The following is a 144,179-nucleotide window of genomic DNA, read 5'->3' on the forward strand; positions in this document are numbered from 1 at the left end:
CAAAGAATCTCCTGGACTTCCCTTGTCTCCTTTGTGGGTCCTGTTGTTTGTCATTTTCTCCTGCAACTTTTATAATAATCCAGATCTTTTGCATCTCCATTATATCCAAAATTCACCATTAAACTACAAGTGTTATTCCAATCCTGCTAACGATTTTATTTGTTTATCGAGGTTTTTAAGATAAACTATAAAATTATTAAGGTTTTGGTCTTCCTGATTTCTGATTCTTGTCATTTTTGCCATTTTTGCCAGAGATGGAAAGAAGATAACGTACCGACCAGAGAAAAATGGCAGATTAAGTGGATAGGATTATGCAAAAATGGCACAATAGCAATTTAAAAAGTGGCGTGTAAGTCCCTTACAATGACTATGACTTTACAAATGAGAAAAGAACTTTGAATCAATAACTTGGTATTGATAAGATAGTAATGCTTTCCGGCTAAGTCATAAATGGATTTAGGTTAGCACTCCATTATCTGGTAACTTCCAGATTGGATTATTGTAACACACTCTACATGGGGCTGTACTTGAAGACCACACAGAAGCTCAACTTGTCCAAAAACGCAGCATGCAGATTCCTGGATGGGGTTCCTTTTAGAATTTACATAACCCACTGTAAAACTAGGGCATGGTTGCCGGTTTATTTCCAGGTGCAGTTCAATGTGCTCATGTTCATGTTTATAGCCGTAAATGGCTAAAGTCCCAAATATATGAAACACTGCCTCCTTTCCTACTGTCTTGAAGATCAGTAGAGGGAGCCCTCTTGGTAGTTCTATCACCCTTGGAAGTTTGGAGGTGCTGGTGGCGACCCTTAACTGTGGAATTCCTGGCAGAAGGGGAGTTGTAATCCAACAACATCTCCAACCCTTCTCTGAATTTAGCATTTTGCCAAGTTAAAATGTATTCTTGTTTGTTGGCACAGCTGACGGGAAGAGCATGGAGGCCCTCTGCTATTGGCCAGGGGACCAAAGGACACTAGGGTGTTCTATCCACTGCTCTCCCAGAAAGAAGACAATGACAAAGTGAAGACCAGCCTAGTCCTATCCATTGGCCAGAGAAGGGGTGCCTGCTTCCCTCCCTGCTGCAAAAAAGTATGGGAGGAAAACCTACTTAATGTGACCTGAAGTCTACATCATGGCATTATAATTAAAAAATTATTGATTAGTGGACAAATGGTCAGAGGGGGGCCATTAAGAAAATTGATATCATGGGAGAGGGCATATAAATGCTCAATATAATATATATATAGTGGTACCTCGGTTTTCGAACGTAATCCGTTCCGGCTTCAGAAACGTTCGAAAACCGAGGTGCAGAGGTGGCCTGCAATTTCAATGCAGAAAATTTTAAAAGACGCAGCAGAAGCCGTTCAACTTCTGAGGCGTGTTCAAAAACAGAAGCATGGGTTTTTGGCATTCGAAAACCGAAACGTTTGGCTTCCGAGATGCTCGAAAACTGAGGTACCACTGTATTTTTTTTAAAATGATGCTGCCCAGTTGTGAAATTCCCTCCCCATGCAAATTCACCTGGTGCCATCATTACTATTATCTTTTAGATATCTGGCAAAGTCACCCTGCTTTCCCATGCATTATTTTACTCATGCTGCAACTGATGCTTTATTTTTTTTAAAATCACACTTATTCTTTTAAAACTGATTATTTGTTTAGCTGGAGAGAGAAAATGCATAATACAGTGGTACCTCGGGTTACATATGCTTCAGGTTACATATTCCACTAACCCAGAAATAACGCTTCAGGTTAATAACTTTGCTTCAGGATAAGAACAGAAATTGTGCTCTGGCGGCGCGGCGGCAGCAGGAGGCCCCATTATCTAAAGTGGTGCTTCAGGTTAATAACAGTTTCAGGTTAAGAACGGACCTCCGGAATGAATTAAGTACGTAACCAGAGGTACCACTGTATCGAAAATTACCAAATCTAGGATTGACCATTGGCATTGTAAACAAAGCCTGAAACCTGCTGAGGCTTGGAAATTGTCACTACATCTGGTTAATACCCTGGCTTTAATATTTAATACAGTTAAATAACACTTTCAATTTGCTCTAGGGGGAAAAAATCTGAAAAGGGAGAAGTCTTACTGTGAATATTCCTTACTGAAGTTGCTTAGTCAATGGCAGATTTAATTTGACACATTCCATCCTGCAGAAGGCACTGTAACACCAACTTTTCAACCTGTGCACAGACAAACAGGTAACATTTATAAAGCAAGCTACACATATCAAGGGATAAGGAAGGAGACAGGAAAATTGAGAGGTGCTATTGTCTGAAATGTGAGGTCACACTAATGTGCTTATTTCTGCAATGCAATCAGAATTCTATAACTAGGTAGCTAAAGCAGTTCATACCAACATGTTTCATTGTAAGCAGGATCCACAAATGCTATAAAAATTCCGACATACTTTGAATATTGTATCTAAGTGATTAGTCTAAGAATGTGCATGTTTTCCATTTATCTCTCATCAGTAACTCAATTTTAACAGGAACATTCTTTTTTAAATTGAGTAATCGTAGGTCAAAAACTCTTTAACCCTCTCTTCTTCAGTATTAGTTGCAATAAGGGTAGAGAGGGAAAGCAATGTGAGTGAACTAAACAGGATATTTAAAGGGTCTAACAGCCTATATTGCTCACATTTCCCTGTGCTGCATGATTCTGTGATTTTAATACTCTGCTGGGAGCTCTCTCTTGCTGGAGAGTGTGATTAGCCCCATGCTTTGGATCTAGGGATCCAGCCAGTTCTTTTATTAATTACCCCACATGTGTAATCTTCTTTATCTACTATTATTTTCCTTCCCACAGGTAAAACCATGATTCTGTAGCTTTTAAGAGTCTTAAGATGGAACATGAGAGGTGGTAGAATACATTCAAATAAGGATATGAATACGGTGTACAGTTTTCGGGTTGTATCAATGCCTTTTACTGCTTTTATTCAGGTACTTTCCCTGGAGCCTGCCTTTTGCCATATGGCCTCATATCTGACTTAGGCTGCAGTCCTAAAAGCATGATCTATGGAGTAAACACCATAGTGTTATTTATTTTTCAGTAAACATGCAATAGTATTGCATCTGTATTGCTCCATCTCTCCTCTCTACTGTCCCCATGTCCAGGTTACTTTCTGTTGTAATATAGTTATTGCCTCACACTTGTGTGCATGAAGGGGTTAACCTGAGCCCTGAGCTCAAGTTGCTGGAGTGGGTGTATATTAGCAGGCTCTCAGCAGCTCCTGCTCCTGCTTCTTCTCAGTCTTTTTTTTTGTGTGCAAACGAAGGAGCCATATGGCCTGACTCCCAACTCAGCAAATGGTACCAAGTGAACTGAACCTCTCCCAAAGGGAGATTTTAAAGCCTGCATCTTTACTAACCCAAATACTGCATTATCCTGTTTGTAAGGAAACCAAGTACTTTTTTTAAAAGACTATTAGGTATTAAGTGATTAATAAATCAAATAGATAAGTAATAATAGCAGACTGGAACTCCTCAGAAGGCCATCTAGCTGTAGCCACTGCTCTGAAGGACAAAATATTTCTCTCTTCAGCATCCTATGTCCAATGGTCCCAATCTTATTATAATTAATACGTGTATTACAGCAGGTCCCAGGGTGGGCTACAACAATTTGAAAGTCGGAAGAAAATCTGTTTGTACAGTCACAAGAATAGGGTGGACTCTGAAAGTGCACGTCTCAGGTGTAAAAAGGCATGGTAAAGAGGGGTATCTTCAGGATTCTCCAAAAGTTGTATAGTGAAGAAGCCAGACACACCTCTATGGGGAGGGAATTTCACAACTTAGGGGCTACTGCAGAGAAAGGCATATTCTGGGCTGCTGCCACCACAAACTCGTGAAAGAAATTGGTACTACCCCAGTGCCCCTTCTGCTGATCTGGGAAGGTCTGTGGGGAAGGAGCCATTATTTCATTTCTAATTTTTGACATCCCACATGCTACAGGAACATGCTTCATGCTGAATGCTATTGACATTCTGGGGAGTGGAAATGCTTACAAAATGCTGTATTGCCTTCACAATGTGGCAGCTTGACTCTGCGTCCTCCTGCACTCCCGGGGCCCCATTTTGGAAAGCGTCCCCTGATCAATTCTGCCATCTCAATTCTGCCTCAATTCTGCTTCAGACCTCTCCATGTGGAGCTTCCAAAACGGAGCCCTTTCCCATCAATCTGCAGCGACCTGAAAGCCAGAAAAGTTACTCAAGGAGAACTGCACGACTTTGATAAGCCATCTCCCCTGTCTCAGGAAGGCACTGATGTTTCATTCTGTTTTCAGATATGCTGTAAGCTGCCAAGAACGGCTGGGGAAACCCAGTCAGATGGGCAGGTACAAATAATAAAATTATGATGATGATGATTATAAATTAAAATGGAAGGTGGACAATGTGTTATATACGATCCACCCGCTGCACAGGCTGGTGCGTGTGAAGGCTGCGTTTGTGTGAAGGAGCAGGTAGGCATGCAATACCTCATACAATGGGTGTGATTTCATCATAAGAGCCTTAGCTCTGCCCTGAAACAACAATGAGATATCAGCTTTGCCCAAGGCATGACAGATGGAAACAAAGACATAACATCTTACAAGGACAGGAAGAAACACCATGAACAGAAAATTTGCACACAGGAAGAACAAGGATATAGTTTGAGTTCCTATCTTATAGCTTTATAAATCATTTAAGGTGTCAACACGAATAGAAGTTATTAATAATGCAGTTGTTGTATAAGGGATTATTATTATGACCAGAATGTAATGGAAATTAGTAAGATTTTGGAACGCTGAAATAAAGCAAATAATCCAGCCATCAATTATAGCACCTTCTCTAAATTATATAATTTGGCATTTGAACGATTGGTATTAATAACTGCATTACAAATTGGTATTGTTATAATGGGGCTATTATTAGATTGTAACTGAAAAGTACCGGTAATAAAAATATTATTTAAAAAGCTCTGCCCTGCTCCCTCACCCTTCCCCACCCGCACTCTGATAATAATAATTATTTTTATCTTATTTGTACCCTGCCCATCTGGCTGGTTTTTCTCAGCTGCTCTGGGCGGCTTACAGCACATGTGTATTATTATTATTGTTTAGTCATTTAGTCGTGTCCGACTCTTCGTGACCCCATGGGCCAGAGCACGCCAGTTTGGTCAGACTCATGTTGGTAGCTTCGAGAACACTCTCCAACAATCTTGTCCTCTGTCGTCCCCTTCTCCTTGTGCCCTCCATATTATTATTATTATTATTATTATTATTATTATGATCATCTAAAAACATGCTAAGTAATTGATGCTTTCCCGAGACGGGGAAATTGTGTAGCTCTCCTGTCTCAGCCTCTGAAGTGAGGGCCGTAGTGGAAGGAAAAGGCTCCACCACCGAGAAGGCCGCGCCTCCACTCCAGACGGTCCACATTCACATGCATGGGCGTACCCAGGGGGGGGCAGCTGCCCCTCCTAGAAGCAATTTTTTTTTTTAAATTAAATGGTTATTGGCAGCCTAAAAGGGAAAAAAAGTTCTCCTCCTAAAAAACGGGGCATTCCTCATCCCCAAAAAAGGTAAACAACTTTGAGCTGAATCCCAAAAAGGGGGTAGATCACTGCCAGATTTTAATTCTTAAAGTAGATCACAGTCTCTTGGGAGTTGGCCACCCCGGTATAAGACATGTAACTAGAATATTTTTTTAAAAAAAAATTCAGGCAAATAAGTGTAATAACTACCGTAATAAAGCACTGCTATAATTATATATAATTTCCCTAAAATTTTGGTTTCATTCGCCTTTCCGTGCTGAAATGTCACAACCTGAACGACCATGGCTTGCCCCCACCCCTAGTTTTGATCCTGGGTACGCCCCTGTTCACACGTACGGACCTACGTACCACACACACACACAGACACACACACAGAAAAGGCGGTTCTGCCTCATAGTCAGTGACGGCCAAGGGCGGAGGTCGCCGACGACCCCTCCTGAGGCGAGGTGGGCGAAGTGCCTCCCCTCTCCCTGAGGGGCGAAACCACCGTCTGACAGGAGAACCTCTCCTCCACTTTTTCTCCTCGCCTTCTCCACACTTTTCGCGGGGGCGCGAAGCAGCGGCTCCCCCCCCCTCTTCCTATTCCCCTCCCCTCTCCATTTTCCTTTCTCTGACGGAGAGGAAGGGGCAGGCGGCCGGGCGGCGGCGGCGGCGGCCAACGCGCATGCTCGGCGCCGGCGCCATTTTGGAAGGGCCGGGAGATTAACCCGCGGGAGCAGCGGTGGCGGCGACGGCGGCGGCGGCGGGTGGAGGAGCTCGGCCCGGCTCGGCGGCAGCGGCGGCGGCCTGGGGTTGGGCGGGTCGTCGGACCCCTCCGAGGACATGGCCAACATCGCGGTGCAGAGGATCAAGCGGGAGTTCAAGGAGGTGCTGAAGAGCGAGGAGGTCAGGCTTTCCCTCCCCTCCCTTGTCGCCCTCCTCGGTCGTGGCGTTTATTGGGGGTGGGGGAGAGATTTGGGAGGCTACATCCCTTTCGGTTTTCCTTCCTTCGCCCTCGTTTTTCTTTCTCTCCGGGTTCTCGGGGAAGCAGCGATGTTGCCTCGTTTCCTCGGGCAACGTTCATTTCCCATGGGGGGGGGAAAGGAAATTTCTGGGGAGGGGAGGGGGTCCCCTAGTGGGGAGTTACCTCCATCTGAGGGGAATGGGGTGGGGATGGGGGAAGGAAGAAACGATGAGAAAGGGGGAAGGGGATCAAGCTGGGCCTGCCAGCTCCATCTGATCCTCTCTGGTGCCCGTGTAGGCCCACCCAAGAGGCCCAGAGTCACGCCTGAATTTGTAGCGTGTTAACCACCATACGTGTGAATCTGCCCCTTCGGGGGGGGAGGATGCACGTCACTGCCCTCCTCAAGCTGTGCTTTTGTTGTTCTCAAATGTCAACATGCTCTCTCCAGCTTGTGCTGGGGGTGAAATAAGTAGCACACACCACTTCCCTGGTTCAGATGTTGGCCCATGTAGTAGTTGCAGTAGTAGTACAGTAATAGTAGTAGTAGTAGTAGTAGTAATAATAATAATAATAATAAATTTATACCCCCACCCATCTGATTGGGTTTCCCCAACCACTCTGGGCAGCTCCCAACAGAATATTAAAAACACAATAAAATATCAAACATTAAAAACTCCCCCTAAACAGGGCTGCCTTCAGATGTCTTCTAAAAGTGGCAACCCTGCCACTGGTCTCCAGCTCAGTCCCACAGGTATTTGGCCACTCTTGCCTTCTGCTTTCTGGTAAAACTGACTAGGCCGGAGAAAAGTCAAAAGCCTTGTTATGGTTACCAGCGCAGGTATGGATGCGGGGGTTGAATTCCCCCCCAGCATTTCGTCAAACCCATCAGAGCTTTCCGCTGTCACTTTTTTTTTTGTCTGGAAAGCAAAAGAGGAAGACGGGAATGAAATTTTGGATTGTGAAACTGGCAATGTTTCCCCTTGCACTGTGTGTGTGTGTGTGTGTGTGTGTGTGTGTGTAGCCATTCAGAAATCTGGAAAGTCTATGGGGGGAATGGTGGGTCAAAAAGCAATAAATCGTGGGTGCATTGCATTGGTTCACAGGTGATGTAAGGTTGAAATGCAGTTGTAACTTGTATGACCATCAGTTGACTAAAATAAGATTGCCCGAGTGCATGAAATGCTTTGTTTATGCCTTTCACATGTGCATAGTGGAGGAGAACATCCAAAGTGCTTTTAACTGATTTGTACGGTGTCATACTTTTATTAGGAAGAATATGAATCTATTGGTGGTGTAAACTGGTATGTTATTTGTTATTAGCATAACTGAGTATAAAAAAATACCTGTGGGATAAGAAACGATATGGCAGAGATAAAAGGTGGAGGATGCATACTAAGATATTTGCTTTTGAGGACATAAAAATGTGTAGTGACCCTTTGCTGCATCCTTACAGTGTGATCATAACACACAGAGAGAGAGGGAGAGAGAGAGAGAGAGAGAGAGAGTAGGCCACATCCTAACATCTAGTTGGTGTATTTCCACTCCTGGGATGGGATGGGATGGGATGGGCTGTCCTTAAGCAGTTGTAAGTGATGGCAAAAGTTAAACCAAGGGGAGTCATACTGATGTAGAGGACAGAGAGAGGGAATGCTAAGGGTGGGGAATGGGTTTGAGAAGAGGGGCGAACAAAGTTAGCTCTGCATCCTAACTCTTTTCATTTATTGGTCTTGCCCACAGAGCTCCATGCAACTTGCACCAACAAAAAAACTACTTGCCCAAACCTGGCCACACACACCCTGGCTAGAAACAAGATGAAGCTGAACTTACACAGGAGATATGCTGACATAACTTCCTGGTTAGGATACGTTCGACATACTGTCGTGTATTACTCCACTGTTGCCATCTTGAAAATGTTAGTTAAGAGCAACTCTTGACTGATTTTCGGTGTGATTTTCGGACCATTTCACACATAAGAGGCAAACCTAGACTTGCCATGTATTTTAAAAGATGCAAAATTAATCCTAGCATCATAATCAGTGTACCTATATATACAGTACATGTTTCCACATTTATTATGTTTACACTTAAAATATTTTAGTTGTAAACCTTCTTAGGTATCTATCTACATATTATTATATATCTATAGATATATAATTGTTTTTATGTGTGAGGATAGCAACGACAGCATACAGAAAGAAAAATCTCAGTCTATTTTAGTAGATTGTTTTAAGTAGATATATACTTCACTCTAATGCCAAAAGTTGTGGACACACATGTTCCTAATTCTGGCTGCATCATGTCCACAGCCTTTCCTGCATGCTTCCTATGCTAACAAAATAAATGCTCACACAACAGTTCAGATTCATGTATTTTCCCTTCAGATTGTCATCTCTAGATAGGAACTTTGTCCTCAGTTCAAAACAGTTGTGCATTGAGGAGCAAGTTTGATATTAGTGATCTGTTGATGTTATATTTTAAGCAGTGCTATAAGTATATTGCCTGTCAGTGAGTTGTATCCAGAAGCTCTCTTATGCTGTAATACAAATACCCGGTAACAAAAATGTGTTGGTATGATTGATAATGTTTGAAGAAAACGTTTTGGTTTAAATCTGTGTCTTGTCCTTCAAGGAGCTCAGGGTGATGTACAGGGGTGTATTTCAATATCTTCACAACAGCCCTGTGTAGTAGGTTAAGCTGAACAATAATCGCTAACCTGAGGCTGTCCCATTTGCTTTATGAGTGAGAGGGAATATCTGGCATTAGTCATATTGGGAGTTAGACCCATTGAAACCAATGGATTTGGGTAATTTAAGTTCATTGATTTCAGTGTGCCTGCTCCAAATAAGATGTAGATTTTTTTCCTTGTCCAACTTCAGTTCTTTATTCATTACCCCACACTTTGGTCCAGACCATGTGCTAGATTTATAATTGTTATCATAACTAATTCTGCCCTTCCTCAACACCTAGTACAGTGGTACCTCAGGTTACATACGCTTCAGGTTACATATTCCGCTAACCCAGAAATACCGGTAATGCTTCAGGTTAAGAACTTTGCTTCAGGATAAGAACAGAAATCGTGCTCTGGCAGTGCAGCGGCAGCAGGAGGCCCCATTAGCTAAAGTGGTGCTTCAGGTTAAGAACAGTTTCATGTTAAGAATGGACCTGCGGAACGTAAGTACATAACCAGAGGTACCACTGTATTGTGTAAATGTTACCAAAATAGGTTTAGACAACCATACTGTCCCTATTATTTTATTTGTGGTGATGAGATACTGTATTCCTAAAAATTAGTAATCCGTAGTTATTCTGAAATATGGTCTAATATTTCACACTAAGAAAACCAAGATGATGGCAACTTTGAGGATATATATGAAATTATCTCTTGTAGGTCTTGGTGTTGGATATTTCAAATAAACTGTTAAAACAAAGGGAAGACACTAATGACTAAAACTAGCCTAGAAAATCTGAAGGACTGCTTTTACAGCTGTTTTGCACATGGAACTCCAATTGATTTTATTCTAAGCTTACTTGTGAGGCAATTGCAAAATGCATGCATATGCAACAGCATGTCTTCATATTTAGAATTGTATCCAGTTGGTGTCCAGGAACAGATCAAGGTGATCTTCAGCATTTTTCTCCCTCCATGCTGTTCTAAAGGGTCTCACAACCCTCTGGAAGCAGAAATGAGGCAAGGAAAGGAATGACTGAAGATTGCCTCAATCCCTGTTGTTCTGAATGAAAGAATCTTCAGTCAGCATAGGACCACCATTTGTATACCCTTTATGATCATTTTAGCTTCATTCCAAAGTAAGTTTCCACTTGCACAGGGCATACATGAACTGTAATATTTGAATTATATAAATGGTTTGGTGGATATCCAAAGTGGCTGGAAAATCAGGAGTGCTGGTAAATGGACTGACTGGTTTACTAAATGTAATATAATTCATACTGATTTTGGCAAGAATGTGTAATAACTTTCCTTGTTTTATATAGAGAACAAAAAACTCAATTTTTATGATGAGTTTGGTTAGCTGATTTTTTTTATTTAAAAAAGCTTTAGGTATTTTTTAAAATGTAAAACCTATCACATCTTTCCACTAATACTGGGACCCCCTCCATGATGGCTTAAATTTATGCTTAAAAACATAATATATTGCAATTAAAAACAAAAAGACAAAACAGCTGGTATATTAGAAACTTATTTATGGATAAAAAAATAACAAATCTGAAAACCTTGTGCAAATAAAACATTTGTAATTTTTGCCCAAAAGAAAGCATAACAGGCACCTAACAAACCTAAGTAGGGTGTCCCATAATTGGGTTCCATAGCTATCCAGCTTATCTCTGGCAGCAGGAACACCTTAAGCAGAGCTATAAATGAAGATTTTAACACAAAGGGAGTTCATACGGGAGCAGGTATTTATTTGAAGAATTGTTATCCTGCTCTTCAGCAAAAAAAAAAGAAAAAGGCTGCCATACTGACTTTTAAAGATAATAAAAACAAGGGATTACCTCTCTTCATGCTTAAAAGTCCAAAAGACATGAAGCAAAATGAAAAAGAATTGGGAGGGAGGAGGAAATAAGCAAACTCAGGTACCAGTTCTTGGTTACAGGTTCTTGTAATGTCCAGCTGGGATGGGAAAAGTTCATCCCTGAGCCAAATGTTGCTCTCCCAGCTGCCCTGATGGAAGTGTTCCCCAACCCCATCTTCCCTCTCTTGCTATAGTCTGATGTAATAGTTGCTGACAGGTGACAGGAGGAAAAAGTGTGACTCAGCAGAGCAGAAAGGGATCCTGCCCCTCTTCTCCTCTGCTAAGTGACAGTTGGTGAACGGACAATATTATTTTGTTCTGTTTTCTTGTTGGGAGCATAGCCTTGAGTTTCAGAGCAGGTACAGAGTTTCTTGCAGAAGAGAGTTTGCAAAAGAGCATCCTTGGACTCCTGATCAAAGCTTCCATCTGACACTGCTGGAAATGGTTTGAGATCAGGGTGGTTGGGGTTTGAAGGTAGAAAAGAAGTTTGAATTGTAACTGGAAACAAACTGTCAGTATGGATATTTAAGCATTCTGTAGATTCTAGTTAATAACGGTGACTACATTTCTGAACTAGTTGAAACTTCCAAATGCTCATCATAATCAGCCCCATGTAAAATTCCCTCCAGTAGTCTAAACTGGACATTACTAAAGCATGGATAACTGACAAGATTTGCATTTTTAAAGGACTGATTGCAGCTGTTGCACAACCAACAGTGAAAGCTGCTTCTGACCACCAATTTCACTGCAAGGCCAGACCTAATAGTGACCCAAGTGAATTTCATGGGGGAGGTGAGAGGAAATACTTGTATCCAAAACTGGCTGAATACCCAACTCCCTGATCAGCTTTACTGTCTATTAACAAGCCCTTTTTATTTTCTCTAGATAATAAATATCTAATTGTTTGGAACAAAGTTCGATGAAAGAGAGAAACAGCTAGGTGTCATTGTTTTTATATTGATGGTGCTATACCACATCCCCAGACACAGCAATTTCATGTAGATGGGGAATAGTGTGGGACAAGGATGGGAATCTGTGGCATTCCGTAGCAAAAACGTCATTAGGTGGGGCAGAAATACCCAGTGTTAGAAAGCTAGGAGCTACATAGCACCTTAAACCTAGGTTATGGGCGCTGCAACAGAATGTACAGGCATGCTTTTTATAGCAAGAATACAAACCTGAAAATGAATGAACTGCAGCTAAAATCTTATGTTCATTTTTCACATGATCTAGTCCTGCCCCTGCACCGCCCCCTAATATTCTTAAGAGGGTCTCTTCTGCAGTCCTCAGAGAGTAGCTGGAAGTGGGGAGGCAGAAAAAGGTCCTCCTTTCCTTCTACTTTGCAGTTTTAATCTGAAATCTTAGGCACAGTACTGCTCCTAGAGCTCAGAAACTGCTTGTACTAATTAAATTCTGTTGCAAAATGCACCTAGAACAATGGGAGTTTCGAACACCGGAAATACCTCAGACCTACTTCTTGAATCAGTGCACCAGAGCACCTAAATAATTTTTAGCACAAAGTGGAATTAGTTGAATGTCAGATTGCCTGTGCCATACTGTAGGTTTCTGGAGCATGTTCTAGACTGGAGTATATAGCTAGGGTTCATTGTTACTCCACATCAGTTGAGAGCAGGGATGGTAACCCTGCATTCCCTTGGTAGTCTGTTGGCAGCATGTTAATAGTACAGTAGATGGGACAAGAATTAAAAGTGGGAGGGCCACCCCTTTTATCTCTTTGCACCACCCCTTTTGAACACACTTTTTCTGCTATCCCATTTCTCCTTCTGTCCTTGTTACTCTTATGCAATTGGGCCAAGTACTGGATGGAATTGGACTAAGGGCGGCAGGTTACCTATCCATTCTAAAATATGCTCAAGTTTCAGATTGCAGGTAAATATAATAATGATGAGCTTTTAGAAAAGCTTGCCTGATGTCATTGATCTTTTAAATGAGTTGGTTACCTTTCTGCAAAACCAGTGTTCCCTGCAACACACTTTGAAAGCCATTTTTTTAAAAGTACAGTACTCTTATCACAGTAGCTAAAATCATACATTTTGTTAATTGCAACCCATGTTTATATGTCACTAAGGGTCCACACTATTCCAACAAGGGTTGATACTTAGTAGAGCTACTTATTTTATTTTTCACTAGCTGACCCGGCCACGCGTTGCTGTGGCTTATTGTGTGAGAGTTGGAAGCGCGTTTCTTGTGTTTGTAAACGTGCATCCTGACGTGTGGTTTCATGTTGATCTGGTGTTTCCTCGGTACGCATTTGAGTCATTCTTTGTCTTTGTTGTTCATTTCGTGATGAACGTTCCTGAATTTGTATTGTAATTACACGTTGTGTTGCTTTTGTTGAACGAGTACAACGACCTAAGTTTCAGGTATTAAAGGAGATTGATGAAGCTGAGAAAGTAGAAGGAAAGTAAAAAAAAAAAAAGACATGGAAAAATGGCAAAGAGGGCGATATATTTTTCTTGCATAAAATCACATTTTTACCTGTGAAAGGTGTGGTATCTGTACAATGTAAGTAATTCAAGATGGCTACCCCGCTACCGTTTCCCTTTTTGGAAGGTGAGCTGCGGCCGCCTAGGCCCCGGAGTAGGGCCTCATGGCCCACTCGTACAGGATGGACGCCGGGGCCACGGGCTACTTGCGGCCTTCTCAGGGACTGTGCGTCGAAGGGGCTAGCTGGGGCCTGTCCCGCTGTGCTTACCTGGCGGGGCGGAGACGGTGGCCTCTGCGCGGCCTTTATGCGCATAGCTGGACCGATCTCGGTGGTAGAGCCGTAGTGGCGGGGCGGTCTTCTTGGGGCCTCCACGTCGGAATGCGGCAAAGCCTGGTCCCGCGCAGGGTAAGGGCGTAGCTGGGGCCTCTCCCGTGTGGAACTGCTCAAGCTCCCCGGGCTGCGCTGCACCACTGTCAGCATGTGAAAGGTGACGCTTTTGCTGCTTGAGCCACCTGTTCTTCATGCCAGGAGCCGGACCAGGCGGAGGAGGAGAAGGAACTGGGCGAAGTGGAAGGGCGGCGGGTCTCTGGCAGCCCTTCCTGTTGAAGTTGCCGCTCCTGCTGCTGCCACCAACGCCTCCTCCATTTGAGCTCCATGGTAAAATTGCGCTCCAGGCCGGGCCCAGACTTGCTCAACTCGGCGCCAGGGAGCGGAGAGGTGGTGACGTAGGAGGAGAAGGGGGCGGGGTGGGTGGGGTGTGGAGGTAAAATGAGATGTGTGGTCTTTGACGTCCACTGGAGGGCACTATTTTTTTTGCACAAAATCACGTTTTTACCTGTGAAAGGTGTGCCATCTGCACAATGTAAGCATGTACAAACACTCCCATATGGCCATGGAACGTTGTGTCCAAATTTCAACGGAATCGGTCAAGCGGTTACGGAGAAGATCGATCGGTCAGAAACATCCACCTTTTACATTTTTATGTATATAGATAATACTACTAATAGTGTAGTTGAGAAGCTTCTGTTTAATTTATTGGTGGTGTGAGTATACATAAAATAGAAGTGCTTTAAAGGTTTTTATAACAAGGTTTCACATTGGACCGATAAAGGCTATTCAAAATATTACTGGGAGTGGAGAAATGATATAGTGTAGTGACAGTTATTGTACTCAAAACAGGTCACACCAATTATTTGCTTATTTCTGATTCCAATACCCAAATTAGTGTCTGTGTTTAGACATTGCATGAATTAGGATGATGCAAATAAGCATGATGTCCAAATGCAACAGGTATGTTTCATTGCAACAGCTCCTAGTACTCTAGAGGCAGTTCATAGTCTTCCTACACCTAGATTTTTGTGGGCTTAAATGAACTAAGGTGTTTTGAAAACAGGATAAAGATCCTACTTAGTACTTTTTTGGGAATTCCTGTAGGACAGTGGTTTTCAACCAGTGTGCCATGGCACCCAGAGGTGCCTTGAATGATGGTCAGGGGTGCTGTGGCCAACACTGGCCTCTGTCCCTCTTTCCTTCCCTCCCTCTGATGCCCTCTTGCATCTCTGCCCCACAAAGGCTTACATAGCTGTTGGTTGCAGCAGCTCTGGCTACAAACTTTCCAGGTGAGTGGGGCCTCTGGGGCTGGCCAGGGGGTGCTTCCCAGGCCCCTGTGGGGCTGTGTGAGGAGTCGCCTCTCTTTGGGGCAGGGGGAGCAGCTCAGAGACCAGTTATGGCAGCCCAGAGGACTCCCAAGGAGAGAGGAGAGGAGGCTGAGGGAACACTCCACAAGGAATGGTGTTCTAAAAGGGGTGAGGGGCTGCCAGCTCTGCAGACAAGGGGTAACATAACTGAGCTCCTGAGCCCTAGAGGGGTGCCGCAGAAAGAATGCAGTTGGTCAAGGGAGCTGTGGACTCAAAAACGTTAAAACCTCTGCTCTAGGAATTAAACTAGTAATTTTACTTGCAGCAGCTTTATTGTTGTTGTTGTTGTTCAGTCGTTCAGTTGTGTCCGACTCTTCGTGACCCCATGGTCCAGAGCACGCCAGGCACCCCTATACTCCACTGCCCCCCGCAGTTTGGCCAAACTCATGCCAGTCGCTTCGAGAACACTGTCCAACCATCTCATCCTCTGTCGTCCCCTTCTCCTTGTGCCCTCCATCTTTCCCAACATCAGGGTCTTTCCCAGGGAGTCTTCTCTTCTCATGAGGTGGCCAAAGTATTGGAGCCTCAACTTCAGGATCTGCCCTTCCAGTGAGCAACTTTATTAGGCAGGTCAGTACAGTTCCTGTTTGTAAAATGGCTAGGAAGCATGTAGCATTGGTGAGACAAGAGGCATAGCAGGAATTTGTGGTGTGTCTGGATAGCTTTGCTATGGTCCATAGTGATGGTGCTTAAGCTCCTGCTTCTTCTTAATCACTTTGCTGTTGCTTAGCCTATGGCCAAAGTGAAGGGGTGTGGCTATTTATTGTAGCACTCTCTGGTCCTGTTCAAATGTAACAGGAACCCATGGCTTGGCGTTGTGGCCAGGGATGATAGAAGCTGCAGTTCATTAACCTTTGCAGGACCACAAGCTCCCCACACCTGATCTAGACGCATTCTAATCTGGTTTGATACCATGTTTTGGGACCAAGGAGGACTTGATTGCCTTTTTCAAGAGAAGCACAGGGGGAACATGACCCTGTTACTCAGGGGTCAGCAAACTTTTTCAGCAGGGGGCTGGTCCACTGTCCCTCAGATTTTGTGGGGAGCCAGACTATATTTAGAAAAAAAAAATGAACGGATTCCTGTGCCCCACAAATAACCCAGAGATGCATTTTAAATACAGTGGTACCTCAGGTTAAGTACTTAATTGGTTCCAGAAGTCCGTTCTTAACCTGAAACGAACTTTCCCCATTGAAAGTAATGGAAAGTGGATTGATCCGTTCCAGACGATGAAAAACACAACCCCAAACAGCAATTTAACATGAATTTTACCGTCTAACGGGACCATTTATCCATAAAATGAAGGCAATAATCAATGTACTATACTATAAAATAGGTAAGACAGTATTTTAGATGAAAAAATCAACATTTTTTTTTCTTATGTGCACTGATGATAGTCAGTTTGAATGGGGGGCTTTTATCCATTTCTGCAGTCACACAATCAACCAGTAGCTGAACTGGGTTCCACACAGTCACAAAAACAAGTCACAAAAATGAAGTCACAAGCCACAGTCACAAAAGCGAAGTCACAAGTCCCATAAAACAAAGAACAGGTCACAGTCAAAAAACTGAAAAAGCCACACAAACCAAAATGCAAAAAAATAGCAAAAACAAAACCTCCAGCTGGCAGACTCAGCAGCGAGGGACTCAATTAACAAATGAAGCACACTCAACAGGAACAATGAAAGCGACACCTAAAACATAACTTTTACTATCTAACGAGGCCATTGATTCATAAAATGAAATCAATAAAACAGTTACAAAATGAAAATGTGATTTTTTTTCTTTACCTGTGCTGATGATAGTCATTGTTTTGGATGGGGGCTCAGGGTCCTCTTCCACAATCAAAATCGGTGACTTCTCTCCTGCTGATGTCGGGGCTTGGCTCCCGGCATTTGCGGAGGGCTTGGAGAGCCTCTCGCAGCTGGATCCCAGTTGCAGAGCCTCTGCAGGCCCCATGATGTTGTAGCTTGGCTCCCAGCATTTGCAGAGGCCTGTAGAGGCCTCCCGTGGCTGGAGCCCAGTTGCAGAGCCTCCGCAGGCCCCGTGAATGTCAGGGCTTGGCTCCCGGCATTCGCGGAGGTTTCAGAGAGTTGCCGCTGTTGGAGGCCAGGTCACGGAGCCTCAGCAGGCCCCATGGATGTCAGGGCCTGGCTCCTGGCATTCACAGAGACCTCCCAAGAGCCTCCACGGCTGGAGGCTGATTGCAGAGGCCTCCGCAGGCCTCATGGAAGTCCGGACTTTGCTCCGGGCAGCAACGAGGCCTCCGAGAGCTCAGAGAACTCACTTCCGGGTTAAAATCGTTCGTAACCTGAAAATACGTAACCTGAAGCATTCGTAACTCTAGGTACCACTGTAAAAGCATACATTCTACTCATGTAAAAACACCAGGCAGGCCCCACAAATAACCCAGAGATACATTTTAAATAAAAGGACGCATTTTAGTCATGTAAAAACACGCTGATTCCCAGACCGTCCGCAGGCTGGATTTAGAAGGCGATTGGGCCGGATCTGGCTCCCAGGCCTTAGTTTGCCTACCCATGCTATTACTTCTGCTGGATTACTCTTTGCATTTTAAGACTGTCGCCCAAGGTATCCTCCTGGTTGAACTCCATGGATTCAGTATGGGAGGCACTGTACCTCAGCGGTGCTACCTACAGAGCTGGTTTTATAGAGTAGCATTGGGCTTTTAAATTTTCATCTCGCCCCCCTCCCCTTGTCTAGTGACTGAAATCATTAAAGGAGACTCTTCTGATAGTGCTATACTTTTTGAAACCATGTTGTGGTTAATGGGAATATATAGCCCATACAATCTGCTTTATGTTTTTGGCATAAGTTAAGATCGTGTTCATCCAGTTGTTCCTGATCACGGATACTAGTGCACTTGTTTGATCACTGGATGTTAGGTACTATTGTTGTGTTGGTCTATGCTTTTATTCATTTGTATGATTATTTTTATGTTTTGAAGATCACTTTAATATTTTTAAGTAATTGACGGTATATAAGCATTTTAAATGCATAGAACAATAATTATTTACTTCATTTTTCTCTCCTTCTTTCCTTTATATAAAGCAGTACCATGCTTTTGTCAGTCTGCCCCATAAGCTGCATGCTACATGAATCTTAAAACATTACAAATTGCTTCAGAATACCTCTTGAGAAGCAATTCATAACTTAAAATAATAACAATAACAAAAATAATAATACACATACGTTATCAGAAGGTCTTTCAGAACTAGATAACTTTCTTCAGTCATTGGGGTGTGTGTGTACTGGGCAGCCCGGAAATAGCTGCTTACACTTTGAAGGATAATGCAAATGAATGTTTTCTGTATTACAGGTCAAGAAGGTAGGGATCTCCTTGTAAAATCCGGATGTTTTGCATTACACTTTTAAATAAGGGCACTCTATATTAGGGTTAGCTTTGCAGTTAGAAAGTGAACTGAGATGATAAGGAGAAAGGGATTCCAAGACATTACGACTGCATACAAACAAACAAAATTTCAATTTGGGTTGTTGCTGGTTTTTTGCAACATTATGTAGGGTAAATCAGTTATTCCTGTTTGCAGCAGAAACTGGCCCTGAAGAGTCCAGATTGGTTGACCCCTTCAGGGTCACAGGGCCAGGTCCGTCTCACACTTTCCAGAACAGTTTTTGTTTACTTGTAAAGCACATTATTTGTGCCCTTTTTTGTACAAGTAGGGTGGCAAAGTTGCAAGTAATGAATGTTCACATTGCCCTTAATTTTAAAATTTTATTTAAAGGCAGACACCTGGCCTATAATGGGTGGAGGGGCAAAACAAACAACAGACTTGGTGTTCAGTTTGCTGGCTAGTATATCTGTCAAAAGCTTGTGAAGGCAGGGAAGAAGCTGTCCTCAAGCTGTGGAAGGAAAAATGAACAAAAGGGCTTAGATTTTAAGTGTTTTGCTTTTTTACAGGAATAAATGCTTTGAATAGTTGTTTCTTCACTACCTGCAAGCTTTATATTTGCTTACTGCACAATTATTATACTTTCTGTTAGGTAATTGGGAATAGTGAGCCAGTTAGGTTATTCACAAATTTATGGAAGATTGGGAAATGCCTTAGGATGTGAAAAACAGTGCATTTTTTGTTTCACTTTTTCCTTAAACATTGGATGGCCAAAAGGAATGCAATTCTGTTTTCTTCTCCTTTTATGTACTTTATGAATCTGCTAAAGCCCATTTTCAGCTAGACTTTTCACTTGGAAAGCCAATTGGCCTGGCCAACAAGACTTGCGTGCCAGCAGTATTTTATAGTAATGTTGAGAGCAATACAGTTCTTGTGCTAATGTGTAAAAAGCCTGGAGGATATAGGCTAGCTATATATAAATATCTCATTGGAAGTGGAAGACAAGGTAGCATAAATAAATAAATAACATAACAAATGGCTTTTTAAAATAGTCATTGGAGGTGAGTGTTGACTTAAATAATGTTCTTTATAATTGCTTAACTGGTGAAGGAAAGGAGCCTATTGCAAACCAAGGCCACAGTCTCCGTGTGCTCCTGGACTTAATGCAATCTCCTTGCTTGTTCCAAGGATACAGTGAAAAACTTAGGATGTTATATACAGTTTGCGGGAGAAGAGTTTCTTGGCTTAAGCATCTCTTCCCCTCGTCCCCAAACATACAACATAATGGGTGAGATTTAGTGTCATCTGAGCAGGCATCTGTTTCTCCTCCCCTGAAATCCTTCTGCGTGCCCCCCAAATCTTCTCAGGACAATTGGGGGACCCTAAAACAGAATTTGGGAGTACAGATTACGGGGTGGGGGGGAGAGAAACTGGAAACCCCATTGTGAACGTGGGCAGACATTATTGGATATCTCTCACTATTCTAAGTCTTTTGGAATGCTGCTTCTCTGAACAGTTATGTTCCAACACCTTCAGTGTATATGTGGATTCAAAATTGCAGTCCATAACTCAATAACTATTGCAACTTAGCTGGAATAGCAAAAGATTCCTGCATTGCAGGGGACTGAACTAGATGATCCTCGTGGTCCTGTCCAACACCACAATTCTGCGATTCTGTAGCTCCATATACCTGCTTAACTATGGTTAGTAGCTACATAGTACTTCAACATTCTGTATATTGGTGAAAAATTGGAAGTATTCAGCATACAAAAGACTTGAAGGAAAATTTGTGGCACTGTGTGGGTATCTGAGCTAGTAAATTTTGTGATTTAATAATTAGTTGACGATGTCAGGAGGAAGGTCTGACACAGTCTGTCTACAAAAAATATATTTACTTTTCTGAAAGTGTAAGGTCCTCGGTTAGTTGCTCATGAGTAACTAGGCAGAACTCCGACCTTTCTTTTTGTAGTTTTATTGTGCATACTATGTACAGTGCAGAGCTAACAAGTTCATGTCTGTATCAAACATCAGCAGAATCCGGGAATGGCCCCTTCCGGTTCTGACCCCAACAAAAGAGCTTCGGTATACGGAAACCCCGCCTTCCATCCTTTCGTTTCACCCCTCGACGCGTTTGGGGCGATGGAAATTGCGTGCTTCCTTCCTCGCCCTCGGGGCTAGGGGAGTGTAGGGTCTCTCCGACATCCCCAGAGCCTCGACCCTCCGTCTCCTGAGACCCATGCCCCTCCCCACCAGAAGCCTCGCTGCTCCCTCCGCTGCCAGAGGAGGTGCTGCTGGTCAGGTGGAGCCGGGGCTCTCTGTAGCATCCCGAGAACCCTTCCAACACCTTGTGCTGTGCCGGGGACAGTTCCCTGACAGAAAGATAGCACCTTAAGTCTTACAAGTTGCATTATTAGAGGGAGGTTTTGTGGCTCCTGGCCATGGTGTTTGTGTGGGGGGTAGTTTCTGCCCATGATAAGGAATCCTAGACCTGTAATTTCCTTACATGTTTTAAGCTAAATGCCTAGAAGTGAAATTGTTGGGAGGGAAAAGGATTGTTAAAAATGCATCTTGTACAGTGGTACCCCGGTTTAAGAACATTCCTGTTTAAGAATGATTCGGTTTATGAACTCTGCAAAACTGGAAATAGTGTCCCGGTTTGAGAACTTTACCTCGGTCTAAGAATGGAATCTGAACGGTGGAAGGGCACCGGCAGTGGGAGGCCTTATTAGGGAAAGCGCACCTCGGTTTAAGAATGGTTTCGGTTTAAGAATGGACTTTTGGAATGGATTAAGTTCGTAAACCGAGGTTCCACTGTATAAGCATTTTTTTGGATGGGTGTGTATTTCATAGGATTATTTGCTAATTTTCTGAGTGCAACCAGAAATAATTCTATTTAGATGCTCTGCATATAGTAACATAGAGTCTAAATATGAGCACAGCTAAAATTCCATTTCCAATCATGGCTGTAATGCATGTTAGGAATGTGAACAAAACTTTGCATTATGTCTATATATACAACAAACTAATATCAACGGTGTCCCAAGCTAAGAGAGAATGTATTATTTATTGTAGCTGCTACAGTTTGAGTACCATTTTCTGGTAAGTATGATCAGGTGATAAGACTTCATTGAAGGATATGCATATTGAAAACTCTGCCCTGTTTAAGCATAGGAGCCCTTTGAGAATTTCATCTCTAGACTTCAAAGTAGCTCATTTGGAGTTGAATATACTACTATAACCTTGATAGATCTTTCAGAGGAATAGTACATTCTTCCAGGGCAGTATTTTCCAAAGGTGAAATATATATTTAAGAAATGCTTACCTGTTATCTTTTGGAATAAAAAAAATCTTTGTCATTTAGAGAATTGTATAATTGTAATACAGTGTACTAGAAGGAAGAGAATGAGGTCTTCAACCATTAACTTTTTGTCCTGCAAATAGTTTGCACCATCATTGTTTTACAAGGTATACATGAACTAGTATAGTTGCTTTAAAGAAGTAAGACTTGATTAACATGTTTTGAAAAACCAGTTTCCTTAGCTAAGCAGAAACTTAGCTAAGGTGAGTGGGCAGGAGTAATGTTAGAAGGCAGGGTAAGCAAAAGCAGCAGAATGTCCCCAGGCACCAGGTGTGTGAATTCTGTAATGACAGGGTGGTCCCCATTAAATGTCTTTATGGAAGTGTGGCAAGTTAAATTTTTGAGTCCCAAATAAATAAAGCTGGTTCATCAAGTCTAGTTATGTCAAGGAAAACCATACCTATATGTCTTGGATTCATACACGGAATTGCAAACTGAATTTACTATCTCCAAGCCACTTTCATGTGTGTCTGTTTATAGGGAGGCTTTATCACAGTTGGTTTTGCTGATATTTGGAATGGAGACAACTTCATCCCAGCAGTGGATTTTTTTGCTAATTTGCAGCCTAATTATATGCTTTACTCAGTCCTAGTCAATGATGTGCAATTTTAAGTCCCCCCCCCCCCCAGGTCTTAAGTTCATTAGTAACAAAGAACGGATGCCAATTGAAAATAAAGTATTAGGCAAGCTTGGTAGTTTCAATGTTTTTGGCTTTGCGTACTAAATTCAAGTAAAATAAATATGTTAAATTAGATCTCACTTTAGGGCATAAAAAAAGTTTCACTGTTTCATTACCCTAAATTCCCAGTTAATTTTTTTTCTCACGAAACATGCATCCCTGGGGCAAGTTCTTGTGTTGCCATGGCAGCATAAGACCCACTGCTCCTTCCTGTGAGAATTTGAGAATTCCTAGACAATATGAAAAGAGTCCATGAACCCTGGATTGATGGTGTCATATAGATTAATGATGGCACAGGCTTCTCCTGCATGGTTTGGAGTATCTCATGTTCTCTTGGCAGTATAGGAAGTAGGAAAAAGAAAAAGGTAAAGAACACCTGGACTATTAAGTCCAGTCAAAGGTGACTATGGAGTTGTAGCGCTCATCTCAATTTTAGGCTGAGGGAGCCATCGTTTGTCCACAGACAGCTTTCCGGGTCATGTGGCCAGCATGACTAAACTGCTTCTGGCTCAACGGAACACCGTGACAGAAGCCAGAGCACACAGAAATGCTGTTTACCTTCCCACCACAGCAGTACCTATTTATCTACTTGGACTGGTGTGCTTTCGAACTGCTAGGTTGGCAGGAGCTGGGACAGAGCAACAGGAGCTCACTCCGTCACAAGAATTCAAACTGCCAACCTTCCAATCTGCAAGCCCAAGATCACAGCGCCATAGCACACACCAAAACCACTGTGGCAACTTAAAATATGTCATTCAAGATAACTCACTGGGGTCAAGAAGTGTTGCTCCCAAGTAAGATTTGATAGTAAAGTGAGAGAGAGAGATGGTGGCTTTCTTGCCATAGGCCATTGGTTCAGCTGCTATCACTGCGAGGTGATCAAGGGGGAGAAGGCAGATCCAGATAATTTGCACCAGGAGGTAGTAGTGAAGACACGAAGCACCTTATAATCAAGCAGGCGGTCATCAGCTAGCACCCACCACTGGTGTCAGTAACCCATATTGGAAATTGCTAGCCCTGATGTGTGGAACCTGTGGCCCTCCAGATGTTGCTCGACCTGCAATTCCCATCAGCCCCATCCAACTTGGCCAGTGGTCAGGGATGATGGAAATTTTTTGTTTGGCAACTGTGTGCTTGCGTAATCCTGACCAGGATTTCCCGTCTCCTACTCTTACCTCCCAACTGTTACTGGTAAGGACATCTATCTTCTTAAAACTGCCTCGCCAGATGTACTGTCTAAAATTGGGCATTTAACTACTATAAAAAGACTGTTGGTTGGCTAAAAGAATTGATTGAAGCCTAATATTATGCAAGCAAAGATATTAATCATCAGCATGTTTGATGCTTAATGCTAATTACTAAAAAAAATAGCTGTCATTAGGCAACCTAAAGAAGCAATGGATTTTGTTTATTATACCTTCCTTCAAGGCACTTCCATTTTATTCTCAACAGCCCTGTGAGTTATCTTTAAGCTGAGTGCGTAGCCAGCCCAAGATTGCTTAACAAACTTAATGGCTGAGTGACCATTTAAATCTTAGTCCAGTCTCATAAGGCAAAGCAACTTCGTCAACTGATGACTTGCTGGAACTCTGTTCCTATTTGGAGATGTCTGCAGTTATAGCAGGTGTTGGCGAGAGAAGCCTTGTGACTTCTGTGGGGCTATAGAGTCCTTGCTCCTTCTCTTACTAACAAGTGACTCCATAATAAAATGACTTGAGCAATCATCTCTGTGGAAAGTGGGCCCATTCTGCTCATGCTGCAGAACACTGAGTTCTTACAAGAAGTGTCCCATCCATGCAAGTAACAGTACCGTTATAGTGTTTTCACCGAAAAAACACATTATGGCGCGCTCAGTGGGACTGATGCCAATTGTGGGTAGCATCCGTCTTATTTTTAGGAAGATTTTTTAACCTGGGGTGGTTTGGCATATCCATGTTTACAGATTCTCATACATCTTATCACATATATTAAACTTTTCTACAGCAAAATTGTATTTGTTCATAGTGTGTCTAGCATCAGGGCTGCAGAAACAAACTCTTTGATTCCTATAGTCATGATGGTGCTCTGATTTAAGTGAGTTTAGAATGTGAAACTGCATTTGCTCAAAATACTTCTTTTTTTTATCAAGGTCGGCAAACTGTTTTGGGTTTGTTTGTTTTTCTGTATTGTATCAGAAATGTAGAAGCAATTAATAAGGCATAGAGTGACTTGGGAAGAGATTTTGTGTTCTTCAGAGCTGAATTCATACAAAAGTAATACTGTTAAGGCTGGGGTCAACATTGCTTGGTTGCACCACCTGCCTCTACTTCCTCTGTGGTCTCCCTGTGTCAGATTATAGATAGTATGCTAAGTCATCTGGGTAGGGACTTTCCTCTTGTATCTGTAAAGCACTATGCACATTGATGGATATATATATATATATATATATATATAGAGAGAGAGAGAGAGAGAGAGAGAGAGAGAGCTGCCATTTCCTACACAGTAGTGTTGGAACATCGATAATATTTGGCTGTGGCTCAATAATACATGGCTTAGTTGGTAATATTTGAGATATCAAATTGATCAGCAATACATATTTTACTACCCTGCTTGCAATTTTTCTTCCTAAACCCCCTTAAGTCTACAGAAGAGTACACTGATCCCCAAAGGTATTGTGGCAGTATGTAGTTGTTAAATCCTGAGAACGCTTGGCATCCTTTTTTAAAAGTAACTTGCTTATACTCATGGTTGACGTACTTATTTAAGACACATGGATGTTTCAAACACAAATCTTAGTTCAATCTCATCATATTATTAGCATGCTGTTTGCCATAGGTTCTTTTTTTCCTGCTTCCTTTCTGTTCCCTACCTTCCCGCCCACCTTTGCTGGTAGTGATATATAAAATAGTAGAGAGATGGATGCTCTTAAGAGTGTGGGAGATGTGGCTGAACATGAACTGTCTGCTTTTGCCAAGTGTCTGTATTCAAAGCCAGTGGTAGTTCAATAGTTGTCATTGCCACATTTATATTTCTTTGTTAACTCTGTAATTAAAAGACATCATCATCATTCTAGACCTGCTTTTCTTAACCTTGGATCCCCATATACTGTTGGACTACAATTCCTATCATCACTAGCTAGCAGGACCAGTGGTCAGGGATGATGGGAGTTGCAGTTCAACAACATGTGAAGACCCAAGGTTAAGAAAGGCTGGTTTAGACTCTAGAACTATGCCTTAGAATTAGGCTTTTAATCTCCTTTGGAATGTATTTACATTGTTTGAAAATTAATGATCATGGAGAATAAAAATGTGCCGCGCATTGTTAATGGAATTGTTTCTAATGTCTATTTTTGTGGTTTAATAAATATGCAGTACGCATATAATCTACGTACTCACTTGGCAATTTAAATATCAAGATGTCTGCACCCAGTTAGATTACTTAAATCCCATTGACTTGAGTGAGATTTAAGCAGTTTAACTGAGCAGATTTGGAGCCCTGGTCTAATTAAAAAATGTTGCTGGACCTGCTCCATGCTCTTAATGTGTTTAATCCCAAACATACTTTAACCACTACATAAATATGATCTTGGAATTGTTAAATACTGGGGTTATGTGGCTTCCAATGTGACTCTATACACTGACTATTACAGCAAAACTGCTATCAGTTTTTTATCACTATAAATTTAAGGAAAAAGAGAATACAGTACATATTAGCATCTGATTGTAATTTTTCTGTTTTTATTTTTAAGACGAGCAAAAATCAAATTAAAGTAGATCTTGTAGATGAAAATTTTACAGAACTAAGAGGAGAAATAGCAGGACCTCCGGACACACCGTATGAAGGCAAGTAATATTTTTTGTATAAGCCATAGTCTATTTACATGTCTTATCACTTGAAGCTAAGGTTTATAAGAAATTACCGTATTTTTCTGTGTATAACATGCCCCCATGTATAAGACACCCCCTATTTTGGGGGACTCCAAATTGAGAAGGGGTGGGGGAGATTGTATCCGTGTATAAGACGACCCACAACTTTGAACATAATTTTTTTAAAAAAAACAACAACAAAAACAGTCTTATACACGGAAAAGTACGTTATATTGTGGCCCATTTTGAAGCCTGTTATTGAACTACATTTTTTTAGTGCAGTCACATATCACATAATATAAATAAAGATTGCTTCTTTGTTTGTAGCATATATCTGTTCAAGCTAGTTTGTGCACATATTTTAGAAAACTTTGGGCTGCACCTTTGCAGGAGGTGGTAATGACTTGTGCGTTTGATCTGATAGAAGTGCATGAATATTTTTAGCTGAACGCAATTTCTTGTACGGACACCTTGGAAGTAGTAGTGCAATCGGGGTGGGTTGGGGGAGGTAAGAGTTCCATATTAATGATACAGTGACCTGCTTTCATAAACATTTGACACTGAATAATGCCCAGTAAGAGGAAGTAGAGTGTGCAAGCGTTTTTAAGGACCAAGTTTTCAGGCCTTAAGTTAAAATTCAACTGCTTGACAGGTCTTTCAGCTCACTCCCCCCCCCCTCGCTTGTCTCTCTTGACAGAGAGTAGTAAATTAATTCTAAGCAGTTGGTGGGTATCTGTTGACAATGTAAAAAGCTGAAGTGTACTCTGAGGACCTGTGTCTTTTGCTTATGTTAGCTACATAAAGTGCCATGTAATAGGTTAAGAATGAAACAAATAATTACAAACTGTGGCTTTTGAAAAATATGGAGACCACCAAATATTTAGTACTGTGAGTTAGTGTAGACCAAGGGTCGCCAACCTGGTCCCTACCGCCCACTAGTGGGCGTTTCAGGATTCTAGGTGGACGGTAGGGGGTTCTACGGCACAAGGTGAATCCAACTTCCATCAAGCACTGGTGGGCGGTAAGGAAATTTTACCACCAAGAAAGATGCATTAGTGGGCAGTAGGTATAAAAAGGTCTACTACCCCTGGTGTAGACTGTTACCTTTCAGGGGTGCTTCCACTTCTTAAAAACAAATGCACAAGTTTCCTCCTTCACTGAGATGAACTTTCAGCAAGTAGCGAATTGCTAAAGAACATTTGTGCATAGGATGGATATATAAAGAAGCAAAATATACATGCATATGTCTTAGGTGGTACACATGATCAGTACCACCTTAGGCACATGATGCTGATGACAGGCATCTGTCCGTGAATCAAGGAGGGAAGAAATCCCACCCCTTCCCAAATCTGCTTCAGGGTGTTGTGGACCCTCCAGAGCAGTTTGGAGGGCTGTAAGGATATGAAAAAATGCTTGCTTCTCTGTTCTGCAGATGCATGTCTGCCATCATTTTTGGGGGGTGGGGGTGGGGAAGATGCCACTCATTATTTCTTGTAATACAATTGTTTTAAAAAGCCAATTTCATCACCCATGCTTTGAAGTTGGCTTGTTTTTGAAACTAAGCTTAGTTAATGTTAAGCCATGATCCTTGGTTTGGACAAAATGGGAATGTGTGGTGTGGCTTACTAAATAAAGAGCAGAATCTTCTGACGTCATCCTTCTGGCCATATGGGAAGGAGAACATGCAAGCTCAGGTTCACTGTGGTTCATGCACGTCACAATAAACCATAGTTTATAATGAAATCCAAATGTGGCTGCCATCTCTCCCAGAAGAAGAGTGCTTACAAATCCCAAGACCCTCGAGTTATGTGGAAAAGTGCTTATTCCGATAAGTCACAGAATGAGAGACCTTTTGTATACTGTGTGTTGAAACTGAGATTCTCCACTCCCAAGTTTATTTTAGAGAGGCTCCTGGGAATCTTAGACTAACTCAAAATATTTGATTTCCAAACTGCATGTATTAATAAGTTTTTACCTCTCTTCATTCTTGAGTTCTACTATAGTTATAGGACACCATCCAGTCTCTAGTCTCATTCCATACCACAAATGCAGCTCCTTCAGTCTAGTTTGTTCTGCCTTTTCAGTTTCAATCTGCCCTACTTAAACATAAGAATCCAAAATTGGGCACAGTGTTCTTGTCAGTGCAGTGTACAACATGGGTACATCATTTCTTCCACTTGAGCTACTGTGCTTACTACCTTTTAATCAAATGTGTTTGCTGCCTTTGCAGTTATCGTATTTTTCTATGTATAAGACTAGGGGTTTTCCCTTTAAAATGTCAAAAATTAGGGGGCGTTTTATACACAGATACACCCCCCCAATTTTCTTAAATCTGGGTCCCCAAAATCAGGGGGCATCTTATACATGGGGGCATCTTATAGATGGAAAAATACGGCACGTTACTTTGGCGCATGGACCTCTTGCCACTAACAAAGATTTCTCGATCTTTCTTGATGTCTGATGAGTTCTCATTCAGTAGCAAAAATGTTTGTTAACAGCTCCCAAATGCATGACCTTACACTTCTTATGCTTCTTAACTTTCTGTTCATTTAGCATAACTTGTGCAGGTAAGAATTGGGTGTCATCAAATAATTTTATCAGTGCTCCTACTTCCCTCCCTAGAGCTGCTAGTGAAATCACTGAGCAGAAGGCATCCCAAGACTCATCTTAAGGAGGGGAGGGAGTTTCCTTCAACTTAAAAGTTTGCCTTTTGCCTTAACAATTTGCATTTGCCTGTCTTAGTCAAGATTGGTTTTCTTTTTCATTCCATGTTACAAAATGGCCACGCTAGACACTTTAGTTAATATTCATAAAAACAGGAATTGCTGGCAAGATTCCCCCAAGGTGAGCTTATTAATGTCTCTGAATTCTTTGCTGGCACTTTCATAATCTGAGTTGGAGGAAAATTTTTGGCTTCTCTCTCTCAGTCTGGGCATCCCAGACTGCTGTTAGCAACTATATGCTGGTAGGCTAGAGAAGATAGTCTCTTCCCTTCCTCTTTCCCTCCCTCGTCCTTTTCTTTTTCTGGGGTGTGGAAAAGTGGCACATATGACTGGGGCCCATTGGAAATGCAGCTTTCCTAAGGGTCATTACAGTTTGCATCCCCCTTCACTCTTCTCCCTGTGCATTGCTGCTGCTGCTGCTTCAACCAACTCTGCATGTCAGAAAAGGGGAGATGTTGTGCCGGGAGAGAAGTTGGCAGTGAGGGCTTCTGGGGACAGGAAGTGCAGCCAGGTACAGGTGGAGGGGTTTGTTTTTTGAACCTCAGATTGTCAGAGGGAAAATATCCACCCCCTACCTTTTCCCCCAGAAGAACTTCAATTCTTTCCAGGTTAATCCAAAGCAGATTTGAGAGACCTTGCCCATCTCTAGCATCTTCTCTTTCCAAAAGGCCAGTTATTTTGAATAAGAAAATGTGTATGGGAATCATGGGTTGTTTGTGTTTTGCTATGTTGCTGTTTATGCGTATGGTCTCACAAGGGCTGCTACATCATTGAAATGAGTGAACCATACCATGTGTCGCGGTGGCTTGATCCACAACAAAATAGGGGAACTGACAGGATTTATTACCATCTCTAAAACAGTATCTGATTGTGCTTCACAAAGAATAACGAGGAAAATTCCCCACCCCAGGAGTTTAAAAAGCATGTCATTGTTATTTATTGTTTGTAGTGTGAAGTTCTGTCATGTCATTGTTATTTATTGTTTGTAAGCTGCTTTTGGGGTTCGTTTGAATGAAAAGCAGCATGGTTAATAAAGCAAATCAACTAAATAAAAATAGTGAGACAGCAAGGACAGGGAAATGCAAGGTGAGTTAGAATATATGTGAAAGAGTTTTGGTATAATCGTTGTTGAAAAAGACCTGTTGCACATAGGAATGTAAAAGCTACAAGTCTCTTTTTATTAGGATTGCTTCTGTCTGAAATGAGCTGTTAACTTATTTTTCTAAGACAAAAAGTTAAAATGCCATTTGATTCCCTTATTCAATATTTTGGTAAAATACTACTGGCAAAGTGTATAATATTTGTGTGTTGGCTTTTGCAGGAGGAAGATATCAACTAGAAATAAAAATTCCAGAAACGTATCCATTTAATCCCCCAAAGGTACAGTGAGCATAAATTCTTGTGAATAATTCTCTAGAATGTTTCTGTGTAGTAGGTGTTTTGTTATGCAGTACTGTTACCCCCCAGATCTTTCTGGACCGACACAGAAACAACAGTCATTCACCCCTCATTTTATGTCAATAGTCCTTAGTCACAAAATATTGCACAGCTGGCAAAGCACTGATGGAACTTTTTAAAACCAAACTGCCTTTCACATAACCTTGTTGTGAACAGCTTTGTTCACCCCTACCCCATTGCTCTCTGCTTGAAAACAGATGCATCTTCATTCCTTGTGTTTATCAACTCACTTGGTAGCCATAGATAACCAGTAATTCCACGCAGGCAGGTAACAAAGGGGCGGATTTCTCTGTCATCTGTCTGCTTTTTTATAAGGTCATTTTTAAAATTAGTCTGCTAAGAGGTATCACATCAGATTGCTGTGGAAGCTCCCCCAAGAAAATGCTCCCCATGCCAGAAGAAACACTGCATTTAAATAAGTACAAAACTATCATATTTAGGTTTTTTTAGTCTCAGAAATCTTGAGCATCAGTATTATGGATGAATATTTTTTCATGTGGCGAAGCATCCAGACATGTGAGCCCCCACCTGCATTCTGCTGTGGTGGAACTCAGGTTTACATTTTTCATCATTCACCTTCTCGGTAGTGGCGCCCGCCCTGTGGAACGCCCTCCCATCAGAAGTCAAGGGAATAAACAACTACCTGACATTCAGAAAACACCTAAAGGCAGCCCTGTTTAGGGAAGTTTTTAATTTGTGACTCTGTAATGTATTTTGGTATTTGTTGGAGGCCGCCCAGAGTGGCTGGGGAGACCCGGCCAGATGGGCGGGGTATAAATAATAAATTATTATTATTATTATTATTATTATTATTATTATTATTATTATTATTATTATATTGCCATTTGTGAAAACAGTTGGAGGTTTGCCCATTAAAATAGGGTGTTGTGAATACTTAGCTAATTTAATAGAATTTTTTGTTTTATGTTCTAGGTGCGGTTTATCACAAAAATATGGCATCCTAATATTAGCTCAGTCACTGGGGCTATTTGTTTGGATATCCTAAAAGATCAATGGTAATGTTGTGCATTAAGTTCTTGAAGATCCTCCAGATAATTGGATAATCATCTATTTACAAATGTAGTGAAACTGAATTATTGTTTGTTGAGTGAAGTTATTGACAATGGATTATTGATTTAATGAGTATACCGCTGTTCATCTGAAGATCACAGGGCAGTTGGATGGATGGAACACAATGGATGGAAAGATCATTTTCATTCTCTACTTATATTTTTCAGAGGAATTAGAAATATAATGTGCATTAACTGTTTCCTAATTTATATTGCTTTACTTTTACTGCACCTCTTGGTTTTGTTAACCATAGTTTGCTGTGATATCTGAATTAACACACTATGCTTAGTGCTTACATCCAAACCATGGTTTCTGGTCTGTCATAGTTTGATGATTTGAACGGCAAACTGGTTAGCAAAAAGGAGGAAGTGAATGAGGGAAGCATGAAAGGGGTGCAAATGTGTGACTGCTCCCCTTCATTATACCAGAGGTGTTTTTACTTAGGAATTTAGAAAACTGGATGACTTTTCCGATTAGGAGTGCTCTGTACAGCACTGTTAGCCATAGGTGATCACTGAGTTTTTACTGCTTTTTAGACTTTTCTAGTAAGAACAGTAACTGGAGGCTAGATCCCCCATGTGATATTCAGCCCTGTTCTGGAGGGTCCTCCAACTCTCAGGAGTCAACACTCAGGGCACAGTGGGGACCGCAGGGAGGAATTGGTAAAAATTGCCTCCCCTCTTCCGTTAGTTGAGACATAAGGGTCTCCAAAGTGCTTTTACACAGTTTGGTTGGAAGCATTAGTGGACAGATAGAATAGCTGTAGATTTAGGATTTGCTCTCCTTGAGGCATTAGACCTGTGCCTGAAATATCACTTCAGCCTGAATATGGGGCTCATGTGGTTGGAAATTAGGTGTCAGGGAGGATTCTACCCAAGTTTTTTTTAATGTAGGGAATGTGCTGTCTGTGTCTCACACACATGGGCACATTCCCTCATATGAGCCCCCAACCTAAAGGCTGAAGTTGTATAGCTCAGACACAGGTTTATCATCTCAGTGAGAACTTGGCCATACTTTTAGCCTCAATGTCAATTAATTAGTGTGATTTATTGATGCAAAGTGTGGCAAATGAGTAACCCAGGCATTCTCCTTTGGTTGAGTGGTACAATTAATGTATGTCAGGGAAATACCGGTATGATTTTAAATAACAGAGTTGAAATTATTCTAAAGGCATTGCAATCAGATTTTTGTGTGTGGATAATAATGTGAATTTTATTATTTCTAATTTATTCTAGGGCTGCAGCAATGACTCTTAGGACAGTGTTGTTATCACTGCAAGCACTCTTGGCAGCTGCAGAACCTGATGACCCCCAGGATGCAGTAGTGGCAAATCAGGTATGATGCTTAGGGAAACTCTAGTTCTCTCTATTCATAATGCTTTTCTCTCTTCAAAAGTACACCAACAGCTCCCAAATTTTGAGTTTTAATTAAATCTGTAGGACACAGGCTAGTGAAATACTTATTTGCTCTCTGAGAACTCAGAAAATGCAGAATTGGTGCAGTTCCTAAAATAGGACCTATTATAGCATAAACCTTTGTGAATTACTTCTTCTTCTTCTTCTTCTTCCTGGGAGTATGTGCAGTGTCACAACTCTCAGCAAAACAAGCATTTTGCCTACCTTGATAAATAAAAAGAAAATACTCTGTGCATGTCTGGTTTTATATTTTAAATTAACTGATGATTGTTTTTGATCACTTCCAGCATTGGGCTAGTTACCAGCTCTCAACCTGGTTACAAAAGGGGACATGGTGCTTGTATCATAGGCATCAATTTTTGGTTCCTTCAACCAGAGTGAGGCCAACAGGTTGTTACAGCTCTTCAATATATGTATACAAAAGTTTACATGTTGTTCATAGTTACTGAATCAAATTTATAAAATCAAGGCACACACATGGACACACACTAACTATATTAAAGTGGCTGGCAGCAATATTGTCTTGTTTAAAATGTCTTGGTATGAAGAGGAAAGAGGCCTGTCACTGTTGCACCACTGGCAATCATCTTCATTGCTTTTAATTCTAACCAATTCTGCTTTGAATAAGAGTTTCTGTAAGCAATATAATTTATTGTAGAAATGCAGTTGCACTGTGTTCTCGCCTACCTGTGGTGCTTTGGAGTCTTAAAGTACATTTATTCATCAATTGCAAATATTCAGCGACAAAACACCACAGACCATTAGGCATGTATATCGCAGACTTGATGCCAGTGAGCCAGACAGTGCAGTTTGAATGCAAAAAATCTTGAGTTTGGACAGTCGTATGACTTAATTTTTTTTCCTTTTTGCTATAGTACAAACAAAATCCAGAAATGTTTAAACAGACAGCTCGACTTTGGGCACACGTGTATGCTGGAGCACCAGTTTCTAGTCCGGAATACACCAAAAAGATAGAAAACCTTTGTGCTATGGGCTTTGATAGGGTGAGTATTGGTGACTCTTACAAAAGTGATAAAACCACAGCATGTGTATCCTTCTGTATGCAGCAACAAAACTTTGGTTACAAGGCATGCCTTGTGCAAGATACTCTTTGCTTACTTGGGTAGAAACTTCTGTTAGATTATCTTTGTATAATGCCTTTATTAACAGCTTTTTCACTACTTCTGAAGCTCAAGGAAATCCATTTAATGCCTGATTTTCTGTTAAGTAACTGACTTTAATTTAGCCATGGTCTAACTGACGTGAAAAGTTTCCTTCAGGCTCATGCTGAAATTGGGTTTATATAAACAGGTGCACACACTGACTTCAGTCTTTTTCTTTTTTTTGTCTTTGCAGAATGCAGTAATAGTGGCCTTGTCATCAAAATCATGGGATGTAGAGACAGCAACAGAACTACTTCTGAGTAACTGAGCCATGTGCAGAGAACTGCTTCTGTAGCCCAGCTTGCCCTTTCTTGAGGAGCCTCACCATCTCTTATTTTTAGGTTTCTATATAGATTCTCTTTCAAAACTGGCATTCTTGCCTGATGCTATCTAGGCATTATTGGAGACTGAAAAAAGAAAAAAAAACCTGCTCTGTAAATAAAGCTAATTAAACGTCTGTGTAAATTTAAAAAAGGGGGAAATACTTTAATTTTTTCTTACTAAATATTGTAAATTCCTTGAGCTTGGCTAAAACAATGGGGGACAACATGCCTACTTTAGTCTTAGCAGTGTGACCCAAGACTAGAAGGAATTTGCATCAGGATTTTGACTTTTAAGAATTTATTCAGAACACATCAGATTGTGTCCATAATCATCAGTCATTGATGTCACTCATCCCAGCTACCTTACCTATGTTTTTTAACATGGATCCTACGTGCCTGTGGACCTTATATTTGCATGCTTGTACTTTACATAGACACTTTTAAAGAAAAAAAAGTAGGGTAAACTGAACAGAGCACTGTTTGAAGTACTTGAGTATTCATTCTTGTAACTTTTTCCTAAGACTTTCCAAATGTGCTCATAGATCAAAATGACAAACAGCCTACTCGGAAATGTTTTCACCTCTTAAGGAGTAGCAATCCTCCATTTCTTCTTTACCTTCCTACCCCCCCCCCCACTGCACATGCAACTACAATAACACACTAGAACCTCCAGAATGTGTGGGTATGTGCCATTTAAAGTAGCCTAGTTTCCCACTTCCAAGTGGTCTATTTTGAATAACCAGTAAAAGTGTTTCAACCATTGTAATTTCTACACAATTGTATAAAAGGTTTGGTATATCTGGACATAGCACAAGCAAGTGGAGCCGCTCTTTTGTTTCTCATGCAGAAATCAAACCTCTTTCAATAAATTCTGGATAGAATGAAGTTGCCGAGAAGAATTGGTTCTCTGTTAACACTGAGAATTCCACCTCTTTTCTCTAGTATTTGCTGTGATGCAATCAGTTTGGGGGCAAAAGCTTCCTAGCTTTTATTTTGGACATTGTTTTAGGTAGGGGTTGCTTGTAAATCTCTAAAGTCCCCCTTGTGCACATTTCCCCCAGTTGACACTTGAAAGTCTTGGATTGTTTTTTTTTTTTTACTGTAAATATATTGAATGCGAGTAGAAGTACCTGCTAAAACAAATGTACATACAGTCATACTTTCTATTCATTCAGAGAGATATAAAATCTCCAAATCATTAGTTTTTATACCTTTGTTGCAAGTTTTAATATCATTACAGAACTGCATCAGGAATTGCTTTTGAGCAAAATGCAGAGATGCAGTGTCAGCATAGAATTCTGCAAGGTTATTTTCCCATTCCTGCCCCCAACTCTTCTGTACTGTAGAAGTTTAAATTGGTCCATTTTTTAATTGAAGAAGCTGCATCACCACTTTTGCTAATCAGCCATGTTGCATAACTGCTAAGCATCTAATGTGAAGTAGAGAAATGGAAGAGATGAGAACCTAACTAATACAGAATTATTTTCTGCAGTACGTATGTCTAAGCTGCCTATAGATTCAAGTTATTAGGACACAGAAAAATAAATTGAAGTTTGTATCTGTGCAATGCAGAACACTGTTGATCTCTTCACATCCTATTTATGCATTCAGTGATTGTATGGTTTTTCTTGCAGTCCTGTAAATCACTTTCAGATGCCAAAGGAAATGTGATTTTTGTTTTTTCCTTGATATATATTTATTTTTTTTAACAAGTTGCTGCTGCTCAACAAAGTTTTTGTTAAATAGTAGCCAGGGCCAGCAGAACCCTGGCAATCTGCCATTTGTGTTTGTAATTTTTTTTAATGGTCTATATTTTGATGAGTTCATATCTACAGCTTTGTTTTACCCTGGTGGTAATTGTGTAAAAATGGCTGATAGATTACATTTTCCCTTGTTCTTTGCAAGTTATTAAAGGAAAGATCGTGGAAGTGGTTAGATGGAATGAAATGTCTTCTGCTTTTCCATCTAGATCATTAATCATTCTAAGGAAGCTTTCTGTGATTGTGTTAAATAAGACTAGAAAAAGTTTGAACACAGGAGAAAAAGCTTATGCTAAACATAATAGCTAGGATTCTCCCCTTGGCTACATGAAACTCTTGGTATTGGTGGAAGGATTCATATAGGTGCTAGGTTTTCCCTTCATGGTTCTAGTGTAATGACAGTCGTTTTCTCATTGCACCCGAGAGGAAGTTTTCTCAAGAATTGAGCAAGAATCCTTAACTTACATTTATGCTAGCTGGGACTCAGTCTCTAAAGGTATGTGTGCACAGCTTCGTAGGCCGTTGAGCTGAGTACCCAGCTCAATCTTAATTTGCTGGTCTTTAATGATTCAGCATATCATTTTTCACTTCTCATTACTCTAAAAATAATAGTCAGGCAGCCTTGCAGATATTGTGAGCTGTGCCAGTTATGGTGGAAGAATTGCTGCACAATTCACCTACGCCACACAATTGATGCTGATCATGCAATAACCTGTTTATGGGAACTTTTAAGCAACCCGTAGATTTTTAACAAATTCAGAGGGTTGGAACTGGCTTATCTTGGTTGAGTGCTGAGATTATAACCATTGACTGCTCTTTCCATGGAGGCAAGAGAGAAGAGACGCCCTTCCCATTGCCAGGGGTCTCCACAAATCATTGTTAAGTGCCAAAAACACTCCACACAACTGTTTAAAAAAAAGCAAAGTTCATGCTTTTGTTCCTATACTGAGCTGCCATTAAAAAGTGACAAAGTACAAAACAATTTGTACTCCCGGTGACATGTGCTGTAAAAACAAGGCTGTTAAGCAGCATTTTACCTAAAGCATTGATTTTGGAACATTTTGACCAGTCAGGTACTTCTATAAATGTAATTAAATATTTTATGATATCTTTGGAGAGGAATATCCGAGGTCCAAGCCTCAGCAATCTGTCTAAAAGGAGAAACTGCTTGAAAGCAACTTTGTCTTCAAATAAACCAAATGGTTGCAAAGTGAGTAAACTATGCAAACTCAAACTTGTTCATTAGAAGAGTTAGACATTGTGGAATGTGCACCTTGCCTTCCCTGTCGTTTGCTTGCTTATATTTTACAACTTAATGATGGCAATGACTTGGGGGTTTTATATTTTTAAACGTTTTGGTGGCTTTTGCAGTCATTGTTCGGATAAGAACCGTGTTCCTGTCATGGTCATTTTGATAGGCTCATAAACGGTTACCACTGTCAGATTTTGAGTTTTATTGGGTAACCAAATGCATGATGGCTGTCAATTGCCATAATCCACAGGAGTTTTCCTGAGTGGGTTGGCAGGCTGGGAAGCTTAGCACAGTTAACTGCAAAAATCATGGTCGAAGGGAGAATGTCTCAATCAAAGACTTTTCTAAACAAGGCTTACTTGCATGAATATAAGCATAGGAAAAACATCCATTAAAGTTGCAGAAGTAGCAGTCATCATAACTAGAGCTGCAGTATTCACTCTGCTTTGACATGCAAGCACAGCTACATCTTTGTTAGACTAATGCTCCCAAAGTGATTTGGTGTTTTTCAATACATAACCCAACCTTCAGGTTTTTGGTTTTTTAAAGTGCCATACTTAACCGGCCTACTCTTCTACTTGGAGCTATTAAATGCCCCTATTTTTTTGTTTTACTATAATAAATGTGTGACTCCATCCCTAAAGGATGAAAGCTTGCAAGCTGCGTATTGTATGACAGTGCTGCTTTCTGGTTAGTCCCTCTGCAATGGGAAGAATCTACTAGTTTGAAATAATCATTCAGAATCATGCCAACAAAACCCAACAGTACTATAGGAGCCCATTAATAAAATCTGCAATGTGGTGTTTTACATTGGTTTTTAGAGAGGGCCTCCCTTTTCAGAAAAGTACTGTCAAAGATCCATGCTGGCCTGTTGCCATTTTCCATTTCAACTTACATTGTGGGGTGGGGGTGGGGGTGGGGGTTGTTTAGTTTTTCTTCCCAACCAAGATGACAAAGGCTATTTGTAGGAAGCTTTCAACTGGACATTTCAATGCCAGTGAGTGGGCTGCAATGCAACGTTGGTGTTTGCGTCTCTTGAGAATAAAAGCCACGCAACACTTTTGTATGCCATTTTTCTAAAAAATAATAATAAATACACTTTTAAAATGTTGATTTCCACTGCAAATGCTTAACAATAAATGCATGTTTCCCTGAAAATGCTTTCCATTTTACTTTGTGGTAATAAATCTCTCCAGAACAGGAGATGATGCACCACTATTTAAGTGTGATATAATAGTCTCATTAGGTTACAAGACTGATGACCCATAGACCAGCAAGTTGGATTTTATGGAGCAGACATAGGTATGTGTGCAAATCAACCAGTTGTGTTTATGCTATGTTAAAATCTTTTTTAAATGAATGGGTGGCTGAGGCGTTGCTACTTGAGTGTTCCTTGCAGCATTAGTAAATTCCTTTGTTCTCAACTACTTGTTGCCTTTGTGGCCAAAAACCTAGGAATTTTCTTACTGCAAATCTGCTCAGGGGAGAGCAGTGCATATTGGATCCTGTGAGATTACTTCTCCTACCAGCCTAACATGTGTTTTTCTATTGCAGGGGAGGCATTCTTTTCCACAGCCCAAACAGCTAAGAGCAGGAACTTCCTCCCAAAAGAGATGCGAAACCTTCCATATTGTGGCCAGTATGCTGAGCCTTGGGTAACACACAGAAAACCATCTCCTAATCCACAATAATAGAGCCTTTCATATCCTGGCAGCCCTAAACTACCCCTTCTCCATGTGCCTATTGCCAAGGCAGGTGTGCCGAAACACTTAGGGGTGGGGGTGGGGTAGAATATTCTCCTTAATCTTTAGGTTTACGTTAAAGTTGCTGTTGTAAATAAAAGGGGCATGCTGGATCCTTTGGGGCACAGAAAAAGAATACTAGGTTGGCTTCTTGGGAGCAACTGAATCCCAACTGATTGAACATTCTGATAGTTTTGCCAAGAGGCAGCATCGGCTGAGAAAAAGAAGTTAAGTCTAGGATGCACACAACTCTATGGTCACTCGCATGGCTGCCTGCAGGAATCTTTTTCAAATATCTCTCCCGCTCTTCCTCCCAAAGCAGCCCAGGGTAGCAAAAAGCCCCATCACTTACTGATGAGCTGTGCCTTCCTTGAATTACTTGGCACAAAGTTCAAAATGCCACAGCAGCGCACACATACAGCCACCTTATCTCTAGGTCTTCCCCCAAGGAAACCGCCTGAAATTTTGGAAGGAGAAATGGAAGATTTTCCCCCACATCTAATTCATCTGTGAGTACAATAGCAGCAGCAGAAGAATGGAAGCACCACCAGCTATGCTGTGCAGGAAATCAATTTAACTTTCGCTGTAAAAAAGCAGACCAAGCATAAACCACTATCTTCAACTAAGATGGGTCTGGGCTAGAGGATCACGCTCCAAGCTTATATATCCTTGCAGACACAGCTGCCCCCCCCCCCCCCCGCATTTTCAGAATGAACTATCCGAAAGGAGTAATGCTCATAGTCAAGTACCGGTAGAACACTCAGTACATGTGAAAGGGTTCCAGAGATCTTGGTGAACCACTAGCTTAACATGAGTCAACAGAGTGATACAACAACAAAAACGCTAATGCTATTCTAGGCTGCATCAACAGAAGCTGATAAGGGAAGTGATAGTATTGCTTTTCTGCCCTGGTCAGATCCCACCTGGAGTCCTGTGTCCAACCCCTGCAATGCAGGATTCTCAACTAAAGCAATCCATGACAGATGGCCATCCACACAAAACCCTCAAGCTGTTTTTCAAGGCAGACTCCAGTTCCTTGCTGGAAGTGTCCTTAGGTCTCTCCTCTTCTGTACATAGGGAAATCGCCATGGAGCACACCTGGAGGTGGTCCATGACATCTGGAAGAAAGTAAAATTGGTTAATCTAATGGTAGACTTAGATCTACACACACTGGACTGGTAGCATCCTGACGGATTAAGAAACATAGTATATTTAGGTAGCTCTGAAGTTCTTTCCTCTGCATCTGCACTGGGGTATTAAGATAGCTCAGATCACGTTTGCCAAACCTGGTGCTCTCCAATGTTTTGGACTATAACTCCCATAATTCCTAACCACTGGCTAGCAGGGGTTGATGGGAGTTATACCCTAAAACTTCTGGACGGCATGGGATTACAGAAGGCAGGTTTGGACTGATCACCCATGCTAGGTTCTTAAACTCAAAATTTAATATAGAACACTGTTTCAGTGACCTCTAGCATCTCCTAGATGTAATTCATCATTTTAAAAAGCCCACTTGATGATGGTACAAACCCCTTCAAGTACAGGACATGTCTTGCAAGAACACATTCACTAATGACTATCTTCATAGTCTCTGTCCCAAATTAAACACTGGTGTAGAAATACTTGCTATGTTCCTCTGATCAGCACTAAATATTAAAAGGTGACAAAATGAAAAATTCAGTGTTTCAAAAAAATGTATTCCAAGACCGTACAGTACAGGCCGATTTTGATCCAGCAGTTCAAAAACCACAATTCCCCTCAAATAGACTTGGGAAATCTCCTTGGCTACATACTGGTACCTTAGTAAATGTATTTTGCATTATACCATCTGCAACTTCTCTTGTCTCCCTGATATTTTAGGTTTCTTAGAGGTGTTGTGTGCAATACTGGAATGCTCTTTGCTTTCTGAACACTCCAGAATACACAAGTCATCTTGCTGTGAAAAATATGACCAGAGGTTCTGTTCACAATGCAAAATCTTTCTATTCCTTATGGAGTGATGCTTGATTACCGGTAGCTGTTTGTTGCCTATTTTGTTCTTTTAATCTAATGAAATTCAGGGCATAAGTATTTTACACTACTATCTGGTCCACTGGAGAACATACACTTTCTCAAAGTGTCAAAATCTTATGTGTTGACATCAGCACTTATGCAGCAGGAAATTTATTGGTTCTACACAGATACAGAGATGCCATGCAGAACTGAGGCAAAGTAGACATTATACTTTTCTAGGGAGAAAAAATGATACCATATGACACCTAGAAGCATTTATTTTATGCAACAAACTTAAATATGATCATGTGTACATTAAAAGTGTACACTATGCTGAACAATGCCAGAAAAAAATCAATATTGATGCAAGTCTTCTAAAATTAAACATTAAAAAATGAGCTTGGACAGGAAGACAAAAACGTAAAACAGACTTTCAATCAGCACAATGCTTAAAATTGAGAGCAATCCTAAACATTTCCAACGTTCCTTACAAAGCTGCCAAAAGTCCAACTATTTTTAAAAATTGATATTTTACATCAATAATAAAAATCTGGTGACAAACATTATAAAATCAAATGCTGCGCTGCCTTTACTCCATTAAATTTAGAATATTCCAACAGAACCACAGGAGTAAACCCACTTAAAAGTGATGTTTTTATAAAACAACCAACAATATGTACATTTATTGCAAATTATATTAAACTAAAATGGAGAGGGAAATTAAAAAAGATGAAATGTCTACTTGCAAATCAATCAAGTGATTAGTCTCCCACTCAGATAAAAAGTCAGAAAGCAACATGTATAAAAATTGTCACTATGTGACTTTTCATAGCAGGAACCAAAATCTGTACATCTTATTTAGCTGGAAAGAATTATACATAGGAGTCTCCAAAAGGAAAGCAGATGAGAATTCAGGTATTTTCCTTGTGTCTTGGATTAAAATTCTTTCAGTAAGCTTCTATTTTTTCTTGCAAAAAGGGTGGGCGATACCTGATTCTAGGCCTGAATTTTTTAAAGGATCTCACTCTTTCTTTTAAAAAATGCAGCATGAAAATTTATGGAGTAAAACACTTTTAACTCCAGATATGCAGAAACTGGAATCAAGTGTTAAGCAATTTGCTTAATTATTGACTTTTCATAAAAAAAGTCTCTGGGAAAATAAGTACAGATGCTTTTAGCCTCTCTCAAGAGTTTCAGCAGATTAATGTCATCTGAAAGGGAAGCAGATTTTCCTTCTGTTTTCAGAGCTGAAAGCTGTGTGATCTGAGTACTTTCAGTTCCTTATACAGGAAGTTTCTTGGTTTTTGCAGAAGCTTGGAGCATGCCTTCATTTGGCCCTCCTTTTCCTCCCCTCGCAAATAAGTTTTCTTTTTACCTTGAGAAGAAGAAAAAAAGTTTAGAAAATGAAACTTATTGGGAAACGTTCAAGAGCAAAGTGAACTTTTCCCTCTGAAGTGTACCTTTGATTTAATTCTTAAATTCCTTAATTTTTTTATTTTTATTAAATTTATATCCCGTCTTTCTTCCATCATGGAACCCAACATACATGGGTACATGGCATACAATCATCTAGCCTATGCACACTTACCTGAAAGTAAGCACCACTGAACACATTACCTGAATATTTATGTCTAGGATTGCACTTTCAATTGTGTTTGTATCCACATCATCTTTGATGTAGGTGATATAGGTCTGGTCGAAATTCCTCTGAAGTCAATAATTTGCATTTATAGGAGGCTGATAATCTTTTTATGAATTGATTGGGGGGGGGAGACATTACTTTAAATTTAAAGCAACATTTTATTCCACTGCTATAATGTAAAGCATTTGTCTAGAAAAGCTCAGCAATTGAATGAAACTCTTGTCAAAGGAAGGAAGGTGGGAAGAATGACAGGAATATAGCAGTTTCACGTCCTCCCAGTTTATCGACTTTCATTACCTAACTTCCACTAAATTTTTAACTTGCAGAAGTACTGTGTGATCTTCTACATCCATGTCAGCTACATTTATACAAGGACTGACCAGCACCACCTCCTTCCAGCACCCATAATTATACAAACATAGCCCTGTATAATCTGCCTGCTGCACCTTCAGGAAGCCTCTCTCTGTTAGTTCTGTCTCCTCAGTGTCTTCCTGGCTGCCTGTATCCTCAGTGTCACAAAGCTTAAAAAGATCCATTTCACTTGGAGAATATCCAGGACTTGATTCTATCTCCAACACTGACTCTCCATCACTTCCCAGCACCTTGCTTCTGAAAAATGTTAGAATGGGAATATCATTTGGGAGTAAAAGTCTAGCTAAATCAAACTAGGAGTTGCACTTCTGTCCTTTGAGCTGAGACAAAATGAGCTCTGCTTTTCGGAGCTTAAGTCAATTTTCGTTAGCACAAGATTTCTCTTAACCTTCTTAGAAAGGGCAAGCGGTCTATATAAGGAATAACAATGGACTTTACAGATGTGTATGAATGGTTTCTATACTGTTTTAGACAATTATCAGCTGTATTGGAACAATATATACTATTAAATACAGGCAACCGCTGATTTACACAGGGCTTGTATCCTGGCCCCTGAGCATGGGTTACTCCCCCTTTTCTGGCCACTTCTGGGTTGAGGCGATGCACATGTGCACGATCATGCATGCATTGAACAAGCGTAAAATGGTCATTGCCTGTATACTTCAGTTGGTTTTAACTGAAGACGCAGTTCCCCACCACCAGTATATACATCTAAAAGGATGTCTAATCAAATTCCTTACATAAGAGAATATCTCCTCTGTTTTTGTTAAGATCTCAAAGAGCTAATTTAGACATGTCCAAGGACAGGCCTTCCCAATTTGTGACCCAACAAGCTCAAGACAGTCTAGTAGTCATGTACAACATTGACTGGCCATAAATTGGTGGTGGGATCACAGGTTGGGCAGGCCTACCCAAGAGCCTACATATATTTGGTACAATTTTTGAGCACCAGATCCATATGCCATCTCACTGGTTGCTTCTGAAACTCCTCCCAGTCTAAGAAATAGGCTGTGCAGCCAGCCATTATTTGTGCCCACCAACCCTGATCATGTCCCTTCCCGGGAATCCTCTAACATATGTAGAGGATGGGAGTGGGGAGAAGGTAGGATCAGGACTTGATACAGTGGTATCTCGGGTTACAGACGCTTCAGGTTACAGACTCTGCTAACCCAGAAATAGTATCTCGGGTTAAGAACTTTGCTTCAGGATGAGAACAGAAATCGTGCGGCGGCAGCAGGAGGCCCCATTAGCTAAAGTGGTACCTCAGGTTAAGAACAGTTTCAGGTTAAGAATGGACCTCCAGAACGAATTAAGTTCTTAACCCGAGGTACCACTGTACTACCTCCAGAGAGACAACTGTGAGAGATTCAGGCTGCTTCTGACTATGTGAGGAAGCCAATTTTGCTGTTTACACATGGATGGGGATGTCAATTTTTTTACCTGGCTCTCAACTTGCATTGAAGAAAGCCATCAAGTTGCATAACGGCAGGTGAGTACGTAAGGCACTAGAGTGCACCTTTAGGGTGCCAGTTGCCCATTCTTTTTTAAAAAATAAATAAATGTGTGTTTCGATTTTTCTTATAAAGCATACAGGATAAAAATAATGATACCTAACATTAGGGAAAACAAACCAGCTGATTCCACCAATAAGGGAAATAATATGTTAATCTGTAGTGATATTACAGAATGTCTCTGTTTGATTTGTACTATTCAGCCCAGAGTTCCTGACCACAATTGGCCATGTGTATCCGGAGGACTAGTTGCAAACAAGCAATACCATGTTTCATGAAATCTATCCACCCCAGTTTTTCATAAACATTAACAATCTAAGGGTTTTTCCATTAGTGCCCACTTTCAAATTTCATGATCCCAGCAGCAGTTGCCTATTCTTAACAAGAAGGGACAGGAGCAGCTTGTATGGTTGACTGTCTGGATCAGGGGTCAGCAAACTTTTTCAGCAGGGGGCCGGTCCACTGTCCCTCAGACCTTGTGAGGGACCAGACTATATTTTGTAAAAAGAAAAGAAAAGAAAAAAGAACGAATTCCTATGCCCCACAAATAACCCAGACATGCATTTGAAATAAAAGCACACATTCTACTCATGTAAAAACACCAGGCAGCCCCCACAAATAACCCAGAGATGCATTTTAAATAAAAGGACACATTCTACTCATGTCAAAACATGCTGATTCCCAGACCATCTGCGGGCCGGATTTAGAAGGCGATTGGGCTGGATCCGGCCCCTAGTTTGCCTACCCATGGTCTGGATATTGGCAAGATCAGATCTCCAAGAGCTGGCCGCTCTGCCTACTTATCAGCAGCCACTGCTGCTCTGAATATTCCGTGTCAGCTGGCTTTTAAAAATGGAGACACTTTTGGTAATTGGTCTTCCACACTCCTTGACTCTGATGTTCATCTGCATTTGCATGAGGGAGATCTTTTGAGGGATCTTTTTTTTACATGCACACATATCTCTGTGTTAAAGAAAACCTGTGTTATACAAATAAACTAGCTGCATTTTTTGAAAACATGTATTGCTCAGCAATTGAATTTTGAGGGTGGTGGGGAAGGACTAGGATGGCAAAAGGTAAAGTAAAAGAGGAATTAAAGGGCACAAATAAACGAGACGTGACAAGGGAGGAAAGAGTGCGGGGAGCAGTGTGCGGGAAAGTGCAAACGAAGTTCCGTGGAGATGGTTAGGATTTACTGTGATGTCACATGGCATTTCTGGCAAGTTATAGCCAATTCAGGAAAACTTCCCAGAGAAAGAAAGCAATGTATTTGTGTTTACCTTTGTAGATCAATCTGTCTCTGTGCTGGTACTGCTTTTTTCGGTGCATCTTGCTGTTTTGGTGCTTTGGCATTGCTTGCCTCTAAACTCCCTGGACCTTCCTGGCTGGGTGCTGCCCTTTTCCGCCCCCTACCAGACGGTTTACTTGTTTCAGCATTTTTTGCCATGGTGCCCTGAGATTCAGACTTGGGAGGACGTCCTCTCCTTGGTTTGGGAGGGGCAGGCTGGCCCGACTCATCTGTTTTTTTTTCTTCTGACTTTTGATGAATATTTTCTGCTCCAGCGGCTGTTGCAGTTCTTTTCTTCCCACGCTCAGTGCTAACATTTCCTTGCGTTGCCTGATCAGAGTTTATCTCCTAGAGGGGAGAAAAGGGCTTAGTTTGTTGTCAACTGAATCCCTGACAGTCAGGTGGCAGTTATATCTGCTTCAAAACCTTGCAAGCATTTTAGAAAGAAGTTTCCAAGGGCAGCTACAGCATTAACCTTTCAAGTACCACAAAATAATCAGTTCAAGGGGACATACTGTTGCAATGGGGAATTCTAATTCCCCAAAATATAAAGCAGCATTTGGTAAACTCGTTATAGAAATACAACAAGCTTTGAAGTATTTCTCAATGTCGTGTCTACTGGCCTAGGTTTTCTATTTAAATTAAAATCCAACTTAAAACATTATGGGCATGAAACAAAGATGACAGCATGACAAGTCCTTGCATAATATTATTTAATGTACTTTAAAAGTTCTCTGTACCATACTCACGAGCAGCTCAACTGGAGGCAAAACATATACAACAACATTAAAGCAGAATATTTGAATAAATAAGGAAAATCTTGCTATCTACTGCTAAGCTGACTTCTTCTGACTTATTGGGAAACTGTTGACGCTATCGATCTGGGACGTGTTTTCATAGAACGGCAAATAAAATGCAACAGTTATATTAAAATGTTAGTCACCAATTTCTGGATACAATTTTTCGTAGGATTACCTAAAAGTAGAACGTGCTTTTAAAAATTTCAACCATACCTTGTTCTTTACAGGTTCTATTTTTGCTGGAGTGACAGAAATAATTCTCACTGGATTTTCATCATTTTCACTGACACCAGTTTCTGATATGTCTGAGCTCTGCTCTCTGTTGGAAGAATTTTAAAAATCAATGTAAATGTGGTTTTCTGTTAAATTATGGAAGGGAAAGAAATCTCTTTCCCTTCTTTAAGCCTAACTGGTAAAAGAACGGATCAAGAAGGTAGAAGAACTGATCAAGATTTATTGTAAAATAGTTAACGCTAATGCAAAGGTTTTAATATGCCCCTGCCTCTGTGCTGGATTGTGATCCTGCATTAACTTTTTAAATTCCTTATCTTCTTAACTACAGTAATCCCCAGGGCTGAAAGTGGAAGATGTTGTTTAAAAAACCATGCATTTTAAATAAATTCTACCCTGAAATACTTAATTTCAATGTTAATCCTAATATTTAAAAATCCACGTGAACATAGATATGCACTCAATCTGTTCTGTTGTTTGAGATTCAGTTTTTACACTTTAATAAGTGTTGATATATATTATTATTATTATACTGTGTATTTTGGGTCTATGGGTCACAATAAAGCTATGTGTGTGAGTAAAAGAGTTAACAATTTGAGAAAAATGTGCAACTAGCAATGTGAACTTCATCCAAACCTCATTAGATATAATACTGCAACTACATAAAACATTCTAACAGGTAATACAATTGAAAGCAGATGGTAAAACCAAATATATAAATGTTCATTTCAAAATTCAGAATGGAGGTGAAGAAGTGATTGGTAGACTTAGTTCATTAAAGGACTTGGAATTCTAAGAATATGATATTCCTTTATGACACTGAAAAGTTTGCAAACTCTGAATTTTAGAAAAATAAAATACATAAACTGAAAAATAACAATTTCCCACATAATTAAGAGAAGTAAAGTACAATCCTATATTGACATAGTATGTTTTTTAAATCTGAATTATATTGCTGAAAAGTATCAGACCTTGATCTGTTTCCTGCAGGAGAGCTTAGTTCAGAGTTTACGCTATTATTGCTTCCAGTTTCTGATCCTGCGCTTCGGATATATGGTCTCCTTCCAGTTGCAGATAAAGGTTTATTTACAGCACCTAATACACCAGTTGGTTTGGGCTAAAATGAACAAGAGCAGGCTTATTTAATAAGTTTGAAATACATGCAAACACACAATTCACAATGTGTATTTTTTTAAAAATAATAATAATCTCCACAATATATAAAATGGCCCCTTGCATTTTGGTCTATAATTGGATATCATTAAATAGCTGCAGCTACAACTAGCCCAGTGAAAATTCCTGAACTTTCTCCTACTTGTACACAAATGGTTATAGTGAAAGGCTTCATTTCCCCTACAACCTCAAGTTCACCGCATGCCTAAATTATTGAGGTGCAAATTGTCTCAGGATTGTTTCTCCTTACACTGCATTAAAATGTACTCAGAGATTCAGCAGAAAGTATACTTTTTAAAACCCTGTAGAATGAGAATCCCAAAGTTACAGCCCATAATCAATACAAAATATCCTTACACCCTTTACATAAAAATAAAAGTTCTTGTTTTATCATAGTGAAGCTGACCCACAACCGACAAATTAGCTCTGAAATCAAAGGGGCTAAGATGCTTTAGGTGAACCTGTAAGTAATTTAACTGTGTTGTCCTCTGCACTCTGAAAAAAGTCCTACAGAATTCAATGGGATTTACACTCAAATAAATACAGCCTAAATGGGTTGCACTGAGTTAGTCGTGTATATCATTTTATCATTTCTCACAAACTGAAAGGGTTCATTGTTTATACGATGTGTCAAATTAAAAAAATAGAAACATCACCTTTCCGGTTAAGAGAAGAACTCTCATCTCTTCCGAAATATAATTCCTTTCATTGCAAAAATCCTTTGGGGGGGGGGGGGAAGAAAAAGAGAAGTTATTTAGTATTTTCAGGATAGATTATGTAATTTGACAGGGAGCGGAGAGATTCTGAAATGATTTCCAGTTTTCAAGAACGAGTGCGTCTAAATCAGAGGGGAGGAACGTTTGGTCCTCAAAATGATGCTGAGCAACAATTCCCATCATCCTGGCCACTGACCATGTTGGCTGGGGCTGATGGACATTGGAATCCTAACATCTGGTGGACCAAACGTTCCCTACCATTATTCTAAATAGCTCCTCCCCGAAGTAAACTTTGTTCATAAAACAGGACTGCAACCTAAGTAGTGTGAGATTTGTTTTATGAGCCCAGGGTCCTGGTAGAGTTACACAGTGAATTGCTTTTCAAGCAGAGGAGCATTTAGAGGCCCTTTCCACTATGTTTCAACAGAGGGGAGGAAATCTGTCTTGTCCAGCAGGGTTTGGTTTTGTCATTTAAGTTAAAATGGGAATCTTGGAAATAAAATTATCTGCGGAACCTCTGTTTTGTATTGTTATTCTATGGAACGTTTCGGGGAGATATTCAATGGTCATACTCAGAGCAGACTCACTAAAATAAATGGATTCAATGGGTCTATCCCAAATATGATTAAAATGGGATAACACCTTAATACAGTACGTACTGGGTTTCAACTGCTGCTAGCCACCCTGAGGTGCATGTAATCACTATAATAACAGGATCTAAACTCCTCTATAAAAGCTAAATCAGAAAACTGGGCAGTGAGTTCAATGTTCAACAGCGGCTCACTAATGCAAGGTCCTAAAGCATATTTAAGGAATATGCACTAAGCTAAACAGAGTAAACTTTTGTCCCGTTATGAGAGTGCTATTGAAAGTACTACTGGTTTTGCATATTATCGACACCTGTAGATTTAATTTCTTTAGCTTGGCACTTTCACTATAATCTAGTAATGGCAGATTCAATATTGCTGAATGTCCAAAGAATATGACCACAAAGAAGTTTTAAGAGCAATTTTGTTTCATTGGAGAGGAAGAGAACATGGCAATAGTTAGATAATTATCTAAATAGGTAATTTAGAAAATACAACCAAGAACAAAGTTCCCATATTTGAAGGTATGCTTAAGTAGAAGAGAACACAAAAATATTTGTTTGTTCTGTAGAATTACCTTTTCAGGTTGTGTAAAAAATTTGGTTGGCAATACAGGATCCTTTGGAGACTCTGCATTACATAAAGCACTTTTGCTGTTGATTACACACAGGGCCACATCACATACAGTATAGAGTTTCTGTGGGGGGGGGGAATTATAAAAGAAATTTAGAAATTACTTTACAACTTAAAACAAACGTAACTATAACATTTAGAAATCAGTATGCCAATTACATTACAGACTTATTTTTTTTAATGGGATTCCCCATAGACATATTATCTCCCAGTGCAAATCCTGCCTAATTTTCTACACTATACTTTTGAACAAAATGAAGCAATCTTTTTCTAAATTTTACAAACACACAGGACTAAGGTTTAAGAAGCTTGCTGTAACAGCTAGTCCTACTCAGAGCAGAGCTACTGAAATTGAAGAATATGATGAAGACGTTAGTTGAATACAATTCCTAGCTTCTTATCGTTTCAATAAACTAGTCCCCCACCCACCCACCCACACGTTAAGAGGAGAAGAAAGAACTAGAGACTGAAATGGTTTTTTTTTAAAGGCTATAACATAATTTGATTACAGCTAGTTATATTTGAGAAATGTGATTTCTGTGATCCAATCCACACTTCCTGAACAGATGTGCAGATCGGCACATAATTATCCTTTGTATTTTGCACATCTCAAAATTATGTGACAGCTCTTTGCTCAAAATACCCCTACCAAAATATATTAACAATGAGTATTTCAGATAATATATGCTTAGAAATGAGTACATAGAGATGAAATGGTATTTTATGCGAAGTTATGTAATTAAATCCATGTGTAAATATGAATTTTTCGTGTTGATTTTCAGATAAACATGGAAGTGGGACAGGATGGACTTATGAATAAACATATGCAACATTGATATAACTAGTTTAGACTTGATCTGTCGATATTTAATTACAGCTAGCAGAATTTGGTGTGGTGTGGGGCAAGGATCCATCCAACAGTCCAACTGGTTACTGATAACACCACTCAACCCACATACTGAAAGAACACTGGAGAGGGTAGCAGGAATCTCAAGCCAAAATGGCATGGAACTGATCTTCTGGGCTGTTCTTGTCATCTGAGCATGAAATACAGAACTCTACAATAAACCACACATATAAGGGAGGTAACACCACTCCCTCACTGGCAGCAAAAGCTTCTTCCCAACTCTATTAACCGGTGGCTAACCTTTGCTCATAGCAAGGTATGAAAATACTGAAACTTAGGTGGGAAATTCAGTGACTAATGAAGCCCCTAACAAGGCTTCCCTTTATGGCCTATGAGCAGGTTAAGAGGGGGAAAGTCACTCCTCTCGTTTGATCCCAGATCCGGCCCATAACATTAGCCAATGTAGCTGATTTAGCACCTTTGCTGTGGCTGGACCATATCCTAGCCAGTGAAATAGATCAGCACACTGCTGCCATAAGAAGTGGGGGAGGAGAGAACTCTTATTTGTGCCAAGTGCTCAGAGAAGGGCCCCAAGTAAGAGGAGATCCAGGGCTTCCCCTTCTGTGGGAATTTTGTGGTGGTTGGCTTTTTTGCGATCACAAAACAAACATTCAACGTGGCAAAGGAAGAAAAGGAGGAACAACAACAAAGGAAACAAAACAAGATTTTGCTTGCTTGATGACAACTACATTCTGCTGGATTAACTTTTTCGCTCTGTAAAGGTGAGATTGCTAACACAAAATGCTCACAACTAAAATTCTCTCTGGAGAGAAATGAGATTCTGGCTTATTGCTTGCTCTGAAGCATTCTGTCCATCTTGTTCAAAAATTGACTTCAAAACCAATCTCTTTCCACCACATTTCTTACTTCATTGGCTTTTGGCTCATCTGGAGACTGTCCATCCCGCGTAAGTCTGATACTTTCTGTCATCTTTTTCATGAAGGCATGACTGTTGTTTTCGTTTTTTGTCATTAAGACTTCCAGCATGAACCAAAGGCACCTAATGAAATCAAAACACCCCAATGCTATGAGTTGCATGTAACACCACTAACAACATTCCCTAGAAAGAAAGCATACTTGAGTCTGAAAACACCTCCCTTCCAACTCGAAATGTTATGTCCCGGTATCCCACAATGCATGATTTTAGCAATACAATAAACTAGAAATGTGACCATCCCTATCCACGACGGGGTGAGCTCCCGTTGCTCGGTCCCAGCTGCTGCCCACCTAGCAATTCGAAAGCACGTCAAAGTGCAAGTAGATAAATAGGTACCGCTCCGGCAGGTAGGTAAACGGTGTTTCTGTGCGCTACTCTGGTTCACCAGAAGCGGCTTTGTCATGCTGGCCACATGATCCGGAAGCTGCACACCGGCTTCCTCGGCCAGTAACACGAGATAAGCGCCGCAACCCCAGAGTTGGACACGACTGGACCTAACGGTCAGGGGTCCCTTTACCTTTACAGTGGTACCTCGGGTTACATACGCTTCAGGTTACATACTCTGCTAACCCAGAAATAACGCTTCAGGTTAAGAACTTTGCTTCATGATAAGAATAGAAATCGTGCTCTGGCGGAGCAGCGGCAGGTCCCATTAGCTAAAGTGGTGCTTCAGGTTAAGAACAGTTTCAGGTTAAGAACGGACCTTCGGAACGAATTAAGTACGTAACCAGAGGTACCACTGTACCTTTAACCGCCCAAATTAGGGCAAAAGGAGTGAACTGCAAGCCACAGGAAACAGTCCTTAGAAGTTCTACAAAGCTAGGAGAAGGAATGTGGGGTGGGGTTGGTGGTTTGAAGCTTTGGAAAATATGGCCTGGAAGCTTAGTAAGTAGAATCCTCTCAAGTTTGCAGAGCCTGGTAATTTGAAAACCAACCCACCCTGCCCCCAAATCAACAACCATGAATATCCAAAAAGGGTAGCCATCATGGAAACCACTCTCCATCCAGCAACAACAGTGTGCTCAAGCCTGCTGTCATATAATTTTTCAGGAGCTAACACTTTCTTCTGAATGTATCGAGGACACATGATGCGGTTCCATCTACTGTGGAAAACAGGCAGGTCGGGCCAGTAAGCTGCCTGGATGGCAGACTGCCTTTGAATAATACCTAAACAACATTCTGAGCAACTTAGAGGAGTAGCATATATGAAATTAACAAAATGCAGTGTGTGAACAAGAGCCACCAGAATGAATGTTCTTAAGAGTTCCTGAGGAAATCCTAAATTTTTGTTGTGAACTGCCCTATGATCTTCGGATGAAGGGTGATATACAAATTTAACAAATAGTAACAATTGTGAAGTTTACAGTAAAAAAATGGGCATTGTTCTCTTTGTTACAACTGTGAAATTAAAGTTTGGGGGCTGTGTCTATCCAACATCTAAATTAGCATTTTTCAAATATCCAATACCGAATGACACATACTCTTTGATATCACGAAGCTGATCAACATCTTGAGGTTTTGTAAAATCTGGATCATGTGCCAGCAGGTGAATCATGTATGGTACCACATATTCAGGCAGCAGGGATAGCAGCTTTTCTGGAATAACATAATATAAACATGTTCTAAGCATAATGCAAAGACACATAGCCAACACCAGAGATTTTACTATTTTGCTATTATGCAAGTAAGCAATATAGCTGTAACACATTTTACAAAAATATTGTGAAGCTAATTCAATTATGTGATTATTGGAAGATTTAAGGAATGACCTCTCAAAGCATATATTAACACAACTACTGTATTCTTCAACCACAACAAAAAAACAGAATTTGAAATAAAAATGCCACAAGGTACAATTTTACTTGTAAGCAAATTTACTAACCATTGGCCATGGGGTTCTGTTTAATGTACTCTCGCCGTATACTTATATTTTTAAGTAAGCACTGTCTTGCATGTGCTCTCCTTTCTTTTACGGGGTCTTTGGCACACAATGCAAATATTGCCATGTACTCCAATGGGAGCAGTAATTTTACCAGTGCTTTATGCAGCTTCTGAGCAAATATCTGCCTCACCTGGTAACATTCATCCTGCAAGAGAGGGGAAAAAATGGGACAAGTGCAACTAAGAAACCATATGGGTGTCAACAGAAACAATTCTGTGCAACAGTAAAATATGCTTGCAGACAGTGCAGTATCTGCAAAGTTTAAGGCAGAGCTTTCCAAACTTTGCATGTTGGTGACACACTTTTTAGACATGCCTCATTTCGCAATACAGTAATTCAGTTTTACTAGCAAACTGGAGGTTAACTAACTCCTTTCCAGTCCCAGCAGGGAGTGTTCACGTGACACACTGCAGCCGGGACACTAATGTGTCATGACGCACATTTTGGAAAGCTCTGGTTTAAGGAAAGAAAGACAGATAATCTTAAGACTAAACAGTAGCTTTATGATAGGGAATGTGCCCTACCTTAATTAACTGTTTCTCTCACAGCTCTTCAAAGACAATTACTTACGTTAATGACCAATGCACAGAGTTGGAATTGCTCTGGGGTAATAATTTCGTGATAACAGGGCTCCTGTGCAAGCTTCATTATGGCACTGCCAGCAGCCAGACGTAGACGCGACATATCAGATTTGCTGCATACAAGAGAAGACAATCATCCCTGTCTCTCAGAAGACAACCTTGTGTCTAAAGATGCATGAGCAGTATGAAACTTCTAGAATTTCACGGAAATGTCATGATTTCTAGCTGAGTAACTGACTTCCTGGTCACCATGCTGTAAACATTACCATGTAAATTTTACACACACTGCAACATAGATGAGAAAACTCAATCCCAAAACACACTGTGAGCTATAGCTGCCCACAAAAATAGATAAGAATATAAATAAAGGACCTACCCATGTGATACTGACACAAAAACCCCTGCACAAACACTATGCAATAGAACCAAAGATCATTACCCCCCAGCTCTCTCTCTTCCTCCAACTGCACAATGCATAGGACAAGTGACTCATCCATAATGTAAATGAAATGTGAAAAATACTCCATGAATTTTAAGTGGAAATAATAATAATAATAATAATAATAATAATAATAATTTGTGTCCACTCTTTCAGATCTAATAGGGGAAAGAGCAATTGGTCTTACCTGAAGATTAGATTTATAAGGTGGGTGATGAAGACACTGCAACCCTCCCTGCTGTGGTCTGCAGTTGTGCTAATTTCAGACTGCCGTCAAAGCTTTATTTAAGGGTTCCCTTTGTTCCTCTGTTTAAGGGGTTACATTATTTATTTTGGGGGCATGTCAGGGGGAAGTAGGCAGGTATGTTCAGATTTCTTTTCTAGGTATGTACATTGATTATTGCTGCTTGGCGAGTCTGAAAAACTAATTTAAGCCTGCCTACCACAATTCTGTGCTCCTGCCTCCATCACATGATGAGGGAATTACCCAATCCAGTGGCTTCATCATCTACCGCAATAAATTCTATATACACAGCTCTTGCTTCTAAGCAACTTGATGGATTGGGACATAAATATGAACTGTTATCAGTGAAAATTTGGGGGAAGTCTTACCTAATTCTCTTCTGTTCTGTCAAGTCTCCTTCACTGACCAACATAGCTGATAGTAACCGGAGTGTTGAATTTGCAGATTTTGATTGGTTATTTTTCATACCCAAAAGCCAACGTACTAGAAGTTTAATTGCTTGAACCTATTAGCAGATAAAATCAAGTCATTGGTACTTCTAACAGCATTACTAAGTATATTTTAGTTCACTGCCTACGATTTGAGAGAGCCTCCTCTACTGAAATATAACGACTGAAAATTATATTCACATTCAATTTCAGAATAGAAAAAACCTGTGTGAATTTCATGTTAAACAAGGTTAACCAACCTTTCTGGACCAGTGGGCCCATTTCTAATTTTGAGAAAATGCCCTGGGTGCCAGTCACAAAACGGCTGCCGTAAGTCACAACACAACACGGCTGCTATGGCATAAAACAAAATTAGAGAAAGCATGGTCACTGCTGCTTCCCTCATCCCACTCAGACAAGCTCATGCTTGCTGTAGGATGTCAGCTATGTCTTCCTGGTTCTGACTCTGGAGGTGACACAATATTTTCCACACACACAGACAATGATCCTGTTGCTGACTAGTAACAGCAAGGAGTCTGAGTATCAGGGAAAAAAATACAAGGTGGCTACACCACACTCATTTACTCTTTCAAACTCAGCATACAAACCACAGGAACACATGCATCTCTCCCTCTCTGCCAAGTGCATCTCCCTCTCTCTTTCTCAGACCACAACAGACAAACAAACAACACATGCATATATCCCTCCTTCTCACACATACACAACACAAGTATCTTAGGCTACACATAAATCCATCTCTTCCCTACCTCCCACATCTCCCCCCCCCCCGCAGCCAAGTACATCTCTCTCAATCATACATGCATAGCATAATTGAGCACCCATACATTCAGAAATGCCCCACCAAGGGTGAAGGAAGGAGTTGCAATTTTTAAAAACCCCTCCCGACCCCATACACAAGGGTCACTAACTTGGTGCCCAATGGCACTGGGTTGGTGATTCCTGTGCCAAGACATAACACAAACTTAGCTTGTGTTATCACCTGGTCTGATGAAAGACATTGGATTCTTATCTATCTTTAGCCATCTCACCCCTTGCTTTTTCCTTTAAGACTAATTGCAGTCGTTAACAGTTGTCAACAGGTTTTCCACACCCATCAGCCAATCACCCATTCCCACCACCCTTCTGAGTAATACCCCTCCTCACTCTCTCACTATATATAAGGGTCTGGTGACTTCTGTTTCAGTGTATCTGAAGAAGTGTGCATGCACACGAAAGCTCATGCCAAGAACAAACTTAGTTGGTCTCTAAGGTGCTACTGGAAGGAATTATTATTATTATTATTTATTTTGTTTTGACTATGGCAGACCAACACGGCTACCTACCTGTAACTGGAGTTAAAGGTAAGAAACTAATGTACCTTTGCTAGAACTTCTGGAGAAACCTCTTCATCCGGGGACCACAATTTCCCATTTTTCTCACCTGTAGACTACAAAGATTTATGCATGATTGATAACCATTTTTTAAAATGCACAAAATAATTTAGAAAAGAATTTTAATATATTTTGCCTTAATCTTGCAAGCTCATATAGCATCAGATATTTACATAACATTCTTCATTCTCACCATAAAGTCATTATATTGCTCTGAGCCTTACCCTGTCATTCATCAGGAGATCTTTTACAATGAAATTTGCAACTACGGATTTCATTGGTGATGCAAACTGGTCTGGTGCCAACATGGAAATGTGACCCAAAGAAACTAATGGTGTTATAAGTTGCTCTGGAACATCAGCATTCAAACTTCTACTTAGAGGCTGGAGAAGGAGGAGAGAGAATTGTTGTACATTAACGTACTTCAATAAATAAATAAATACTTGTATAGTTCTGTTACAAATTTATATCCTGTTACAAATATATATCTCAAGAAGACCCAAAATGCAGTACAGCCTCAGTTTCTTACTCAATTTAATATACTGGTATGGACCAATATATTAAAAATCAAATACCTTAAGAACTCTACACCAAGAGAGCAACTTGTTCCCTATATCCCATCTTATTTTCAGAAGCTCTTTATGCTACACCATCTGCAATTTGGTAGAAGAGTTCAATATCCAATGAGCTCCTTGGAGGAAGGATATAATAAAGACATGGGATATGGTCCAATGTAACACAAATGGGCATTTGCTCATGCCATGGGGCTTCTCCTTCGTCCGTCCGTCCCACCTCCAAATCTGCTCTGGAATATTGAGGGAACCTCTGGAACAGATTGGAGGGTGAAGGGGGCTTCAGGGGAGATTAAAGAAACTGCAAGTACAATTGCACAAGCAGGCACACATCACTTGAGGTAAGCGCACAGTTTGGGAAGGCTCAATTCACATTCCATTTTGCATATTACTTTTGCCCCTTGGGCATGCGTGTGGAGTTGGAGGTTAATCAGAGCAGTGTGTCATAAATATATATGCTGAGTTTCACTGTGACCTCTCACTGCTCAAGGAAGACATTGCATTTCAGTGAACTGCAGCTTTTCTTGCCCCTTTAAAATGGATTCAGGGGTCAAGCTGGGAGTCATGTTGCAAATGAAGAATTATATGTTAACATACATACCAAGTTGTGTTATGGTTCCTCAGTGCCCAGTATCAAATTATAGGGCTTGATCATCTTTCCTGCATCCTTTGGGAATGGTTATAGGGGCAACATTGCATTATAACATCTAGAGCTGTGTTCAGAACATGCACATTAAACTTCATTAAACCAAAGGCTAGCTTGGGAAGCAGATAAGTACACAATGTGTATGCTTCCTTTAAAAACCCTAAAACTGAACTAAGTGCAGTACTGAAACTGAGGAATTGGTTTAGCATGGTCTTTTCCCACTTTGTCTTCAATACAAAATAGTCAAATTCATGAGTAAAGGTGCAAGTATATAAACTGAACTTTCTAGAATTCATAATGCATAGCTGTCAACTTTTCCCTTTTCTTGCGAGGAATCCTATTCGGAATAAGGGAATTTCCCTTAAAAAAGGGAAAAGTTGACAGCTATGATAATGTCAGAATGGTTTGATATTCAAACAGGAAATTTTTTTTGAACCAGTTCTAAGTGAGTAGAAAGTCTTGCAAGATATCACAAATTCGGGGAGGATACGGCTATTGATGGCTACTAGTCATGAAAGCTATGTTCTGCTTTTGCTGTTGGAGGCAGTATGGTAATACCTACCTACCTACCTACCTACCTACCTACCTACCTACCTACCTACCGGGTTAGAAATTGCAAGTGAGGAGATCACTATTGCACTCAGATCCTGCTTATGGGCTTCTCACAGGGATCTGATTGATCCCTGTGACAGACAACAGAGTGATGGACTAGATAAGCCTTGGGCTGATCCAGCAGGGCTCTTCTTATGTTGTAAAGTTCTTTCTATCACCAGGTGTCAAAAGGGCATGCTGGTATGAAGAACTCTTACATTCCATCAAGACACTATAGAAAGGAGATGTCTGTCTGTATCTGTGCCAGTTTCTTTGTGAGATTTATGGACTTCCATTTCATGCGGCTCAATGTGGTGCCTTCCATAGTTCCAGTTACAGGTGGGTAGCCGTGTTGGTCTGCCATAGTCAAAACAAAATCGAAAATTCTTTCTAGTAGCACCTTAGAGACCAACTGAGTTTGTTCCTGGTATGAGCTTTCGTGTGCATGCACACTTCTTCAGATACCTTCTTCAGATACCTCGTGCATGCACACGAAAGCTCATACCAGGAACAAACTCAGTTGGTCTCTAAGGTGCTACTAGAAAGAATTTTCGATTTTGTTTTGACTATGGCAGACCAACACGGCTACCCACCTGTAACTGACACTATAGAAGTGAGGAATAATGGCAGGCTTGAAGTGTTGTTGCAACTTGAATTGTACAGTACTTGAAGAACTTACCAAGTGAAACCACCACTGTCAAGCGATGTTTATCAGCTATCAATTACATGCCTTTAACTGACCGTGTTATATGCAGGTTTATTTAAATAGAAACAAAGTTCAATACAGGTGCGATCAAGTATAGGACTTTTATTTGTTACCATTCACGGTCTTCATTCCTACTACAGTAACACACCAGAACAAAAATAGTTTCAATACATTGACAAATGTGCCCTTAACTTTCAGTCCTTCAGCCAATCAAATAAAGCATTTGTTAATTTTCTAATACTTATAATGGAAGTAAAATATTGCTCACTACTAGTGGACCCAGACTTCTTGAAGTCAATACAAAATAAAAAATTCCTTCCAGTAGCACCTTAGAGACCAACTAAGTTTGTTCTTGGTATGATCTTTTGTGTGCATGCACACGAAAGCTCATACCAAGAACAAACTTAGTTAGTCTCTAAGGTGCTACTGGAAGGAATTTTTTATTTTTTATTTTGTTTTGACTATGGCAGACCAACATGGCTACCTACCTGTAACTGCCACTTCTTGAAGTGTTATATGTACCTTGAAAAGTCTGGGTTGTTAGAATAATTTCAAAAGGTCTGATAATTGTGATTCCATCCTTTCATGGCTTTTAAGTCAGACAAACTTACCTCAAAAATCTGTGCAAGCTGGACTTCTTTATTTGAAAATATGGCATGTATACAGTGGACAGCTTGTTTTGCTTGGTGAGGTGTTCCTCTCTTTGCTTTCTGATGCAAAATAGGAATAAGGGTTCTGTACAGAGTTAGCACAAAAAAATTATACCAAAAATAAATTCCTGTAATGCTTGCAGGAAGTCAGGGCAAGATTTTTTTGAAACATAGAGAACCAAAATATGAAATTAAATTAAGAGCACATATTCTTAGGTGGAAAGGTAGTTGAAATGCATTGGTCACTGACAACCCCCACCATCTCCCACATAAAACGGAATGCTAGATTAGAGAGATCCAAGCATGGTTCTTTTATGGTCTTAAGACATACATGAGGACCCAAGGTTCACCGCTCTCCCCAACCCATCAAAAAATGTAACTACAAATCAAGGCAGTGGTTTTCAACTAGTGTGCTGTGACACCCTGGGGTGCCATGGGCAACACTGGCCTCTGTCCCTTTTTCTTTCCCTCCCTCCTCTGATGCCCTCTCTGCTATACAGCCCTGGCTATAAGCTCCGCAGGTGAATGGTGCCTCTGGAAGACATCTCTCTTTGGGGCAGGATGGGCAGCTCAGGGACCAGGGGTGGCAGCAGTGGCTGCCCAGAGGACTCCCAAGGAGAGAGGAGAGGAGAGGAGGCTGAGGGAAAACTCCACAAGGAGGATGTTCGAAACAGGGTGAGAGGCTGCCATTTCTACAGGCAAGGGGTGACATAACTGGACTCCTGAGCCCCACAGGGGTGCTGCAGAAAGAATGCAGTTGGTCAAGAGAGCTGTGGACTCAAAAAGGTTGAAAACCTCTGAATTAAGGGATGCAATAGTAATGGGCAATGAGGTTATATGTATTTGCACCAGCAAGAAAAAGATTGTGTAATATCAAAAAGCTGAAAGACAAGACAGTACCTAAAGCATTTATGGTATTTGAAGAAATGCACTCACGATCTTATCTGGGGCAGATCAGTTTCTATTTTGTGCCCAGTGTTTCTGAATATCTGAATGGCTGCCTCTGCTACTTTATCATCTTCCATCCTGAGGCACTGCAGGAGAGATTCATACGTCTCTGCAGAGTGGAACGAGGTAGGATGTGTGAAAGACAGAACCTATGGACACATATCAAAATAAATTAGAAAAACATATTCATGAATGAATCCTGAATATCTGGGAGTAGGGCAGGGTATAAATCTAAATATAGATTCATTTCCCTTTGTGCTTGCCTCAAAGGAAGGGGTGGGCAACACTAAGATTATCTTGTGGAAGTCCCAATTCTTGACTTTCAGAGTTTATTTTTTTAATAACGTTTTTGTATTAGCTTTTCAAATTTTACAAATTATTTTAAACAACCATCAGAATAAATCTCTCATATCAATTGACTTCCCATCCACACTTCCATGGTGTTCTTTTCTTACCTTATAAAGCTGCTTATATTTTACCCATTATATTTTGTCCAATTTTGTGTTGTGCCAAGGCCGCCTTCACACCCATGAGAATTGTTCAGTGCCCCCGTGGCAGACATTTTGTGCCTCAAGCCCACAGCACTTTCTCAAAATTTGAACTGTAGCCACTCATCCAAAAAAAGGCTGGCAACCCCCAATCTAATCCATCTTCACACAATGCAATTTATTGTGCTAATACCTAGGACAACGTGCATCTAAAATACACTGCATTATGCAATGTACAAAGAGATTAAAAGGGATTGTAGCTGGCCCATTCCATAGGTTTCTTCAAGTGAATGTCGGCATTTGAAGAAAGGTTTTAAATGTCAAGAAGCTGCACGGACTCTTCAAAAGAATACTGAAATGGACTGCAGTGTAGTCAATTTAGAAGTATTACTAAACGAGTAATTTTACAGACAGTACCTTGAGAAGTTCAAGCCCTGAACGAATAGCAGTATCGGGGCTTACACCCTCCTCTTCATCATCAGCTGTCCCTTCTATTGATTTATTCATCAGCTTTACTAATGCACTAAGAAAAAAATGGGGGGGGGAGCTTAAATATCCATTTACGGCTTACACATTATACACACATTCAATCTATTATTTCTTTGTAAAAAAAAAACTTAGCTATGTAACCAAGTCAGCTAATATTCCAGTTTTCTTCTGAATATTGCTTATTTTCACAATAATCTAAAATGTTGTTGAAATATTTTTATTTCAATAGAATTTTCAACATACCTTCACCTTTGTTCAATATTCCATTTTATTTTTTAAAAGCAATTCTTATTTTTTATTAATTGGTTTAAACTCATTCCTAACTACTTTTAAGTGTATAAATCAGATTTCAAAAGAAACTCATATTAGCAACAGTAAAGAGCTGCCTTGCAAAAACACTAAGATGGGACAGCTGTCAGTCAAGCTCACCTGATGGCTTCTGAGTCAATGTGTACAGGGGCAATTCTTTCCAAAAGGAATTTTACCATCTCCAGGAAAGGATTGGTTGGCTGTTTAGGATTAGCAAGTTTCCGTGCAATCTCCCTCTGAATAAAAGAAAAGGATTAAGTTATGACAAATCTGAAGTAAATTTGTACAAGCAATACTCCGAATGAGTAAAACAAACAAACAAACAAAAGCCACACTAGCTCCATAGCTCATGGTACATTGCTGAAAATCAAATACTGATAAACAGAGCCAAATCTCTACTAGCCTTAATTAAATGTGTGAACTAGGTACAACCATTAAGCATCAATGACTAATCTTTTTGTGGGGGTTTCCCACCCCCCACTAATGGCTGGAAGAAGGGGCAAAAGTTATATTAAAGTATCACCCTTTTTGGACTATCTCTCAGTTTCAGAGAGAGAGAATGTCAGTGAACCCTCTGCTCCGGTGGTGTGGTGATCATTGACAGGTCAGCCCAAAATAAAGTTAACTGTCCTCCATAAATTTCCTGTCCACAGCGAGACAGTAAGATTTTATCATGGTGATTGACCTGGTGTGTTACTGAGACACGAGTGACTGAGCTGGGCAGATAACCTTTACAGTCATACCTCTTCTTGTGAACGCTTCATTTTGCGTTTTTTTCAGGTTAAGAATGTGGCAAACCCGGAATAGTTTACTTCCGGGTTTCGCCGCGCACACACACACAGAAGCATTCTGCGTGGTTCCTGCATGCGCAGAAGCGCTGCTCTGGTTGCGGACTTTTGGGGGTGCAAACGGCACCCCGGAATGAATCGTGTCCACAACCAGAGGTACCACTGTATTTTAACTGTGCCATACCGGGGTATGCAGTGAAGCAGCAGCAGGCAGATAAAAGTACCATACTTCTCCATGTATAAGACTAGGTTTTTTTACTTTAAAATAAGGTTAAAAATCTGGGGGCATCTTATACACGGATAGTGCATATGCCCATTTTCTAAATTTGGAGTCCCCAAAAGTAGGGGACGTCTTATATATGGGGGCGTCTTATACACGGAAAAATACGGTACCTTCTTCTCACCAGAATAGGGGCCTTCTCAGAAGTGGAGGAAAAGCAAAGCGTTTGTGCACTTAATTAAACTATCACTTATTTTAAACAACAGTTTAATATTTTGTGTGAACCAAGCCAGTAAAACTTGCTTGTGGGTAAACATTTAGGAGTACCCAGGCATGTGTATATACACTTCCTAAGGATTTTCTGTTATCAGGAGCATCCCTGACTTTTTGGCTCATCTTTCTGACCCTTACTACCGTGTCAAAGCCCCATATTTTTATTGTGGTATTCCTGTTCAGAAATGCATAAAAGAAACATAGCCTATCTATACTGGAAACAATAGTAAAAACCTGGTTCTTACCACACAGACATCTGCTTGCTTACAGGAGCAGGTAGGACTGATTAATAGTTCAAGCTGAGAACGAAGCTTCTCATCATCACCAAGAACCTGATTGAACTTTTTCACAAAGTCTTGTGCCTTCCCAGGATCAGGAAGATTTTCTATAGAATTGAAATTCAAAAAGGTAGTTTATAGTAGTAGCTTTAGTTGTACTGAAAAAAACAACAATGATGTAATACTCATCTACAGATCTTACTTGCTATGGTCATCAGCTTTCCAAACATAGCAGCACTGTTTGCTTCTGACTGAAAAGAGAAGAAGAGTTTGGATTTGATATCCCGCTTTTCACTACCTGAAGGAGTCTCAAAGCGGCTAACATTCTCCTTTCCCTTCCTCCACCACAACAAACACTCTGTGAGGTGAGTGGGGCTGAGAGACTTCAAAGAAGTGTGACTAGCCCAAGGTCACCCAGCAGCTGCATGTGGAGGAGTGGAGACGTGAACCCGGTTCCCCAGATAACGAGTCTACCACTCTTAACCACTACACCACACTGGCTCTCAAGTGACTACAGTGAAACTGAATTGGGATCCCGTGAGTCCTAGGCATGCTCAACCTCTCTCCCATTTTGGGCTTTCTGTGGACTACCATAGGTAGGAATCATGCCAATGACAGGAATGGGAAGATCTACACCAGAGGAGTGATGCCAGCACAATAGTTTTGGGCTGTGCAGAAGAACACACCTGCTCTATCCCACTGCCCCCAAGCCAGCAGATCAGAAGTTTGGGTTGCAGTGTAAATTACCAAAAAAGAGATATGTTGCTTCTGGTTTGTTCTTTCAGGAACATTAGAAAATGTTAATGCAAGAAGTCACTGATTGTAAAGGATTGACAACAAATATTTCCGAGCAAGAGTGGACCTCTTGCTTTGAAGTTCCCTTAAGATACTGATTACTAAGTTCTGAACTAAGAAAAAGGCAGTATTAGAATTTGAAATTAAAAAAGGAGTATTTTTTTGAAATTAAGTTTAAAACCATCATTTAATATATTAATTCTAAAATATATGCAGATGTGTTACAAAGCATTAAATGTAAAACAAGGCAATTAAGTTATTGTGAAAACCGTACAGTGGGTTGCTTGTGCAAATCGAGTAGCTCCCGCACGTGACTCCTAAGCATGTTCTGGCATTTCCACATTTCATTCAGTGCCCTAGGCATAAAAGAAATGACAAATGTGTTAAAATCTGAAAAACTAGTGTGATTCTAAAAATACAACATTGAGTCCCAAGCTGACTGTTCTTCTATCACATTATTTCTTATTGGCCCAATATTCTGCTCTCAATAATTCTCCAGCAACAAGTCTGAACATATATTATGTGTATATTGAGATCTAGATGCCTTCCCACCTGTCAGTTGGTTTTTAATCACACTGTGTGCCTGCACATGCATGCACACAGGCACACACACACAAAATTCATTGAGCTCTTTATTCAACTAGTAATTTCAAAATACCATGTCTTAAAATCCAAATACAGAAGCTAACCTTGAATAAAATACAACTATTGACAAGATACTAGGAGTGAACTTTGGCTCTGTGCAAACTATGAACTATGAGGAAAACTGTGGTGATTCAGGGAAGGTCCTCACGTTTCTGAGTCGGTTTATGCTGTTAAAAATTTATCATGAGGTGGAACAGGAACTCCCTAAGCTTCTGTGTGTTTTGTGGCCTTGACAGTCCAAAAATGTACAGTTGTGTATCTTTCTTTCTTTCTGATAAACAAACTCAAGCAGACTGGAGTACTGTCTAAGTATTAAGAGGAAGGGGGTGGTGGAAAATAGGAGAAATCTTCGTTTTGTTGGCTAGGAGGACAATTCCTTCACCCTCCCCCAGTCTATTCTAGGGATTTATGCTGTTTTTCTACTACTCTCTTCCCTATGATTTCTACTATATCTACCCCATATCAGTCTAGTCTACCCTTTTTCTTTGTTCTAAAAAAATAATAAGCAAGCTACAGGTGCTTTCTGTCTATGATCAGGACAGGCTTAAACCACTCTGGAGGACCTATGCTCGCAAATTTCATCCTCTTCTAAGAATAGAAAATAAAGTTAAAGTTGTGTTGTGATCCCACATAATGGGGGGGGGGGGAGAGGGCAGATTTAATTCTGTCCTGAATAATGAGTTCAATTGCAAAGACACAGAGAGCACCTGAAACAGATAGGGCTGCTTCCCAAAGCAACAGATACTGATACAAATTGAATCTTATGGCTAGTGTACACTCCTAGTAGACACCCAGTTCAGCAAATTGCTTAAACAAGTTTGCTCATCTTAACAGATCAACTAATACGTAGTATTATGAACAGTGAGGCATTTTGTTTTTTAATGTCCTACATATTGTGTGTTTAAAGTGACTGCTAAAGCGCACGGAGAACTTCCCTGTGTAGAAGGATACTCACTTAACAGCATTTGGGTCTAAGCTAGCATACAAATAATATAAGCACTTCATCCGCTCTTCTGTTTCCAAGTTATGTGGAACAAGATACTGAGCAAAGATTTTCTCCACCAATAATCTGCAAAGGAAAATAAGTTGACAGATTTTGTATTTTCCAAACTACTCATACTTTTGAATTTTGAGCATAAGCCTATGTCTACCAGGACATCATCCTCTCATTTTCACATTACAGTGGTACCTCGGGTTAAGAACTTAATTCGTTCTGGAGGTCTGTTCTTAACCTGAAAGTGTTCTTAACCTGAAGCACCACTTTAGCTAATGGGAACCCCGCTGTCGCTGCGCCGCCAGAGCACGATTTCTGTTCTTATCCTGAAGCAAAGTTCTTAACCTGAAGCATTATTTCTTGTTTAGCGGAGTATGTAACCTGAAGCGTCTGTAACCTGAGGCACCACTGTATCTGAATTGGGCTTCTGGAAGTATTATCAACTACAGTAAGGTAAAGGTAAAGGGACCCCTGACCATTAGGTCCAGTCGTGTCCGACTCTGGGGTTGCGGCGCTCATCTCGCGTTACTGGCCAAGGGAGCCAGCGTACAGCTTCCGGGTCATGTGGCCAGCATGACTAAACCGCTTCTGGCGAACCAGAGCAGCGCATGGAAACACCGTTTACCTTCCCACCGGAGCGGTATCTATTTATCTACTTGCACTTTTGACGTGCTTTCGAACTGCTAGGTGGGCAGGAGCTGGGACCAAGCAATGGGAGCTCACCCTGTTGTGGGGATTTGAACCGCCAACCTTCTGATCAGCAAGCCCTAGGCTCTGTGGTTTAACCCACAGCGCCACCCGCATCCCCTATCAACTACAGTATTTCATCCAAACGTTGAACGCCACTGAACCTCAAGAAAACCACACATGAACTGTCCCCTTTTCAGTTCAATGGCCATCCATGAACTATACACTGTATTCAAGAAAGGTGCATGTAAAAAAAAAAAGGATGCTGCATGCATCCTTTTATTATTTAGATGTATTAGCTAGCTAGCAGATATAAAACCAGTTCCAGAAACTGTAGTAATAATAATAATAATAATAATAATAATAATAATAATAATAATAATAATACAGTGGTACCTCGGGTTAAAAACTTAATTTGTTCTGGAGGTCCATTCTTAACCTGAAACTGTTCTTAACCTGAAGCACCACTTTAGCTAATGGGACCTCCCACTGCCGCTGCACAATTTCTGTTCTTATCCTGAAGCAAAGTTCTTAACCTGAAGCGTTATTTCTGGGTGAGCAGAGTTTGTAAGCTGAAGCGTATGTAACCTGAGGTACCACTGTATCTGCTATCCCAAAACAAACAGGTTTGGGTGGATCTCCCTTGGCAGTTCCTCCAAAAACCTGTCAAGAGTTGGGGGAGCCTGCTGAATGGGGAGGGGCTGGGGGGTGTCCACCCAAAACTGGGTGGAGTCGCTTTCCATAAGTATGAGCTTATAGAGGGCACCTCTCCCAGTTTTCAGCAGCCCCTCTCCCCACCATGATACAGCTCACTCTTTGATAAGCGTGAGGCCCTTGCAACCCTCAAGCAAGGATTTACAGCAGACTGAATGGTGGAGGAAGGGGAAAGACAGTCACCTTCTGGCAACCCTCTTCTACCAACACTTCTCAGGATCTAGACCACATAAAATATTGCATCTGCTTGAAGGACTGTAGAATACCCCTTACTATTTTTAATTATAATATTAATGTCAGTAATGGGAATCCTTATTGTTAAGGTAAAGGAATCAACTAGCCCCTGTAGTTCATCTGGAGAAAACAAATACACTTCTCTCATCTAATGGCAAATTCAACAGTGAGATGCCCTGAATACATCTTTAAAAAGGACAAAGTAAAGAAGGCACACACTTTCCTTTTCCTTTATGAAAATACAGAATCAGCAGAAATTACCAAGAGACTAAAATTCCATTTTTTTAAAAGGAATCTTACGGCAATGTATCACAAACATGCATTAGGGAAGAATGCTACTGAATCTAACCTTCGTTACATCTTTAAGCACCAGGCAAAAACATCCTTCTTCCCCCAGGACTTTGGCTATTTAAACAATCTTATGGCCTTTTAAACTTTAGAGGCAGGTAGTGTTTTTGTGTGCTACTATGTAATTTTGTGTTTTGACATTGTAAACTGCCCTGTGATCCTCAGAGAGTGGTATAGAAATTTAATAAATAAATAAATAACCAACCAACCCCTACCTGGATTATAAATTGTTTGTATACAGGCAAAATTAATCTATGCTGCATAGGAGTGCCTGCACCAGGGTGTTTCTTGCAGCACGCTAATATTCTGCAGCTCTCCCTTTGGAAACCATTTATTTAGAACAATTATATTCTGTTGTTCTATCAAGATCCTGAAGATGGCCATCAGGAAGAAAAACATACAACAGATGTGAAACACAATGGCTCAATTCAGACATCAACGATCTCTGCTTGCACAGTTTAATAACTGTGGCATGCCTTAACGTCTCAACTGGACTAACTATTTAGCACTAACCAGAGATTATCACCAAACTGGTTTTGAAGCAACTCGTGGTTAGTGATGACCAGTTTGCTCAATTCGAGTATCCTGGCAAATTACCATTATCTCAAACCATAGAAGGGAGAAAGAAGGAGTATGTAAGACTATGGAGCTTACCAATTACCTAAACTATTGGTCAGCAATAGCTCCATGCTGGCCAAATGGAGCCATGGGAAATTTTTATTTACGTTTTTTGGAACAGCAGTTATTTTGGAGTACTTTTGCCACCAGTTAAAGGCTTATTTACCCTGGATTTCCCTGCTCATTAGTAAGGGTCTTGGCTGCTCTTGGTTAATACTTTTGTGAGATTTTTACTGGTACTTTTATTGGATTTGTGCATTGTTTTACATTGTGAAGTGATGTGTAATTCACTGTATTGAAATAGGTATAGATAAATAAATTGGATATTGTGCCACTTGAGGAAATGGCTTAACATTGACTTACTTGTCATCAATGCTATTCTGGTAATATATGTGCAAAAGTTTATCCTTTATCCAGCTCACTTTCTCTGCTGCATCTTTTCCAGCTTCGGCATGAAGACAGTATTTCTTGTACAGCTGGGCAAGACCCATCATTGCTTCTTTTCTAACTCGCCACTTAAAAGGGGGGGGGGGGAGAAAGCATTTTTAGGTTTACAGGATTACACACTCTCTTTTTCTCATTTAATGAATGCCCTTGATCTGTTCAAAGTGGGGTAGTTTGTAATTACCCTTTGGTGAATATTTCGGTACCTTTATATAATATATATTTTTTTAATTTCTTTCATCAGTCCCCCTATTTTTATCTCCGCCCTTGTTATGGATATAATAATGGCTTCTAAGAGATTTTGGAGTTTTTTACTAGATGAAATATGTTTAAATTTTTGTGCTTTTCCTAATTCTTAATACTGTTTTAAACAAATTTTTAACAATGGATTTCTGTTTACTATCGCATATATTTCATAATATCTGGCAAAACAGACTGTGATGCAGGATACTTTTTTTGTATGTTATATGAGAAATAGGATTTTTGTGACTTTGCTAGATCACTGAAAAAACCCCAATATTTGTGGTTACATAAGATGTTTGTGAAATGTATTCTACCTCTGATATTATACACAACTTGGTAGCTTTAGGTCGAATTTCCCTGTATGTTTTCCAATGACTAGAATGTTTCTGAAATATCTAAACTGTAACTTACTATGGAAGAACCATCATTATGGTTTACCCCCTTTTTCATAGCCTGCAGGACCAAAGAAATCCAAAAATATTTTACTTTTCCCAAAACAAAAGCTGGTCAAGAACACTATCCACAAAAGTAGCCCTGTTCAGTTTTGATTACTTTGAAGAAAGCAGACAGGACTAATACAATCTTTTGTCTAAAATGTCATTGTAAGTTTCTAAATAATTACAGGTGAAACTCGAAAAATTAGAATATCGTGGAAAAGTCCATTTATGTAAGCAATTGTTTTCATTAGCTACTGGAGTTTAACATATGAGATAGCCTCATGACATGCAAAGCAAGATATGTCAAGCCTTTGCTTGTTATAATTGTGATGATTATGGCGTACAGCTGATGAAAACCCCAAAGCTGAAATTGTTAATTTGGGGTTCTCATCAGCTGTACACCATAATCATCACAATTATAACAAATAAAGGCTTGACATATCTCACTTTGCATGTCATGAGTCTATCTCATATATTAGTTTCACCTTTTTAAGTTGAATTACTGAAAGAAATGAACCTTTCCATGATATTCTAATTTTTCAAGTTTCACCTGTAAATACTGAGACTAGAAACTGACATTTGACAGCTTAAATGTCACAACAGGTCACCAATCACTTTTACTTTAAAAAATGTCAATGTGGTGATAGTAAGAACAAGTCCTGATGTGATGCAGATAATAAAGCATTTAGACAGGACATGTTGCTGTTACAATTTTTCAGCATGCAGGATCACAATCTCAGCCTGGAGTAAAAAGGGATTCTGAAAGCTGAATGAGCATTTCAGTAACTGATTTTTTTCTGTTGTTGTGATGCAGCGTACAATGAAAAAAACTTAAAATATCCATACAACTTTGTAGCATGAAACTGCTACGTTTTCAGTGTTTTATTCTGTTATAGGATTTCCAACTTCCACATGAGAATTCCCTTCACTTCCTGTAGTGCCTGGTACAGCCCCAACACCTGCTCTGGAAGTTTCCCTGATCCTTTAGTGTAGATTCTGGAGGAATACAAGGGACTGCAGAGGAGAGGAAGGGGTGGTCCTATTGCACACGCAGAAATCCACTCATGTGACACTGGTTGTTGCCCTATGAGTTTTAACATTATAGCATTCCTTTCATCTTACCCTCTTGTCCAGTGTTCTCTCTCTGACAAAGCCAAGTAACTGGTCATTGACTAAAGAGAGGTCCCTCTTGCCAGCCGTTATTATTGTAACAATGACATCGTGTCGAATGGCTTCTTCTGGATCATGTGATCTAACCTTTAAGTACTCTAATACAAAAATAAAACATTGTCAGTTTTATGCTTCTGGCTTGGTTTCAATCAAATAACAACAAATTAGGAATACTAAATACCCATCCTTAGCCTACAACTGTAAACATGTGTTTAGGGAGAGATTAATATTATGGCTTCAATTAGAAAAGCAACTAAACAAAGGAAAGTCAGAGATTTCACTTAATGCAAAGGCTGCTGTGTTAAACTAAAAATTGCAAGAATATTAGAAATGATAAGCTACTCCATTTTGTATGTTGAGTCATGCAAAATATCAGAACCACCACACCAGTTCCAATTCTATTTGAAAATTTGCCTTGAACAATCCTTTTAATCCTTCAACTGGTTAAAAGAATAAACAAGTCAAACATTTACCGTATATCGTGGCGTACAAGGCGACTCAGCGTATAAGACGGCCCCCCAACTTTTCAAGGTGAAAAACAGAGTTTGGGGTATACTCACCCAGCCCGGGCTCCATGGTGGCTGAGGTAGCGGCGGCGGCTGGAGCGGCGGGGAGAGCGTCTCCTCTAGCCGCAGAGGAGTGCTCCGTGCTTGCCGCCCACGGCCAGCGCGGGCTCCATGGCGGCGGCTGAAGCAGAGGGGAGAGCTTCCCCTCTAGCCGTACAGAATGCTCCGTGCTTGCCGCCCACGCCCAGCGCGGGCTCCATGGCGGCGGAGGCGGCTGAAGCGGAGGGGAGAGCTTCCCCTCTAGCAGCACGGAGCGCTCCGTGCTTGCTGCCCACGCCCAGCGCGGGCTCCATGGCGGCGGCTGAAGCAGAGGGGAGAGCTTCCCCTCTAGCAGCACGGAGCGCTCCGTGCTTGCTGCCCACCCCAGCGCGGGCTCCATGGCGGCGGCTGAAGCGGAGGGGAGAGCTTCCCCTTTAGCTGAACGGAGCGCTCCGCGCTTGGCGTCAGCCCGGGCTCCATGGCGGCGGCTGAAGCGGCGGGGAGAGCTTCCCCTCTAGCCGCACGGAGCGCTCCGTGCTTGCTGCCGACGCCCAGCGCGGGCTCCATGGCGGCGGTTGAAGCAGAGGGGAGAGCTTCCCCTCTAGCAGCACGGAGCGCTCCGTGCTTGCTGCCCACGCCCAGCGCGGGCTCCATGGCGGCGGCTGAAGCAGAGGGGAGAGCTTCCCCTCTAGCAGCACGGAGCGCTCCGTGCTTGCTGCCCACGCCCAGCGCGGGCTCCATGGCGGCGGCTGAAGCAGAGGGGAGAGCTTCCCCTCTAGCAGCACGGAGCGCTCCGTGCTTGCTGCCCACGCCCAGCGCGGGCTCCATGGCGGCGGCTGAAGCAGAGGGGAGAGCTTCCCCTCTAGCAGCACGGAGCGCTCCGTGCTTGCTGCCCACCCCAGCGCGGGCTCCATGGCGGCGGCTGAAGCGGATGGGAGAGCTTCCCCTTTCGCTGAACGGAGCGCTCCGCGCTTGGCGTCAGCCCAGGCTCCATGGCGGCGGCTGAAGCGGCGGGGAGAGCTTCCCCTCTAGCCGCACGGAGCGCTCCGTGCTTGCTGCCGACGCCCAGCGCAGGCTCCATGGCGGCGGCTGAAGCGGAGGGGAGAGCTTCCCCTCTAGCAGCACGGAGCGCTCCGTGCTTGCTGCCCACGCCCAGCGCGGGCTCCATGGCGGCGGCTGAAGCGGAGGGGAGAGCTTCCCCTTTAGCTGAACGGAGCGCTCCGCGCTTGGCGTCAGCCCGGGCTCCATGGCGGCGGCTGAAGCGGCGGGGAGAGCTTTCCCTCCAGCCGTACGGAGCGCTCCGCGCTTGCCGCCCATGCCCAGCCCGGGCTCCATGGCGGCTGAGGCAGCGGCGGCGGCTGGAGCAGTGGGAAGAGGCTCCATGGCGGCCGAGACTGCGCACGCACGCTGAGATGGCGCACGCAGCCAGCGGCGGGACGGAACTCCGCGTAGCGTCCCATGATGTTGCCGGCGTACAAGACGACCCCCGACTTCAGACAAGATTTTTCGGGATTAAAAAGTCGTCTTATACGCCGCGATATACGGTATATATATTATAATTATGTTAGCATTTGTCATGCCACCATGTTATGTACATGAGATATTATCTTCATGCTCTTCTGTCTAATGAATCTAATCTAGGAGATAATAGATCTTACCAGTGAGGTCTTTTGCTAAATCTGGATGGTTCATTAAACAATGGCTTGCAAATTTCACGCTTTCTAATCTCACAGGAACATGGATATCATTAAATCTGGAGAAGGGGAAATTAATTTACAATTATAATAGACAAATAAACTTAGTATGTTTTCATAAACTCCATCATTTCAGAGAGCAACACACTATGACACACAATAAGGCAAAGCAAACTCAAAACAAGTAGGACAAAAAAGTACGGTAATCCTTTGAATAAAAATGCAATAAAATGCATATAAGGTTACACCAAAACAGATAAAGGTATGAAGTCATTCACATGACCCCTTAGGGAAGAGCAGAACCTAACTAACTAGTTTACATAGTAGTGCTGAAGAACCTCTGGCCATTTTTCTCAATCCACACCCACTCACCCTCACAGCTAATTTCCTATGTATGCCAGATGTGGCTGCAAAGAAGCAATCGGGAAGTTAAAAGTATGCTCCTGATTGTTCCTTGACAAGCATGGCTTGCTACTGTTGTTGATCAGCTTAAGTTTTCCATTTGCACGTGCAATTTAAACCCAATGGTCTTCAAAGGGATTTGCTTTAAAATTCACCTTTAAAAGTTGGCCTGTAGCCACCTGTGCTATATATAACTATCAAAAACAGAAATGCTACTACCTGTATTTAGTGTACATAGTTATTCCAAGGAAACTGCATACTGTAACAGCATATAAAGGCAGAAGGGAATACAGTGGTACCTCAGTTTAAGAACAGCTCTGTTTACGAACGATTCGGTTTACGAACTCCGCAAAACCAGAAGTAGTGTCCCGGTTTGCAAACTTTACCTCGGTCTAAGAACGGAATCCGAACTGTGGAAGGGCAGCGGCAGGAGGCCTCATTAGGGAAAGCGCGCCTCGGTTTAAGATTTAAAGGTAAAGGGACCCCTGACCGTTAGGTCCAGTTGCAGACAACCCTGGGGTTGCGGCACTCATCTCGCTTTACTGGCCAAGGGAGCCGAGATACAGCTTCCGGGTCATGTGACTAAGCCGCTTTAGGCAAGACCTAAACTGTGCTTTGCTTCAAGCTGTGAACTGCAGTCCTATCTGAAAATAAAAGTAAGTCTAACAATATGTAGCAGATAGCCATGACCATATAAAAATCATTACAGGGTTTTTTTTAAAGAGAGGAATGGTAGGAAGAAAGCTGCTTTGAGACCAGGACAATTAAAAACACGTTTGTATGTTTTCTCACCGGCCAAGAAAGCACTGCCAAAGGGGACGGTTCTGTGTTGCGAGGTCAGAATCCTTAGAACCAAAAAGCTTAGCTAAAAGACGAACAACAGCTAAACGTTCCTCTCCGTCGTTGCTCTACACATTGAAGACAACAAAAAACAGAATTGGAATTAAATACTATCAAAACGAAACAAATATACAAAAATCAAAGTCATGTTATTCTACTATTGGATTCTTGCCTTTTGAGAAACCAAAGCAATGCCAACTAGTACAGGTGAAACTCGAAAAATTAGAATATCATGGAAAAGTCAATTTATGTAAGCAATTGTTTTCATTAGCTACTGGCATTTAATATATGAGATAGACTCATGACATGCAAAGCGAGATATGTCAAGCCTTTGCTTGTTATAATTGTGATGATTATGGCGTAAAACTGATGAAAACCCCAAAGATGAAATTGTTAATTTGGGGTTCTCATCAGCTGTATGCCATAATCATTACAATTATAACAAATAAAGGCCTGACATATCTCGCTTTGCATGTCATGAGTCTATCTCATATATTGGTTTCACCTTTTAAGTTGAATTACTGAAAGAAATGAACCTTTCCACGATATTCTAATTTTTCGAGTTTCACCTGTATTTCAGCTCACAGACTCCTATAAAGATCTCTCTCTATGTATTATGCAATGCCATCTTAAAGCCATAGAGCATGCGAAGCTACTGTTTCAGAAACATGAGCCCAAAGCACCACTAAACAGGTGGATCTAGTTGCTTGGTTTTTTGGAACCTAAACTGTTGTCACAGCCTCATGCTGGGGACCTCCACATATGTAAATATTAAATAATAAATAAGTCATTTCACTTACCTTCAGTTTGAACTCAAGCTGTGGCATGACGGACAGCAATAAATTAGGATCAACAGCAAAAAGCTCCTGAATTAGATCAAATATATGCTCTGACAAGTCACTTACAGAAGACTTTCCTAGTACCAGGACCTGGTTAAAAAACTAGGGAAAAAAGAGATTATTAGTAAGGTGCTTAAAAAAAAGTTTATGACTAGAGATCCACAAATTTTGGCTGGTTTTTGTAGGTAAGTATTTCTGCTTACCACCAATCTTGTTTGTCCCACAAACTGAAGGAAGGGCAGGCAAAGCCTGATGTCTGACATCAAGCAGAGCTTCATATAACAGTGAAACATGCCTCCAAAGCATATCACAAGGCAAGTTTCCACCCTCTTGTACTACAGCAGGCTACAGGGTAGGGGGGCATGTTCAAGGACACAACAAAAGCCACTGAGATTGCCTGCCCAGAGCTGCAGGAAGGAACCGGAGTAGGTTGCAGCAAATCCTACTTAAGAGCATTAATTTTAGGGTGTAACTGCTTTACAGATTCCAATGTTTAAAACCAGCTTTCAACTAAAAGCTCAGACTTTTATAGAATTCACTATCAGCATAAGCAGTGTTCCAGCAGGAGACATTCACATAATTCTATGCCCACATGGACATGACTCATTTTCTGTCTGTGCTTCATCAATATTATTTGCTAAATGTCCTCTAATCAGGAACTTGCCTGGCAGCCTGTGGAAAGTAGCAATTGCCCACAAGCAACCAGGCAAAGCCCCATATCAAGTTCTCTGTCTCCTGCCAGGAGGGAGAAAAAAGTCCAATGTTCAGCAACCACAATGTTGCCTTGTTCCCCCAATATGCAAAGACAGCATATCAATACTAGCAACAGCACCACAATTCCATATGCTATATATTTGTCAACAGCACGATTGTTGGATTTGTCTTCTCTGACTGAAATAAGGAGAGGAAGAACAGCACGTGCACTGCGAGTAGCAGAGCCACATTATCCGCTGCGATTCCATAGCTGGGTAGACACAGAAGAGTACTGTGGCTGCTGTCCTAACTCTCAGAGAGAAAAGGGGAAAGGAAAATTCATTTTCTGATGGTTTACATAGATCCAATCAAACAAAACAGTGATATATCAAAGCAGTTAAGAGGGTAGTAGTTAATGGTATGTTGGTGCATGTATTACTTACATTGGCAATGCATGGCTCAATGGTCTGGACCGTCCTTTTCAACAGGACTTTTGAAAGATCAAATGCCTGTTTATTAAGGTTCTAGAATACAGAGGGAAAAAATTAAGAAGAAAAAAATTCAGCTATTTGTTAGTGAGCACCATAAAATAGTACTATTCATTCTACAGAAATGGATCAGTTTGAGCAGAAAATAAACCAAAGGTTCTAAAAACTCCCTCTTATACAAATGTCTTATGCATACTTCTAATTAGTTAAAATACATAACTTAAAAGTTTTATATAGCAACTTATCTTTAAAGCAAAACATTTTAAATGTGAAAGGCACTATATAATGAGCATATAGCTCATAATATTAATCTTATTAAGGTTACTATTTGCCTTGATGCCAAAATAAAAAATACATAAATGACTGTGTACGGGAGAACAGATATATATCCCATATAAAGCAAAACAGGTTCTGTTGGTACAAATTCTTTCTCCCAGAATGGAGTGATCCTCACTTTCACATACGCCTTCACTTTCCCCCCACCCCACTGTTTTTTTATATACTCAAAATAGTCCTTAACTCCATTATCTGAAACTCTCAATTAAAGAGCAATATGACACATTTTCTAAGTCACATCTTTGAGCTTGAAGCAATTGTTTTATCTAGTCTGGCAAACCTATTGATCCACAAGTTGTCAACTGCACACACCCAAGATTAAACCATGGCAAGTTCCTAGGACAGCTGTTTCCAAGCCGCCCACTAGATGTTATGAACTACATCTCCCACCATCCCAGTTTAATTGGGCATGATAGGAAGGTGATAGAAATTGCAGTCCAAACCCTCTGGAGCGCACTAGGTTGGAGAAAACTGCCTTCTTCTCTACCTAGCTTCCCATATAATGACTTCCCCCGTTCTGTTCCCATGGAGCCAAGCACTACCCAGCACCTAACCTAAACTGAATCTTGAACAGATCTGTTGGGTCCCAGGAGAGATGTTGTATGCAGCCCACAGGAAGAAAAGCAGAGGGCAGATATACCCTGGACTTCTCCAAATCAGCACACTGTAATTGCTCAGCCCCAGCATCTCTCCTATGAATCAACTGAGTACCTCTACATCCAGAATTGAGGAAGCAGCAACAAGGTACATGCACAGAGGGAACAAGGAAAGACAAAGGAGGGAGGGAACAAGCAACCTTTTTTTGCAGTTCTCTGGACAAAACATCGAAATGGACACAGAAGTAAAGCTATGCAACTGAAGCACGAGTGGGGAGAGGGTTGTTGTTTTTTACTTTGCAAACCTTGTGGGCAGGGATGAGGTTGATAAGAATTGAGTCCAATAGTTCTTGAGTAACTCCATCTCCTTCCATGATGATAGAACTCATCAAATCTAGCATGTGCATTTGTACTTTCTGGTTGTGGCTATTGCTAAACATAACATCAAAATTAGAATAGATTGATTTAGCAGTACCAATATAACCAACTAATAACAGATCCTTGTTACTAAATGACACATCCTTTAACAAATATCTGTTAATAAAAACAATTAGGTCATTGTAACAACATTTTCCTCTTAAGTTGAGTCACAATCGGTCACGTGATGACCTCTCCCTGACCAATATCCCATGCTGGGAAGTATCTTGGATGTAGGTTACACCACACTAATCATTCCTGTTTATTCCCTCAAATCACATTGCCTCAATACAGCTTTGTATACTTTAACAGTCTTGTCTCCCTTAATGGTAACATTAATTCATTATCTAAATCTTATTTTTATAATGAAGTGGGGAGGGTATCTGTTACAAGAGTTCCTGAGGGAGTGTTGTGCTATTTTGCACATAGAAACACAAACTCCCAATGGACTCCCAGTCAATTCAAAATGAGACTACCCAGTGTCAGGGTGATGGTCAGGTTTTGCTCCCAATGAAACAATGCTTCCAGCTGTAGCATTCCACTAGATTGACAAAAGTAGGCCTCAAGAGTACTTTAACACAGAACCCACACACACTGCCTTATTGTTCAGAGGAGAGGGGAAGTGAGCCCAAAATTTGACACCCCTTCCCCAGCCCTCCTGCTACCTTCCCAAAGCTGGCTAAGCAAGGCACCAAGCTTTGAGAAGGAGGTATGAGACTCAGGCATGGTCCTAGAGCATTTGCACCTCCTTCCCAAAGCTGGGAATGCGCCAACTAGACTGAGAAGAAGGTGGGTAGATTCTAAGACCCTGTCAGAGCCCTCACACTTCCTTCCCAAAGCCCAGCACCTCCTTTCATTGGCTTTGGGAAGGCAGCCGGGGGGGGGCGTGTCAAGTGTTGTTGAGGGCTGCCAAAAAAGGCACTGAGGGCCCCACATGTTATGACTGTCCTGGAATAGAGGAACTAACATTGTCCCCAGTTCTGTGGGAAAGTAAATTTTGCCACTCCTCCAACTGTCTTACCATTTAGAGCTAGGGTCTTTTGTCCCACAGAATTTAATGGGAAAGATAATGAACACAGCCCTCTCCAGTGCTCTTGTTGTAGAACTCTGAGAACTAGCATTTGTGTATCTCTCTCTCTCTCTCTCTCTCCATATATATATATATATATATATACACACACATATATATACACACACACACACACACACACACACGCACATGCACGCACACACTCAACATAAATATAGCTATGGGTTACAAGGTACAGTTCTCAGCTATATAACCATAGTAGAACATAGAAAAACTGCAACTCCTAGGGTACTTTTTTAGTGTTGCCAATATTGATTTATAATATAAAATTGTAATAAATTTTAATCAAGTAATATTTCTTTTCTGGATAACTAAAACTTTAGACAATCCTGGAATACATAAACCACAATTATATTATTATTTCGACATCTTTTTTATTTTTAAGTTGCATGCAAGGATTGCACCAGAGGTCAAAGTAATCCAACTTACTTGATAACTGAAAAGAGAGTCCTAAAAAGCTGGATAAAAATTTCATTGCAATCTTCCAACTCAAAGCAGATGTTGTAAGATTTAACCCAAGCTAAATTCTATAACAAAAACAAAGCATTAAATTACAGTTTTGATCTGAAATATGTATATGCAAATGTTGATAATATGCATTAAAATTTCAAAGTAGTCTTCCAGTATGATCAACTAAGCAGTTCTGTTAAATGGCCAAAACCCTAATTTCTAAATTCAGGAAACATGGATTTATCCATTTATGTAATGTGTACTCTTTTGCTCTAATAATATCCAAATAGCTTCACAGGTTGACATATCTGGATGCCATTAACATAAATCTAGGATCAGAGCCAGAAGTTTTGTTTCTGTAACAAGCATATACACTATTAAACTGCAACTTTCACAAGTCTAAATTCCTTTGACCACAATGAATTAACATGTGTAAATTAAGTCTAGTAAAAAGTTACCTCTAGTAAGTAGAAGTATCTGTTAAATTGGGGGCTCTTTGTATCCTCCAATCCTTTTAACTGTCTTGTAATAAACAAGAATATATCCTGCAAAACAAAAAGGAAGTGAATATTTTACAGATGTACTCTGATATGTCAACACTGCTAACTGCATAGTTCAAGTTCTTTATATTATAAATATTATACTCGCTATTGGGGAAGTTTCACAAAGGCCTTGTTCAGACTAACAATGGTTTTAACAAGAATGAGCCCCAACAAGCCTTTCACACTTCTCCAACACAGACATGCTCATGGCTTCCACTTCCACTTTTTATTAACCACAGGTTGTCAATATATGTGAACCCGAACAAACAGTGGCTAATCTTAATTATGGTTTGCACTAACAAGCTAAATACAACTGATGAGTTACAAAATGGCTTGTTTCTATAATCATACTTAAAATTAACCAGTTTAGGGTGAGTCAGAACAGTAGTGAAAGATTCTGAACTCTTTTGTGCAACTGCACCAGAAAGGGGCAAGCATGCCAACCTGAGACTTATTGCAGTATGATCTCATACAGTAATGAGAAACCATATTTTTATCATTATGTCCAAAGGAGGCTAATGTCTCAGTCTTTGATGCAGTGAGGCAACCCATGAATTTCCTGAATATACAACTGAAAGGGGTTGAGATTATTCACAAACATAGTTTACCTTGAGTTTGTCATGGGAAGTATATGGTGCTTCTGGGGCATAAATTCGAAAGATATCAGCCAAGCAACATGCTACAAGGAGACGGACATCTTTATTGGGATTCCTGAGGAAGAATTCTGATGCAAGGTGCAAGGCTAACGGGAGATATTGTTGTTTCTCATCTTCTGAATCCTGGTCCATGTCCATAAACGTTTTCACTACCATCTAGGAGTTAAAATATTAACACTTCTAATTTTCATTAAGCATTGCTCTCTCCAACTTCTACTGCAATAAACAATTTATTCAATATACTGACATTACAAGTTTACATAGCATACACCAATTCAGTATTTATTAAGCTTCATTTATTTACTATTATTTACTGTTATTCATTACACAGGGTAGGCCTGAGGTATGCACAAAATCTGAAGCACAAAAAACTCACATGAAAAACCCAAGTGGAGACCCCAAAAATAGCCCAATAGTAACTGAGGGAGGAAATTGACAATTGGATGGGAGAGAATAGAATGCACAGCTGGAACAAGACAGAAAATTATAGACAAAGGGTAGACAGAACCATCTCATTGTCTTGATAGTTCATTTTCTGATTCACACTGAGATGCTACTTTGAAATGTCCTCAGAGATGGAAGAGCTACCTACAGATATCAACTGAGAAAATAAAGAATTTACTAGAGCTGGTACAGAACACAAGTGTGTCCATCTCAACCTTACAAACAAGCAAACGGTATCCCAAAACTGCCTGATTAGGAGGACCGAGTATGCTTAGTAAGCATGAAATGTTGACTGATTATTGCGGGAGGAGGGACGGGGGATAGAATGAAGTGGCTGGGACCTTGAACAGCAACTCTTCACACTACTATATTTTGTTGCAGAGCCCTACTTGTAAATACAAATTTATGGAGTTTGTTGAACTTTCAAGTTATTGCTCTGATTTCTAGAGGAAAAGAAATGTTAAATACCAATGGGTCAATGACCCTTTAATTCTGATTCATCTTCTAAATGACTAGGAAGAGTCCTATCAGAAAAACTACAACAACTGCACAACAAGGCCACAATAGCAGTATTTCTCTCATGCACAGTCTACGTGACTATCCTTCCCCTATGTCTTAATTGAGATTAGCAGATTTTCTAGAGAATTAACTGTTGAATAACTGCACTAAATAACACTGGTAAATTACTTTTTGTAACTTGAATTCAATAAAGTAGATACTGATTGCTGAACTATGTAATTATTAAATTTCTACTAAAAATATTTGACAAGACATCTGTGATTTCTGTAAACCTGGATATCAAAGTTCTGTGGGGGAAAACACCCACCTACACAAAAACACAAGCCAAATACATACCAAAAAAAAACCTTCTCCCTCATGTTGCAATATTATAAATTTGGGAATGCTGTACAAACATTATAAGTAAGCACCAGTAGATCACTAGGTTACAATTTGTAATGTTATCAAGACATGCAAGAGGATTAGTTAATATTTCTTTTATAAAACAGCATGTACTCATTAAGCAATAAGCACATGCCTGTTTAGAATGTGTTACAAAGACAAACTCAAACAGATACATTTTGAATATCAGGACCCTTTGTTAATTATTTCCTCCCTTTAAAAATGTTTGCTCTCTACAAGGTCACCCCCATTATAGACGGTCCTAGTTTAAGTGATTATTGTAACTGAGCAAACAATTGTGTGTAAAGCAATCTAACACGGCCTCATAATTTGCTATTCACCTGCTAGCTTGGAACGAACAGCCAAATGAATGGCAAACCACCCAAGCAACATGTGTGCCACTCACAAATATTATGCCAAGTTCACGTTTGCAGGTAATGTGTGCAAATGTTACAAATATCTGCTACCATGTCAGGTTGTACATATGTCTCAATCGTAATTTCCCCTAAGAACTACTAATTCTTGAAAGCAGAATTAAATTGGAGCGCACATCAACAGTTTAGTCCAGAAGTAACCAGTTTGCTTCAATTCACTACAACACTCAACTTCTGAACTTGAAAAACTGAAAGAAAGAAGTATGCCAAATTTGGATAGCCAAGATATGGTAACCCAATTTGGCACAATGGCTCCTGAGATTAAGAAGCAGGATTTTGTATGCTTGGATACCACTGGACCCCATTTTGAATCAAGATGACGGACCGAGCTTTTCAAAACTTTTTTCAAATCTGCAATGATTCTCAGTGAGAGTTACTGTTGGCTTCTCAGATTCCCAACCCATGCCAGGCACCCCCCCCCCATGTCTTTATTTGAACATTACTAACTTCAGAAGGATGCGGGAGGCGCTGTGGTCTAAACCACTGAACCTAGGGTTTGCTGATTGGAAGGTTGGCAGTTCAAATCCCCACAACGGGGTGAGCTCCCGTTGCTTGGTCCCTGCTCCTGCCAACCTAGCAGTTCAAAAGCACGCCAAAGTGCAAGTAGATAAAAAGGTATTGTGCGCTGCTCTGGTTTCGCCAGAAGCAGCTTAGTCATGCTGGCCACATGACCCGGAAAAACTGTCTGCGGACAAATGTCGGCTCCCTTGGCCAGTAAAGCGAGATGAGCGCCGCAACCCCAGAGTCATTCGCGACTGGACTTAACTGTCAGGGGTCCTTTACCTTTAAACTTCAGAAAGGCTAGTGGGCACCCTCCAAAAAGCCTCTTCCCCTGGAAATGAGATTAAGGTCTCATTTCAGTTTCTACTGGGGGGAAGGGAAGATAGAATCACAAAACATTGTGGCAAAATGAAATTTTGATCCACTCTACTGGCAATTTGATTTAGTTTAACTTTGCACTTCCTGGTAAACATCTACATATTTCCCCACAAGGGACATCTCAGTCACCAGACTTTATGTTGACTAGCCACTGGGCAGAGATCCCTTGTGATTTCCCTGTAACTCAGTGGTGGGAAAATTGAATAGTAATGGCAGTTCACAGCTCACAGCCTTTGTCTGTTGTCCTTTGTAATTTAATGCCTCTTCTGTCCAGCCATATTCATAACGAGCAGTGTTTGAAATTAGCCAGGCACATTTTGCACCTGGCTTTAAACAACTTGTGACCAAGTGATGATGCCTGGGCGCCAGGATGGCACCTGACATCTCCAACATCTGGAGGTGCATGTCTGGGGTCATTGTATCTGGACTGTTTTCAAACATCAATACTCTTTCCTGTAGAATTCTATCAGTTATATTTTATCTGCACAATCTGAATGAATTTCTGGAACCAAAATGCTTTTTCTGTGCAGCCTGAGCAGGAGCAGTCACCATCAAGAAAAAGAGGTAGGAATAGGCCAAAATATATGTGGATTGTCCCTGGATCAAGTGACTTTTCAAGTTCTCAAAGCTCTTAACCTAGCTCAAGGTTGTCATCTGAACTAGCCAGATGTTTAACTGAGAATCAATCATGTTGATGGTTTAGGGAAGCTTTTAATGTTTAATAGATTATTGTATTTTAACATTCTGTTGGAAGCCGCCTAGAGTGGCTGGGGAAACCCAGCCAGATGGGCGGGGTTTAAATTATTATTATTATTATTATTATTATTATTATTATTATTATTATGGTCCATCATTTAAAAAATAAGACTTTAGAGCTGTCTTGCCCAAAAATGGCAACTAGATATTCCCTTTTGGTGACTAGCGCCTAGCTTATATATCTGAGTTTCTAACAATGAAAACGAGATCACCCTTTTTCAGGAAGTATATTCCTATACCTAAGTAAAGGTAAATATTTGCATTAAATATAGCAAAAGTAGTATTTAAATTATGGTATGTGAGAAGTCGGGTGCTCTGGAAGAAGAAAATACATTGTACATCAACTATTTATGGAGAACAACCTATTTCAAGCAACATTTCCTTTTGATATTATTTTGAAATAGCACTGCTCTCATTGCTTGGAACAAAACCAAAACAGATATAGTTCTGGGGCATGTGCATATTTCCAATTCAAGGGAGATTCTTGGATATGAAACCCGCAAATCTCCTCAAATTAATTTAAGCCATCAATTAAAAGAAAATCCTCTATTGGGCGCCATTCTGTACAGTCAGGAGAAACCTCAGCTCCAAGGTTTCTGTCGCTGTGGGGGAAAGGGGAGTCGCAACTGCGCTGCAACCCCCCAGAAAAACTTCAGGAAGAGTGTCCTGAAGACGTGCGATCCGGCGGGTACCCAGTGCACCTCCCCTACTCTCCGGTAAGCCCTAGTAAGGGATACCGTGAGTGAGCGGGGTAGAAGGTGTGGGTACTGTGAATTAATCACTACCCCTGCAGTGAGAAGTAGCGGCTGCTGGCAGAGAGAGCGCTCAATTTCTCCAAGATTTGGAACCTATTGGTGAAGAGAGAGAGTTTTTATTCTCTAGTTTATAAGTTTTTTTTGTGAACCAAGCTTTCTTAATGCTTTCTATATTATGTGTGTGTCTCGGGCTCTGTAACAGCATTCCTCATTCTTTAATGAATGATCGTAAATCCAGAAGCGGGCAGCTAAGGGGGGCTTCCTCCCCTTTCTCCTCTGTTATTTCTCCTGGCACTGCATGGCAGTGGAGGACTCTTTTTGGCTAGAGCTTCCAACTTTCTCTGAACTGAAAGTCAGTCTTTTTTTATAGTGGCTCAGAGCTGAGCACTCAACAGTCTCTGAGCCTCTCTGAGAGAGAGAGGGTTTTTCAACCCCTCTGGATTATTCTGAGCTGGATTTTCTGGGCTGAAAATCTTCCTTTATTGGAAAGGAAAGCCTCCCCTGAATACAAGTAAGTTCTTTTTCTGAAAGACAGTCTTTTAACTAACATATAGTTCTCAGTTTTCTGAGCTGAAAGTATTTCAACTGATTCATATGGCTGGCTCTTCTGAGAGCTGTTCAGCAGTGGAATTTGCTACCAAGGAGAGACTCCTTCTTTGGAGGTCTTTAAGCAGAGGCTTGACAGCCATCTGTCAGGAATGCTTTGATGGTGTTTCCTGCTTGGCAGGGGGTTGGACTGGATGGCCCTTGTGGTCTCTTCCAACTCTATGATTCTATGATTCTATTCTGGAAGCCTCCTGGATAGCTTGATGTAAGTTCCCCTTTTACCTTCTTCTCTAAGTCCTTTTAACTGACTTTCCTTCTCTATGTAAGTAATTGATTTTCCTTCTTAAGTCCTTTTCTCTCTAATGTTTTTTTTTTAAGTTCTCTGTAGCATTCTGGTATTTAGATATTATTTTCTGGCCTTTATATTTTTTTGTTATTGGTATAACATTTAGCTTTTTCTGTAAACTCTCGCTGTGAGTTAAACTTGTTCTGTTGATGCATACCTTTGTCCGCTGGCATAGCGGGTCAGAAAACCCCTTCCCGTGGAAGGTACAAAATTGCTGGCAAGAAATGTGAAGATTCTTTGATGGATGGTCTTGCCAATTAAAGAGGCACCAAGTGGCAGCCAAGGGCAGGCTGACCCATATCTTAAAATAAGAGTGAAACGCTTTAACTTTCACCCAATAATGAACTCAGGGCTGTCTTGGCCAGAGACAAGATGAGTCATTGATAGATGGCCTGGCTGGAGTACCTTTTTGCTTTGAAGATAAGATTGTAAGAACAGGGATTTTCAAGGATGTTACTAATGGGCCATTCCGTGAAAAATGAGCCTGATAAGAAAAAAATTGTTTTTAAAATATACTTATTTTACTTATAGTTTCATTAACTAAACATATTAAAGTTCAATATTCCAAAAAAAGAGAAAGAATTGGAATGTTTTTTTCATGAGAAATTTCAACTTGAAGTTTCAGTATCACTTTTCTGATTGTGTACCTTAATTTTGTTCATTTGGGTTGGCATTACTTTTTAAAGATAAACAAAAGTTGTGGTTGTCATTGTTGGTATATTATTAAAGTGAAGAACTTTGTCTACACATTGGACTTGAAAAATTCTAAATAGGTAATTTATTTCTATTTTATTTTTATTATTGAATGGGATGCTGTTTCAGTGTCCCACCCGTGACAGCAAAAGGTACAAAAGTTTATTTTGTGATAAAACTAATTTATAGCTTATGTTTGTTCTATTGTGAGAGTATGTGTTAGAGTATAATACACCTATCAATAATAAAAATGCAGTTAATTAATCTAAACACCATGAAATTTTAATAATTCTTTTTCTGTCCCACCCGTGACAGTTTTCAACTTGTTTTATTAGGTTGCTAACTGTTGTAGCTTGGGTTAGTGATTTCAGCAAGTGATTTCAGCTCTCTGACGTAGCAGACAGGAGACAGATTCCTCATGTAACAATTCTTTATTCTGGCAAAGAAGACTGAGGGACCGAGGAGAGGGGAACTAGCTAGAAAGGGATACATTTTGGAGGGGGAAATCTCAAGCAATCACAATTTTCAATTTCCTAATTGAAGCTATAAGTAGGAAATACATTTTTTCCCTTCCACACATTCTGATCTTTTGAGCCTTACTTGTTGTGATTTGGAAAATGAAAAATGCATGAATGGTGAATGCAAAAAGTATGTACTTAATTTGCACACCCTAATTGATGAAGACTTAAACATGTCGTCTAAGATTTTCTGGAAGCAATGAAAAGATGACTGTTCTAGCCGGCCTAAGGTTTTTGAAGCAAAAGGAACCATAGAAGCAGCTGTCAATGAGCTACAAAATCAATTTAGTAAATTTAAGAAGCACGTCTTTGTAAAGTGATTACAAACTAAAGCTTTCAAAAATATGAAGGACACAGTAGCTGATGATGAGGTGATTCTTCGAGTGGATTTTGCTAAAAACTATTTGGCAACATCGCAAGACGAAATCCAAAGTGCACACTGGACCCACAACCAAATCACAGTATTTACTGGTTGCGTATTTTACAGTATTTACTGGTTTACGTTCTTTTGCCGTGGTTTCGGATCACTTAACCCACAACAAATACTCAGTATATGCCTGCCTAAAAGCCATAATTGAAGAACTTAAGAAAGAATTTAACAGGCTGACAAAGGTCAAAATCTTTTCTGACGGGTGTGCTGGTCAGTTCAAAAATAAGGACACACTGTCCAATCTGTGTTTTATGCCTAAAGACTTTGGTGTTGGTGGGGAATGGGTTTTTTTTTGTTTTTGTTTTTGTTTTTGTTGTTGTTTTTGCTACATCCCATGGCAAGGGTGCTGTGGATGGGATTGGTGGATTAACTAAGCGAGCAGTTTGGAATGCAGTGAAACAAAGGAGAGTAGTAATCAATTCAGCCTCAGATTTTGTTAAATGTGCTGAAAAATCAGTACCAAGAGTGAAGTTTGTCCTTTTAACACCTACTGATATCAGTGCAAATATGGTGATGCTAGATGAGCGCTGGACTTTGGTGAGGAAGATTCCAAACGTGCAGTCTAACCATTATTTTAAAGCTAAAGACAAAAGAAGTTTAGTTTATGGTCCACCCACGTAGTCTTCACAGAAGTGTTCAAGTTAAAATTTTCTGATGTTTACAGAGATTCTGATAGTGACACAGAAAAACAAGATGGTGTAGCAAGTGGTACAAATGAAACAGATGTGCCGGTGGATGGAGTGAAGCCATTCGTTGATGGAGTGACTATTGGGACATATGTTTTAGTTGAATTTGAAACGACTACAAAAAGACAAAGTACCAGGCCTACTAAATATAGATATGCTACAATATGCCAAATTAATGTTGAAGATGATGGAGAAGTCAAGGTGATGTGTATGTGAGCAGTAAACAATTCTGGAAAGCTGTTTCAAGTTGATGAAAAAGACAGATCATATGTGCAGTTTGAACATATTCTTAGTATCTTACCAACCTAATGTTAAACGAGTCAGAAGGAACATTTTTTATGAATTTACTGAAAATGTAGATGTGTTTGAAAGTGGTTGATTGGCCCAGAGATGGACTAGAAGAATTTTTTAAAAAAATTGATTCTTAATTTTAGTAAATACAACATTATACTTTGTAGGCTATGGTAGATAGTAAGGATAGTAACAGCAATAGGTTTTTTGTAATTATTCAATTTTTAACAACCTTAATTGTATTTTAAATCGAGTGTATGCCAGACGCGTCCCACCCGTGACATTTCATTGTCCCACCCGTGACAGCATTTTTTCCTTAATTTTGTATCATTAAATTTCTTAAATTAAATTTCTGATTGCATAGTTGCAACCAATAAACATTGATTTAAACAGATATGCTGAGTTTATCATTGATTCACCTCCCAACTCACAGAGTTTTTCCATAAACCAAACTTATCTCAAGCTCCATGTCCTTTTTTTGTCCCACCCGTGACAATACTTTAACATTTAATAAAATTGTCAAAATAGCTATAAAAATAATAAAAAAATTAGTAAAATGTTCAGTATCTTATTAAGAACATAGTTTAAATTTTGGTTGTTAATTTTTATGTGTATTTACATTCTTACACATGTGTGAATACCAAAAAACATGGTCCAAGTGTCCCACCCGTGACAATGGAATGGCCCTAATGGTGTGACGTGCACGAGCTCATGAGGCTGAATTCCTGGGGAAGGGAGAGGGACTCTGAAAGAGGATAAAAGCTGTATGTATCTTTTCACCAGTTGCATTTTCGCTGTGAATTATCACGTGGATGCCTTCTGCTGTCCTAGGCAGTCAGAAATAAATTCTTTCTCTATTTCATATCCTCGGTGTCATTATTGGCTCCTTCTCTCCCTCACCTCATGGTGCAACGCGAAAGCCTGGGTTAACGGGAAGGTCTGCCAAAAAGGCTACATTAGGACTCTGTAAGTACCAATTTAATAAGAAAAAAAGACTTAGAAAAATTAGGCTTGGAAGGGACTTTAAAAATGGAGGTCGGCCCCTGACAGTTGAAACAGAAGGAAACAGTGCAACATTGTATCTGAGGCTGTTGCCAAATTCTTGAAACAAAGAAGATTTCTGAAACTGTTCCCCCAGGAAAGGGGGAGATGGATTTTGGATTTACTGTGATTGGAACTGACTTTTGAAAAAATATTACCCTTTCTTTCCGGTGGTCTCGAAAGGCTTGGCAAGAACAAAGTTAAAATGGCTGCATTTGCAGCGAAGAAATAATGTTTTGACTGCATAGCTGTTTTTCGACCTTGAATATGACTAAAAGAAAATGGTCGGTGGAATTTCAGACAAAGACTTTGGAACTTTTGCAACAGATAATAGGAAAAGTCAACCAGATGAATCAGGAGGTGAAACTTTCGAATTTGGCTTTGCAGAAATGTGGACTAGAGACTGATACTGAAAGTTTAGATGATATAATTCAAGAGCATACAGAAGACGAGAAAATTCAAGATGAAAAACCAACCAGAGTCGGCTTGCAAAATGGAATTGACAATGGGAAAATTTTACTGCAGAAGGAATAAAGGTGCAACCATTGGGGATGCACACTGTCATAACAATGTTACAAGAGACAAGACAGAAACAGAAGCCAGTTTGCTTTGACTTTTGGGTTCAGGATTTAGAGAGGGTTGGAGTGGGTTTAAAAAATTGGACATTTTTATGGGTATTTTTCTCTTCTCATGGTTTTGACAGATGGATATGGATATTGCGGTAATGGAAAATGTTAATAATTACTAGCCAAAATTTTTGAGACCGGAGGGAGGGACAGGGGTGGAAAAAAGGAAAATTTAGTTAAATAAAATTCGTTTGAATTTTGAAAATTTAATTAAGGTTTTAGAAGTGTTCAGAAGTACTAGAGGCCAAGGCTGAGTTAAAATTATAAGCAATTAAGTCGGATGAACAAATATGTTTAAAAGCGATAAGGAGGAAAGTTATAGTGTGTAAAGTAGAATGGATGATGAATTGGAAAACTGGGAATTAGGTTTGATTTGGAATTCAACAGGGGGGATCTGAGGAAGTCAATTGATGATGAAATTAAGGAAAGTAAGAATTTCTGGCCCAGGAAAAGGGCCAGGCTTAAGCAATGATTTATACAAGTTAATTGGTTAAATTTGAAAAGATTTTGTAAGTGCTCCAGTGAGAGGGGGGCTTGGTTATTTGCTCCCCTTGGTGGGAGAAGGAGGAGTATGAAAAAAATTAACCATGTAATGTGTTGTGCTTTAAATTGTAAAAATTCTATAAATTTTTATTAAAAAATAAATAAAAGAAAATCCTGTATGTAAATATTATACATTTTTTCACATATTGGAAGTATGTAAGCTAACAATGAATCTAGATGAATGCATCTAATTTAAAAAAACTAAAGGTTGTATCTAATGCTGTGCCAGCATGGTTCCACATGGAACTTTTGTTTCCTCTTCACCCCCCGTGCACCCTCTACATCTTCTCCAGAGGGTCCCCAAACCGTTAGGAGCAGACTTTGAGGGCAAGCAAAAGGCTGGATGGGACAGAAAGCGGAAGCTCTGTTGCACAGAAATATGTTGCATCAGTAGGGTTGCAGTGTTACACATGGTCCTAAAGCTTGCATGGATAAAACTTAGTACTATTTTCCAAAAACAACAACAACCCTGCATACTGGTGTTCAGACAGGTTGTGCTCAGGAAAGGAGAACACACTGTCCTATCACATACGGGCAGAAGAGGATATCCATTAAGAAGACTTTCTATTCTATTTGAATGTTTAATTGCTGTTGGAACTCATAAATGGTTTGGTAAGACTACTCTTATGTTTTTTTCATAGTCAAGGACACAATGATTATGAAATTAATAGAAATAAATTAGCAGTAAACAGTAATTAAGTAGGTAAAATACTTAGTGACTCATTTTTGCATGGGCACGAGACAAGTGATGTGCTAGCATGCACTGTACTTGATCCATTACAGTAAGACTAAATGGGGCACTCTGTAGTGCTAAAAATATCTTCCTCCAAATCCCATGGGAAACTATAAGACGAAGGATAAGAAGAAAGTATTTTGAATATACACTTCACATCCAAAAACTAAGAGAGAAAACCCATTTGCTATCCGGAACTATTCTGCTACTTTATCTTGCTGGGTGGTAAGCCCAACTCTGAGGAGTTTCACTTCAGAGTGTAGATGTGGTCTCCATGAATGCTGCATGCCATGCAGAAGGTTAAGCTAGAAATCTTTTCCATTACACATAGAAGCCTAAATGTGTCCAGAAGCATTCAGTCATGAGAGCACCCACTTGTAGTCTGAAGTGGTACTGGTTTACCACTTTAGTAAGAAGCAGGCCTTAAGTTCAAACAGCTTTTTGCTGCAGAGATTTACAACAATAAGCAGCACCTGGGTCCTGTAGAGCGAAGACTCCTTGGTAACTGTGAGGAGGGACAGCACCAAAGGTTCTACATATAAAGGACACACCAAAGTCTGTAAGTGACACAATTTCAATTTAAGAACTAATTTATCCAAAGCAATTTATAAAGCCACAAACATCACTAGATGCAGTAAAAACAATAGCACCCTGAACAATTTGGTATCATCAGCAAATCTGGCTACAGTACTTCACTGCTCACTTCTAACTCTAAGCAATTTATGAACAAATTAAAAAGAACTGTCCCTAATACTGATCCTTGGGGGACTCCACTTTTTACTCTCACTGTGAAGACAGATGTAAATAATTCATTCGGTGCAATATTATATTCCACTTTTATCACACCTTTGAAATGAAAGAGCTATCCATCTATTTCTATTCTCTATGACAGGACCTTCCCATGATTCCTTTTTAAAGATTGGGATTACATTTCCACAGTGCTATTTTTCTGGAAAAAGAGTTGCTGGAACTCACCATGAATGCCTTTCTCTTTCTCTTAGAATGGTAATGGCACCCACTGAAGAGGTGCTGGAACTGAGTTCTGGAGAGTTCCCCCTGGAAAAAAGCCCTGCATTTCCAGCCCTCAGATATGGAAGCTGATATTATGGACAAGTTACATATTTTTGTTTAAAGATCAGCTATTTCACTTTTGAAATCTTTAAGAACTCTCAGGTGGATGCAATCTGGACCCTGTTATCTGTCAGTTTTTATTCTGTCAATAAGGCCTAGGATTTTGTCTCATCATGACTATTTTTCTTAGTTCCTCAAACTCTCTTCCTGTGAAAGGCAAGGAGATCTCACTGTGAAGACAGATGTAAATAATTCATTCAGTGCAATATTATATTCCACTTTTATCACACCTTTGGCTCCCTTGTAGTTCAAAGGTCCACAAATAAAATTACATGGCCTCCAAATTAATCCGGAAGCATTTCCTAACCTTGTCCTTGCTACTGTCTTTTGTCATGCCAGGGGACAGCTTGCACCAAAATCCTGAGGTAGGGAAATGGAGTGGAAGTGAACAACTGGAATTTGCTCAGTCTATGATAAAAAGTTTTATGTAGTACACAAACTAGAAAAAAGTGATGGCATTTTACACAAGATATTCAAAAACAGTTTTGCAAAGTCATTTGTTTTCCAAATGATGTCAACTCAGAACGGCTATTCCTTTAATTTTAGTAAGTGTACATATGATGGCAGCCTTAGAATATTAAGTCAAGCTTAATTGGAGATGAAGAACAAGAATATTGTTAGGCTTCACTAGACTAACACCTGTTTAATCCAAGCGTAGGCAAACTCTGCCCTCCAGATGTTTTGGGACTACAACTCCCATCATATATGACCACTGGTCCTGTTAGCTAGGGATGATGGGAGTTGTAGTCCCAAAACATCTGGAGGGCCGAGTCTGCCTATGCCTGGTTTAATCCATGCTAATATTTTGCTTAGCTCTTTCCTAACTGCAACACAACACCGATGTAGGAAAATAGATTAGAAGCAGGTACAAAACATTAAACTTCATTAAAAAAAATCTGATATACTACTTTAACTTTTGGTATATGAAGGGTCCTGTCACATGGTTTAAAAGAAAATACTATTATTTTTTCTATTTTTCACTGACTCTTATCAACATAAGAAAACTTCAATAGCTGGAATGAAGACTCAATCATTGCATCAGGAAAATAACATTTTTATTTTTGCTTACTTCATTGTACCAGCTGTTGAAACTAGCAGCTGTATCAACTTGTGCCAAAAACACAACAGATCAAGAATGTGGGTCAGGTTTTGACCTACGGCATGGATGGCTTATTGGCTTAGTGCCAAATTTATCATTAAAGGTCTGGATTTCCTTGAACACTTCTGTATGTAATGAATTTATATTTTGTTAAATATGGTGCATGCTATATTTAATATCCAAGTTACATATTTCAGCTAGCTAAGAGATCATTTCTCCATTTCTGTTAAGTTCTCATGTTTAGGGGGGAAACTCTTTGTACACAAATAACTGGCACATGTAACTGTTGAAGCTCCTGTTTTGAATTTAGTACATCCCTTTATTGTTGCCCTTACTGTCTATTTCATTGCATTTTTTATTTGACATACTACTGTCAGGTAACTGTTAAATTAATCAACTGAAATGATATAGCCTTATGTCATTTGAAGATTTATTTTTAAACAAATCTATTTTGCTTCTTTTTTGGTCTTATTTCTTATAAAGAAAAAAATCTTGCATTTACCAAACTTTTTTTGAAGAACCAAATGAAAGCAAGTACTTTAAACCAATATCCATATTAAGTATCAATTAATCAATCTTTATTGCGGTCAAAGACCAGGCAACAAAAATAACATCAACAACATGTACTACATCAGCATCAAGGAGCAGATGCGGTAGACAAAATAGAAAATTCCCTATATACTTATTTACATTAAGTATTATGTATACTATCCTAGATATATCTGTAATTTCATGCTAAAACATAGGTTGTTGTTCACATTGTTACTATCAGAGTTACCTCCAAGCTGCCTTAAAAAAAGAGAGATGCAATCAACTAAGTCCTACTTAGAGAAGACCAGTGAAAATTAATGAACCCAAGTTAGCCATGTACATTAAATTCAATAGATTTACTCTGAGTAGGACTAGCACTTAATAACACTCAGTGTTTTCAGAAAGCAGACTATGATAAAGACAAATGAGTTAAAAGATCACAGAAGAAGTTGAACAACTTAATGCAGTTCTCACTCCAAATATATGGCTGCTGCCTATGTTCAGTCTTTAGGGACCCTGCTTGCTTTTTGACACCTTTGCTTATGTTGCCAGGAGACTATCACAGTAATGCTGCTGCACATGCAAGTTTGCCATTATAATTACTGCTGTGCATATGACAGGAATGTTGCTATAGCTGATGAAATACTTTCATTTCCAGTACACCTCAAAGACTCAAATGAATTAGTCTAAAAGCATTTCCTTCAGGACCAATGACATAATGATGCTCACAATCAGGAATCTATTCAGAAGCACATATGCACAAATATAATCAAGATGTTTTTACTCCCAGACTAGTGTTCTGTCCCAGTGAAAATCAGACGGCTGACTAGTGCAAAATGAACACAACTTCCAAGTAAGAAGACAGTCACCCACACTCTGTTCTACTTGTTTACTTCACTTCTCCTAACATGGGACTAGCTAGGAGCCTGCTTAATAGCTGACATTGCTCTGCACATCAATCTCCAACACTGGAATATTACCGTAAACAGTGATATGGTGACTGTATGCATGGTGCATATTTATTCTCCCAAGTCTTGTCTTTAAATTATTACAGATGGGACGGAGGGGAAACAAACCAGAGAGCAGTTACAGATAGCTATCTATATTCTTATCGGAGAGCGCATGTAAAAAGTTTGTGACTTGGAACACTAGTATACCTACCCCTGACATTGCACCAAGGCACAGAGTTCCCAGTGAATGAACCAGACACCTTAAAAATCATGGACCTTGAAGAGGAAGCTGAGTCCCCTGAATCCAATGCTGAGTATTCTTCTGAGGTGCCCTCTGGGCTGGTACCTAAAGATGAACCCATGAGACTGGACCTCTGCCTCCTTGTTCTTGATTCTAATCTCCCTGAATTGCAGTCTAGAAGAGCTTCCTGAAATATTGACCTTGGGCTGTTGGACCTAGGCTGATCCTCAGTGCCTGAACCTGGTTTGTTTGGACTTTGCTGCATTTAAAACGCTTGTGCATTGGTGAGTACCTTTGGTGAAAGGCCAAATTCTTCTGTAACTAGGACACTAGCCCCTAAAGGAATTCCCTGCATGACAAACACATTTAGAAGACCTGCAGAAAGTGTTTAGTGAGTTAAGCAGTTATTAATTGACCGTTTAGTGGTAAATTGCTCAATCATCTACAAAAATACAACATACTCTATTTCTATAAGTCTTACACACAAAAAACTGTAGTTGCAGTAGAATGCAGTAAGTGCTGAGAATTGAGTGTCCATAAGCAATAAATGTTTACCATTACCACATGGCACTATTGGCATAATAATGAATCACATGACTTTTATTTTTAGGTCTGAGGAATTAAATTAGATAACCAGCATTAAAACTGAGCCAGGCTCAACAGAAAGTAAATTACCCCATCAACCGAGACATGAAATTAAGCTCTGATTTCCTTAGAAATATTATCTAAATAGCTGATTATGAACTGCTGATCAATTGCATTTAACATTGCCATTCACAGTCGGAACAAGTGATAGTATTGTTAAGAATTCTTTCTCAACTAAAGCAATCAGCAACTACTAAAATGCAGGTGTTTTACAGCCCAGAACCCTCTCAACTAAAATGTGAAAAATGGATTGCTCCTAGTTACCGGTATGTTTCTTTACCACATACAATGACCATTTTGTACATGTTCAAAGCACACACAAACCCAAAAGTGGCAGGAAAAGGGGGCAGAACAGAGTGAGCTTATACACACTCTGCTGTCGCACACGTTGACCCAGAGTGCAATCCCCACACAAATTGGGACTTGCTCGTATATGGTTCCCATGCTTATTTTATGTGCATACACATTTCCTTTGTACCACACTACCATGTCTTGCCAATGTATATACATTTGTCTGTGACATCCTTTATCATATATATCTATCCATATAATTTACTTTTTTAACCACCTAACTTGATCAAGCATGCACAATTTCCCCCTTTCCACATTTTCTATCTTCTCATCATTTCAGTCAATAGAATTCCCATTTCCTACAGCTGCATGTCTTTGATTAACAAAATACACAAACTTTAATGCTTGTGTCTCCTGTGCCTTTTAGCCACACATTCCTTGTGCCATGCATCTTACACACACACACCCGTCCTCTCATATGCCTGCCTTTACCTTTAATAAAATTCTTTCATGTTCATCTTTAACAGACATAATTTAAGCCAGAAAGCCTGGAACATGCAAAGTAACAATATAGGAGAGTGCCTCTGATTATGTGCGGAATGCATGCTTCTCCCTAGAGTATACAAAATAGTAATCTAACCCAACAGTGTGACAAAACTCTCTGCTTCAGCAAGCTCTGAGTACCATATAGTGCAACAAGGGAAAGTTCCACACATGTAGTAGGCTTGTTACCTTATCCTAAGGAATAAGGAATCAAAAAGAGTTTCAGCACTCACAACTTCTTCAAACCTTATCCCCAATACATTGTATTTGTTATCAAGATCCTGCAAATAGGTAGAGTGTGGCAAAGGAGTGGGGTAGATGGGGACGGGGAGAGAAACCATAGACAAGCCAAAACAAAACAAAAGCACCACACGCTGTGGTTCTCCTTCTCCTAAATGCTTCTTGTGAAAATGCTGACCCCAATTTCATCATCTGCACATGGAGTAGCAAGTTGGGGTGTTTGTTTCAATACTGGTTCTCACCAACAATTTAAATTAGTGGAGAACTTGAATCTTCATGTCACTGGCAATGCTAATGTTATTAACCAGTGTTGCTCAAAAGTATGCCAACATTTTTATGGCTGACTTAAACTATTTTTTCTCAGCTCATGTTCCCAGACGCATCCTTTACCTGAAGCATGAATATGACATCATCATTTGGACCTAAAGGCAGGATGACCTTGAAAAATTCCCTCTGGATTTCAACAGTTTTCACTCATCAACAGCCTGACCCTGGGCCAGTGCCTGCAGAATGCTTACTTCTAAGACGCTACTGTGCAGCTACACTGAACATGTAAGAACCATCTTATTAAATAAACTCACTGGTGCTTACATGTATCTGCATGTTTCAGACTTCCACCCAGAACATGCCACTGTCCTTGCTTACAAGACGTCTCCTTTTTAAAACTACTTACAACAGGTAACGTAACAGTAATACAAACACAAGGACCACCAGATGCAAACTCTGTTCACATATTAATTCTAGCAACATAAAATCCAAAAGAACCAGCAAGAACATCAGGAACTCATTCACCCACTCATCTTCCAAACTGCAATGACTGCCTCTTTTTTACATAAGAAAAGCTGGACAGTCACTTACATAGATGAATAGAACAGAAATCTGATATCAGTACTGTCAACATTCAGAAAGCAGTGGAAGATTGTCTCAATCCCTCAGGCTACTTCGCCACCAACACGAACATTACCATTCTCCAGTAGCACCTTATAGACCAACTAAGTTTGTTCTGGGTATAAGCTTTCATGTACACGCACACTTCTTCAGATACCTGAAGAATCTGAAGTATCTAAAGAAGTGTGCATGCACACAAAACCTTATACCCAAAACAAACTTAGTTGGTCTCTAAGGTGCTACTGGACAATTTTTAATTTATTTCGATTGCATAAGACCAACACAGATACCTACCTGAATCTATTACCATTCTGTTTCAAGAAACTGCAAAGGGAAACTGCCATGCGAAATTACTAAACCAAATCAAAGAATTTTAGAGTTGGAAGTGACAACTGCAGGAATCTTTTGCCCAACATAGAGATCGAACCCCTGACTCTGATATTAAGAGTCTCATGCTCTACCAACTGAGCTACGTTTATTTATTGTTACATTTAATAAACCAACTACTGTATTCTTCAAGGAGATCAAAGTGTATATGGCTCCTTAATATTTTATCCTCATAACAACATTGTGAATTAGGTTAGACTGAGTGAAACTGGCTGACCCAAGGTCACTGAGTGGGAATTTGAACCTAGCCCAAATATGACACATTAACCACAACGTATTGGCTCTCCACCTGCAGCTTCCACCCTCCTCTTATGTGCAAAGGAAGGGCAGAACAGAGAGAAAGCAAGTCAGCCAAGTCTTGCCATGGCTCATTTCCAGTCTAAATTACACTTCAAAATTACTGGCTGAACCTGGACATGTAGGGATCAAAATTTCATTGCCCTTGGGAAAGGGAACTTGGTAAGTCAGGCCACAGTTATATTAGGACCACAGGCTCAGCAAAAGGAAATTTATAAAAACAAACACATCTTAGCAGGTTGCTAAGTAGAGAACTAAGAATTTTATCATGAGATAAAAATTATGGAAGGAGCCAACAACACAGCAGACCTTTGCAGGAAAGACATAGAAACACTTTAATTTCACCACAAAACTCCCTCACTTGTCCAAAATTAGAACAGAAACCAGACAACATGCCAAAGATACTGTAAACTGTTGAAGAGTGGAAGAGGATCAGCATTAGCAGCAAGATGATACAAGAGTTAAACTTCAGGGCCACTTTCTAGAGACATGCAAGCACAGTAATGCTACCTAGTTAAAGTGTCCAACTACAACATTAACAGAAGATACAGTCATACCTTGGGTTACGGCCACTTCAGGTTGCACTTCAGGACAAACCCATGGTTTCTTTTTTTAAAAATACTGTATACTTATTTTGGATTAATTAAAACCAAACTGAAACATACAAACTACACATTTCACTGTCCATGTAATATGTAACTAATGACAAGATATCATTGTTTTCTCTTCAGTTTGCAAAAAGCACTATTAAACTACCTCACTGGCAGCTCTCTCAAAACTTTGCAGAATATGAGCAAAACAGAATGCAGGCAAAACTTCAAATGATGGTGCCAGGCTGAAACATATTGGTTTCCTTCTAATATAGTATTAACTATAATAGTATAGTATTAACTATAACAGCACTTGGATATACATGAACTACTATCAAAATCCTGACAAGACAGCTGCGCAAAGGGAGACTTTACCATGATGACATAACTATACACAGTGGGTTTTTTTCTGGCTGTTGCAGTCTTTCACTGTTGCAATATAAGAATAGACTCACACTAAAAATACAATAAATAAATAAATAAATAAATAAATAAATAAATAAATCTACTCACAGTGTGTTAATGAAACTGACATGTTGCCTTCCCAGAACCCTAATGCTTGAAAGTTTCCCTGAACTTGTAGGTCCAGAGGACTACAACTCAACTGCCCAAACCACTCTCTTTCCCTTCTTAGGGAAGCAGAATGCTTACATGTCTAGTTGCCTTGCTAACCAAGCCCATGCATTCCTCTTCACTGGAGCTGAAGGCTCCACTGGATTGCATCCTGGTTGACATAAGAACCAAGACCCTGCTACCTTACCAACATTCCTATGGCAGTCCATCAATGATCTTTCCTGTAGCCTTTCAATGAATCACCTCACCCTCACTTATATGACATCCCAACAGCACACAGGCTTTTACAAAAGGAAGGGGGGGCTCTACAAAAATATGCACGAAGATTCATTGTTCCCCTTCCCAATATTAACTGCAACTGATCAGAAATTTTGGGAAGAGTAGCTGTCATTGGCAAGGCTGTGAAGAGATCTGTGGAGCCCCAATATATGATTCAACAACATCTACATTCAGCAATTACTTCCTTAGATATGACAACATATAAAGCATTTCTAAACGTATCCCATCAGCATCTCAAAAGATTATAGTGACTTTGTGCAAACAGCTATGTTACAATCAGCAGGAACTAGAAATAATTTTATGTAACAGCTTGTCAACCAAGCAATGCTTGAGCTATGCCACATTTCTGGGGGGAAAATAGAACAAGAGTTCTTAAAAGTTATATAAACAGTATTCTCTGTCCTTTAAACCTGAGATATTTTCTACTAGATTTAAGGATCATAAGTGTCCTATCTCAAAAAAAATTATACTGGCATCCCACAACACTCTTGAAAATGAAAGTAACGCTGCAGATACAAGAGTAAAACATCAGCACAATCCTTAAGCAACAAAGCAAGATGAATCACTGTGACAATAACATCTGAAACCTTTCGCTTGCTCAAAGCCAATAAGACAATGGGTGGGAGAAAGAGCAATGGGAAGAGCACAGAAGAAAACCTGATGAAGGGCGTATTTTAAAACGAAGAACAACATCTTACCTTCAAACGTTTGACTACTTCATCGTTCGTTATTTTATCTGTGATCTCCTTAACTCCAGGAGGGTAGAAGATGATTTTGCCGTCGGCAGGAGGCTTTGGTTGGGTGGATGGGAAATCCATCCTAGTGCTGCTGGTTATAAAGTTTCCTTCTCCACAGTCCTCTACCGGCCCCTATCGGTCAGAAAACAAAAGTTCAGCGGAATAGAGGCGACTTTCCGAACCATTTTTTCCCCTTCCCTCCCCCATTTCTAAACCTCGATTCAAAAGAAGGCCCCTGTGTTTCGCAGCGGCGAGGCCCAGGGCTTAAGGTCCGCCCGACCGGGGGTCTCCCCGGATCCCCACACCAAGCCCAGCCCGGCGCTTTCCCTCCCGACACCTTCCCCTTTCATTGGGCGGCTGCTCCGAAGCCCAAAACGATTAGTTTGGCTGCCTCGCGGTTCACAATAATGAAATGTTAACATTTTTTAAAAAAAACAAAAACTAAAAATAAAGGAAAAATGGAAAGATCGCCTCCCGCGCCCGGCGAGAAATGGTCTGTGGAGAAGAGAGAGAAAAAGAGCTGATCCCGAGACAAGCACTTCTTCCACCGAAGCCAGGAGGCGAGGCCTAAACTGTTAGGCCTCAAAACTATCAGGAGACAGGGAAGCCGACCAGAGGAGGGGAGGAGGAAAGGGAGTCAGGCGGAGGGGGAACCCCGAAAACAACGCAGACCCAGCCAGCCACCCCATAGCCCCCCCCCCAGCCCAGCCAAATCTTAAAACTCTTCCCCTCCCTGCCCGGGCCTGGCCTCCCCGCCTCAGGGACTGCGCCGCTTCCCCCATGGGAGGGCGCAGGCCACTCTCCATCCACTTCTCTCAACTTCCACCTCAGGACCCCCTCCTGCAGCCCCTCGCCTCGTGTGAACGCCCGGTTCCGGCCCAGAGGGTCTTCCCGGCTGGTCGAAACCCGCCACGCCGGCGGGGAGAGCCGGGGAGGAAGGCGGTGAGCAAGAGGCAACAGCGGCAGCAACAAGAGACCGGACCCCAGGGGCTGCCGCCTCGCTTGCTCGCCCGCCTTTTTTTTTTTTTACCTCATGCAGCTCCGGAAGGTGCAGCATCGAGCGGCCTTCGGGGGCGGCTGGAGCCGTGGAGGGAGGCGAGGGAAGGGGCTGCCGCTCTCGCTCCGAAGACGACGACGACGGCCGGCGCCCTGCCTCGACGAATCGCTCGCCTTCCCTCCCCCCACCGCGGCGGTGGCGGCGGCGGCCTCAGTCCCGGCGGCGGCTGCTCAGACTCTCAGGGAAGGAGGGCTCGGGCAGAGCGTGCGCCTCGTTCGGCCGCCTCGCCCGCGGGTAAGCAGCGCCGCTCCCTGGCCGGCCTGAGGAAGAGCAGCCCAGGAGGAGGAGGAGGAGGAGAGTCGGCGGCCGCCGCCGCCGCCGCCGCCGCCCCCCCCCCCCCAATGCCGGCTTCTCCGAAAGCCGCCTCGCGTTTCCGCTGAGCTTGAGGGGGCCCAAAGACGTGCGGCTCTACCTGTACCTACCGGCCGAAGTCCCATCCCGACGACCGGTTTGCCCTCACGGGTGTCGCCGGCCGCTCCCGGGTTGTGCGCGCGCGCGCTGGCGCCGAGAACTGAGGCAACTCGTTTGGCGCCAAAACCAGGCGCTGCCGTGAGGCGGCCCGCAGCTCTGTCGGAATAGCTGAAGGGGTCAAGTGCGCCTCTCTTTTTAGATATATAAAAATTTATTTATTTGGTTTACAGATTAAAGTCTTACAATCACATATCCAACATACAAGATTCCAAATAATCTCCTCCTCCCCTTTGTGAGTCCTACCCTGTATTGTTAATAATTTCCTCTCACATCTTTTATGATGACCCAAATCTTTGACATCTTCAATTATGTTCAAAATTTACCATTAAACTACAAGTGTTCCAATCCCACTAACGGGTTTACCTGTTTACAATGGTTTTTAAGATCAATTATAAACTTTCCCCATTCCTTATTCAAGTTTTGTTTCTTGTAAAATTTGTTGCTTTTTCAACTCTTTTCTTTCTTTTTTTGATATGCATTTTGTTGGATGAAAAAGCCCCTCATCACTGCTTTACTTGCATCCCATACCACTTTCAAGTTTGTCTCATGATTCAAATTAATTTCAAAATAATATCTTAATTTTGCCCCTCCTTTTTAAAATTTTGGTCTTCCTGATTTTTTATTATTCTGGTCATTTTTGCTATTTCAGCATTATCCATCAACTTGATCTGCCATTCTTCTCTGGTCGGGTCTTTTATCTTCTTTCCATCTCTGGCCCAATAACATCTGTGGTCGCATACATGAATAGTCTTTTCTGCTCGCTTGCAATTTCAGCACCTTGGATTCTTAAAATAAAGGCTTCAGGTTTTAGAAAAAGTTATTTTCAAGTGCACCTCCTTTTTACCCCCAAAGTGCACTTTAAGCAGGGTTGTGAAAGCATTGCTGACACGCTATGTTTCTGAGTGTCGCTGCTATATATGTTCTCCCTTAGTTGGGGTCAGCCGAGCAGGATCCGGCCGTTTTCTCTCCTTTTCTCTCCTTAAAGCGGCTTTTTGTGTTTTGTTTTGTTTTGTTTTGTTGGCTGCTGCAATATGATATGTGCAGAGTGTGTGTGTCCCTGTGGAGCTCAGTGGGATTTATTCTGGAGTAAACTGCTGAATCGTGTTCAAAATGGAGGGCCGTCCAATTGCCTCTGCAAATGCAACATTATTGCTTGTGTCCAATGCTAGGGCTAGTCTAGAGTAGATCCGTTGAAACGGAGAGGCATCTTGGGCCCATCCAGTTGAATGCAGCTATTCTGAGTATAAAGTACTGTAGCTGAATACACCCCTATAGGTGTATGCACTATATACACACAGTTGAATACACAGAGGGAGATGGAGGCATAATAAAATGAAATCAGTAGGAATATGCAGAAATAGCAAAAATTACTGGAAGAATCAGAAATAAAGAATGGAAATTGTTTATTGAATATTTACAGATAAATTGTAAACAGATAAAAACATTGGCAGGATTATTGTAATAACCTGTGGTTTCATAAGAGTATATATTTAAAGAAGATGAATAAATGAGCAAAAAATGGATATGCAGAAGATATTAAAAATAAATTTAAGGAACTGCAGAAAAAGGGGGAAGGAAGTCAAGTTTCAAAATGTCAAAATGAAATGTATAAAATTAGTGAAATGTATAAACTTGAAAAGTATAATAAAAAAAGACGTGCGGGGGGGGGAGGAAATGAATTCAGTATTCAAAGCCTATGGATGTGCATCATTTTGAAACTCACATTATAATTTATGCACACAAAAAGGAGAGGATATAAAGATTTGAAGCACCAAAGATCAAAGCCGAATGCACTAGCAAAATTGAATTCCAAAGGTTAGGATTTCGAATGGTTTCTTGAAAATCCATTAAGTCGATTCCTTCCCGAAGTTTCAGTGAGTTGTCTACATGATTGCCTTCACTCTGATCCTTTGAAGGTGAAATTGTGGCACCGGATCTGGGCCGCTCTAAATTGTGCTTTTCAATCCAGATACAAACTGAGTAGGGAATTAGGTTGTATGGAATACTTACTAATGGAGAGTTCATTTAGGATCTGTATGTAATTTTCCTTTTAGATTTAAGATTGTGACTGATTTGGGGCATCTTGGAATCCACAGTGTTTTTATAGGGAGGAGCTGGCTTGTTCAGATTAAAGCTGACAATGTAACAATGATAATGTATATTATGTGAGTGTGTTATGTTCATGTCTCCCTTTTGGTCAGAAATTGTCCATACTAACTTTATTTTGGAAAAATTCTTATTTTCAGATGTTCACGTTCTGATTTTAAAATATGGTTTTCACACTTGTTGTTTCTTTCACGCAGTACAGTAAATTCTATTGAACGTTCATAGCACACACTTCTTACTAGCGGCGGCGTGAGGGGTGGTGGTGTTGGCCCGCCCCGGCTTCCAGGGGAGGGAGGTGCCACTTGGGCTGGCCCCGCCCCGCCGGCAGGCTCCGAGCTATGGGGTTGCCGCGCACAATCGGCACCAGAGCTGACACCTCTCAAACTGAACGGAGGATGTAGAATTTGTAAAACCATCGCGAGAGGCGTTGAAATTTTGGGAGGTTGGATAGTTCCAATGGAATGGTCTCGTGGGGCAAACATTTTTATTTTTATCTATTTATTATTATTACTTTATTGAAGTTTTTTAAAAAAAATAAATCGAAAATAAATAAATTCAATAATAATAATAATCAGGAAGAACTGTCCGACAGCAAGAACGGTTTGACCATGGTACGGACTCCCACAAGAGAGGCGGCTGCCTCTCCTTCCTTGGTGGGTTTTCAAGCTGAGGCTGGACAACTTATAAACGCCAAATCCTCAAAAGATTCCATCAACGGCGTCTCCAATTTTTTTTACACATCTCTTGGGAAGACTGGCGAACTAATGCCAGTGTACTGAAAGAAGCAAAAATCATGAGTGTTGAAGAGATGATTCTTCAACATCCACTTTGTTGGACTGGTCATGTTGTGCGGATGCCTGATGATCGTCTTCCAAAGCAACTACTCTACTCCGAACTTAAAAATGGGAAGCAACAAAAGAGGTTTAAATACTCTCTCAAGGCATAAACACGGACAATTGGGAAACACTGGCCTGCAAGCGCTCCAATTGGAGAACAGCCTTTACCAAAGGTGTCATGGGCTTTGAAATTCCTTCCAGCGCCGGGAAACCTATGTCCCCACTGTGGAAGGACCTGTGGATTCAGAATTGGCCTCCAATCACTTACGGACTCACTTTTAAAACCGTGCTTATGGAAGACAATCATCCTCGACTACGAGGGATTGCCAAAGAGGGAAAGAAGAGAAGAGGATCCAGCCCCGCCCCCTGCATCGCACGGGGTTGGGCTAGATGACCCTTGGGTTCCCTCCCTGGATTCTCCGAAACGCAGAGGCGTTTTCTCTAACGGGGAAGCCCAGGGCCTCTTCCTTGCCGCCGTCGCCTCACACTTCCCTTCCTGAAAGTAGCCAGTTGTGAGGCCTAGGCCGCCCTTGCCTCGCGGCGCCTGCGCCCGCCCTGGACGCGCGGCCGACACCTACACTCCTCCCGAGCTGCAGTTCCGGGACCGGCCTTGGAGAGGCGCTGCGTCCCCGGCTTCGAGGCCTAGCAAGCCCGCGAGCCTGTGGATCCCTACGAGACTCGCGCTTGGCCGAGAGCAGCGCGGGCACGGAGACGAAAGGGTCGGAGGCGGCTGCCGTGGCCGTGAGGTAAAATCGAGCGCGGGGGTCTGAGGGGGGGGGCGGGAATAGGCCGCTCGCCTCCCCCGGGCGCCGGACAGCTCGGCCGCCTTCCGCCCCCTTTGGAGGCCGGCCGGGGAAATGCCTTGAAGACGAGCGGGGTTCACGGCTTTCCCTCAACCCCCTTCCCTTTGTCTCGCCTTTGCACCCCCCCCCCTTTCCCAGCGGCGGGACTGGGGCTCGTTCCGGAACTCATTGTCGGTTGTCGGGCAGCAGCGCCTCTGAGCGTGTGCAGAGTGCCCGCGCTTTTCGCCGCTCCGCTCCTCGGCCCCGCGAGTTCCTCCTTTTTGCAGGAAGGGAAATGTTCGCGGGAATGTGGCAAGGGAGGCTGTCTGTGTCTCTCTCCCATGGAGAGGTGTTTGTTTTGTTGGTTTGTTTACACTCTCATTTATTTATTTTTAGAGTTGAAGGTGTGCGAATACAGTACTTCAGAGGCCCATCGCCAGAGTTTTCTGCCGTCCCGCCAGTCTTTCATAGACCGAGCTGGTGATAAAACCAGCAGATCCATTTTCGGGATCTGGATTTTAGCAGAGATCAAGCGCCTCTTCCCTAATTGGTTATCAGTGTAAAGGGAGGTGTATAAAAAGCTGGAAATATGGCTGCAATGCAAAAACAAAGCAAAACAAAAACAAAAACAAAACACACAAATCATTCCAAGAGTTGCTATGTTCTGTTGCCTTGACTATTTTTGGTTTGTTGTTTTTTTGCAAGTGTACATAAGTTCTTACAACTCCAAAAGTTCTTACAACTACCTAATTATAAGGCATTTTAAAATTTAATTGCTAGAACTGTAGTACAAGGAAAACAAAATGCAAAGAGTGCCCAACTAATATTTCTCTCTAACATTATTCTTTTGTTTAAATTTTGAGAGACATGTAGTAAGCTTTAATGCTCTTTTCAAGTTTATTTATTTATTACGGAAATACTTTCATTTATATGTAGCATTTCCATTTAAATATGCTCAGAGCTCACAACAGAACATAAATTCCAATAAATAAATCCTTACAATAACGATGAATTACTAAATCATTTCAAAAACTACCCAGCCAGATGGGTGGGGGTGGGGTATAAATAATGAAATATTAATATTCATTACAGTATTAAATAACTTTATTATATGAACATTATATAACATTTTAAAAATCACCCTAAAACAAACTATCAACATTTAAAAGCATATTAATTAATGACTAATCAGTGCAATTGTAAGTGCACAGTTTGTAACAGCTTAAAATAAGTACATGCTCATCCTGAGTTTCAGCAAAAAGCAAAACAACCCCCAACCAAAAAAGATGTGGTTTCCTGATATTAATATGTGGAGGCAACAAATGACCTTTTAAAGACATGTGACACATTTGAGACCATGTTTTAATTTTGTTGCCAGACAGGTTGGGTAGATAACCATGTTGCAGTTAAAACTCTCAAGTCCTCAGATGATTCATGTAGCTGACTTGTAAAGATGGAGAAGAGGAGCCCTACTTTAAATTGTTTTGCCTTTTAAAAAAGTTTCTTCTTTTCTCTTGATGCTAACTTGAGTAATAATTTTTAGGAGGGGTAGTTGAACACTTATTCATGTAAACGTGCAAAAGTTCCCTTCTCATTGCTTTTTAAAATTAAGTTTTGAATAATCTGTTCCTCTTCCCCAAATGTCTGAGAGGTAGCCATAATCTATTGAGCAAATAAGCCGTAAAACAAGAGTCATTTGATTAATGGTTGGACAGTTCTCGAAGCGACTGGCATGAGTTTGGCCAAACTGGGAGGCAGTGGAGGATGGGGTGCCTGGCGTGCTCTGGTCTATGGGGTCACGAAGAGTCGGACACGACTGAACAACAACAACAACAACATAGTTATAAAGCAGCTAAACATTTATGTATTTGCTGTAAGGGAAATACAGATCTGTGGAAAACATAGTTATTCTATTACATGATCTTAAGTTAGATTTTCCAGGTTTATGTTCACAGATACCTTGTGTGCTTTTGTTAACCTACCATGCTTGGTGAAAAGTTCATAATAGGTTTTTCTGCTAGGAAAGCAGCAATGAGTGAGAATGTTTTACACCGATTACTTAGTGAGTTCTGTTGGTGCTAAAACAAACCTGTATAAGTGGGCTAAAGGGTAAAACTCTGAACTCTTATTTGCTGCGCTTATGCATGAGTCATCATAATCTGTTATGCAGACACCTCTCTACAATTAGATTCACTGATTATTTAATTTAACAAGTTTTAGTCTGTCTTTCAGGGCTCTCACAAGGTTGTTTACAAAATTCTAAAATTCATAAAAATATACAGTTATGAAAAACAGAAAAATCATCAGTAGGTAAATATTTTTTTCCAGGTGCAGCACAATTCACAGGCACACTTTTTCAGGTGCAGCACATTGCAGGGTTAAATTAATGTGTCATCAGGGTTATTCAATACCACCCATGATAAGGCTATGTGTATTTGTCTGCAAAGGGTGTTCAAAATGTGTGTAGCTACTATTAAGGAACCCCTGTCCCAGGGAATTGCTTGGTTCTGACTGGTGGATTGGAGAGCAAGTCCTCTGATGCACATTCTAATGCTTGGGCAGGCTTATGCATGTGTAGGTGATCTTTCAAATAACATGGTTTCAAGCCATGCAGGGTTTTAACATTCAAAGCCTTTAATTGGGCCCAGAAATGATTTGGCTGCTTGTGTAATCTGAGTGCCCAGATCACATAAGTGTTCTAGCTGCTGCAGTTCTCATGTCCCTCCAAAATGCCACATGTCAGAGGAAATGTAGCATCTGAAATAGCAGTTTCAGCTCCATGGAAGGACTGAATGCCATTGCAATAAGTTATATTCTTGAATGAGAATGTTTGGTCTAGGACAAATATGACCTATGTGTAGCTATCAGAGAAGAGCAATGCATAAAAACAATAAATATGAGATAGTTATTGGTAGGAAGATGGTTTACATTCCACTGCTGAATATACCGGTAAGCAAACTGATTTGTCTGCAGCTAAACTCCCAAGAATTGAAGGGTGTGTGTGACAGCACATCCTGGCAAGGAAAAAATTAAATAAAAACCAACTTCTGTATATACCAGTATGCTCTGAATTTAATTGCATCTGAATTCTGAGCCTTCCTGATTTTTTCTTGTTGCAGGTTAATGAACCTTCATGAACAAAAGGAGCAAACTCCAGACTGGATGATACAGGAGTTTCAAACAGAAGTGTGGCCTGATGTAGCTTCCTGGTGTTAACTTTGTTTTGGCAATTTATCCAAAACTGATGAAATGTGGAAACAGAGGACCAGCTAATTTTATCTTTATCAAATTTAAAGGTATGCTCCTGAAAGTGAGTAAATATTTGCACCGTTAAAACTGTTATGCTTGACTGTCACAATATTTGTGTTCCTAAAGCACTCTTGTTTTCTGTGTACCCTGTACTAATTAATGTGTGCTGTAGTATAGTTTTGCTATACTAGTATAGTATGTGTTGTCACAGCATTGATATTATGGATAATCCTGAGAAGTTTGCAGTTTTGTGAATGCTTACTAAGACCTGAATTTAAAACATCTGCCATACAATGTAACATTTAGGCACTACTCTAGAGTCTGAAATGTTCTTTAATTTTGTTTATTATGAAGATTGTGTTTATTATGACTCTTGACAACTTGATATATAGGATGAAGAGCGTTAGCAGCCTTTGCCAATAAAATGTTTTTCACTTACAGTTTAAAACTAGACTTTAGAGTTTAAAAAAAAATTAAAGAAAGAATGTCACATCTTTAGTGTACACCAAAGCGTTTGGAAAAAGTTGACTCAATTGCATGTTTGAAAATACTTGTATCCATTCTAGGTTTATTGTTTCTGAACTGAATATGTGCTGCGTACAAATGACACTGCCTTGCTCATGACATAATCAGTGTTATGTAGACGAAAGAAAATCCGAGGGAAAATATATTTTGGAGAAAAAAATGCCAAAGAAAAAGAAAAATCTTGGTGTGAGCCCATCAAGAAAGAGCATAAACTCAGAAGCGACGCCTGCTGCATCTGCCGACTTGGTACCGCCCCCGGTAGATCTAACAATGTTACAAACACCACATGGGATTGATAAAGAAGAACTCTTCAGCAATCTTTCAGAAATGTTTTCTGACTTAGATCCTACTGTCATTTACATGGTGCTATCTGAATGTGATTTCAGAGGTAAATCAAATTCTGTTAATATTGTCAGCATTTGTGTTTAACGCAGTGATAAGGAGAGAGAGGTGATAACATGGGGTATCAAGGGAAAAGGCATGGCTGATTGACTGGAACCCTGAACAGCAGGAACACTCCATATTAGAACATTTTGTCACAACAGCCACTTGTTAATAATCAATGCACAAGTTCACAAACTACTTCCTAATTGTTACCCAAATTAGCTCAGGGCATTGCTCTTTGGCCATTTCTCCTGCAGATTTGCTTACCTCGTACTGGCACCACTTACGTTACACAGCCTGACATCAGGCATTACATCTTGGGGAATCTAACATAATGGCTCATAACTGAATGTTGGTAGCAGTACCATGCTACAGTTCTGATGGCAGTGGGATCAGTGATGGCTTTTCTGAGCCCTAGGGCCTTTGGCAGCTGCCTGACTATATTGATCCATGTTGTTGGCACTGCAACTGGGAACTTTCAGGATGTCTGAAGAACCAGGTAACCTTGAAATAAATCTTAAATTCAATGTCTATTTGTACAATGATCTTTATATTTTCTGTAGTTTAGAATGAGTTTCATATTGCTTCCAGTGACTGTGCTTTTTCTTCATTTCATAGTTGAAGACACTATGGATTATCTGCTAGAATTGTCTACAGCTGCTAAGGGAATAACATCTTCATCACATGTCTCAGGTTTTGATTCCATATCTGCATCATTGGTTGGTGAAAATCAGACAAGCTGTGTTACTAATGAAATAGAGGGCCAAAGTTCTGCTGCAATAAAAAATGTGAAATCTAGTGAAGAATCAGAAAAGTCTTCATCATCTGAAGAACTGGTTTTCTTGCAGTGCCATCCTTTTGAGAAATATAATCTAAATAGTGAAAAGAAGGATTCAAAAAATGACCATATCTCAGGCAATCTGTCTTTGGCTTTGGACTACGGTAGCTCTGATCAAGTTAAAGAGTTATCTGGATGTGCAGAGTCCTGTTTCGGTTACAATACTGTGCTTTCTTTGCAGAAAAAGGAAACAGACAGTGAAAAATTAGAAACCTCCACGCCTTTAAATCCAGATTGTGACAAACCCTCTGAAGTAGTTTATGGAAAATCAGACATTCAAACAAATGATGTGGATATTTTTGCACAAATCCCAGAGAACTGTTATTTACCTGAAGTTGTACTTGACAGTGGTGCAGTTCCAGAAGTTGTTTTGGACCTTACAACCCTAAATGACATGTCTGCTCAACACTGCCAGGGGATAGCTGAATTTCAAAACACTGTGTTGGACAATTCTAGTTCTTGTTCACACAAGACTGAAAAACAGGGAAACACAGTGACTGTGTGTAATAATTATTATAATACTTCTGTTCCTGACCTATGTGCAGAATCCGCTTTCAAACTGACACCTTTTACAAATGTTGACCAGTCTCAGCAGATGTGGAATTCACAATTTTCTGTGCTTCAGAAAGAGCCTCAGGAGTGTACCTGGAACCTAATGGCTCCTGTCTTTTATCCTCAAAATGCAAGCCATAGCTTCGTAACTCCAGTTGCTTTCAGCCCTGGGAAGTGGAGGCCTGCTTCAAACTCTAGGAGTCTTGGGAAAATATATTCTTCTCAAACAACTTCACAGTCTTGGGACAGCAAATCCTCTCTGCCAAAAACGGACATTTCTCAAGTACACCAGCTTCCTGTTTGTCACATGATGAGGAGAAAGATTCCTCTCGCAGGTCATGTGCTTGTTCTTCTTAGAGGGGTTCCTGGATCAGGCAAATCACATTTGGCAAGGTAGAGTATTCATACGATTTTTTTCAAAAAATGCATCATTTCTCACACTTGTGCGTGTGCGTTAACTGTGACTGCATTATGTGTATACACAGACACAAACCAGATCCCCTCATTACCATAATTTCCAAACCCTCACTATCTTTTTATCTATGAGGGAGGCCACTGTTTTGTGTCAGTTAAATATTAATCCATGGTCAACTTTAGGAAGTGAGAGAGGATTGCTCTGGATAGAGTGTGAAGAAGCATACATTTAAAAGCTGATTTCCTGGTTTGCATGGTTTTTATATAGAGTAGTAGATTCCTGATCATGTGCTTTGACACCGAAAGTTGCTATCATCATTGTGTTGCTTTGTGACAGCCCGAGAATGGTGCTGTGTACTCTTGTTTTTTATATATATATATTGGGAAGACAGAAATAATGTTTGAAACTTTCCCTAAGATGTAGCTATGGTACTTTTTAAAGTTAAAATGTGTTCCACATAGATAGCAAAAGCCCTGATTTAGAATGGCTTATCCACATTACTACACAGTGTCCCTCTTCCAGCTGAGGCTCAAAATTGTGTGTGCACAATTAAAGAGAAATGGAGAGTGGGGAAGGGAGGGGAGATGATTGATTTAGCATTTTTTATTGTTTTTCGCAGGGCTTTGCTTGAGGATAACCCTGGTGGTGTCATTCTTAGTACGGATGATTATTTTTACCAAAAAAATGGACAGTACCAATTTAATGCTGATTGCTTAGCAGACGCGCATGAGTGGAACCGGAAACGTGGTATGTGCTAGATGAAGTCGAACAATTGTTGATTAAGAATATTGGAGTCTATAAATAGAGAAGACTTAATGAAGTTCTTGTGCCAGGATTGGTGCTTGCCTACAAGCACACATTAAACAACAACTAACTGGGTTGAATAGGACAGAGACCTAGGTCCTGAGCTCTCGTTCATAACATGGACTGTTTTGACAGGTTGACAAGGCAGCTAACCTGTCAATCACCTGATGTCACCATGATTACAAACTTTGGTCAAACTTCTGGCCATATTGCTAGTATTGTATATTAAATAGTTGAATGTAGGTTCATATATTTTAGTGCATATGACAACTTTGATTATTTTGAGTGTTTCTACAGTGGTTTGTCATGGTTATGCAGTGCTTTCTATAATTTTCTTTTAACTGAGTTAACATAAGAATGCTGGTTTTATTAATACATTAAAAAAATAATACTGGTATGTTTTTCAGCCAAAGAAGCATTTGAAAAAGGCACCACTCCAATAATAATAGACAACACAAACACACAGGCTTGGGAAATGAAACCTTATGTTGCATTGGTTAGTATTCCATAAGTTATTATTGTTGGACTAAAAGCCCATTAACATTTTCTCTGCATATTTGTAGACCGCATAGAGGTATATGAGCGCATGCTCTCTATAGGCTGTTGAGATGAATTGGGGGTGGGGAGATTGAGTTGGCCTAATGCTTGCACACTCAGTGCAGTGAGGATGGAGAAGCAGAACATGAGCTCAAGACATACTTTCAGTCTGCCTGGGTACAATTGCAGGAGCAAGCAACATTTAATGGAGCCCAGATATTAATCATTTGGAAGAGCTGCATGTTTACACAGAAGTAAGTCCACTGAGTTTAATAGGGCTTACTCCCAAGTAAATGTGTTTAGGATTACAGCTTGTTAAGTTCTGAAAGCAATTGACAGGTTGAGATATAAAATCTATAGTCTTAGATCTTTTATTTAAGCACGAGACATTTATTATGAGTGCTTGTGTCATACAGTTTTGATGAAGATCTTGTTCTTTGTGACCAGCAATGATGGTGGGTGAGATGTGTTCTGAACATAGCTGTCAACCTTTTTCTTTTTTTTGTGGGAAATTCCCTTATTATAGCATTGGGAAACAGCAGGGAGGGTTGACAGCTATGGTATGACTTGGTTCGGTTTTAACTGTATTCTTAATCTGCTGAGGGATGTATCTCAAGTGTTTTTACACTTTTATTCAGGCTCAGGAACACAAATATAAGGTTATATTTCGTGAACCGGATACCTGGTGGAAGTTTAAACCAAAAGAACTGGAAAGGTAAAAAAACCCCTCATGATTCTGTTATAGAATATTTGAAAAGAAATAACAATATCCTCAGATAAATGAGCTAGTAGGAGTGAGACCAGCTTTTATTGAACCCCAAAATGCAAATGCAAATTATAGGGATTGCTGCAATACTATGAATTGTTCTCTTTTCTCCCAAGAGAACCTGTGTGATTACTTGGACTAATTCATCTGTGAATTGTACCTTTAGTTCTTATAAAGCTTCAGTTGCTTCAAAAATATTCTGTGGCTGTCAGCTACAGAGATTCTTTTAAAGAGCCTCAAGATTAGATACTATCTTATTTATTTATTTATTTAATTTCACGTCTTACAGAGTAAAAAAAAATACATAAAAATTACATTGATATAGACAAAAACATACATCTTACATCCTATTTACCCCCATTTCCATTTCCCCCCTCCCTGGGAGATCCCCCCCCCCCCGTTTGCTTCTCAGCCTCCCTGTTACAGCATTTGTATTGTATTGTTCCTTGTTCTATCTGCATGCCCTTATATCTACTTTTATTTCTTCTTTTTCCCATTTACTTGAGCCTTTACAACTTTGGCAGAGTTGTAAGATTAGATACTATCATTCAACCCCATTATCTTCATTGGTTAAGGATAGGGAGGTGGGATGTTGTGACAACAGATAGTCTTCCATATATAAGTGGCAAGCAAAGTAGTACCTAATAACTGTATTTTGTTTCTCCTTTTTCCTTTATAATTTTTAGATTTTGATTATTGTTTCTTTCTCTGGTCCATCGCTAATAAAAGTTAAAGTCTGCATTGGCAAAAAAAATACCCCCAAAAATCTACTCTTTCTGGCCATTAATTATTTCTGAAGCTATAAGAAAAGTGGTTTAAAATGTCATGATTTGTAGCAGTGGGTTTTTCCACGTTTAGCAAGCTGTTGCTAAATAGTCAAGTAGAAATTGAAAGTAAAGGGTGCCAAGATCTCTTTTAACCAGTTTGGAACTCTACCTGTTTACTACTTTTTTTTATTTATTACTTTGACAACGTGATATGGCAGTGTAGGTTTTCATGTTGCACAAACCTTTATTTGCTTGTTTATGCACCATCAACTGTTGTGGAAATTCTCAGTACCTGCTCCTTAAATTGTAACACCACGGAAAACAACTTGAGTTAAATGTTTAATAGTTGCCTCAAATGTTTTCAACAAAAGTTGGAATATGCCTTTTACAATGATATTCATTCTCAGATATTCTGTTCTTTTTAATGTTTAGGCGAAATATTCATGGCGTATCAAAAGAAACGATCAAAAGAATGTTGGAACGATATGAACATTGCCTGACAGTTAATTCAATTTTGAATTCTTCAATCCCAGATGAATTGAAAAGTGCTACCTGTGATGAAGTTCTTCACCACAAAAAGGGAGAAGGGTAAAATTAAAGTATCAAAATTAAAATTAAAGTATTGAAAGTATTGAAATACAAAACTTCAAGCCAGCTCACTTGGTTCGGTAATGATGCTGATAATGCCAAGGTTGCAGGTTCAATCCCCGTGTGGGGAAGCTGCATATCCCTATATTGCAGGGGGTTGGACTAGATGATCCTCATGTTCCCTTCCAACTCTATGATTCTATCTATATCTGTTAAGTGTGAAAGCAAACGTCTGTGAAGTCTAACTAAGAACTTATATCACAGAATGTGCTGAATAATTACACTTTATGAAAACCTCATGTGGCCATTCTTCTGTGGTGTGTGCTGTAAAGCGGACGTTTTAAACCTTTTTTGTCCCATGACATTCTTTCTGCAGCACCCCTGTGGGGCTTAGGAGCCCAATTATGTCACCCTTTGCCTGCAGAGCTGGCAGCCTCTCACCCCTTTTCAAACACCCCCCTTTGTGGAGTGTTCGCCCAGCCTCCTCTGCTCTTCCCTCTCTTTGGGAATTCTCCGGGGAGCAACTGCTGAGCTGGCCCCTCCCCACCCCAAAGAGAGGTGCCTGCCAGAGGCACCATTTGCCCACAGAGCTTATAGCCAGGGCTACTGCAATAAACAGCTACGCGGGCCTCTGGGAGGCAGAGACACAAGAGGGCATCGGAAGAGGGAGGGAAAGAAAGAGGGACAGAGGCCAGTGTTGCCCGTGGCACCCCTGACTACCATTCAAGGCACCTCAGGGCACCACGGCACATTGGTTGAAAATCACTGCTGTAAAGACACTTAATAACTGAAAACTGTGTAATTTAATAAGAAAAAAACTATGCTTATAATGGTGTGAACATCACAATGCTTTTTATTATGCCATTTTTGTGATATACAAATGACATGAGAAAACTTGGTATAATTATTTGTATAACATTCTTGTTTATAAAACCCAATTTAAAGAAGAGGGACACAAGCAAAAATCCCCACAAAAAACAACAACACAATGCTTCACTAACTATTGGAAGTATTTAGTGAGTGGTCAGAAAAATCTTTCCAGTTGCAGTTGATTTCAGGTACAGGAGCTCTGGTGTCATCTGCATGGAACTCCCTATTTATTTCAGTTGTGGGAGTAGGCCCACTTAGGCATTTCTGTATATTGTCTTCCTTTGTTTAAACTGTTGGAGGAGCTTTCATGAACAGTAGAACTATATGAGTTTCAGAAGTAGCATGGAACTTCAGGTTTTATATATCTCCATAAGATTAACAGCCTCCACTTTCTTTGACTCCTTCCCTTCAGCATCCAGTTATCATTTTAATAATCCCAGTTACATCCAAGAGAAGGGATTGACTCAATAGCAGTTCTTTTTTTTTTTTAATCTTGGCCCTTCTATCTTTCTAGGAATAGGTATATAAATACTTCAATGTATATTAGAAGACGTTATGACATATGCTTTAGCAGAAGTAAAGATGATTAAGGTGTGCATTTTTTCTTTAAAGATTCATTTTAAAAATCCATTGTTTGATTTACAGGAAGGAAGATCTGCCTCCTTATGGGAAAAACAAGGAACATTTTTCTTCACCTTTGAAATGCATAGAACAAAGTATGGAAGATAAGTCACAGTCACAGAAAGTCACAGTGGAAAATCAGACTCTCCTGAATAAAAGAGAACCGGAGCATTGGGTTCAAGACTGTACTTCTAAATGTATTATCTCTCCAGAAGACATAGATCTCAATGCATCATCAAGGACAGACAAAATTGATTCTACTCTTGAAATGGAAATAATTAAGATGGACTTGGTAAAATCTGAGGAAAGTGAAATCTCAAATTTCAGTGAAAATATTCAGAAGTACAGTAACAAGGACATAATAGCTGAAGTTGAAGCAAATCAATATGCTGAAGTACTAACAGAAGCAGAGTTAAAACTGAGAAAAAACATGAATAAGGCAGATTCAAGTTGTGATAACCCGGTAGGGCCAGAGACAGTAAATTTTGTGGGAGACTGGCCAATAGAACAAACTATGGGGCAGAGAGTGAAAAGAGCTAGAAGGTCAGAAAAACTGACTATAAAGAATGGCAAAGAGGATAAAGGTCTAAGCATGGCCAATTTTGATGCATTAGCAATTCTAGATGAAGATGAAAAGGTAAATCCAGTTAATATTCATGAAGAGCTGCCACTTTCTCAGAGTAAACAGGAAGAAATTAAACAGCCCTCTGCCTGTATGTCTGTTGATGATACAGAAGAAGATGCATCACAACTGCTGATTGTAGGAGACTGGCCTTTCCAAAACTCTTTAGAGCAAAGACAGCACAAAATGAAAAGAATACCAAAGAGAAACACTGGTGAATCAGAAGAGATTATAAGTAGTCAATGCAATATTAATGAAAGTACTCTGAATACAGTAACGGTACTTCCTACAACATCTGCAGGTGTTGGAGAGCTACTTGTCTCATCAAAGAAGGAAAGTCTTCTGGCACCTGAAAGCTCTGGTTCTGAAACTCTTAGTGAGAAAAAGTCCGTGCAGAACAAAAGGGCACGCAAGCATCATAAATTAGCTCTAACGTTTACCAACAATTTGGCCCTCAGTAAACCAGAGGAAGAATTGTGTTTGTCTAATTTGCTGGAAGAGAAACCTGATGAATGCATCATGACAGAGGCCAATAAGTATTCACAGACGGAGCCCCAAGATTTTGCTCTCCTGTGGAGGCTTGAAAGGAAAATTATTGTTTCGGAAGATACCAAAGTATTAAATGGCAGACTGGATGGATTCATACCAAAAGGTGTTCATACTGCTTCAGAAAAAATACCCTATAAAGTAACTTATGAGAAAAGCACTTATGTGGAAGAAAGTGAACTTGTCAACATTGATGTGTCTGAGAATCTGAATATTTTGTGTAAACTCTTTGAGTCCGTTTCATTTGATGCACTGAAGGACTTGTATGAAAGATGTAACAGGGACATTGATTGGGCTACAGGGATCTTGTTAGATTCTGCTGAGAAGTTGTGCAGAGATGATGAGGTTGGACCCTTGCAGGAAGCACAGATTCAGCCTCCTGGCAAGTCTCTTGACTCTAATGAAAATGCTGGTCATAGAGAACGACTTGCAGATTCTGAGGAAACCGCTCAAGGAACTGTGACTTCTAGAATTAGTCAGGATTCAGAAATAGCAAATCTCTCCGTTGATGATGGAGGTGATGAAGCTTCCATCATTAAAGATGAACACAACTTTTCAATTGCTTCCCCAGCAGAAAACAAACATTTAATGCCATCTGCTCCAAGAACTCATGTAGAAGAATCAGGAAATGAGAAACCACTTTTAGATACCACACATACAAAAGAGATCAACTCTGTTATGCTATCAGAAAATGAGCAGCCGAACAAGGTGTTGCATACTGAAGTGGACTTAAGTGTTCCTGTGACTATAGCTGATGATTTTAATGGCGGCCCTAACACTTTGAAACCCACTTTTGATGTGGAAATAGACAACAGATCTTCAGAGAAACATTCAGAGTGTTCAATTACAGAAGAGCTCCCATCTCTAATACTTACAGAGGGCTCTACAAGCAAGGACAGGAAATTTGAGGTGGATAAAAAAATGAATTGTAAACCAATGTTTCTAATTGCAGCAAAAAATGAAGAAAACAAAATACCCAATCAAGATAAAAGCATGTTAGTGAACTCCACACCTGTATCAAAATCTGTGAATATAAATTCCCTAGAACTGGTCTTACCTCCTGAACTAGCCATTCAATTAAGTGAAATATTTGGACCCGTTGGTGTTGATTCAGGTAATAAAACCATGATTTTTTTAAAAAGATGCTAGGAACTCACAAGATTATATAGTTAACCCATTGTAGAAGGAGTTAAAAAAACCCAAAAGTAGTGGTTATTTGAAGCTATAGTGGTTGATAGATATTAGAAAAAAAGACTCACCCATATCTTGGTGGTGGTCAGACTCGGTAGTGGTCAGCAGTTTTTACTCATTTTCCAATACCTTCCGAGTGCATTGCTCTGTTTTCCACCATATGAGTGAATGGCAGGCATTCACTTACATAAAGCTAATTAAAAGTCTACATTTGGGAATGCCAATAGGGTAAAGATTTAAGGTGCCCCTGTTAAGTCCAGTTTCTAGACAAGTGATGGGTCGTAGCTCAGTGTGTGAGCATTGAGCTCTGCCTTGAGTCCAGAAGGTCCTAGGTAGGCCTAGGAAAGACCCTGGGTTGAGAGAGAATCCTAGAAAGTCAGTCATTGTAGACAATACACCAGTTTTCATTAGTCCCAGCCAGCATGACCAGTTGTCAGAAATAATGGAAAGGCGTACTCTGGCAGCATCTGGGGGGGCCACAAGGTCCCTATCGCTGGGCTAAAGTCTGTCTGTCTGATTAGCTTCATCATCTCCATATTCTCACTTTGGGTCCTCCTCAGTGAAATTTGGACCTGGTCAAACTGATTTTTTTTTTTTAATACTGCTTTGAGTTATTTTTTTCCTATTCCACAGTAGAATTGTGGTTTATAAATTAAGCTAGGTTTCAAAGTGGTGTTATATTTTGAGATGGATTCTCTGAATTATTTCAGGAACTGATGCTTTATCTTACAAAAAACCAAAGATACTTGATTAAGAATAAGCTTGACTGAGCTACATTTAATTTGTACAGTGCTTTAACCTCTGGTTTTTTTTTATTCAATAAGGGTCGCTAACTACTGAAGATTATGTGGTTCATATTGATCTGAATTTAGCCAGAGAAATTCATGAAAAATGGAAAGCATCTATTACAGTAAGTCAGTTTCTTTCTAAAGACAACTCTATGGTATCTTATGCTTGCATTAAAATGCACTGGTATTTATTTATTAGCTGACACCTGATAAAATATTTCCCATAATTTATAATGCATGTAAATAAGTGGCATGATTACACTGAGGTCACATATACTCCAAATAAAAGTTCTTAAACATAGTCAAAATTTTGAACCAACTAACTTTTTAAAGAGGAACCACTATAGCAGTGATGGCCAAACAAAAACAAAAAAGTGATGGCATTTTACACAAGATATTCAAAATCAGTTTTGCAAAGTCATTTGTCAACTCAGAACTGCTGTTCCTTTAATTTTAGTAAGTGTACATATGATGGCAGCCTTAGAATATTAAATCAAGCTTAATTGGAGATGAAGAACAAGAATATTGTTAGGCTAACATCTCAGTTTAATCCAGGCATAGGCAAACTCGGCCCTCCAGCTGTTTTGGGACTACAAATCCCATCATTCCTAGCTAACAGGACCAGTGGTCAGGGATGATGTGAATTGTGGTCCCAAAACAGCTGGAGGGCCAAGTTTGGCCATCAGTGCACTATAGTAACTGTAAAGATCTGGTCTAAAAAGCATATACAGGTATTACTGCTCAAGAAGCAGAAGATATGTGTAGTTTATGTTTGCTGGGATGAGAGTTGGGAGAAAGGTTTTAGATGAAATTATGCCATGTCTTGGATGACCTATAATAAAAATGCATATCACAGGATAGGTTCAAAAATATGACGGCAAGTTGAGGGACAGTTGGTACAGATATACTGTAGTTAAAGGATACCTTCACAACATCACAACTGCAGTGAAAGGGACTACAGAGTAAGTAAATATTTAATTGTTCCCACAGTTGGAGTAAATATTGGGCTGTAAATTTGCTAGGGTGGCTAAAACACATAGTTTCTATTTTTATGGCGAGAGGGGTGTTCCTAAAGAGAATACAGTCAGTTATGATTGGTTTTGGTTAATAAAAATAATTTCCATGGATCCTTAGATCCAGATGTGGAGCAAACACTCTCCAATAAGAGAGCCCCAGCAAAACATGCAGCAAAGTAAAGCATGGGAATGCAGGCTGTTAGACCTTTAAAATATTCCCCTTTTAGACTTCCGGCTGGCGACGCCATAGCGGGTGGTCGGGGCTGCTTCGGCTGCGAGGCGCCCGATCCATCCCGGGGGTTAGGAGCCCCGCAACCGCAAAGCGGGGCTCCGGTTGGGGTGCGGGAAGAGCGTCCCGCACCCTGGGCTCCCCGGCTGCGCCCACGGAGGCTCCGAACCCTTCCCTTGCCCCCCCTGTAAAGGGGGAGCGGGGGTGAAGGGACAACGGAGCCGGGCTTACGGGGATATGCCCCAACCGGGATGCAAATGCGGCGACAAAGCCCGCGGTGAGCGTCTTAGTTCTACCTTTGAAGAATGGAGCCAAAGGAACCCGGTGGTCGTGAGTAACTAATTTGACCAGAAATCGAGCTTTTGGAACGATCCGGGGGGAAGGGGAAAGGCAGCCTGCCTTCTTCCCTTCGAGTTAAAGAAGCTAACCAATTTGAGCAACTGCTGCTACAGGACTGCTACAATGTGCTTAAAATTGATACATGAGACTGGCAAACTTTTTTCTTGGGAAGTAAATTAGTGGAAAATATCTCCATTTAAAGTTGCGGTATCTGCGCTCCAGTTTAGGAAAATGGCGATGAACAGAGAGGCAGGAGTAGAAATTTGATACCCACTTCCTCCCCCTCTGCCAGTATGCTGGGCTTCGTCCTTGAACTGGTACTGAACTCTGGACTAACGGACGAACAGAGGCTCACTGCTTTGAAGGTGGAACTGCTGTACAGGAAAGTCAAAGTCTTGTGTGGGGGTCTGAAAGAGAACCAATTGCCCACAGAGGAGGCTTTTAAAACTTTTAATACTTTGGAAGAAAGTCTTGCCAAAGAACTGAGAGGGTGTCTGGGAAGATGGAGAGAAATGAGTGAGCTACTTCGGAGAAGAAACTCGCCTTTTGGGGGTGGCAGTCCCAAGGCGACGGTAAGATTTGTTATATCCAGTCCCCGAGGTGTGAGCTCGGGGGCCAGGGACAGAGAATTATGGTTTTTACAAGAAGAAAAGGAATGCTACAAAGAACCGGAGAAGCTGAGAGACGACGAGATGGACATCCTGGAGCTCGTGGCAAGGAGAGTTTTGGACTGTGCCTGGATCTGTGGACGCTTGGAGAGGGAAGTCACAGGGAAATTCAGTGTTGATGCCACCAGGAGAAGAATAATGGACAGAGGGGGTGTGGGGTGAAACACTAAGTAAAATTTGAAGTAGCCTGTCATGGAACTTTGAAATCGGAGGGTGAATACTGTCAACAATCTTTCTGTTTTATTTTTTGTTTGAATATGAAAGGAGATATTTTGAGTTACTATGTTATTAGCAGCAGTTTAAAGGATAGAAGAGATAGATACGATATAAATGATTGGTGAAGATTCTAATAGAAGAAGAATTATGATGAGATATTACTACGATGATGCATTGTTAGTTAAATGTTGAATATATAATTGTGTGTAACTATATAATTGAATTTGAATTTCAGGAGAAATGGTTATAAAATAGATTAGGGATATGAACTCGAAGGAGAAAGGGCAGGGGAAGTCAATGGTCAAGATATGGAAATAGAAATTTTCTTCTTAAAGAAAAGATGCAACAAGAAAACTTGACACTGTTTGTATTTGTTTTATCAGTGTATTTGTTTTGTATTTGTTTAATTGTAGGTGTGGGTGTGGGTATATGTTGTTATAAGAAAAAGGTCAATAAATTCTTATAAAAAAAAAAAAAAATTCCCCTTTTAAGTCGCATCCAAAGCTTCCACTTTCTCCCCTTTAGCATAGAAAAGACCACACATGTAAGTTATAAAAAAATGATTTACTTACAAATATGTCAAAGGTCTGATTCATGTGCTTTTCATGCAGCCACAAGATAACATAGGCAGAAAAACTTAGTTTAAAAACATGGTAAAAATGTTTCTAAACAAACGTTCTGGGCTTGAAGTGATAAGCCCAGACATCTTCTATGGTCTGATTCACATGGTGGAGAAGAGTGAACAGAGAGAATATGCTGACCCTTTGTCACTCCAGGAGAGGGGTTGTAACCTAGTCAAGTCTGGCAAAACAGTTTGCTTTATGGTATTAACCCCTTCCTGCATTAACTAAAGCTAAGCATGCTGGTTATGAGAGGCTGAATTATTATGAGCCGCCCAGAGTGGCTGGGGAAACCCAGCCAGATGGGTGGGGTATAAATAATAATAATAATAATAATAATAATAATAATAATAATAATAATATATTATTATTATTATTATTATTATTATTATTATTATTATTTAATTAATTAATATTATATAATATCTAGTAGGATTAATCATTTATCACTGAGACACTTGTTCTACCTTGCTCACCTTGTTTCTCTAAAATTGAAATTCAGTTTCCAGTTTTTGCTTGCATACGACCTAAACCTGTTGTAAACTGAGTACAGTTGCCCAAACAAATTTTATTAATCCTTTTTAAAATAAAATGAAAACTATTTGGAGATTCATTAAAACTTAATAATATGATTAATTGAACTTAAAATGTTTTAATTTAGAAGCGACAGAGGAGAGAAGAGGAGTTGCATAAGCTTCTTGAAGAAGGTAAGCTTATGTTGTTCTAATTGACCACTCTGGGCCTTCCATTATTTAGAGTGGGTGCCCTTTTAGATGTGCATCCAGATTCTGATCATCACATAGTAACAAATATAGCAGGAATGGCAAAGTTATTCAGTCTTCAAAGTTATTCTATGTAAAATAAATATAGCAGCACATTTGTGTCATATGGGCAATCCCATTTTATCTTAAAACCACCTTAGGAGGTAGGTTGAGCTGCCTGATAGCAACTTGTCTCAAGCTACCCATTGGGTTTCAGGACCTAGCAGAGTGTTGTTTTTGACTTTGCACAGCCCTAGCTTGGACAATATTATTCTTACACACACACACACACACACACCCCCGGTCTATCTCATCTACACTCAGATTAGGGTTTATTTATTTCTTGTCCTTCTATATGTGCAGCAAATTTTATTTGAAATAGGGATGCACAATTATCTGTGTATATATTTAGTTGTTGCTTTTTTTTTAAAGAGCACTACCTATTTGTGAAAAGAAACAACATGTATGTAGTAAAAATGCTGTAAAGAACAGCATGTGGACACAAAGGGACCGAGCAAATAATGAAGCTTTGCAACTGAGAGGCCAGAGGTGTGGAATTACCTATGTGTGATCCACTTTTCAGACCCTCAGATCTGTGCTTCAGGCCACTGCTTTTGAAATTAAGTTCCCCAAAAGGAGGTGGAGCCAGCAGAGGAGTGTGAAAGCAGCCATGCTTTTGCAGGTGCACAGGCACAACATGAAGTAAGGCAGAGAGTAAATACTAATGTGCCATCAATATACATGTTTCGCAGTTAGAAAAACACAGTAAAATAAAAGTTTTTAACAGTCTGTTTTTATTTATGCAGTCCCTTAATATAAGTGACACCTTTCAGAATGCATAAAAATACATGTATTTGGATTATCTTTAAAATAATTCATCACCTTCCGGCTTTGTTGCTTCTGTAGATCCCATGCTGTTTGAGCAATTCTGTCTAGATGAGCTGGACAGCCTTCTCTCTCCGCATACAAACTGTCAAGTACAGAAGAACGAAAGACTACCTACAGATACGCTACCTGAAAACTCAGCTGCTTCAGAGTTTTTTCCTTTCATGGATCACTGGAATGTCCAGACTCAGAAGGTGTCACTCCGGGAGATAATGTCTGAAGAAATTGCCTTACAAGAAAAAGAGGACCTGGTACGATTACACATACGTTGCCCCTTAGCACTATGCGTTTCCTATATTTCACCCTCATTGTGAGCTGAAGCACGCAGCAGGGCATAAAATCGGCCACTAGGCTCCCAGCATGCTGGACCTCTCATTCTCTTGTTCCAGTTCTCAGACTTGGCCCACCCACTCCACTGCCTTATGCTATAACAGTAACTGCTTTGCAAACACTCACAAAGTTTCACTTGCACTGCAAGCTGGTTATTAGTTTAGGTCAGGGTGGCAAGTGACTGTTTTCTAGCACATAAAATCTGTAAGGGTGGCCCTGCCATCTTGCTCCAGGATAACATTCCACCAGTGATGTTTATGTATTAAGATGATAGGGGAGGATTAAATAGAAAGTGGTGCTGTACAACAACTATGTGGTTCTGTTGTGCTTGTGAAGCTAAAACATAGAGTAGGGTGGGGCTGAAATGTGATTTAGCCAGAGCCAGAAATCTGCCTTTACTTCTAATTTGACTCTCAAAATGAGATGGGCATAAATGAATTAATTGGCACCAATGGGAGCTTGTTTTCTGAGGTGAATAAAATTTGGGAGAAATTTCTATTAGAATCCCAAGCCAGAAGGGAAGAGTTAAATCTTTCCTCACTGCACCCTGGTCATGATGAAAATTGCCCCCTCCCCCCACATAGGCAACAGTATAAAAATAATGGATGTAGTTGTAATGACACATTTAGCACCATGTGCAAGGTTTTGCTTCTAATGCATTTTTTTCCTGTTTTGTGTACTCCTGAAGACCAAAAGTGTGGCATAGTGGTAATTTGACTGTTAATATATACATTGGTGCTAAGATTTAAATTAGAAACAGAGATTTTTAGTGGTATCCCCTATGAATCATCTTGACTTACCCTAATTTATTAACTTCAGTTTATAGCTACCATGTTGTGCTACTTTATATCCCAAACCAAACTGTCTCTTCAATATACTTTTGCAAGCAGCCTTTTATGATTTAAATTTCAAGTGGCTGAAGCTAGAAAACGTCTCCCTATAAACAGTATTGCCAGCCCTAAATAATCTGGAATCAATAACAAAGGGTGGTATCCAATGTTGTGGGAGAAGAAGTAGAACAACTTCTTCCTCTGCATTGCCCCTCAACCTGCCCCGTGATTTGCTCTGGAGGTTGTCTCTACCCAGGGGAGCAGATTTGGGAACACACAGGAGAGAAGAGGAAAAAATTGGTTTGTCACCCACTCCAAAATGTGGAAAACTGTGTAGCTTTGAAATCTTTTTTCTTTATTAGATCCATTTTTCTACAAAGCCTTTTAAAATAATATAATCATAATGTAAACTTGTTTTCTGGATTAGAAACGCTTTCCTTTCATGGCTAGAAAAGACTGTGCTGCCAAACTGAAAGAGAAGCAACTCCTGGAGCTATTCCCAGCTATTAACCCAAACGTCTTAATGGAAATCTTCAAGGACCACAAGTGAGCTCTTGCTTGTTTATATGATGCTTAACAGTAGAATAAGAGTCATTTTGTCACAACAGCTGCTAAATTCAAAGAACTAAATGGCTTGGATCTGAATACCTGTTGAACTGCTTTCTGCTGTGCAAGTCTGTTCAAGACGACCCTTGCAGTGCTTTTCTCCAGATCTTCTTGTTGCCTGAGATAAGGCCAGTAGTGACCAGAGACAGAACCTTCTTTGTTGTGATGTTCTCGCTCTGGAATTCTTTCCCCAGGGAGACTTGCCTGGTGCTAGAATTTGATTTGAGAAATTAAAGATCAGGTTTTAGAATGCAAGCTTCTCTCACTTTCTTGTGTGTGCACGCGTGTCTTGCTTTTTCCTTTCTTGTTAATTAACAAAGTTCTGCTGTTCTGTGATATGTCTTGAATCATTCACTGGCTGCTGCTTCTTTTTTATCTCAGTTATTCTTTGGAGCAAACCGTCCAGTTTCTGAACAACGTTCTAGAGTCAGATCCAGTAAAGACAGTTGTAGCCAGAGAAACTGCCCAGGGTGCCATACTCTCTTCTTGCAGTGCTTTAAAGACACGAGAGAGAAAGGTAATGACCATTTTGTACATTTTTTGCAAATACGATTAAATAAGATGCTGTTATAGTGAAATATGGGTCCTCGGCATTTTTAACATTTTAGGGAAAGGACTTTATAAATAGTAAATAAAAGTCACGTTTCAGTAGGAGTATATATGATTGCTTTTTGTTTTGAACTGAGCAGATAGAAAATGTCTTTGGTGGAGGTGTCTTACTTTAATAAGCCTTGAACCATGTTCTAAGTGTAACTCTTATGAATTATAGGCCAGAAAGTGCAAGGAACCAGAAGACATTCTTGGTGCAAAGGTGTTTCAAGACTTTGAATATCCAGGATATGATGATTTCAGGGCCGAAGCTTTTCTTCACCAACAGCACAAGCAAGAGTGCCTGAGAAAAGCTGGGGAGGCGTATCGCATGGGAATGAAGTCTGTAGCAGCATTTTATGTTCAAAGGGTAGGCTATATTGTTTTACTGGAAATGTTTGCCATTCATAATCACATAAGTTTTTGGTGTTTGCACAGATAACCATCGCATAAGCAAGTGTCAATGCTCTTTTTGAATCTCCAGTAGCAGAACTAGTAGACTGTGTGCAGAAATACCCCCCCCCCCCAATAAAGGTCAGAAACATTTATTTTGAAATAAATTGGAAATATGTGGACATGGCATTTTAATTCAGAAACAAGCAACTCATAGCTTTCAAAATGCTGCTGGATTAGAATATAAGACAACAATGGAAGAGCTTATCCACTAACAATGGCTGGAATTCAGAGTGCTACATTACACTCAATAGAAACTCTGACTTTTTGCTTATTGAGTAACAGGCTCCCACGCCATATCACAAATTACTATTGAATGTCCCCTGCATTTCAAAATAGCCATGGAGCTACTTGCATAGTTTTTTGGACCCCAGCATGTATTGTGTACAGGTGGGATAGTGTTTTAAACCATAATCGCCATACTGAAACCTTCAGGTGATTCTCTTAGCATGCCAAGGCAGACTGAGTTGTTTTCTACCACTTGTAAATATGTACGCAGTCAGAGAGCACAAAGTTGACTTCCTCTCTCTTTTTCTTCCTACCTTCATGATCTCTGCTCATTTCACACAGTCACATTGTGACTTACATCTTCCTGAAACCCACCTGATCAGGCCTTACTTGACCTACTTTGACAAGTTAAGTCTAAATGCACATGTCGCTATTCTGAGACATTACAACTCCCTGCCTATAGTTCTGTTTTGAATCCTGATATCCAGTGCTGCACTTAGGTTGCTCCTCGTGATGTTTACAGTACATGTATGTTTGCATAAAGGGTCGCCTTCACGAGGAGAAGATGAAAGAAGCCAACCGCGATGCTGCCATGCAAATCTTTGAGAAAGTGAATGCCTTGAAGCTTCCTGAAAACCTTTTGGACCTACATGGTCTTCATGTGGATGAAGCTTTGGCTCACCTGGGTAGAGTATTGCAGGAGAAAACAGAAGGTACAAGAACAATTCTTTGCTTATAGAGATCACACTGGACTTGTGTATGTGGGCAAAAAATGATGTACAGTGGTACCTCAGTTTTCGAACGTCTCGGAAGTCGAACGTTTCGGTTTTCGAATGCCAAAAACCTGGAAATAAATGCTTCCATTTTCAAATGTGCCTCGGAAGTCGAACGGCTTCCACTGAGTTTTTTTCCACTTTTCTCTATTGAATTCACAGACCGCCTTTTGCGGCTTTGGTTTTCAAATGTTTTGGAAGTCGAATGGTCTTTCGGAACGGATTACGTTCGAAAACTGAGGTGCCACTGTATTAAAATGGTTGTGTCACTTTCCATGTCAGTGGATGGGCTAGCCTTCATGGACAGAACATATAATTTGCATGTAAGAATAATAATTAATGATAATTATTCATGATTAATTAATGATAATAATTAATATTATTACTATTTATTTATTTGTACATACATACCCCGCCCATCTGGCTGGGTTTCCCCAGCCCCTCAGGGCGGCTCCCAACAGAATATTAAAAACACAATAAAACATCAAACATAAAATTTCCCTAAACAGGGTTGCCTTCAGATGTCTTCTAAAAGTCAGATAGTTGTTTATTTCCTTGACATCTGATAGGAGGGCGTTCCACAGGGCGGGCGCCACCACTGAGAAGGCCCTCTGCCTGGTTCCCACATAACACTACTAAGGTTAGATTCCTGGCATCTAGTTAAAAAATTCTTGAGTAGCAGTACTGATACAGATACCAGTAAGCTGCTACCAATCACAGGAGACAGTACTTGGCTAGACGGACCTGTAGTCTAAGGCTACTTTGTATTTCAAAATATACCACGTTGAAAGATTTTAGATATATTCTAAAAGAATTTTTTTTAATCTGTTGAATGCAGAATTCATAAAGAGAGAATATTGTGACCATTCTTATTCTTGTGTAACAGAATGCAACCTGGCTGGTGGTAAGCCATATCTCTACGTGATCACAGGAAAGGGAAACCATAGCCAGGGAGGAGTTGCTCGCATCAAACCAGCAGTTATGAAATACCTCACAAGCCACAAGTTCAGGTGAGCTGAATGTACTGTTACTGACAACTTGCAATCTGCATTCAACCAATTAAAAACTGGTGGTTATTTCACTAGAAAGAGTAGTAGACACCCTGGGCTAAGCTCCTCAGGCAGGCTTATTGCCAGGTCTGCAGAGTCTAAAAGTCTGAAAGAAAAGCTGTTTTATTTAGTGGTCAGGGAGTAACATTAGGTATGCACAGGGGCTTGGGCAATGCCAATGGGATTTTTTTCTTCTGTGAACAGTGAACCTCTCTTCTACATGCTGTGTCCCAATCTGATTTTTAAATTCCCATCAGTGGTTTGTTATATGACATGACGGTGGAGGCTGTTTCTCAGTTAACAAGCTCCAGATCATCTTTGGGCACAGAGAGCAAGCTTATTTGAGGCTATACCTATTTATTAGGCTTATTATTTCTTAAGTTTCTTTCACCTGGCCAAAAAGATGGTTTAATTCCAAAGTTGCCCTTCTATATGGTGAAAGTGTCTTCTGCTCACGAAAAGCCCATGTAATGCTGTGTAGCGTTAGAGCATTGTATGAGAGATTTAAAAAATCTTTCCACCTGCACAAGCCCTTGCACAAACGAGCATGAGAAGTGCTGTAGAATTTGTCTCTCATACCACTGTGCGGATTCATATGCAAGCATTTGTGGATCAGTGCTAATGTCTGTTTTTCTACCCCTTGCAGTTTGAATCAAACCTTAAACGGTTGCTTACAATATTATCCTGATTCACAGGTTCACAGAAATAAAGCCAGGCTGCTTGAAAGTCATGCTGAAGTAAAAGGATATCACCAAGAGGATTGGAAAAGCTGCTGTAACTGACATACAAACAACTTCAAAATATAATGCCGTTCCTGTGCTACTTTTAAATAACAATATTTTACTGGAAATATTTTAACGTTTTTAGCAGGTGTGTTTTTTGTCAGCATGTTTTCCTTGCCAAAACTGAATGGATTTTTTTTTCTTTTTAAGGGAAATAGTTTTTGGGCCTCTTGCTATAAAAGGAGTCCATGTGAAGAGAACTTCTGTACAAGTGGACTTTCAAAGGGAAGGCTCCATTTTGAAACACTCTGTCCTTCTCAGATATAAAGAACATCCACAAATATCTCAAGCATTATCTTCTTAAAACACTTACCTTGTTCTATATAAGAGGGGTAGTACTCTTCAGATATTTTGGACTACATTGCCCATCATTCCTGGCAACTGGCCATGGTGGTTGGGCTGGTGGAAGTTGTAATCCACATTTGGAGGGTATCATATTGACTACCTATGCTCTGTCAACAATAGGCTTACATGTTTTTAAGACGTGGAGCTAAGATTGCTTCAGATGCTTTGAAATTAAAAGTTTTGGAGGGAGAAAATGATGCAGTGGGTTGAAGTAATAAGAGCTAATAATTATTTATGTTCCTTGGGGAGAAGAGAAAATGTTAGGTGTTAACATTTCCCTGGACTTAAGAGAAATACAATGTCTCATACCTCAGTGAGTTATCTGCTCAGATTGTCCCAACTCTTCAACTCTCTTCATATATTGAAAGTGTTGACAGTACTGCCTGATGAGATGGTTGAGCTTTTTTTTGTGAAAGGACATGGGTACCTAAAGGTCTTGACCGTTATCTAAGTAATGAGGAGCCATTTCCTCTTTTATTTATATAGTTGCCACTAGAATCAACGAAATTTTAGAAGTCCCAGTTTTTGTGACTTATAAAGATGTGAATTCAGCTATATATTTGTGCTAGTGGGAGCCAGCATAACAAAGCCCGCTAATGCAACGGGTCTTCCCCTGCTCTTGCGCTGATGGAACAATTCTTACTTGTTCGCTTAAAATATTAAGTGCACTGCCTCATGAGTGCAGTGAGAATATGTACAGAGAGCTGCTATGTGAATTGAAATGCACAGGGGTACCTGCAGTGAAGCTCTTTCTGTGCATTCTAACTCCTAAATGTGTGACTAAAGTTTCTTTATGGGGGTCAGCATTTCCATATTCTTTGTGGTGGGAGAAAGTATAAGGAATCTTCATAGACTCCATCCTGTCTGTATAAAAATTACATATGGTCTATTAGAGAAGACACCAGCAAATTGACAGCATGTAAGAGTTTGCCAGCTTTGAGCAAGCCCACGTGCCATTAACAACAATACTGGAAGAAGCATTTCTCAATGGCAGCTACTACCATTGTAGTACTGATGGAGGGAGCTACATATACATACATTCTCATGTTCCTACTGCTGCTGTTAAAACATACATGGTTTCCTTCAGATCAGGAAGTACAGCAATGTGTGCATGCATACCTCTCTTACAGGGATGCAGTTTCATTTGAAAATGTATCTTCATTATTGATAGTATATTTTGTGTGGATTTTTAAACGTTAATTCATGGCTGAGAATAAGCAAGCAACTCGAGGTATTTTTAAAACATATTTTAATATCAAAACTGGATGATCCTAGTTGCAAATTGAATGACATCTCTCATGATATTCAGTGCTTCTGTATCCAAACAAATTAATACATATAGAAATATTTTTAAAACTGATAGGTGACATTTATTTACAAGAATATGCAAATAATGTATACATATCTTTCAAAGTGGACATGCAAGTGCTCTTTAAAATTGCTTTATAATTATGAAGCTTTTAAAACAATTGAGGATTACATGTGAGCCCGTTTTGTAAATAGGTGAGTGTGAAATATTTCAAGTTAAATCAATTGCGTCCTTCCACAATTGGAAGGAATGGGGGAGGAAAAATATATGGTGATTGCCTCCCTCCCCATGCCACTGATGGAAGCCTCCTAAGTGCCTTCCATCAGTGGAGAAAATACCATTGGTACAACCCTTCATATCTTAAAGGTGCCATTTCAGTAGAATTTTGAAGCAGCAAGTTTCTTTGACATACAATGCAACAGAATTTGCATACATATGTTATGTACACCAATTAAATTGGGACATTTTAGTGCATGTGCAACTATTGAAAAGTTGCAACCTGCAGTTAACTATGATCCTTTCAAAGAGATCTTTGAGTGAGAACAGATTCCTGCACATTGCAGGGAGAAAGGAAACTCATCCAGTCCTTAGTATGTTATTTACAGGACTTTCCACCTGGATCAGAGCTTCAGAATATCCTGCTACAGTGATTTCTAAGCTTAATGAATTTTATAAAAGATAGCTTTTGAATCTGGAGAAAAAGATGATGATGGAAGGAGTGCTTGTATAGAAATCCAAACTGCCTTTTTTTTTTTGCTTAGGGGTGTATGTCATGGGAGAAAAACAAAACCTTTTTCTTCTATTTTTATAAATCAAGCACTTTAAAATACTTGAGTTGCTTGGTAGCTAGATTCCCCCTCCTCTTTTTATGTGGGCTGCCCTATAGCCAAAGAAACTACTTCTGCTTCTTCCATTGGAATAATTGGCTTTTTCAAACTTTCACCTTCCTGTATACCAGAATGGGTGTGTTCATCAAAATACTTATTCAGGAACCTAATGCAAATAAGGGATGCTTCACCATTACCATTGTATAGATATGCCTGTATGGCCAGGACATGCATGCATGTTTTGCTTCATGTACAAATCATGGGGAAACCACTATTGTGGGATCTTCACTCCATGTCCAACTAGCCTGATGAAGAAGAAGGGGTAACGACACACTTGGAAGAGCTACCCATATTGGGAAAACCACTATGTGAAAGGCCCCAAGGTTAATGCGATGGCAGATTTATCTTTTCAGATGCTGATCTATTTTTGTCCTCTCTTCATGAACGGAGTTCTTCTCGCAGGAACTTTTGATCCAAGCCATTGTGACTTTGTAAAAAATCTCACTCCTTTCGATAGAACCTGCCAAGTAGAAGTGGCTGCTGGATTATAGCCTCCCGTTCCCGTCTACACTTTAGTAGATTATTTAAAAAATAACTGATAAATCCTTCTATATTTTCTTAGGGGAAAAAATACGACTGAAGAAATTAAGACTAAACCTGAAAATACCTGTAAGGATACCTAAGGGAAATGTGTTCTTTTCAATGTCTCAGTACAACTTTCATAATTGTTTTCTTTGTTTTGATATTTTTACCATGCTTAATTTCTTAAAAAGTCAAATGTCTTAAAATGGGTACCCATTTTTTTATTATTAATGTCTTAAATTAACCTCCAAAGAAGATGTCATGAGCATATGCTTATATCAATTGGGGTCATTGCTTAGGCTGCAAAAATTGTACTCTAAATGTTTTATTGAAAAGAGATTTAAATTTACTCAGGGCAGTGGTTTCTGTGAAAGTGCCTATGGAAATGATAGCCTTCCCAGTGTCAAATATTTTCAACAGATAGATATTTTAATTGTAATTGATATCAAGCTTGTATGTGCATTTCAGATTTCAAAACATTACTTATCCTTTCTTCATTTCTTGAAAAAGAATGTACCATCCCGTAACTATAAGGACTTTATGTAAACTTCAGCTTGCTGTGGTGAAACATTAAAGGCTAGCTCACATGCTATATATTCACATACATGTATTTACTACATTTTGCAAGGATGAACATGCGAAACAGGTGACCACATAGTTGCCCTTCCTGTGATTCCAGCAGCACCCTTTCCTGGCCATGACAATTGCGTAAACTGCTGTGAGTCATATGTGAGATGGCAAACGTTTTTCCATGTAAACTTGTGTGTGAGGATGGGAAATGTTTACATGGAGAAAATCTTGCTCTTTTCAAAAGGGGGAAAAAGTTCAACTCTCAACTACTGACCAGGATTATACTACTCAACTATAATAAAAAAGTACGATGAAAAATCCAGTATTGTACCTTCCAGGTGTCAAAAAAATATGGCCAGTATGTTAGTAGATTTCTTTACTGTTCTTTTTTTTTTTAGGTGTATAAAGCTCTTCTGGTTTCCTATCTTTTTTTGTAATGTTTGGTTGTTAGCACATAAAATTTCTTACGTGAATAATTTCAAATAAAATCCAGTTTAATAAATACACATTCGTTTTAAGAATTCTTCATCATCAGATGTTTGAGCTAAAATGAAACTGAAGTTTGGCGTGGGAGCTCCCCCCCTCCCCATTTAAGGAAGTTAATAAGATATAAACTTAACACATGAATAACCTGTCTTTGTAAACTGTGGAACAACCTGATTTTCAGAGAGAGACACATGGTTCTTAACTGAGATAATAAACCTGGGTCTGGGCTACGCTAGCTCAGATTGTAAGTGGTGGGGGAAAATTGTGGGGTCAATGCGTCACCATACCAAAAATAAATAAATAAACAGTAAACTAGAAGTTGAGGGAAAGGGTTCTAACTTATTGTCAATGGTGAGTTTTAAATAGAGATGTTTGCCTTATCTCACCTGCAGTGGTACACCCCAGAAACAGGTTTAGCACTTAAAGAGAAAACTAGTATACAGTTTCTCTGAAAAAACGTCAGTGAAGTAGCACATCTCAGTTTCTGGTGGTTGTTCCAAGAACTAACGAGTGCTTTCCCTTCTGCTTTATAACCAGATGTTACTGGTGAAGAACAATAAATTGGGGGAGAGGGGAGACCAGAAAGAGATTTGGATTCTGTATAGAAAGCCTGTTCTAACCTCACAAACTTTGGGTCAAAAGGTGATTTTTGGAATCCACGTATTGTTGGGGAGGCTAGCTAGTTTTTCAAAAAAGACATTTTTATTTGGTTTTCAATTATTCAAAACAGTAAAGAGCAACAGAACATTGTCAAGAGACCCGAGAAATCAAGGGGTGGAGGAAGAAGCGGAAGAGGAAAAGCTGCCAGGACCGCAACACAAGATTAATTTGCTTATAAATAAGAAACTTAAGAAGAAGAAGAGTTTGGATTTGCTATCCCGCTTTATCACTACCCAAAGGAGTCTCAAAGCGGCTAACATTCTCCTTTCCCTTCCTCCCCCACAACAAACACTGTGAGGTGAGTGGGGCTGAGAGACTTCAGAGAAGTGTGACTAGCCCAAGGTCACCCAGCAGCTGCATGTAGAGGAGCAGGGACGCAAACCTGGTTCACCAGATTACGAGTCCACCGCTCTTAACCACTACACCAAAGATGTACATAAAGGCATTCATTGTATTGTCAAAGCATGGGGATGCAGAATGAAAGCAGGTAAAATGTGGTTTGTATGCTCAATTAAGAGATTAACCATTTCCATTTAAAATGGGTGGGGAGAGTTATATTTTGTGTTTCGTTGTTAACAAATGCTGTAAGTGTGCAATATCAATGCAAAATTGTCCTTGCTTTGTCGCCTAGTCACTTGGCATTTGTAAGTTAATTTTTCCAGAAGGGATATTTCCTACACTTTGGTATACCAAGTTTGTACATTCACCAATGTCTAGCCATAATTGCTCTTGCCACTTTTGGTAGTTATGACACTAACTCTTTGCAGTGTAGGGTGTAGTTTTCATCTTCAAAATAGTTAAGCAGAGCTAGCTGGGGAGATGGGGAAAGCTCTTTGCCTATAATTTTACTGATTTCCTGAAATACTTGAATCCAGAAGGTTTGGGCCTTTCCATATTGCCACCAAAGATGGAGGGAAGTCTCCTTTGCAACCCCACCAGTATCTTGATGAGAAAGAGAGATACCTATATGACAGCTAACAAGGTGTCATAGACCATTTGTGTATTAACGTTAACTCCCTGTTTCTTGGGAAGATTGATTTTAAAGGACAACTTCATAATTTGGTCTACTGTTCTTCTATCAAAGATGAACTCGAGCTTTTTCCCACATCGACTTGATTCCGTTTAAATTGCTTGGATGCTTAGTTACCAGTAGTTAGTTGCTTATCAGTCAATGAGTAAAAGAACATGAGAATTTAGAAGAAAGCAGAAGTAACCATTCAGAGGAAGGAGACAGGAAGGTGATAGTCCAAATTGCTCCACTTCCTCACAGCGCTGATGCAATAAGGACTCTGGTGAAATATTTTCAAGCTAATTTTATTTGCATCTTCACATACTGCCGCTTTTTCTTGTTTTGTTTGTTCACCTGTATGTTTCTGGGCACGATTGCCTGATCATGACCTATAAAGCCCTACTTAGCTTAGATCCAAACTATCTGAAAATCTGTATTCCTTCATACAATTTTCTGTTTTATAATTTAAAACACTCATTTTACATCCTTAAGATGTCAATGACTTCCCTTCTTCTCTTTCCATGTTACAGATAGGTAGCCGTGTTGGTCTGCCATAGTCAAAACAAAACAAAATAAAAAATAATTTTAAAAAATCCTCCCAGTAGCACCTTAGAGACCAACTCTTAGAGCCAGTGTGGTGTAGTGGTTAAGAGTGGTAGACTTGTAATCTGGGGAACCGGGTTTGTGTCTCCACTCCTCCACATGCAGCTGCTGGGTGACCTTGGGCTAGTCACACTTCTCTGAAGTCTCTCAGCCCCACTCACCTCACAGAGTGTTTGTTGTGGGGGAGGAAGGGAAAGGAGAATGTTAGCTGCTTTCGGGTAGTGAAAAGCGGGATATCAAATGCAAACTCTTCTTCAACTAAGTTTGTTCTTGGTATGAGCTTTCGTGTGCATGCACACTTCTCTTTCCATGGTTCATTTTACATATGATAAATCCCTGCATATTTTACAAAACTATACTATTCAGTGTTCCATTATTGCATCCATTAAAAAGCTCTGGAGCCCGACTGCTACTTCCTGGTAAGCTACACCTTCTATTGTGTGGGCTAGGTAGTCCCTCCCCTTACCTGGCCAGTCCCATGGCAACACCTCCCCCAGGCGGGATTGGGTGCCTAGCTGGGTAGGCGGAGACCCCAGGTATCAGGTATCCCTCCTGGGGGAAGGCAAAGCCAGTCCGAACTACCAGGTGTCGCCCAGGAGCTCAAGGGGCTGCACATGACCACGCAAACGTCGCCCCCCATTTGATGTGGGGAGCGATCATTACAAAACTATACCATTCAGTGTTCCATTATTGCATCCATCAAAACTTGTTTACACTGTTGAATTTATCTTAATGCTGCCAGCGTTTTCATCTGTACACAATTATTTCCCATATATTCAATAAATGTTTTCTAATCTTCTTTAGACGTATGTTCTTCTTGTTCTCTTATTCTATATGCTAAGTCTGAGAGTTGTGCATATTCTGTCAACTTAAATTGCCATTCTTTAGTTGGGACCTTGCTCGTTTTCCATTTTTGGGCTAACAAAACATGGGCTGCCGTAGTGGCGTACATAAATAACTTTTTTTGACACCAGGGAATTTCAGTCTGAGAGGGGGCGTTCTCAGTGGCGGCTGCCAGACTTTGCCATTCCCTCCCTGGAGAAGCCAGACTGGGTCCCTTCTTGCTGTTCTTTGACCGGCAGGTAGAAACCTTTTTGTTCCAACCGGCTTTTTGGAAGTGACTGCTTTTAATAAAAGGGCTGGTGCTGTGCTGTTTTCATTGTAACCATTTGTATGGTTTTAATAGATTTTAATACATTTTATCTCACAGATAAGATAAATGCATGCGGACAGGTCTCTCAATGGCTACTAGCTAACTGAAGTTCACCTCTGCATAGCAAATGCTTGCAAATATATATTGGTGGGAGAGAGCAGTTGTATTTGTGTCATGTTTGAGGGCTTCCTAGATGGAAAGAGGACATGGCTTTCCTAATGGAAAGAGGACATGGCGCCAGATGGTTCTTTGGTTTGATCCAACCAAGCTCCTATGTTCAAATGCTGCTCTTACGACCTTATGGTTAAAAGCTCTTGCAATTAGGGTGACTTCCGTCTTCTGCTACATTTTTAGCCATAGCCAGAGAAGATAAAACCAGTGAGGGATGCAAATCAACCGTCCCTCAACTTGTATTGACATGGAACATCTCAAGCGTGTCGCAGGCGCATGATCAGCGCACTAACCACAAGTAAATAACTTCTAACAGGGAAAGCTATTTGAGTCTTGGATCTTGATTTGCTTCTTGATTTGCCAACCATATATATATTAATTTTTATTTATATTTTTCAAATTTATACATTTCACTAATTTTACAATCATTTTTACATTTCAAGACTTGACTTTCTGCGGTTCCTTAAATGTATTTTTAATATTTTCTGCATATCCAAATTAACTTAATTTGCTCATTTATTCATCTTCTTTAAATATATACTCTTATGAATCTGCAGATTATTACAACAATCCTGCCAATGTTCTTATCTGTTTACAATTTATTTGTAAATATTCAATACACCATTTCCATTCTTTTATGAAAAAAATGTTATCTTGATTTCTTTTTCTTCCGGTAAGTTTCGCCATTTCTGCATATTCCATAAGTTTTTGTATCCATTCTTCCTTTGCTGGGATTTCTGCTTCTTTCCATTTATGGGTGAGTAACATTCTTGCCGCTGTAATAGCATATGTGAATAAATTTCTATACATTTTAGGTAGATCTGTCCCTATAATTCCCAAAGGACAAGCTTCTGTTTTTTTTTTTTACAAAGGTTATTTTAAACATCCTTTTCATTTAATTATATATCATTTCCCAATAAGCTTTAATGTTTCTACAAGACCACCACATATGATAAAAAGAACCTTCTTTCTCTTTACATTTCCAACACTTACTTGATTTAGATTTATACATTTTTGCCAATTTACTCAGTGTTAGATACCACCAGAATATCATTTCCATATCATTTTCTCTTAAACCACAACATGCTGTAAATGTTCCCATGCTTCGATTTGCCAAACGTAATTTGGAGCACCTGCGAGAGCTCCAATTGGAGAACAGCCTCTACCAAAGGCCTCATGGACTTTAAAAGGTATCAGTTTTAAAAATATGTAATTTTAAAAGAGCACAGATAAGGGAGCTCTGTGGCTCTCAGTTCAGTCTCTGGACCCCAGAAAAAAAAGATCAAGGAAACTTGGACCGGGGTGGGTGGGGAATCCATGCGCAAAATCTCGAACTAGGAAGGATGTCTTCCACTCTGTCAATCCTCAAACATTCTCCACTCTTTCACTCAGTGATGATGGTGGGAAGTATGATGTTGAATTCAGGACAAAAGGGAGAAATGTGCTAAGAGGAAGGCACGCTTGGCAAACTGTCACCATGATCAACTCCCACCCGGAAACCTATGTCCCCACTGTGGAAGGACGTGTGGATCGAGAATTGGCCTCCACAGTCACTTATGGACTCACTGTTAAGATCGTGTTCATGGAAGACAATCTTACTCAGCTACGAGTGTTTGCCAAACAGAAGATTAGATAGATAGATAGATAGATAGATAGATAGATAGATAGATAGATAGATAGATATAGACATTGCTTTGTAAAATGCAATACATACAAGATACAATAGAGAGAGAGGAGTGCTAGATTTTTGAATGATGTCCAAGCTTTCACTATACACTATATTTTATATTTTACAAAATGGTGAGGCATGTACATACCCTCTCTCTATGCACAGATTATTATATATCTACCAGTACTTATTCACATAGGTAAGTAGGTAAGAGTTAAAGGACCCGTGTACGGTTAAGTCCAATCAAAGGCGACTATGGGGTTGCAGAGTCGGCGTTTGTCCACAGAAAGCTTTCCGGGTCATGTGGCCAGCATGACTAAACCACTTCTGGTACAACGGGACACCATGACGGAAACCAGAGTGCATGGAAACGCCATTCACCTTCCTGCCACAGCGGTACCTATTTATCTACTCACACTGGTATGCTTTCAAATTGCTAGGTTGGCAGGACAGAGCAAGCCCAAGAGGATCAGTGGTTTAGACCACAGTATATATCCTACCTATATAATCAAAGTGATCAAGGTGCACTCAGGAATGAATCATAGAATCTTAGAGTTGGAAGGGACCCCAAATGTCATCCAGTCCAACCCTCTGCAATGCAGGAATCTCAGCTAAAGCATCCATGACAGATGGCCATCCAACCTCTGCTTAAAAACCTCCAAGGAAGGAGAGCCCACCACCTCTCGTGGGAGTCAGTTCCACTGCTGAACAGCTCTTACTGTCAGAAAGTTTTTCCGAATGTTTAGTCGGAATCTCCTTTCTTGCAGATTGAAGCCATTGGTTTGAGTCCTATCCTCCAGAGCCGCAGAAAACAAGCTTGCTCCATCTTCCATGTGACAGCCCTTAAGGTATTTGAAGATGGTGATCATATCTCCTCTTGGTCTCCTTTTCCAGGCTTAACAAACCCAGCTTCTTCAAGTGCTCCTCGCAAGGCTTTGTTTCCAGACCCTTGTTCATCTTGGTTGCCCTCCTCTGCACACGTTCCAGCTTGCCAACATCTTTCTTAAATTGTGGTGCCCAGATTTGCACACAGTATTCAAAGTGTGGTCTGACTAAGGCAGAATAGAGTGGTACTATTACTTCCCTTGATCTGGACACTATACTTCTGTTGATGCTGCCTAGAATAGTGTTAGCCTTTTGTGCTGCTGCATCACACTGTTAACTCATGTTAAGCTTGTGGTCCGCCAAGACACCTAGACCTAGTAAGCCAGGTGTCCCCCATCCTATATTTGCGCATCTGGTTTTTCCTGGCTAAGTGCAGAACCTTACATTTGTCCCTATTGAAATTCATTTTGTTAGCTTGTGCCCAGTTCTCCAATCTGTTAAGGTCATTTTGGATTCTGATCCTGGCTGTAGGCACATAACTGTTGTTTCAGACAAAGATTCTACCCATGATGGTGATAACTGTGTGAGCTCAAGGTGTGCATATGTCCCCAACTTGTAGAACAGGGATGGGAAACCTATGGCTCTCTATAAGTTGTTGGACTCACAACGCCCATCATTGCCAGCCAGCAGAGCCAACGGTTAGGGATGATGGGTGTTGTAGTCCAAAAAGATCTGGGGGATCACAGGTTCTCCATCCCCATTGTTGAATTTGTACATTTCATGGTACAATATGAATTGACCTTTTGTTTCTGTTCAAACACTGCTCAATGGTTTTCATTGCAGAACTGACACCTGTGTTTATCCTCACCAGCATTCTTCACCGAAATAATTGGTTTCTGCAATTCTCAGATGTTATGACTCAGACTGGCTTAAAAAGCTGTCAACATTTGATCCGTTAAGTGTTAATTATTCTCACTGGAGCCAGATGTTCTTCTCTGTTGCACGTCAACATAGAAAAATAGCAGCCAATAACAGCTGCACTGCTCTGATATAGTAAATATTATTTACTGAATTTATATACCGCCCCATACCCAGAGGTCTTCAAAATATACACACAAACTAGTGTCCTGCATTTTGCCCCGATGCAATGTAGAGGTCTCTTGGATATTCATGCTGCTCCAGTTACTTTTATGTCAGCGGAAGCAGCAGATCTGCACATGTGAAGAGTCTGGTTGTTAATACACACACACACACACACACACACACACAAAACCCCCTGCAATGCAGGAATTTTTCACCCAACACGGGACTTGAGGCCACAACCCTGAGATTAAGAGTCTCATGCTCTAACAGTGGATTAAGCATATTTGCAAAAGTCGGTCCTACATGTCTCGGGAAAAGCCAACAATCTCATAAGAATCTTCCACATTCTGATAACTGGTCATGAGGAAGTGACCAAAGGTGGAGAATTGTAAGTTACAAATCTTTTGCCCCAAGTGCAGAGCTGCACAGAAACAACCTGCCTTTCCCACATCCATCGGGTCCAAAATCAGCTAAACACCAATACAGAATATAATATTTGTACTATCTTTTCCAAACATATACAAACCCAAAACCTCCAATTGTCCCTTTTTTCCAGGGATGTCCCTGATTTAGAGAAGCTGTCCTGGTTTCTTATTTGATCCCGGAACGCCCCGCTTTTCCTTAGGATGTCCCTATTTTCATCGGAGAAATGTTGGAGGCTTTGCAGTTATCCGATCCCTCAGCTGCCTGAAGGCAATCCTATATAGGGAAGATTTTTTAAATTGTTTTTTTAAATGCTTTTGTATATGTTGCAAGCTGCCCTGAGTGGCTGGGGCAACCCAATGAGATGGGCCGGTGTATAAATAGTAAAATTATCATTATGCAATGGGATGCTATATTTCAAAAAGTAAAAACCAGGACACCCCGAAAGTTGCTGAGCTTTCTTTAGGAAGACCCCAACATTGATGAGCTTTTTTACAAAAATGCCCCCCCCCAAAAACCCCAGCGATTTTTCTATTGATTTGCCTAAGATCCAGGACAAAGCACCACCTTTTGGAAATTCCCCCAGGACTTCAATGCACCTTGAAATCCTGTTAATGTCCAGAAAAATCTAGACACATGGCAGCCCTACGAGAGAGCAATGGAGGGATGTGTGAGAAAACAGATTGCCTCCAGACCTGACTTTTCCTTCCCCTGCCTTTGTGCCTCTTAGAGTGCTCAGGTTGTCTTGATCTAAACCCACAGCGAAAGCCACACAGGCAGAGCTGAGAAGCCCTCAGGAAACTGACACAAACTCAACTGCTGACTTACCATATCTCTCTCTCCTCCTTTGCCCTTCCCTTCACACCAGTTTTCTTCTCTGCTGAAGCTAGTAAGGGTGGTGGTGCTTATCTGAAAATTAAGACGGCTGCATTGGCTTCTTTTTGCTGCTTCAAATGGTAAATCATTGCAAAACCGATGACTGCAAGGGGAATGGAGATGGGCCGTAATTTTTAATTATCGCCTTCCTAAGAACACTGTTCGTTGCCAAAGTTTACAAGTGACCCTGTATATCATCCTGAATCTGGTAAGTAGGTTCTTTCCTTTCTTTCTTTCTTTCTTTCTTTCTTTCTTTCTTTTCTTTCTTTCTTTCTTTCTTTCTTTCTTTCTTTCTTTCCACTTTCCTCGCTGATTATTAAGGATAAGTCCCAGCACTCTCGCTGAACGTCTCCGCCTTCATCGTTCAGCCCGGACACTGAGGTCCACTTCCGAGGGTCTTCTGGTGGTTCCCCCACTATGAGAAGCCAAGTTATAGGGAACTAGGTAGAGGACATTCTCAGCAGTGGTGCCCTCCCTGTGGAATGCCCTCCCGTCAGATGTCAGGGAGAAAAAGAATTGCACAACTTTTAGAAAGCATCTGAAGGCAGCCCTGTTCAGGGAAGTTTTTAATGTCTGACATTTTGTTATGTTTTATATTTTGCTGGAATCTGCCCAGAGTGGCTGGGGAAACCTAGCCAGATGGGCGGGGTATCAACAATAAAACAACAACAACAACAACAACAACAACAACAACAACAACAACAACAAATGAATGGGACTCGAAACAGAACAGTTTTGTCTAATTGCTTTCTTCATTTCTATTAAATAATTGTCATAATAACTAAAAAAGAAAGAAAGGATGTTTGGGGGGCTGTCTGCTAGCCTGTTTGATTTTTTTAAAAATATATTTTTT

General features: G+C 40.3%; 3 protein-coding genes across 12 annotated transcripts; 2 read left to right on the forward strand and 1 right to left on the reverse strand.

Moving 5' to 3' along the window:
- Nucleotides 1-6,256: 6,256 nt before the first annotated feature.
- On the forward strand, nt 6,257-36,503 carry UBE2K (ubiquitin conjugating enzyme E2 K). 2 transcript variants are annotated; one of them, XM_033161306.1, is made up of 7 exons: nt 6,272-6,419; nt 26,291-26,384; nt 30,453-30,511; nt 31,523-31,605; nt 32,896-32,995; nt 33,951-34,079; nt 34,432-36,503. In XM_033161306.1, exons 1-7 carry the CDS (start codon nt 6,357-6,359, stop codon nt 34,504-34,506), a joined length of 603 nt encoding a protein of 200 aa, XP_033017197.1. In that variant the 5' UTR covers nt 6,272-6,356; the 3' UTR covers nt 34,507-36,503. The 2 variants fall into 2 exon arrangements, with proteins under 2 accessions (XP_033017198.1, XP_033017197.1); XM_033161307.1 differs by lacking the exon at nt 26,291-26,384 and having other exon boundaries at nt 6,257-6,419.
- Nucleotides 36,504-41,560: 5,057 nt separating this feature from the next.
- Nucleotides 41,561-102,292, reverse strand: PDS5A (PDS5 cohesin associated factor A). 7 transcript variants are annotated; one of them, XM_033160706.1, is made up of 34 exons: nt 102,078-102,290; nt 101,009-101,179; nt 80,957-81,160; nt 80,265-80,351; nt 79,786-79,883; nt 78,146-78,281; nt 76,873-76,953; nt 75,698-75,838; nt 74,850-74,965; nt 73,620-73,714; nt 71,369-71,514; nt 69,486-69,637; nt 66,483-66,596; nt 65,157-65,238; nt 64,290-64,338; nt 64,055-64,194; nt 62,649-62,764; nt 62,148-62,253; nt 61,231-61,391; nt 60,256-60,379; nt 57,354-57,512; nt 57,117-57,185; nt 55,679-55,815; nt 54,617-54,740; nt 53,987-54,191; nt 53,586-53,700; nt 52,035-52,167; nt 50,205-50,324; nt 48,981-49,043; nt 48,123-48,268; nt 47,134-47,239; nt 46,113-46,468; nt 43,396-43,558; nt 41,561-42,682 (listed from the first exon to the last, which is right to left on the reverse strand). In XM_033160706.1, exons 1-34 carry the CDS (start codon nt 102,102-102,104, stop codon nt 42,635-42,637), a joined length of 4,290 nt encoding a protein of 1,429 aa, XP_033016597.1. In that variant the 5' UTR covers nt 102,105-102,290; the 3' UTR covers nt 41,561-42,634. The 7 variants fall into 7 exon arrangements, with proteins under 7 accessions (XP_033016597.1, XP_033016599.1, XP_033016598.1 ...); XM_033160707.1 differs by having other exon boundaries at nt 42,635-42,682; nt 78,155-78,281; nt 102,078-102,104; XM_033160708.1 differs by lacking the exon at nt 43,396-43,558 and having other exon boundaries at nt 102,078-102,288.
- Nucleotides 102,293-109,346: 7,054 nt separating this feature from the next.
- N4BP2 (NEDD4 binding protein 2) lies at nt 109,347-133,934 on the forward strand. 3 transcript variants are annotated; one of them, XM_033161233.1, is made up of 18 exons: nt 109,356-109,595; nt 110,115-110,461; nt 111,076-112,240; nt 112,882-113,009; nt 113,474-113,562; nt 114,242-114,318; nt 115,569-115,724; nt 117,240-119,031; nt 119,080-119,497; nt 120,399-120,484; nt 124,112-124,157; nt 125,118-125,347; nt 126,684-126,802; nt 127,244-127,379; nt 127,632-127,820; nt 128,676-128,844; nt 129,791-129,914; nt 130,649-133,934. In XM_033161233.1, the coding sequence occupies exons 2-18, from the start codon at nt 110,233-110,235 to the stop codon at nt 130,692-130,694; spliced, it is 5,199 nt and encodes a 1,732-aa protein (XP_033017124.1). In that variant the 5' UTR covers nt 109,356-109,595; nt 110,115-110,232; the 3' UTR covers nt 130,695-133,934. The 3 variants fall into 3 exon arrangements, with proteins under 3 accessions (XP_033017125.1, XP_033017124.1, XP_033017123.1); XM_033161232.1 differs by having other exon boundaries at nt 109,357-109,595; nt 117,240-119,497; XM_033161234.1 differs by lacking the exons at nt 128,676-128,844; nt 129,791-129,914; nt 130,649-133,934 and adding an exon at nt 128,474-128,654 and having other exon boundaries at nt 109,347-109,595; nt 117,240-119,497.
- The last annotated feature ends 10,245 nt before the right edge of the window (nt 133,935-144,179 follow it).

This window comes from Lacerta agilis, chromosome 9 (assembly GCF_009819535.1).
Source record: "Lacerta agilis isolate rLacAgi1 chromosome 9, rLacAgi1.pri, whole genome shotgun sequence".
In the NCBI taxonomy this organism is placed as follows: domain Eukaryota; kingdom Metazoa; phylum Chordata; class Lepidosauria; order Squamata; family Lacertidae; genus Lacerta; species Lacerta agilis.

Coding starts and splice junctions, on each gene's coding strand:
- UBE2K (XM_033161306.1), top strand. CDS start 6,357: ATGGCCAACATCGCGGTGCAGAGGATCAAGCGGGAGTTCAAGGAGGTG. Junction 31,606..32,895: donor GATATCCTAAAAGATCAATG/GTAATGTTGTGC, acceptor AATTTATTCTAG/GGCTGCAGCAATGACTCTTA. Junction 32,996..33,950: donor ATGCAGTAGTGGCAAATCAG/GTATGATGCTTA, acceptor TTTTTGCTATAG/TACAAACAAAATCCAGAAAT.
- PDS5A (XM_033160702.1), bottom strand. CDS start 102,104: ATGCTGCACCTTCCGGAGCTGCATGAG. Junction 65,239..66,482: donor TTAGACCCAAATGCTGTTAA/GTGAGTATCCTT, acceptor TTTTATGCCTAG/GGCACTGAATGAAATGTGGA. Junction 64,339..65,156: donor ATTTGCACAAGCAACCCACT/GTACGGTTTTCA, acceptor TTCTCTTTTCAG/TCAGAAGCAAACAGTGCTGC.
- N4BP2 (XM_033161232.1), top strand. CDS start 110,233: ATGCCAAAGAAAAAGAAAAATCTTGGTGTGAGCCCATCAAGAAAGAGC. Junction 112,241..112,881: donor GGCAAATCACATTTGGCAAG/GTAGAGTATTCA, acceptor TGTTTTTCGCAG/GGCTTTGCTTGAGGATAACC. Junction 125,348..126,683: donor TACAAGAAAAAGAGGACCTG/GTACGATTACAC, acceptor TTTCTGGATTAG/AAACGCTTTCCTTTCATGGC.